The sequence below is a fragment of the Arctopsyche grandis genome, chromosome 13 (assembly GCF_051622035.1).
Source record: "Arctopsyche grandis isolate Sample6627 chromosome 13, ASM5162203v2, whole genome shotgun sequence".
NCBI lineage: Eukaryota > Metazoa > Arthropoda > Insecta > Trichoptera > Hydropsychidae > Arctopsyche > Arctopsyche grandis.
Window position 1 is genome coordinate 13,409,135 of NC_135367.1, and position 144,179 is coordinate 13,553,313.

At 34.7% G+C, this 144,179-nt stretch overlaps 7 protein-coding genes across 9 annotated transcripts; 4 read left to right on the forward strand and 3 right to left on the reverse strand.

Annotated features, from left to right (window-relative positions):
* Positions 1-29,202: 29,202 nt before the first annotated feature.
* LOC143921220 (uncharacterized) lies at positions 29,203-31,043 on the reverse strand. The gene is made up of 3 exons (XM_077444427.1): positions 30,905-31,043; positions 30,616-30,798; positions 29,203-30,532 (listed from the first exon to the last, which is right to left on the reverse strand). The coding sequence occupies exons 1-3, from the start codon at positions 30,969-30,971 to the stop codon at positions 30,297-30,299; spliced, it is 486 nt and encodes a 161-aa protein (XP_077300553.1). The 5' UTR covers positions 30,972-31,043; the 3' UTR covers positions 29,203-30,296.
* A 1,082-nt stretch (positions 31,044-32,125) lies between these two features.
* Positions 32,126-35,047, reverse strand: crok (crooked). The gene is made up of 3 exons (XM_077443655.1): positions 34,804-35,047; positions 33,805-33,966; positions 32,126-33,728 (listed from the first exon to the last, which is right to left on the reverse strand). The coding sequence occupies exons 1-3, from the start codon at positions 34,859-34,861 to the stop codon at positions 33,490-33,492; spliced, it is 459 nt and encodes a 152-aa protein (XP_077299781.1). The 5' UTR covers positions 34,862-35,047; the 3' UTR covers positions 32,126-33,489.
* Positions 35,048-39,181: 4,134 nt separating this feature from the next.
* On the forward strand, positions 39,182-41,042 carry LOC143921063 (uncharacterized). The gene is made up of 4 exons (XM_077444181.1): positions 39,182-39,588; positions 39,657-39,995; positions 40,091-40,319; positions 40,614-41,042. Exons 1-4 carry the CDS (start codon positions 39,484-39,486, stop codon positions 41,015-41,017), a joined length of 1,077 nt encoding a protein of 358 aa, XP_077300307.1. The 5' UTR covers positions 39,182-39,483; the 3' UTR covers positions 41,018-41,042.
* Positions 41,043-49,838: 8,796 nt separating this feature from the next.
* LOC143920745 (uncharacterized) lies at positions 49,839-56,944 on the forward strand. Of its 2 annotated transcripts, XM_077443686.1 has the most exons (5): positions 49,857-50,059; positions 50,318-50,520; positions 50,657-51,007; positions 51,171-53,147; positions 53,292-56,944. In XM_077443686.1, exons 2-4 carry the CDS (start codon positions 50,413-50,415, stop codon positions 51,537-51,539), a joined length of 828 nt encoding a protein of 275 aa, XP_077299812.1. In that variant the 5' UTR covers positions 49,857-50,059; positions 50,318-50,412; the 3' UTR covers positions 51,540-53,147; positions 53,292-56,944. The 2 variants fall into 2 exon arrangements, with proteins under 2 accessions (XP_077299811.1, XP_077299812.1); XM_077443685.1 differs by lacking the exon at positions 50,318-50,520 and having other exon boundaries at positions 49,839-50,059.
* Positions 56,945-64,233: 7,289 nt separating this feature from the next.
* On the forward strand, positions 64,234-65,604 carry LOC143921283 (uncharacterized). Its single transcript, XM_077444520.1, has 2 exons — positions 64,234-64,334; positions 64,721-65,604. Exon 2 carries the CDS (start codon positions 64,769-64,771, stop codon positions 65,534-65,536), a length of 768 nt encoding a protein of 255 aa, XP_077300646.1. The 5' UTR covers positions 64,234-64,334; positions 64,721-64,768; the 3' UTR covers positions 65,537-65,604.
* A 1,820-nt stretch (positions 65,605-67,424) lies between these two features.
* LOC143921191 (uncharacterized) lies at positions 67,425-69,345 on the forward strand. Of its 2 annotated transcripts, none has more exons than XM_077444380.1 (3): positions 67,425-67,745; positions 67,834-68,274; positions 68,428-69,112. In XM_077444380.1, the coding sequence occupies exons 2-3, from the start codon at positions 67,870-67,872 to the stop codon at positions 68,917-68,919; spliced, it is 897 nt and encodes a 298-aa protein (XP_077300506.1). In that variant the 5' UTR covers positions 67,425-67,745; positions 67,834-67,869; the 3' UTR covers positions 68,920-69,112. The 2 variants fall into 2 exon arrangements, with proteins under 2 accessions (XP_077300506.1, XP_077300505.1); XM_077444379.1 differs by having other exon boundaries at positions 67,442-67,745; positions 67,854-68,274; positions 68,428-69,345.
* A 4,141-nt stretch (positions 69,346-73,486) lies between these two features.
* On the reverse strand, positions 73,487-105,152 carry LOC143921197 (UPAR/Ly6 domain-containing protein crok-like). The gene is made up of 3 exons (XM_077444388.1): positions 104,957-105,152; positions 79,671-79,856; positions 73,487-75,831 (listed from the first exon to the last, which is right to left on the reverse strand). The coding sequence occupies exons 1-3, from the start codon at positions 105,015-105,017 to the stop codon at positions 75,611-75,613; spliced, it is 468 nt and encodes a 155-aa protein (XP_077300514.1). The 5' UTR covers positions 105,018-105,152; the 3' UTR covers positions 73,487-75,610.
* Positions 105,153-144,179: the final 39,027 nt, after the last annotated feature.

Consider the following 144,179-nt stretch of genomic DNA (forward strand, 5'->3'; position numbering starts at 1 on the left):
AAAGTACGTTCTGGTAAAAGTTAAATTACTTGACAATAGAAGAAATTAAAATTTTCAGTTGCAAATATTTTTTGCAATTAAAAGAAACCGAGAATATCATTTTGGAAAATTTGTAGTTATTTTATTTGTTAATTTTACATGTTTCAGAAAAAAATCTGTATGAGCGTTAAATATTATGCGTTAAATATGGTCACTACCAATAGTTGATCTCCTCAAACTTAATTTGGTTTTCATTGTCATTCAAAATCTCATACATAGCTACAGCTACATAGCTCAGTGGCTAGCGTTCAATGCTAACTGACTGGTCACGGGTTCGACACCTGATCCGCTGCTGCTGGTCAGACCTTGCATATATTACTCTAGGTTCAGAGCCGATTTATCTGATTTCATTGTTGAAACGGTTCCTATTATATTGGCCACCTACATATCCTCATTTGTCTTTATTATTTGAATTTAATTTCAAATTTATGATAATATTATAAATTTATATGTAGTACATACATACATATGTACAAATTTGGCCTAAAAAAAAAAAAAATTAAATATACGATTGGATAGGCTTTCAAGTAGTCAATTCCTTGTCTCGGAAGATAAGAAAGCAACCACTAAGGTACCAATGTCTGAAAGACTAGTTATTATAATAATAAATAGAAAATTATATCATTGCAGTAGTTTTTTTCGAATATCATGACGATGATTCAATTATTATGTATACTATATATCAATTAAATGGTTTCTTATGACACTTTATAAAAGTTGAATAACGTTGTCATAGCAACTAGTAGTGTAATTATCTAGCGCCTAATTACTTTTCCCAATTAGAATAAAATTGAATTGTGTCATTCGTTCAACCCCAATCGTTATCCCAGGCGTGGAAAATAGTGAGGAAATGGCTCGACATTTGCATGTGTCTTCGATTAGCATTCCATACACGTTTCGTAGTGGTTGCCTTCGATGAATGATAATCTTCACACGCTCTAATGTACATAGCTAGTTTCAAAGTATCTGTGAATGTACTAGTAAGCACATACCAGAAACTGCTTAAATCAATTATAAGTTCGAACTAATATACTCATAATTATACTATTATAAGTGCTTGGTAGCCTCTTGGATCGATTTGATTTATCCAATATTTTAATGGTCAGTTGTGTAGCTGTAATATCGTACAATCCAGAAACTCGGTCAAGTGTTACTCGAACAACACCTACAAGTACACTGGAATATGTCAACGGGCTACAAATGCTCATTTACGCGTTAATTAATGAGTCTACTCGAAGCCGTCACACTGGAGTGGCAGTTCATGTATCATATGAGGCCTAGTCCTAGATGAAAACATATGGTTGATGGGACTCAAACCACACGCTAATTGATAGCACACTGGCACAGTGACTTAATAACATACCTTGATGTATTGTTTGATTTTGCGTGTGATTTGCAACCGGCGTAGAGACAATTAGAGTGTGTCAAACATTAGGTCAGTACTAGCTCCAGGTTTCGAGGTAAACCTCGAGCTGATAGATTATGCACGGATTAAAACACAAACTGAGCTATGTACATATGTACGTGTAAAGTGTGGTGTATTTTGAATAATTAGTCTCACCTTGGCGAACTGCAGGGCCGATATTTGTGACCATCCTGGCTGTAAGATCAACCTGTTTGCTCTGGACGAGGTACCTGGTGGCGTTGATACGTATGGGCAGGGGTAGCCAAGCTCTTGTCACGCAAACAGTACCCCTGGCTCCAGTGCTGACCGCATGAATAGCACGTAGAGCGGCTTCTCTGTCCTCGAACTGGCCACTCCACACCCCATCTCCATCGTCGCCCTGGAATACCCACAACTTCAATTGATTACTCTGAGATTAATTAGTGGCAAGGCTAATTTGACTTGGTATGCCAGACAAGCGCCATCTTGTTTGCCGAGGTTTGGAATTTCGAATAGATTAAATTATCTTTGGGTGCTCAAATATAACATACCTAACAAGCTCAAAAGACATACATATGTATGTACATATATGTATATGCAAACAAAAGTATCTAATTCAATATACAATTATAGTATTTCAATGATGTAAGTTTACACTTTTTTCAAGAAGATTTATACACAATTATTATTTATGTATATTTATACACAATAAATGTCGTGACCAGCTTTTAATTGGCCTAATTGCAAAGTACCAATTGTATTATATATTTTTTTACCAATTGTATTATATATTTTTTTATTGGAAAAACAATATATAATATACTAATGGTTTAACCCAGCTTCGCACCCCCGGCACCCACCGGGTCTTCGCCCCCAGCGTGAAGGTGCCTTCACCCTCGGTGCTTTCGCCCCCGGGAACTTCACGAAGGACTTCGGGCGAAGGCCCAGGGGGCGAAGTCCCGAGGGTCGCCGGGGAGGGCCGCCGGATTCTAATTTCGAAAGAGACTTAGTATATATGTTTGTGTGTTCGTGACAGTCAATTTAATAAAAAAAATAAATGAATATTCAAATAAATTTATATAAAATAAAACTATTCAAATAAATTTAATAAAATATTTACTATAAGATTAGTAATGCTTAAGCGGTTTATATTACAAATACCGAGCGAAGCCGGGTAAAACCACTAGTACCTATATAAAATAAAATGCATTGATATGTGCATATCATTCAGAGCCGTAGCTAGGTCAGTTTGCGCTCGGGGAAAAACATACTACTAACGCCCCACCCTTATTATTTAATTATCTATTTATTTATTCGAATACGTTCATTAATAATTAAATTAAAATAAATAAATTCAACCAAAATGAGAAGAATATTGTCATTTTCGTAAATGGGTAGGGGGAATGTGTCCCTCCACTTGGCACTCATCTGAATTTATTTCAAAATTTCAGATCAACATTAGAAAAATCATTTAAAAACTTCCCCGAAATATCAACCGCATTTTCGTTCCCCCTCAATTTTGCGCTCGGATTCTTCCCACCCCCCCTCCTCCCACGCTACGACCCTGTTGTCACTTATTATTCATAGCCATAACACTAAATGTACATGTGTATAATTTCTTCAGCTACAAAATTGACTAAATAATTAATTTGAATGTGTCAAATACTAATACATTCGCCGTAATAATGTTGAAAATATGAAGGGTACCTTGCAAATTCATTCTCCTGTAATTGCAAATCACTCATAAAATAGATTAAATTCTTCATTTTGCGTGTTAAATTATAAATTATGTTCGGATCTCGACTTTTTCGTCAATGACCAATCAAAAGTTACGACCGTTTTGATGGCCGTTATCGAAGTTGTTTGGAGCGCTTTCTTGGTCATAACGCGGCGATTGGCGCCGTAGACGAATATCTACGTTCGACGATAAATATAAGAGTTTATTACTTATGTACGCATAATAATAAAAATAAAGTTTATGCGATTTCGAAAAGTCAACACAACGTCCCTTAATTTCGAAAGTACATAGTGTATGTACACACATAGCTATAAGAGTGACCATTTTCAAAAAAATAAAATAAACCGAATAGAAGTAATTATAGACAAAAAAGTCATGACAGACATCATTAAATAACTAATGCCACTCATTATGAAAACTACCGAATTAAAAAAGCTATTTTATTGCGTCTACTGCTGCAATGCAATAAAGGATGCAATGAGCTGATGTGCACAATCATTATTACAATAGTTTGCACAATAATTTAATGTGGAATTGAAAGATAAAATCGGAAAATAATTTTCATTTCTAAATCATCTCAATAGTTTACTGATAAAATAAAATAAATCCTCATTTTATACCAGGATTCAAATCTTCTGAATCAAATTTACTACGATGCAAATAAAGAGGTAAATTTGGTCGAAGCATTTCTACTTTTATAGACTTTTCCACAGTGATTGAATAAACACAATTAAAATCCTATTGGTTGCACCTTGGAATCTATTGATGTACCAATTAGATGAGAAAACATTTGTTAAAATTTTGTATTTAAATCATACTATTTTATATGTAATTTTAGTAGTACTGACCTCAGAGTAGGAAAATAGAAGAAGCAATAGCACCGGAAGTAACACTGATTGGTGAGGCATCCCAACCATGGTGATCCATCTACGACGATTTTACTGCAAAAGGGAAAAAATGAAGGAAAACATGAATTCATAGATAGGTGTATAAACAGATATATTTTTCAACGAGATACAACGTTCGTAGAGGGTAGTGAGATCGATAAACCTACCCCGGATGCAGAGGAAGGACCCCCGTTTTTCAGCGGTCGTAAAAGGACCCAATTGCAAAATGTTATCAGCGGCCTTCAGCGACGTACGCTGAATTTTTAGATGAAACTCCTCGCCTTGATATTACGTCTCACTGTTTTATTTCGACCGTATATAAAGTAATGTCTACTTACAGACATACATTTACTCGAAAGCTGGGCGTATATGTATATATGTATGACTTGGTTATATCGAATTTTTTGCTAGGAGCGAAATTTAGTACAATTCCGGATTTTATGCTTGGAAATAGAATGCCATTGGATTTTTATTATTCAAATGGTTCATCTATTTATGTATGTAGTATGTGTTACATTTCCAAATAGGAAAGGTTAAAACACTACATCATACTTAACGAGGTGGTTAGTCGACCTTTGGATCCTTTGCCGAGATGAGGTTTAAGTAATGACAATATTACTAATGTTTTAGAACAACCCAGGAGCGGCTCGTGACCTTAAAATCAGGTGGGGCACGAGGAAGCTAAAGATGCCCCTCCACACTACATTTTTTCTCTAAAAAATTGAAATTTATATATTTTAGTAACATTTTATGCAAGGAAAATGTCTTATTTAGCAAATTATTGACTTCGTTCTTTATATGTATGTACCTATGTATGTATATGTTCAAAAAAAGCAAAAATGTATTATATTAATAAATAAACATGTAATGATTAAAAAAATTGACATGTTTATTGTGAATGACAAATAAGGTACACTGCAAAATATAGAAATTTTTTTCGAATCATATAGAAAATATAGACAACCGAGGCTGACGTATTCTGCCCCAAAGACCTTTACACGGCCATCTAAAAGCTACCCTTTGAATACGGAAATACGAATCATTTTTATCTGCCTCGACTGACTATCCACACTACACACAGTACTCGCAAGTGCTAGAGTAGTCGGCAAACCGAAGCTGGCAACCACGGTACGACGGTAGATAAACGACTGGTTCAACTCATCGCGTAGTAAGCGAGACAAAAAAACTTTTCTTTACTCTTGACGAGTAACTACTACCGATATTCAAAATTTCTTTTATTTTTGTAGTTAGGATAAATAAGTGTGGCGCAGTGCCCCAGTTGTCCTTAAAGAAGAGCCACTCCTGGAACAATCTACATATGTATGTATGGTGAAACAGTTAAGTTTTATGTTATTATTTTTATTTAAAATTATATAATTTAATATACATTTATTTTTATTTTTATATTATGATTCTAATAATGTACAAATAAAAATAATATTTACATTTACTTAACATATGTATTTATGTGTACTAAAAACCATTTTAGGTCGTGATCGTGTTACGCGATGCTCGCTCGTGTACTATTGCCATTTATAACAGTTGATCCGTTCAAACAAGCAAATATCCTGTTCAATCAGGAGCCATCCCGTCCCATCTCATCCCCCAGAAAAGTGTAAGGGTGGCTTTAGCGTAAATCCTGAGGCCTTGTCGTCGTCAACCCTCATCCTCGTTTCGTGCCAAAATTTCCCAGTTTTCGCGTGCAGATTTTCCCGACTCAATTTATCGCCCATCAATCTTGCACCTACTCTCACTCTCTTTGTGTCGATTTGCATTAACAATTTTCCCGCCATTTATGTGTAAAGATTCGTCAATGTCAAGACCCGATTCGACACACTTCTAATGAAGTTGGTGTTCTTCGTACTAAAATTTTAACGATGCTAAACTTCTACTATGTAAAATATTATGTATGTATGTACATATATACAGTGTACTCTCAATAATCCGGGCTAGTGCTGGGGTGTATGGGACCGGATAATTGAAAAACACTTCGTTTGATTCTATCAATCAAAGTATCGTTATAGGCGATAGAAACAAAATTCGCATCACTCATGAATTGAAAACCCAAATTGTAAAAATTGTCTTTGTTTACAACCACTTAATCACCAGACGTTTGTAGAAGACGATTCTATTATTTTATTGTACATATGTATGTGTTTAGTGCCCACCCTTGCCACTACCTCTTGAATATATCACAAACTAACGAAAAAGTAGCAGCCCTTTGATTTTTATAAAACCTCTCACTTCAGGAACCCATTTTGTTTTGAACCAATCTTCGAAGATCTCTCTATCCATCCATGTTCTTTTTTGGTTATAATAATCAAGAAGAAGGTTTTTATTTCAGTCCCCTTAAATTATCTGGTATTCCAATTAACAAACGTTTCATTTTATGAGTTACTAATGAATTTTCACAACCCATGGCTGTGGACATTTACGCTCTTCAAATGATTAGTGTCCAGATGTGGACTTTTCTTTAGAAACAAACTTTTCGTTAGAAAACACCTCCAATCCTGTCTCACCTGAATTTGATCGGGTTGCAAATTTTCTAATTGAAAGTATTCTTTAAATTCGATGCAAAATTTATCAGCGGCTTAAGCAGTCATTGAGACCTTCTTCTTTTACTGTAAGTTCCCGAATATTGTAGCTTAAATCTGGTCAGCCATTCAGATGATGCGTTGAAGTTGCCTTCTAACACCAATTTTTCAAGGAAAAACTTACCTCATTAATTAAATAAATAGCTGGGCAAAAGTATATAAAGAAAAAATCCTACTGATCAACCAATACTCCAAATCTACGCACTTGCTATTTACGTTTGATTCATAAGTCCCAACAGATGTGCTTTCTTATTCAAAATAATTAAATTAAAATATATATTTTAAATATTTTAAGCACGGATAATCCGCACCCGGATAAACGAGAGTACACTGTATGTATGTACATAGATATATTCGACACGAATGTATGCAGAAAATCAAAAAAAATATTTGAATTTTTTTTTATATTAAATAAATTATTTTATAATAAAATATGTTGATTAGAATCCAGCTCCAATGAGATGGAATAAGTTCGATCCAATTAATTAATATTACCTTAAACAGTTCCTTCTGAAGAAGTTCTCGAGGAGAGAATTTAACTTCGTTATATTTTCATCGCTTTCCCACAAATGCAATTAAAACTTCAAAGTATGCATTTAAATCGAATTTTATTTTTTATCGTCTGGGCCTTTATATAACTCAATTATAAACCTATAAATAAAATATATTACATAATGACGACGAGAGGAAAAAAAAGATTTTACAACCATAATTTGCCGATATATGTATCTGTACAATATTATAGACTGCGACATGTCCCATTATTTCTGTACGATAAAGCGAAAATAAATTTAAGATATGAATCGATTCCCAGTTTTGCTTCGAGCATTTACATATTTTCGATGCGAAATAAATTATTCATATTTTGAATATATAGGAAATTGTGCGGGAGAAAAGTTCCATGACTCACAGGTGAGCTTAATTACGGTAATTTTTACAAATTAAAACTATCATTAATTTCTCAATATGGGGATGACATAATTTTATTTCAATTTATATAGAGTAACCAGCAGAATATATTGACTGAACAGAATATATATGTAGACTAACCAACAGAATATATAGTAACTTAAATAGACTTAACCACCAGAATAGACTAGTGGTTAGCACGGTTTCAAATCCCACTGGTTTATGCTCTCCAGACCATGGATTTGTGACTCCATATTGATCGTTTCCTATCAGAGTTTGCCAATTTATCTGATTTTCATTGAAACGGTTCCAAAAAATTGGCATTATTTCCCATTTTATTGCAAATCTCGAGTTTTCAACAATCTCGAATTTCGCTGAAATGTATAAAATGCTGCAAATTTACAAATTTGACCATAAATGTCTCTGTGGATATTAATAATATTTGTATCAAATGTTTCTGGCCAGGAAGGCGGATTGGGGTTACCTGTTAGGCCTTCCGAATTGAAATAAAATAAAATATTACAACTAATGTACATGTATATTTATAGCGTGTGCGAGACAGGATAAAACAATTATATTTTGTATTATCATTTTAATATATTATAGACAGGTCTACCTCACGGGCCCGAATGTGAAAAGCCCGAAAACGCAAATATTGGAAGGCAAAGATCGAAAATCGAAAGATCTTAAGTCGAAAGATAAAAAGAGGGTACATACTCACTTAATTTGCGCGAGCAGGAGACAACAGGAACAAGAGGAACAGGCTTTTCCTCCCGTATTCTGCGCGCGGAGGAAAAGCCTGTTCCTCTTGTTCCTGTTGTATCCTGCTCGCGCAAATTAAGTGAGTATGTACGTGAGTATGTACCGTTTACCATGCACCCTTTTTTTTGATCTTTCGACTTAAGATCTTTCGATTTTCGATCTTTGCCTTCCGATATTTGCTTTTTTGGGCGTTTCACATTCGGGCCCGTCACGGAGACCGATTATAGACATACATATTTGATGGTTTTAGAAAATAATGATTTAAAATTGGACATTGTGGAACATTTAAAAAAAAGAATCCAAGAATCGTAACTATTCTCCATCTAGTTAACGTAAATTAGTTTTCGTTGATGTAATTTTTGAATAACAAAAATAATAAACGAAAATATATTTTTTCTTTTGTTTTTTATTTTTATTTTTTTCATATTATTATATTTTTTTGACAGGTTTAATGCGAGAATACTTCAGATGCCGAAAATGCAATTTCAAAATTAAGACCAGGTAAATTCTGTCGCAATTAAATGATTTTTTTGCCAATGAAAATAAGGAAAATGTTTCTCATAGAACATTTAGCCCCAATATCGAAAGGGGTCGGGTCGCGTATTTATAATGGCGGCAAAGCTTTCCGGGTCGTTTGACTTCAATTACATTATGGCAAGCAATTGGCAAGGTAATGCCAGAGTCGAAGCAATTAGCGACGACGCCGATGGCCAATCAGCCAGGTATTCTGTTTACCATCGAGGTTGACTTCCATCGGAAAACTCTCGGAAACGAAATTTTTGCGTTCATGCCTCAGTACATATTCGTAGCTATGTGCTGTACGTTTCTACTAAACTCTTTCGTACGTAATGTGAAAATGGGGCTTTTCTCGGATTTTCTCCGAGCGGCGAGCTTTTCTTTTTTAACCCCCCCTTTCCTTCCCCACTCTTCTAACGCCTTCCTCTAACTCCTCTCGACCCTCCTACAATCCAACCTAGATTTTCTTTTGACGTTCGCGCCGCACACATAAACGTCAATTTCCACCCGTGAAAACCCCTCCACATAATCATAAAAACGGAGAAGTCTTCACTCATTTTCATTTTGTTTTCAACACCAACCACTCTCAACGACATCCGTTGGAAATTTTTTTTTGACCATGATATCAAAAGAAAAAAATGCTGTAAATGCTGATGGTGTTGGTATTGTTTCTATAACCAAAATCGTGTGTTTCGTGATAGAAGTCGTAGTTGGTGATTCTCAAATTATCTCTGAAAAGTTGACACCAGAAAAAAACCTGACATTTTTTAAATTAAAAATTTTATAATCCCAACATTCTTAATCCATCTCTTTAACTCAAGCATTACAACATTTTATATTTAATTATGTACACAGGGCCGTTAAATATTCTAGAAGTGAACCATGTTTTTTTAATTCTCCGATTTCGATTAATAAAATTATTTATATTTATTTATTTATTATTAAATAGCAAATTGCTAAAGAATTATTTAACAATTAACAATTTTAAACTAAAACTAACTATAATATAACATAGGTAGCAAAATTAACAAAACTATAATTAGTTACCCTAAAATAATATAATATAATTCCAAACATAGCATTTTTTAAACTTACATATATGTATAATTACGTCATCTTCCACAGAGGTATCTATTTACACCCCCCAAGAAAGCACCAATGTTACTAGCACCTTTAATGTTCTCAGGAAGGGCATTATATATTTGAACACCTCTGTGGAAAACACCTCCTGCAGTTTTTGCTTTCTTAACTCTACCTATAATTAATTTATTTCTATTTCTAGTTTTATAATTATGTATAGCTCTATTCCTAACTATGTGATTATTAAAATATTTGGGTAATAAATTCTTATCTAGCTTATATACAAATTTTAAAGTGCTTAATTTAAGACTATTTCTACCTATAATATCCAACCATTTCGATCCATCAAATATTCCTACATTTCATCACATTCAATTTTGTACGCATTGCTCTATTCTGCACTTTCTGCACTTTATCAATACACATTCCATTAAATAGATTGAGCACTGTAACGCAATTATAAATTAATATTTTACTTTTTATACTTTCTACTAAATTTCTTAACCTACAAAGTACACCAACTTTTTTTGCCATTTTTTTTAATAATATAATCTGCGTGTACCTTAAAACTTAATTTCCAATTTAAATAAATACCTAAATACTTATATTATCTACTACTTCTACCATTCTCTCATCCATCACTCACTCACAACGCTTTTATTATTAATCCACATCATCTTAGTCTTACTTAAGTTCACTTTCAGTTTATTCTCACATAACCAATCACTTACATCCTGTAATTCCCTACATAAAATATCACTAACTTGCACATCATTACCTACAATATAAACTAACGTATCATCCGCATATATATGAAATGTACATACATTAAATACTTTCACCAAATCATTAATATATGTATATAAAACAAACAACAGAGGTCCTAATTTAGAACCCTGTGGTTGTTCTTTCATTTTCTCACAGCTGTCCAAAAAGTCCATCAACTACATATATAATAATAATTCCCGTCATAAAACTCTCGAGCTTATTTAAAGCTCGTTTATCTGCTATTATCTCAAATTATCAAATTGTTATTATATAAAGAAAGTTTGAAAAAGTCAAATGCTTCACAATACGGAATCATATGAAAATGGTTGAGAGCCGCTATTCTAGACGATATCGATGCCCTTTAGCGAATTGTAAATATTTATCGTAAGAGGCAGAATCATAATTAACGACAAAGATATTAGGTTCAGTTTTAATTAATGCCGAAAGTCGATTACGTAGAAACGTATCGAATTTCCCAAAATTTTCTCGCGTGAAAATTAATTTCGGCGGAGATTGAACGTTTGTGTATCAAATCGAATCAAAACAAACACCTAAATATAAATGTAGGTATATAAAACTGAAAATATATTTATTCAGAGTTTTATCAATCATACCTCATATGATTGATATGTATCGTCAAAAAAATGCACAACAAAATATTTTATGCTAGGTATTGCAAAATATTTATGACGAAACCACTGTCGTTATATTATATTATAACGATAGTGTTTTCGTCATAAGAAACCTAGTATCACTAATTTCGTTTAATTATTTTAGCGTAATTCAAATTAAATCACTAATTTCTAAAAACGACAGTAATTCCTAATTGTTTGTTTAACTTAGTATTATTTGAAGTCTACTATACGCTATACCTATGTACATATATGTATGTATTTGCTTACCTTTAAAGAGATATAATATAAAAAGATGATTTTAGATATATATTTATAATAAGGTTTTCATTTCTTTATATCGACTTTTCTTACCGTAATCTTACTAAGATACGACCGACCTTTCACGATTTTTTGTAATATTCCAAGTATTCTAAAAGTAAATTCGAACAATTAAGTTTATTGAAGACATACTTCATATTAGAAAGAAATATTTTAATAAATTATTTATTTTATTTATATTAAAATAATATGCACATATATTTAGAACACGTTTCTAAGCGATGGCGATGGTTTAAAATGATAATATGTAGATTTGGATTAGGCTATACTTCATATGCGTATTGCAAACCTCTATAATTCGAATTATGTCATTACGAAAAAAAATATATCAACCGAAATAATTATTTTCACGGGAAGCCCCTTGTACACGTGCCTCACAAATGCGAAAGAAACGGGGAATTCAGTTGGCTGCGCTCAACAACGCTTATTATACATATATTATTTGACATTTAATACACAATAAAATGTTTTTTATAGCTAATTACAATAATTAACCTCGCAGATTTTGAATTATTTTAACTTAAAATACACAATTTTTACCTGGACGCTTGACGTCCAGCACAGGGAATGGCGGATTTTTAACACAGTAGGCTAATAATAATACGAAATTGTCGATATTATCATATTTTTTTTGAATATTTAATATTTAAAACATTTTAAACGAATGCATATTATGAAACGTGGCTAATCTAATAGGAAAAATTCATTTGTTTTTTTTATTAAATTTAAAAGAATATACTTACATACACAGCGGTCTTTATTTTATACTAGTGGCCTGTATGCACACAATTGTGATTGGATTTAGTGGTAGGTAACGGCATTCAGTCGCTTCCCGCTGGAGTTCTCAGAACTGACAGCGCAAGATCGTGGGACTGCATATCTGGTACGTGACTATAACAAGAGGTAAACAAACGCGTCGAAGAAGATGCAGTGAGCGACCTGCCCTTTATAAGCAAATACTTAGGCCACATGAAGGCATTATGGACGGAGCACTGGCAGTGCGTGAATCTCCTTAATCACCCAATAAATGCTGTGAAGCGACTTTGGCCTTTTATTTGGATCCTCCAACCACCTCTACGCAACAATACTATAGAAATGCTTTATGAAAAAATATTTATATTTAATATTTTGATATTTATATACGAAATTGTATATTAAATGAAATGAAAGTGAAACAGTCAGATGCAGAATAAGCCACAGGAAACTTGAGAAAAACGGTCAAATTTGAATAAACTTATACCGTATACCGATTTCGACAGTGACTAAAGGTTAACACTATCGAGTGTGGAAGTTCCGGGAGAGTTCGATTCCATTAGAATTCTCTGCGTTTTCGTCATAAGCGAAAGTTTTCGACGATTCAAAAAGTTCGGGGCTGAGGTTTAACCCGCTGCCGACCTTATCCTCTGGGGCTTTACGTGCACTAAGTCCAGAATATGCTCCAAAGTTTGCCAATAAACCTATGACCCGGACCGTCGTAATTTTGACCAGCGCGTTTTTGGTCCCTTTTATAGCTTTCTCACATGGAATCATATTCAGACTGAGCTCTCGGGAAAACAACTGCTGTTGTTGCAGCACCACGATTTTCTCATGTAATAGTATTTTTCTCATTCGCAGACAAATATTGATTTACAATGAAACAGGTTTACGAGATTCATATATGTATATATTTATGTACACTGAATAGCAGGCCTCACTCTATGTAGAATTGTACATATGACAATCTGAGCCGAACACATTTATATATGTACGCACATTCATGTGAAAAACAACCAAGAAAAATATGCTGCAAAAAGAGCTGTATTACGACACTTACCCCTAGCACCAATTTTTTAGAACTTAAATTTCAATATGTAGTATCATATTGAAAGTGTCACACTTAGTGAATGACATTGCCAAAACTAACCATCAAACTTGACTATGATAGAGGACATACACATTTTCCAATTCAAGATACTTAAGCAAATTCGTAGTAAATTGCCTATGAGTAACATCATTTCATCGTATCTCGTTAACGAATTTAATGATGGAAGCTATGACGTGTTCACGTGCAGTATATTGATGTTGTTTTTTTTTCGGTTTTTATAAACTTGTGGTTCTCAATTCGTTTAGTTCCCAGATACATATGTACTTTGCAACAGTGGCGAGTTCTTGTGCATATTCTTTATTTGTCATACTACAATAATACGCACTGGTATAATTTTTAAAATAATCCAATAAATATTCATTTTAATATGGAATACTACTGATATAGGATAAATTCAATATGATAAAATGGATAAATAAATCAAACGCCTTTAAGTTTTTAAATAACATATTTTAATAAATATTAAAATTAAAATTTATAAAGTCAATAGCCACGAGTTGACAATTTTCTGACTACAGTATGCATCATCATCATCAATGATATTATAATATACTCGTGCTGTGCCCGATGAAATATCATTGTATGGGTTATGGCACATTAAGCTATTAATTTAAAAAATAAATGTGTCGGTTCTGTGTTTGATCCGCACGCGGTCATATTTTTTTCAAATACCTTCTAAATTAATTTAATTCAATATTTATATTTAATTGTTTGGTAAAAAATGGTAAAAATTACCTACCTACCTACATATAAACAATATACATACAACACCAATAGACAAATTAATTAAATAAATTTACAATAGATGGCGCTAAATTCTCAGAGACTTTTTGACTTAGAGAAAACATTGGTAGCAAACAGTATACATACATATATAGAAGTTGTTTTTTTGATCTGTTATTATGTTCGTATTATATTCGTATGTTTTGTTGGCATTGTTTTAATTGTGACGTACATATGTCTAATCGAAACGACTATTATAGTACGGCAAGTGTTATCGCATACAGATACACATACACACAGAAGAGCGCTATTATATACGTATAATATGATGATGAGCATCATCAGGGCGCTAGAAATTATATTGATTAGCTTGCACTAATGACTTTGGAGCCGAAACGAACGACATTCTCCTCCTGCCTCCTTCTTGTCCACCCCCCAGGTCACCTCATGAATTGATTCAAGATCATCTATTTCGAGCCCTTTGAGTGCTTCTGACAAAGCGTTCATTAGGGATGCGTGCGGGTGATCGATGCAATCAATGTTCAATACTGAATTGGTCGGCTTAAAAAACGTTTAATATAAATTTATTTAGTTTTATATAGTTAATGCGAGGTAAAAATATAAAATTCCGACGAATAATAATCGTCATACTTATGATTATTTTTCGAATGGTTCCTATTTCAAGAGCTATTCGACTTTTCAATGAAATCTTTGCTGCCGTCCCTGAATGCGATATTTTCCACCTAGGTGAGCGTATATTATTTTTAAATATTTATCTGGTAAGCTGCGCTCATCATCATTTTCTTAATTTGAATGTGATGTATAAGTGGAATAATAATCTACTCTCTTCCATTTGGCCCTCCCAGGGATGTTTTGTATTTGTAGCTTGTTCTTATTTATCGGAACAGGCTGCAGTTGCAAGAGATTCCCTTCTTTATATTTTTACTACTTATTAAATTATCTTTGTATTTTATTACTCATTTAAATTTTCATTTCTCCGCTATTTTATTACTTTATTGTTTTTTATGATTGTGTTTAAATGTTGTTTTTTTATCTTATTTTTTTGCTTTTGCTTTTTGTTCTATATATTTATTTTTTGTTTTTCTCCCCCTCTTGTTTTATTATCTAACCCATTGTGGCGCATTAGGTTCTTCCTGTAATACCCCAATGGTACAAAACTTTTAAATAAATAAATAAATGATCAGATTTTCCCTTCCATTTTCACAAATGGCGTCCGTCCTGGCGAATTATACGACCATTTTTCATTATACGGGTGATTTGATATGACCCACCGATCCTGTTGAGGGCCTACTCTCTTCTTGCTTTTCGTCCTGGAAAATAATATAACTCGATAGCGTTGGTGGGGGAGGTAGGTGGATAAGATAATGCCGCGTCGGAGAGGAGAACTTCCGTCGGTGACCGGCCGTCATTCATTTCCTCTAAAACATTAATTTCCTTTTACGATCTGCGTGCCACTAAGACAAAACAAAATCTGAATTGCGATTAATAGGATCACACTCGTCTGAAAAATATATACATTTCCAACGAGTCCAAGTTTTCACTCCAATTCGTTCATGAACATACTAGCTTGTTTATACGCCTATTGGTTAGAGCTTAAGTGCCAACAGTCAAAAGCATGAAAATTTTGGGTTTCAAAACATTTGACACCCAAAAAAGTCGAGTATTTAGAAAGGAAATCCAATGGAAACTACATTAAGATGTTGCTATTATTCTCGTTTCCGCTAATATTAAACATATTGCAACCCAAGGAAAACATATATGTATGTATGTAAATATGTATATATACAAAAATATTCGGGTGTGACCAACCCATGACTTTATCTATGTATTTGAGAAATATAAGAAAGTCACAAAACAAAATTCTATATTGAACCGTAAAAACACATTAACACATACCGGCAGCATTATGAAATACTAATAGTTTTTCATAATGCTGCATTTTCGATACAAATTGAGCGCAAATGTAGCTTGAACCATATTGAACCATACAGACAGATTTAAAATATTAATAACTATGATAGCGATACAAATTGAGCGCAAATGTATGCACAAGACAAAAGCTCTACTTCCGGTTGTCGGATTTTGTTCAATTTTGTTTTTTTAATACTTGAAATCACTATCAGTATTATACACGTTAAATATTAAGAAAATAAAAATAATTTAAAAGGTCAAAATAAAATAATGAAATATTGTTTTAAAAAAAAATACTACTTCCGGTTTACTGATTCTGACCAAAACCGTATCAGCTTTAAGTTAGTACATAAAGAATACAAATATAAATTTTCAGCTTAATACGTTCAGTGTTGTGGACAGGATCCAGGCGACAACATTTTTGAGTTTTCTAATAAATCCCACTTCCGGTTCATTAAATTTGGTAATTTTTTTATTATTTCTACTTAAAATCACTATTTTTATTATACACAAATTAGACCAAAACCTTAGCAGCTCTAAGTTAGTACATAAAAAATAAAAATATGAATTTTCAGCTTAATACGTTCAGGGGTGTGAACACAGTAGTGGGCACAACATTTTTGACCTTTCTAAGAGGAAAAAATCCCACTTCCGGTTTATAAAACTTAATATATTTTTTTTATTTTCATCACATTAATACAAGAATTATACTTGATTTTTTTCGTGACGACCACACATGTTTAAGTGGTCAAAAAAATAGTGGAAGAAAAATCGAACAAGAGTAAACTGCCACTTCCGGTTAACGGATGCTTACCAAATTTTATAAATAACTTGATATTAAGCTTAAACTTCTAGATATGAAATCTCAGTTGAATTAACCAAACGGTTTTTGAGAAAAACATAAAAAACCTCGATTCTCTAGAGTAAAAGTACTACTTCCGGTTCAGATAAAAATATTTAAAAAATATAAGTTTATAAAAATTATTATTTTCATTACAAGCAAAAAAATTTCATTCTGATTGAGTTAGTGGTCTGGGAGATAATTTAATTCTAAAACTTACTGATCCGTGATCAGTAATCCATTTTCACATGATCACAAAACTTCATCTATTGTTACTACGTTCATAGATAAAGTAAAAAGGATGGGACACATGATTAAGAATACTTAAAATTATGCCTAATAGTTTGTGCATGAAAAAACTAGTTTGTTTTCTTGTGTATACTAAAACTGGGATATTGGTATGTGTATGAACAAACTAGTACGTTCACAAACGAACGAAATTTAAATTTGTATATACAAATATATTATGTCAAGGTTAATAACAATTCACATATTTTTGATACGTACTATCTACATACATATGTTATTCATCACCGCAATACAAACCGCAAAATATTTTTATTTCAATTTTGGCTCATTGAAATATTGTATACTAGCTGTATTACCCGGCTTCGCTCAGTGTTTATAATATAAACCGCTTAAACATGACTAAGCTAATAGTAAACATTTAATTAAAAAAAAAAAAAATTTAAAATTTTTTTTTTATTTATTTAAAAAAAAAAAAAAAAATAAAAAAAAAATAAAAAAAAAATTAAAAAAAAATTAAAAAAAAAATTAAAAAAAAAATTAAAAAAAAAAAAAAAAATCAAATTTTTTTTTTTGCCTTCTAGGGCTTCGCCCTCGGCGCCCCCCTGAGCCTTTGCCTTCTAGAGCTTCGCCCCTCCACGCCCCCATGAGCAATTGCCGTTTAGGGCTTCGCCCCCATGATCAGGTGCCTTTTAGGGCTTCGCCCCTCCGCGCCCCCATGATTAAATGCCGTCTAGGGCTTCGCCCCCCTTAGTTAATGCCTTTTAGGGCTTCGCCCCTCCACGTCCCCATGGTTAATTGCCGTCTAGGGCTTCGCCCCCATTATCAGTTGCCTTTTAGGGCTTCGCCCCTCCGCGCCCCCATTATTAAATGCCGTTTAGGGCTTCGCCCCCCTTAGCTTATGCCTTTTGGGGCTTCGCCCCTCCGCGCCCCCATGATTAACTGCCGTTTAGGGCTTCGCCCCCCTTAGCTAATGCCTTTTGGGGCTTCGCCCCTCCGCGCCCTCATGATTAAATGCCGTCTAGGGCTTCGTCCCCATGATCAGTTGCCGATAAGGGCTTCGCCCCTCCACGTCCCCATGGTTAATTGCCGTCTAGGGCTTCGCCCCCATGATCAGTTGCCTTTTAGGGCTTCGCCCCTCCGCGTCCCCATGATTAAATGCCGTTTAGGGCTTCGCCCCCCTTAGTAAATGCCTTTTGGGGCTTCGCCCCTCCGCGCCCCCATCATTAAATGCCGTCTAAGGCTTCGCCCCCATGATCAGTTGCCTTTTAGGGCTTCGCCCCTCCACGCCCCCATGGTTAAATGCCGTCTAGGGCTTCGCCCCCATGATCAGTTGCCTTTTAGGGCTTCGCCCCACCACGCCCCCATGATTAAATGCCGTCTAGGGCTTCGCCCCCCTTAGTTAATGCCTATTAGGGCTTCGCCCCTCCGCGCCCCCATGATTAATTGCCGTCTAGGGCTTCGCCCCCCTTAGTTAATGCCTTTTAGGGCTTCGCCCCTCCGCGCCCCCATGATTAAATGCCGTCTAGGGCTTCGCCCCCATGATCAGTCGCCGTTTAGGGCTTCGCCTCATAAGGCAGCGCCCCATGAGGCTGCCCCCCCCTGCGCCCCCTTCGGGGCCCCATGGGGGTGCGCCCCCTTGCGCCCCCTTCGGGGCCCCATGCGGCTAAGCTCCATAAGGCGGCGCCCCATAAGGCGGCGCCCCATAAGGCAGCGCCCCATAAGGCTGCGCCTCATAAGACTGCACCCCATAAGGCTACGCCCCATGAGGCTGCGCCCCCCTGCGCCCCCTTTGGGGCCCAAAGAGGCTGCGCCCCCCTGCGCCCCCTTCGGGGCCCCATGAGGCTGCGCTCCCCTGCACCCCATGAGGCTGCGCCCCCTTTGGGGCCCCATGGGGCTGCGCCCCATGAGGCTGCACCCCCTTCAGGGCCCCATGCGGCTAAGCTCCATAAGGCGGCGCCCCATAAGGCGGCGCCCCATAAGGCTGCGCCCCATAAGACTGCGCCCCATAAGGTTGCGCCCCATAAGGCTGCGGCCGATAAGGCTGAGCCCCATAAAGCTGCGCCCCTTATGGGGCCCCGCCAGGGGCGCCATAAGGGGCGCCATAACACTACTCGCCTTGCGCCCCCGCGGGGGTGAATCCATTGAATCGAAAAAAACAAATCGGCGCCCATGGATCGAAAAAAAAAAAAATCGAATCACGTGTTCGATGACGTCACCGATCTACGGACGACGACGACGACCAAGGATACATACATACATATATACAAAGTCTCTTTCCAAATTATAGATTAGATGTATGTACTGTGAATTTGAATATTTTTTGTGTAGAATTCAATTGTTTGGATTACATATTAATATATTGTTAACACGAGAGCTTACATATATTTCAGTGAAACTATTTTGGTTGTAAAAAAAAAAAATAAACCATGAAAGCATGATCAGTGATCGATGCTGAGTTCAAAGCTGTCACAATCTCCAATCTCCAAGTCGAATTTTCGCATCATAACTAAACTTAATATACTAATATATTAAATAAAAATATATATTTAATAAAAATATTATAGTCCATCCGCTGTAGGAAGACACTGCTAAAACGGACATGCTGTCCCTTTCACCCCATATCGACCAATAACATTTGCATGTACAATGTTCCACTGTCTATGTAATTAAATGCTGTTGGTCGAGAGGCGGTGTAAGGGACAGCATGTACGTATTTCCTAAGTATCCTACGATAGCTGAGTATTAAGTTCCAGGACCTGGACTACTTGAGTGGCCCCTTGACGGGACTTTTGACTGATCGATATTGTTATTTAATATTATTCTACATAAAAATACATATATTTCTTTAATGCTAAATGTTTATTATATTTCGATCCGCGCATTCTTCGTGTCCATATGCAATCGTACTTTTTATATCATACTTTATTATTAGATTATTTCAAAAAATGGCATTATATATACATATATAGGTATTTTTCTAATAGTTCTGATAGATTTTTCGCATCTTAAAATACATCTATAAGATTTTTTTTTGGTTTGTCCTAGGGTAAGGAATTATTTATTCCAGGGCCTGGGATTCCTCTTGGCGGCCCTGCCTGCGACGTACGTTTTATCTTTCATAATTATTAAATAAATTGAATAACGAGAATATTTTGGCTTTGAAAATCTTAATGCAGCCACTGGACATTTCCATAGGAGCGCTGATGATAATTTGCGACCAAAGCAAAATTTCACATGAGAACCACTGCTCCATAAATTAAATTGTACGTAGTGTGCCAGTCTCTTCCTTTCCTAATCTTATCCTACCACTTTAGAATCGCTCTAAAACCTTTATGAATGTACATAAATACATACATACATATAATACTTCTCCAACATTTCGCAGCATAAATAATATCAGTGACAAAGAGATATGTACCTTATTTTATCTAGATGATACATGTAATCGAATCTCGTACTGTATTTCCATTCCTCCGCATTCTTAAACGTCATTAACTTTTGTATTTTATCTGATTTAGGAGAAATGTATCCGAACTGCAGAAAACACTATTAATATTTGTGATTCTTAAATGATGGGATTTATACGGGAAAATATTTGTCTTTCTTAAAAAAGCTACATAAATGTTTAAAATACAACCAATAGATAAAACTTACAAATACCGTTTTCACCGCATGTCCGTTTTGAATACACTTTTTTGATTTTCGATTCTTAAATATATGTAGATATACACAAAGGACTTAGAATATTTTTTAATTAAAAGCATTCCCAATATTCCCAAAGTCAAATGTCAGGGTCTCGTTTTCACTATACCTACATACATATGTACATATAAAAAAATACCTACACAATATAATGGCTTTAGAAATTCTTCAGTGCCCTCGAACGTGGGACCGTTCCAGTTGTCATCTGCATATTTTCACTCTCAGGAAAATTGTGTCTGGCTAGAGGCACTGGCATGCGTTTATTTCCACTCCAACCTTGCACCATGAAAGCCTCCGTGACCTATTAAATGTTCTACAGCATCGGAAGAGTCACCCCTCTCACTAACGGAGAGCAACAAGCCGTTGTTGCTCGTGTACATAAATATGTATACACTTTGTAAATACGTATACAACTGGGCCTTTGTCTGACGAAATGTTTGAAGTTGAATAGTCTATAAATGTATGTATGTATATAACGTATGTAGATAGGCACTGTTTTGTATGCTGGGTTTCGCTTATATAAAGCAAGAGCAAAGTTTTTCAGTGGCAATGGTTCGATACGTACTCGTATATAGTAAATACATATATGGAGTCAAGTTAATGATCAATAATACATGTATGTATATATATATATGTATATATATATATATATATATATATATATATATATATATATATATATATATATATCATCATCATCATTTACAGCCATTCGCCATCCACTGCTGGATGAAGGCCTCTCCAACACGCTTCCACTCGTCTCTGTTTTGCGCAACACTCATCCATCTCATTCCGCACATTTTCCTAATTTCGTTCACCCATCTTCCTTGCGGTCTTCCTTTTACTCTTTTGCCTTCTCTCGGGTACCATTCAAGCACTTCTTTTGTCCACCTTTCGTCCATCCTCCTAGCTACGTGACCCGCCCATTGCCATTTCAATCTCTTCACTCTATCCACTATGTCCACTACCCTTGTCATATTTCTCACCCACGTGTTCCGCTTCCTGTCTTTCCTCGTTATGCCAAGCATACAGCGTTCCATACTTCTTTGAGTGCATTGGATTTTATTTTGCATCTTGGCGTTCAGTGTCCAAGTTTCACATCCATACGTCATCACTGGCAAAACGCATTGATCAAAGATCCTTTTCTTCAGGCAGAGTGGCATTTTTGATTTAAAAACAGCATTCATCCGTCCAAATGCACTCCACCCCAATTTCATACGTCTCTTTATCTCTTCATTTTTACTACCAGACATGTCAATTATTTGACCTAAATATAAATAATTATTTACTACTTCTACTGGTTTATCATCTAAGGGGATGCTATCAGGCATGCAATAACTATTGAACATTAGTTTAGTCTTATCTACGTTAATTTTTAATCCTACTTTTCTACTTTCCCTGTCCAGCTGTGTTAGTCTGATAAGTAGGTCAGCTGAATCACGAGCTACTAAAACTATATCGTCTGCGAACCGAAGGTGACTCAAAAAGCGACCATTGATGCTTACTCCGGCTGTATCCCAATCCAATTTCCTGAAAACTCCCTCAAGCACCGCATTGAATAACTTGGGCGAGATTGTATCTCCTTGTCTTACTCCTTTTCCTATGCTAAATCTATCTGTACCTGAAAAAATTTTAACTGAAGCTGTGGCATTCTTATATATTGTAGCTAACAGTCCCACATAGGGTTCCGGCACTCCCTGTGTTTTTAGAGCGTTAAGTACTGCATTATGACTAACTGTATCGAAGGCTTTCTCATAATCGACGAAACCTAGGCACAGTGGCCGTTGATATTCGTTGGCGCGCTCGATTAGTTCGCCAACTACTTGGAGGTGGTCCATTGTGCTGAAATTTGCCCTAAACCCTGCCTGCTCTATAGGTTGGTTCTCGTCGAGGATATTCTTCAGCCTTTCTGTAATAACCTTCGTGAAGAGCTTGTAGACCGCTGAAAGTAGACTAATGGGTCGGTAGTTCTTGATATCGCTTTTGTCGCCTTTTTTGTGTATTAAAATGATAGTTGCGTTATTCCATCCTTCTGGTATAGCTTGGTTCTGGATGCATTTGCTGAAAAGCCTAGCTAAGATATTAATTAGGGGGGGGCCGCCACATTTTAGTAAGTCGATGGGAATATTATCTTCCCCTGGGGTTTTACCATTCTTTGCAGTTTTTAGCGCGGCCTCTACTTCGCTAGGCAATACTGCAGGAACCCTTTGGCCGTGTGTCGATTCCAGAGTGGGGAATTGGCCGTTGTCGTTCTCGTATAGTTTTGCATAGAACGTGTAAACTCTGTCTATGATTTCTTCTCTATTCCTAATTATTACTCCGCTCTCTGATCTGATTGCGATCATTTGGTTTTTGCCTAAGAAAAGATCCTGTTTGCACTTTTTCAGGCTACGGTTATTCTTAATGGTATTTTCTATTAGCTTGCTGTTAAAATCCCTGACATCCCTGACTATTCTCTTCTTAATTTCCTTATTTACTAGATTGTATTCGGGATATATATATATATATGTATGTAATTGATCAAACTATTAGGTTTCAAAGAGCAGGCGTTGTCTGGGTATACTTAAAATAAGAATCACCTAATTAAGTGGTTCGCTTATAAAATAAAGCTCATCAATCAATGGAAATAGATATCTACGGTTTGCCTACTGTCAAGCTAATTGAAATAAGATACAGTCTGTTCCTGCCAATAATTAATTAATTAATTAAGTATTTTAATATTATGTATAACTTATTGTTTCGATATAAAAACATACATTTTTTTTCGTTTTCGTTTTTCTTTCATTGAGTTCTTCCATATCTCGCAAAATTAATTTGATACAAGCAGTTTGTTGTACGGAAAAATTCAAGTTTTCCACGACATTTTCTTATCTGGTACATGGCCACAATATATATATATGCATACATATATATATATATATATATATATATATATATATATATATATATATATATATATATATATATATACATATATTGGATGTATTTGCAAAATTTACAAGAAAATGCTAGAATAAAATTTAATCAACTTAAAACATCTCTCAGATTCCATCAACTTTTTCATTGAAAGTTTGGTGAAAATTGGCGTAACAGATTCAAAGATCTTTCATTACTAACTAATTTTTGTAAATTATGTTTATGTACATATTTATATTATTAAGCCTTTTACGTAATACAAAATAATAATAGAATATTGGTATAAAGGGCTATGATTACGAAATTAATTAATATAAATTTTAATATTGTTTTATGGCTTCGATAATAATACAAGTGATTATTTTTTATTACAATATTTTAAATGTAAAATATTCTCCTCAGTTCGTTTCTACATATTTGACAATATACATGTAAAATGCAAAGCAAATGATAAATATAGCTTGGAAAATGACGGACTAGAATCAACCGAAAACGGTCATTTCCGGTTAGTTGATTTTACCAAAGTTTAATGAAATTAGCTAATTCGTAAGTACACCTCATCAAATTTACAATTCGTATTTATTCAAAGAATAGTTCGCCGAAGGATGAAGGATCTTTTTTTTAAAACACTTTTAGTTCGAAATTGTACCAATTTTATATTATATATCTATAAAAAATATATGTATGATTCATTATCTTTTACAAATATAAAATAAGGATACAAATATTTTATATTTATGGATTCCTGATATAAATAATTATTTGAATTAAATGGTCAATGTGTTAATATTAAATATTATAGTAATATCAATTTGAATTTCATCAATATATGTATGTATGTATGTATGTACATATGTGATACATAGGACTAAGCACACCAACCATTTATAAATTGTGCGTCGCATTTTCATTAGTTTTATTTTAAACTAGCTGAACCAGGCTGCGTTGCAATGCCACAATAACGCATGCAATTCCCGTTCCCGTTCCCGTTCTCGTTCCCGTTCCCGTTCCCATTTGTCGGAAAAACTCAGGCAGCGAACACATTGGTCGCGACGCTAAAACATTTGAAATTATAGCGTTGCAATGACATTCATTCCCGTTTTTCCCGTTTCCGTTCCCATTTTTCCCCCGATTTTTTTTTCACAGTAATCTTCTCGGACATGCGGCGAAAACATTTGAAATTATAGCGTTGCAATGAGACTCATTCCCGTTTTTCCCGTTTCCGTTCCTGTTTATTCCCATTTTTTTTTCACAGTAATCTTCCCGGACTTGCATACAACAGATCCTGAAAGTTCCATCGTAATCGGTTCAGTGGTTTAGGAGCCTATTCGAGACACACACACACACGGACATTCATTTTTATATATACATATATAGATAGATAAATCTTGCAAATTAGTAAAATAATTAAAACATTAATTTCAATTTCTTCATCGATATATTTATATGCATGAAAATACACAATCAATAAATTAACTGAATTAATTTGATTTCATTATTTTTGTATTAAATATAACATCTTGATTTTATTATATACTAGTGGTTTTACCCGGCTTCGCTTGGTATTTGTAATATAAACCGCTTAAACATGGCTAATCTAATATTAAACATTTTATTTAATTTATTTGAATAGTTTTATTTTATTTCAATTTATTTGAATGTTCATTTTTTTTATTAAATTTAACGTCACGGATTCTCCCACCCAAACCTTACATATAAAGTTTATTTCGAAATTATATATTTGATTTTGTATAAAATAAAACCAATACAGCAAAGAGGTAGAAAATTATTAAGATTCCATATATTGCATATGTGTATGAAAAATAATAATAAATATAAATTATACGTTATTTTTTTGTATATTTTATTGAAAACCAATGCTGAAACATAAAAGCATAAAAAAATATTTATTTTCAGGATGAAAAAGCAATTATTTTTATGCATATTTTTTTTGATTAGTTATTTTTTATAGGAGCTAGGAGCCGCCAAACATCAATAAAATCGCCTCTTTTTTACACCCACGAAAAGAGTCCAGCGTGCTTATTTAACGGTCGATTTTAAAAAAAATACGCGCATAGTTGCACAGAAAATATCTTTCTCATACCGATGATGAAACTTTTTAAAAAATTGGTCCAGTTTCGGAGGAGAAAATAGGAGAATACGAAACCTCGATTTTGTCAATTTAAAATACGTTTTATCTGGTCGAAGCGCAACTGTCGCATTCACTCAATATATATATATTGATATATATTGTCGCATTCACTCAATATATACATTCACTCAATATATATATCGAAGAAAGGAACGGCAACAAAATTAAGGTTTCGGTTGTACAGCCCTCTTAAGAAAAACTTTCATAAGGGTAAGTGGAATATTTGTCAAAATTATTTAACGTTACTGTAAGTTGTACAAATAAATAAGTTAACCGGATCATTTAGTTTCCCCAAAACGCCTAAAAGTATTTAAGAATGATTTGAATTGTACAAATCTTTTCACTTTTTAAAAACAACACGCCGTACTAATACGAGTACAATTACACAAGACGAGCCTTAAATTCAAAAGCGTCGTTGTTACAATACTCGAAATAAAATTGTTCCTGAGAACATATTGCAAAAGACAAACAAACACACACGCACCCAAACAAAAGTGACGAGATAGAAAAACTCACCGTTGGAGGCTTCGGACACGCGGGAGGACGGGGGACGGCTACGCAACAGCATCCGAGCTTCCATCTTCGTCAGCAGCACGTGCTGTTCTCAGCATGGAATCAATAGGGCAGAGAGAGAGAGAGAGAGAGCGCTCTTCGTCAGGAGGACACGAAGAGGTGGTGTTGTGTGCAGCGCGAACTCGGCCGCAGACGCAAATGTGCGGACGCGCGAGCGAGAAGAGTGCGAGCGAACGTGTGCGAGAGAGGGACGGCGATAGGATTAGTATAGGATGTGCGCTCGATTCGACGGCCAGGGGCGCACTGCCCCGGCCGGGTCTCCCCCAGGCTGCTTTCCGACAACCCTGTGCGCATGCTTTCCGCGCTTTTCCGACGACACCTGCTGCCAATCACATACATACACACCTACGTCATTCCGATGCCAAATGTTAGGTGTGGGTGAATGTGACTTGGTGTTAAAACTCTGTAGCATCTCGATGGCATTGCTTTTCTTATAAGCACTACATACATACATACATATATAGTCTCTGGGAAAAAATTGAAAAGCTCTACAAAAATGGTTCGAAGCACGCGAGCTACATACATATATTCTAAGAACCCTAACTTTTGTTTATACAATTACAAAGCAAACTTTGAAAAATGAAAATTAGAGATTTTTTTCCTATTAACACCATACTACTGTTCCCGATATTTTAAAACCAACCAACCTCAGTAAATATTTTAACAATTTTTCTATCAGGCAACGAGTCACTGATGCTACATTCCGTTTTAAGCTCCTATATGATTTCCTCGATTGTCCCGATTTACTGAGTGAGGTTGGTTTCAGGATCCTAGTTAGGTATTGGTTTTGATTGATTGATCCATTTATATTTCTGTTTTATAATTATCGATATATTACATATATTATTTACAATTATAGATATTAATGATAATTATTCTTTTTTTTTTAAATATTCATAGCACTATATTGTATACTTGATATTTTTTTATATTTACGTATATCCTTCTATATGTATATTACACTAGTTGTTTTACCCGGCTTCGCTCAGTGTTTGTAATATAAACAGATTAAACATGGCGAATCTAATAGTAAATATTCATTTGTTTTTTTATTAAATTTATTTGAATCGAGAAAAAAAATATCGAATCGTTATCATAGAAACTTTCATTTGTTTTCGATGTTACCAACCAATATTACATACATACTTACATACTTTACAAGTCTCTTTAGAAATTATATATTAGATATATTGTTATTTGTAAAAATCTCTAATTGGGGTTAGATGTTATTTTGTTTCTCTTTATTTTTATACATTTCTACATCTGTTATGTTGATTTTTCAATAAATAAAATAAAAAATGTTTAAAAATAACTATATATACACATATATATGTATATCTGTATGGTAATTTTATATTATAACCACTTTTGAATATATTTTTTCCTTCAGTATACATATGTATATATCATCATCACAGCCATTCACCATTTGCTGCTGGATGAAAGCCTCTCTAACGCGCTTCTATTCGTCTCTGTTTGAGCAACCCTCATCCATCTCACAATACAAATTTTTCTAATTTCACCCACTCATCTTCCTTGCACGCTTATAAATTCTCTCGGGTACATTCGAGCACTTCTTTTGTCCACTTTTCATCCGGTTTTCTAGCTACATGACCCGCCCATTTTTATTTCAATCTCTCAATATATATGTAGTTACATGTAAAATAAAGGTAATCTTAATTGAGGTAAGTTCATATTAATAAAGAAACGCATGAAAATAATTCATTGACTCTTAAATTTAATTGCATTGTTTTAGACGTACAAATAATGGACTTGCAAATTTTTTTTCCGAAGCACCAAAGACATGTTATAAGTAGTGAGCGGACCAGAAGCGTGCCGTTCATTGTTAATTGTTCGCGTTGTTTAAGGTTCGCCGAACCTCTTTTTTTGCACTCTAGCTTTGTAAATAGACCCAAAACACCCTGATTCCTGGAAAAAGCACGCTTCTTATCCGCCCTTTAGTTATAAGCAGACTTAGGCGACCAGGCTGCTTTAACCCAAAAAAAAAATCGTTCAACATTGTCAACCTTTTTTTTTGCTCTCTTACTTTGTAAGACAATAGTAATTGATAATAGTGAACCATTTTTTGTGGGCAAAAGAAAATTGGCCGCATAAGTTTGGTTATAAGTAGATATATGAAATTAATGCCTTTTTACTTATTATTATTCAACAGGTTTTCCCTTGGAAAACGAACATTTTGTTTTGTTTTGGCTTACAGAATTATTTCATGGTATTTCATTAATTGTGAACTGACGAGGGGTCGAGAAACAAAATCTTGAATTAGAAGTACACATATTATATAAATAATTAGAAAAAATAATAAAAATGTACAATTCTAACGATCAATTAATTAGCGTTATATATTGAAAAATAAATTTGTAATAATCACTATTGTTACTTTAATTGTGAGTTGGCTTCACTAGGCAAATATACGGAAATATGTGGAAAAGTTTATTGGTAGTGCCTTTAATTCTATAATATTTGTATATAATGTGCATTAAATATCTAAATTTAATTTGCAACACCACCTCCAATTTATGTTAAAACACTACAGCTGAAAAATAATACATGGAAATGATTAAGAAAAATGACTGCAATTAAAAAATTCCGATTTTTTTCTTAAGTGTATATATTCTTTTTTTTATAAAAACAAATTACAAATTTACACATCGTAAAATTGGAGTAGATAACAGTTCATATCTTACATTTAGTAAAATATACATTCATTTAAAATAATATATAAATTATTCTATTTAAAAAAAGGCACACACATAATTGGACGGAGAATATTTTAGGTGTTTGTTTAAATTAAATAATGCACATTTGAAGACTTTTGTTTATAAACTATAATATAAATATATATAAAATGTTCAAATGTTGAGGCACATTATTTTAAATTCGTTTATTTAATTCACTCCTCCTTTCTAGCACTTACTAAAAGTGATTACTTTTATTATAAAAAGAAAGAATACAGTTGGGAGTATATCAAAACTTTCATAACAATCCAACATTTATTTCTACTTTATTTTTTGACATTTGCTTTATACTGTTTTTATATAAATAATATCGTTTGGCGTTAAATTGATAATATGCGACGCATAATACATTTATGTATTTATAAATGGAGCAAAAGTTTTAGAGCATCACATTTCCAAAATGATGTCAAATGTCGGCAAGTTGTTTTAAAATATGTATTAAAATCGATTTTAATATGCCACTGCTTATTTTGAGACATATTATCATATAAAATAATTGTATACACTTGAAACTCGCTACAACACGAGAATGAGCCGTAAAACACACTGTAAACTTTATCCAAAACTAATATAATAATGTTATAAGTTTTCTTATGGAAAAAACTATAAACAATAAGGATTATAATAAAATACTTTTTCTATTAAACTAAAATTAATCGTGCCAGTTTGATGAATACAACATCTTCATATAGTAAATGTATTGCATTATATTGGGTAACAATTCTCAATCTTATAATATTATAGTACAAAGTTTACAATGTATTCCAGAGCATAATCATAATACTTATATATTTTTGTACATTACAAACAGTCAAAAGCGCATATGTATACCAAAAAATTAATTGCGACTTAAATTTAGCATAAAAATAAAAAATATAAAAATGGACGGTAATGTCAGAGATTCATCCAAGATAAATGAAAATATCAAATTTGGAGATATATTGGGCTCACGCTCAATTTACACAGTGAAGAAATTTCTGAAAATCAATCTCAGTGCATTGAAGATAGGCAGCGTTAGTAATAAAGGCAATGGCAAAGCGGAGAGATGAGGTGACGAGTTACATTCATCGGATGAGCAATAGCACTCTTCCCAATATACACCATTGTCGTATACACCCCAATTACACACTCCCGTCACACCAGTGTCGGCGACGGATGCACATCTTCGAATAACCTGACGCCAACGACCGTCCCCTGGAATTCAAGATAATAACAGTTAAAAGTGCATCTTATTTCACATTTGATAAAATATTAATCAAATACAAATGACTACGTACAAACGAAACCGATAGGACTCTGTTGAGTAATTTTCATACAAAAAGAACCAGGCATAGGCGATTCCTCACTATTGCATTCGACTGCTATATGTTCTGTTTTATCAAACCTTCTGTACGCTCCACAGTGGTCCTCTCCTTTGGGATCGCCTGATGATGCACACATATAGCATTTCACGGCGATACCTAATTGATAAAGTGGAATATGAATCATTGAATAGGCACGAAGTGACAAATTTGTATGTGAAATAGTAAATTAAGGGAATATTTATTATGTATGAATGACGATTACTTCGGTGTAGAAGGGTGAAAAAGAGAGCCAGTAGGAGGACGAGGGTGGAGCCCCCAGGGGCCCACATGATGGCGAAAGAGAGAAGCGGTTTTGACAGTTGAAAGCGGCACGCCCAACTGTTTGTCACATCGAAGCTGCCGAGTGCAATTACTTTACAGCCAGTACATTTTGATTCAAAAAGTAAAATAACATAATGAAGTTAATAAAATGCTTGTGAATACTATAAATTCAAATGAGCTACTTAAATTTTTTCGTTGTTTGCTCGGGTTTTTTTTTATTAAAAGTTAGTTATTTTATTTAATGAATCATTTTTTTTATTTATTGCTCGTCTAATTCGAACATGAGAAATCTGGTGATTTTAGCCGGTAATTGGATTATTAGTCACATTGCGGTGGTCACAAAGAAATTTTTTGCCATGAAAATCGTGAATGCGGAATATTTGGCACTCGAGTTTTCGTTAGTATTATAGTTTTCGTTAGTATGATTAGTATGATTTTTCGGCTGCTAGATGTTCCGTTATAGAGATTTTGATGACTTTTGGGGGAGCGCTTTGTGACCAATAATCACCGAACCTTTTAGCCATTTATCATGCTGTAGACTTCAATAAACAATAAAAATACTAGCCTCTTCTACTTTTTGGAAGGTACAATGAATAAAGATCAATATTGAAAAGTCTTAAACGATACTTTCTTTCTCATTTATTTCAATTTTTATGTCTACAATTTTTTAGTATGTAAAATTTAATATTCATATGTATATTTGCTTCACTATGTAAACATTTCCAACTGCAATTTTAGTTATTTTCATTTATTCCATAATTAAATTGACAGTAAAGTATATTTATGTTGAACTAAAAAGCATTGTGAAAAAAATCCCAGTCAATAACTATCTATGTTATCTATTCCTATTTAATGTGAGTAGGCAATTTTTTTTTCATAAAAATAAGTCTGGTTCAATTCCCAAATTTCGATGTTCATACAAATGCTTTTTTAAAGATGAATATGTATGGAAAATAATAATTCGTCTCTCATTACCATCATCCAAACATCCAATCTTTAAATATTTCGATTCCCATTTTAGTTTCATAGTGTAAACTTCAACAATATATGTACATATATACATACATATGTTGTGATGTATACATTTTCAAATTTCATACTTAAATTTCGTAGCGTGTGTGCATATAGAATACTAATCCTTATAATTAATAACACAAAGAGTAACAAATAATTTTAAAATACTTTTATTATCAGATCTATTAGCGTCAGTACAAAATTAGATACATACATATACACAAATTCAGCGTCCCACCTTTGGACATATTGGATGGTTCAGTCTTAATATAATTACAATGGAAAAACAATTATAATCATAATATACATACATCATTTTCCCTACACTGAAATAATATAGTTAACAGCTGAAAAAATAATCAACAACTTAGGGTAACAATAATTATAGAACATTCACAAACAGAAACCGTAAATCTAACATTATTTCAATGTTTCAAATTTATGATATATTATAAATATGTATCTGAGATTATTATACTAATCCTATGCACTTCTGGACGGATTTAACAATTGATAGAAAGCTTAGCTTAAAAATATCATTTAAACAAATATTTAAGCAAACTGAAAATTCAAGTCTGAATAAAATAAATAAATACGTGCTTCAATAAATTATAATTTTAAAGGCAAAGATTTATTCTTATTAAGGCCACGAATTTTTCTTATATATTCAAAAATTTGTAAAAACATAATTGATTATTTAAAATGGGCGGAATGAATTAAGACAACATATTCCACTGATATTATGCATTACTGGACATCTTTAACAGTTGATAGCAAGCTTAGCTTAAAATATATCATTCAAACAAATATTTAAACAAACTGAAAATTCATGTCTGAAAAAATAAATAATACATGAGTTTCAATAATTTATAATATTAGACAAAGATTTATTCTCAAAAAGGCCACGAATTTTCCTTATACATATATTCAAAGAATTGTAAAAAAACATATACAAACAATTATTTAAAATGGACGGAATGAATTATGTTCATCTGTTGCATTAATTTAACAAAAAATATAACATACGAAACAATCACAATTGCAAAATGTCAAATACTGAGTATATGTATTTATCATAATATACTAAAAAATACAATCAAATAAAAGTTTTACGCATACATAGAAAACTTTTATATAAAAGTATTCACACATGGATTTTTTTTTTGGTAAAAAAATAACAAAAATCAACATTACATGATAATTTATATTCTTAAGAATTTGTACTTCTTTAATATAACATATATATTTTCCATTTAAAATATATACAGTATTAAATTATGTGGAATGAAATGTCTGGAATTGAATATTATTTCTGTATAATAAGAGTAAATATTTCGAATGGTTTATTTTAAAAGTCATCAATGGAAAAGTTGAGAATCGATTACAGATATATTGACTGTTAACTGTGATTTTTGTATTCACAGTCAATATTTATATCTACACTGTAAATTCACATCGATGGAATTATTTGTGCTATATTTTGAACATAATGTAATTGTCGTAACACTAAATTTAAACTTTAAACATAAAAATTGCAGACATAAATGTAGCAAGAGCGATCAATAAAATCGTTATTGCACTGTGCGACTTGTGTGATATGGCAGAATTACAACCGTCCTTACTATTGCAGGTGCAATACTCTAAAAATATATTGTAAGTTCCTGTTCTCATTATACAGAATCGTTCATCACCGCCGAGACCAGGTTCGCCCATATACGCACAACTTCTAATATATCTCCATTCTCCGTTAACTGAAAAAAAGTAAACAGATTATTATTACAACACACGAGAAGTAAAAATAAGACGATGTGAGAATTGATTACGTACCTTTTTGCCTAATTTTTCGGCACATTGTTGGTCTCACACCGGGCAAGTGTGGTAGATACGGTTCTTTGGTGCAGTCTGTGATAGGTACTGTACTGTTGTCGAATGGATCGGCACATTTTGGATCGCTATCTGATCTGCAAACCCAGCATTTAATACTCCAGGCTAAAAAGAAAAACAATAATTTGATTGAGTAATTTATTCGACACACTAAATTGTGGATTGGAATTATTTAAAATATAGTTTAGTAAAGTCATGGGTACTAATTGGTTATATGGGCGCAACCGAGCATCAAGTATTCACTATGTATAGTGTATATACTTGTTAACGTATATAACCGATATGTACCCATACTTGTATGTAGTAGATATTCAGAAACATATTTTTTGACACTATATGTAGTAGATATTCAGAAATATATAATCCAGTCGGTGAGTCATACATTTTAAAGGTTATCGATATATATATATATATATATATATATATATATATATATATATATATATATATATATATATATATATATATATATATATATATATATATATATATATATATATATATATATATATATATATATATATATATATATATATATATATATATATATATATATATATATATATATATATATATATATATATATATATATATATATATATATATATATATATATATATATATATATATATATATATATATATATATATATATATATATATATATATATATATATATAAACTAATACTAAAACACCATTAATGAACTAAGAAGAGGTTAGTAAAAATGGGATTTGTTGAGTGAAGTAAGTGCGGAAGGGGAGGTGGGATGGGGGGTGGGGAGGGATTGAAATTTGTGCAGTGTTTGTGATGTGAAGCAGTAAGTGTTGAGAGTGACGATTGCAACGCAAATAAAGTAGCGTAAAGTGACAGTTGGCGGGTGAATGTGTGAGTGTGTGAGTGGGTGGGTGGGCGTGGCGTTGGGTGGGGCCGGCTCACTCACTGGCGGGCACGACGACGACGACCATCAGCAGAGAGACGAGGCGCCAGTGGACCCTCATCTTCACTCACTTCTACCTCCACACGTCTCGCTCGAGTGAAACTTCAAGTCAACCGCTACGTGAAGTCAACTGACTCACCGGCCCTGCACTCGCCTGTCGCCCGTCGCTCGTCGCTCGTCGGATCTCGGATGTAAACAATTTATAAACGAACACGACCAGTGCTCGCACCTGCTGCAATAACCCAGCACGCTAGCCAACACTACATACAAACCTTTACACGGTGTACACGGTGCTTATTATCGCTATTTCTGTATCATTCTCGCCTCTGCTGTGCTCCAAGTGTCGAACTTACACATATTTGTAAAGCAGTAGTATAGTTGCGATATAAAAATGCATCTACCAATACCAATACACAGAGGGGAAATAATAATCTTTCATATAACGTTTACAAATAGAGAACGTTTATCCACGGTAAAAGTGAGAACGCTCGACAGAAAAAGCGGGGCTAGATGTTGGTTGCCATTATGCCGGCGCCAGACATGTGTTCAAAGATGTGATCAAATAAGTGTTCACATGTGTGGCACGGGTATTTGGGTTCGGTGATTACTGGTCACAAAGTCACTAAAATCTCTATAACGGAACATCTGGCAGCCGAAAAGTCCATCATACTAACAATAACTATCATACTAACGAGAACTTGAGTGCCAAAGATTGTGTATTCGCAATTTTCATGGCAAAAATTGTCTTTGTGACCACGGCAAAGTGACGAATAGTCCTGTAGGAATCTCGTCATCGTCATCGTCATCGAAACATTCGAGAATATTCCACAACAACTAACCACATTCCTCGCAGAACTCGCACACGTAAACAACACGTGCACTTCTTGGAATCAATCGCCAAAACCTTCGAGACAGTTCCACCCCTCACACTCGAGCGGAACAAAACCAGTCGAAGCACACCTGCAGCCAGTGGCGGACTGGGACTGAAATCAGTGCATGCCAGGAGTCAAAGGGGGCCCACCCAGGGTTAAAAAAAATTGTCCCCCCCCCATATAACAAAATTTTCTTCTTTCCACCACGCTAAAATTCAAGGGAAAAAATAAATGAAATTTTCAAAAATGGGAATAAACAAATTTAGGTACAAGAAAAATGGCAAAAGCAAAATAGATCCATAAATTTCATTGTATATTTCGTTTTAACCCTTGTCCTGGGTAAATAGAATGCGGCATAAAAGCGGCTTTTTCAGCTTTTTCTTGGGGGGGGGGGGGGGGGGGCAGGCAAAGATTGGTCAAATAGAATTTTTTTTCAAAAAATCTTTTTTATATCGGAATAAAAATGGAAAATATCCTTTACTTTATTGCATTATAAAATATGAAAAAATAAGCTTATTTTTGAAAAAGTAATTATAAAAAAATATGTAAAAAAAGAAAAAAGCGCCGCCGGCGAAAATTTTTTTCCACAAATCTTCACATGGTCAACATTAATCGACCATCAAACTGAGTCATCAAAAACTATCAATAAACTTAATTTCTACCAACTGTCTTTTCACTTTATCTATGTACATACATATGTACATACGTAATAACAATAGATAAAGTTTTTTTTTGTTTTTCTTCAAAGCACATAGCAGCGACTATTTTATTAGTTACCCAAAAGTAACATACATAAGAAATAAACGTAGCACTCATAGATCCTTAGTATCTCATTAATCATTAAATTCAAAAAAATGCATAATACTTTCAATTAATGTCAATCGAAAATCGGGATTTTTGGGAGGGGGCCCCTATCCTATATTTCTATTTACATGGATGTGTCTAGATTAGGAATAGATTTTATATTCGGAAACTGTTTAAATTTGTGTATTTGAATCTTACTATATCATCGAAGTATAATCAAATGTTATTTTGAAAATATGAAGTAAATTTAAATCGCTGGTTTATGATGAATCGTCGTATCAAAATTGTTTTAAGCAATTCTGTTTATATTATTCACGTAAATTTGTTTATTCCCATTTTTATTTCAGTAGTTAGTTGTTACATAGGTATTTGTATATACATAATATTGACGTTGGAAATGGGCCCGGCAAAAGGGCCCACGCAAATGTTGAAACTTACATTTCGAGCCTAATAAAAAAAGTTAACCGATCCTTGGGCTGTTAAAGCAGGTATTAGTTGTTTGTGTATATCGTAAGAAATTTATTTTGTTGAAATACCCAAACTTTAGGTCCCAAAGTTGCAATATCCTATAAATAGTTAAAAAGCTATTTAATTTTACTGAGGGCCCATATTTTCTAACAGATAATGGGGCCCACATGCCATCGGGCATGTTCGCTTGTATGGCCAGTCCGCCACTGCCTGCAGCCATTAAACTAAACTCAAGCGGAACGCCCCTACCAGTCGAGCGGAACCAAAACGGTCGAGGCACACCGCAGCCATTAAACTACATCGAGCGGAACGGCGCCAATCATTCCAGAAAATTCTACCCCTCGACAAAAGCACATTCCTCGCTTACGCATCAACAACCACCACCATGGGTCAGGCGATACCAGAAATACTATAAAAGGAGGTACAACCCCAACAACGCCAGTCGACCCACAGCAGCAAGCGTCGACACACAGCAGCAGACCAGTCGACATCCAGCTCCTGACCTGCCACCACTACACTACGTGGACTTGGAAGATCAACCAGCCGAACGAGCCAGCAACACACTGCCGTATCCAGAGACCTTCCGAACATAGCCGAACGCCGAGCCAGCAACACACTGCCGCATCCAGAGACCTTCTGAACATAGCTGAATGCCGAGCCAGCGACACTCTACCATATCCAGAGACCGCTGAACGACATACTTTTGCCCAATTATAATACCTTTGTACAACCATAGGCAAACAATAAAACTTTATTAAAACAAGCACAACAGTGTTTCGTTAGGCTGGGATACGGTCAACACACAGTACCCCGCCTACAGTCCAATTACCAGTATTTGATACTATTGTCACATATTTGATCACTTAAGTGCGCTTTGACGTTCCGTGTCGGTTTTTTAGCGCACATCAAAGGGATAAAAGTCCAAATGTTTGTGTGCCTGCCACACTGCGCGAAGCCCAGTTGCGCGAGCCTAGTTGATCAAATCTTTGAACATATATCTGGTAGATATAACAATATGTGACCAAATGTGTGAGCAAAGTCTTCAAAGAAGTGATCACTTGATCAGTTGAGTTTTTAAGAGGGTCGTTTATTTATATTCAGTATACAAGTTTATTACAAGCATAGTATATTCGCGGGGAAGTGGGCTAGTTGTACACTTCAGCGAAATGGCTGGCTGTACTGCTGGCTGAACTGCTCTGGATTATATACTGGTTCAGTGATGTCATAATGATTTCAGGAGTTCCTATTAGCTGAAGGTTGTCCTTTGTCTCCGAATGATGAAATCATGCTTCTGGAAGTTTCTACGGGCATGTAATTCAGGTCAGGTCATTGTGTAGCTGTACCTCGAGGTCGCTCGGTGTGCGATGGAGTAATATAGACTCATATTTAAAAGAAATTTATGAATATTTTTTACTTTTAAAAACTATTAAAAAAAAACAAAACTTCTCTATATTAGCTCTATATTACGTATATGCTTACTGCAAAATTCGCCGGAATAGCGTGTGATATGCTTTCTCAAAGAAATTGCAATCAATGTTGACTATTCTTCAGTAGGTCAGTATTTATATTAAACGGTCAGTATTTATATTAAATGGTCAGTACTTAAACATAAATGATCAGTATTAATGTTAAATGGTAAGTTTTATTTTGAAGAATGCTCATTATTACTTTTTGGTTGGCATATATTTTTTTTTATTTTATTTTTTATTTTATTTATTGAAAAATCAACAGACAACATATATACAAGATTGATACAATCTTGATGGTTCGGTGATTATTGCCCACAAAGCGCTCGCCCAACAATCACTAAAATCTCTATAAAAGAACATCTGGCAGCCAAAAAGTCCATCATACTAACAATAACTATCATACAAACGAAAACTCGAATGCCAAATATTCCGTATTCGCGATTTTCATGGAAAAAATTAGCTTTTAGGTGATCGCAATGTGCGTAATAATCCAATTAACGATATTGATAGACAATTCCATTCAACAGGCATTGCTATTTGCTCTGGCGAATAGCAAAGCCTGTACGACAGATTTCAGATTTTTGTCCGTTTGTTATTTATACTAATATTTGATAATATAATACTGACCATTTTGTTAATAAAATACTGGCCGAAAACTGCTTTATATATGTACTTACCGACGGTTCGGTGATTACTGGTAGTTGACCGATTTTAGGGTATGACCAGTTTTCTCGTGACTGATTTTAGGGTGTGACCAGTTTTCTCGTGACCAGTTTTAGTGTGACAGGTGATCATGTGTGAGCGATCTAGAGCGACCGGTTGTCCTGTGACTGGTTTACATATGACTAGTAGTCGTTTACCCTTACCGACATCGAATAAAATACTGGCCATTTAATTTGTTGCCCATACCTATAGCATTCCTGTAATGCTAATATTGGCAGCTTGGTTACATGTCAAGTATGTGTTCAAACGTCAGCATCGTATGTGGGACGCCGTGTAATTTGACAGATAACTGTTGTTGATTGAATATAAAAACTATATATATAGAGAAGTAAGAGACGGGAGGGAGAATGGAGTGTCGTCTTTGTCTTCATACTGAACCAGCTCCGTCTTCAATTTCCATCCATACTAACAAATCATTAGTTGAAAGCATTCATAACTGCAGTCAGCTATGGGTCAGTTGTTTAATTATGAGTGATAAATGTATAAATAAACGGTGAAAATAATAATGTTTCTATTTCAGATAAAAAAATTCAAAGGAATGCCAAACACGATATGTCAGTCTTGTAACTCGAATATTAAAATGTTTAATAGTTTTAAAAATGCCTGCATCCGAAATGATAAAATTTCGAGAGCCAAGGCTGAGGGTAAAAATGTTAAATCAGAAGAAGTAATACTCGATGATTTAGTTTGGGAGAATGAATCTGCATGCATTGGTCTCTTATCACGTAATAATGTAATGGTTGACATAAAGTGCTTTGAACAACAGAATTCCAGTCTAGAAGGAGAAAGGCTAAACATCAATAAATTGTTGGTAACTAATGAATCAACGCATAATATTACCGAAGGGAGTTTAACAAAGGTAATCGCTGTTTATAATTAATAGTTCCTTATACTAAAATTGAAATTTCTTTGTGATTTCAACTTCTACAATTATTTTCTTTTGTCACATTTCAGAGTTTAACAAGTAATTTTTCCGATAATACAGTCTGCGTTGCACCTGGTTATCAACATAATATTGATACAAAAAAACTTATCATCGAAGTATCAAAGAAGAAATGTTTGTGGGACTCCACAGCTAACGACTTCAAAAATCGTGAAACTAGACTAACTTCCTGGTTGGAAATAGCTGCAAAACTAGTCCGAAACTATGACAGCTTAAACGAAGAAGACAAAAAGAGAATAAGTAGGGAAAATTCGTTTTATTTTCAAAAACAGTCTTTTTGGCTATAATAAAATCAAATTGAATGTCGAATTTTATTCCGAAATCCGTAGAAAGTTGTTATATTAATTATCGATCACTCAATTACAGAAATACAAAATTTCGAAAAATATAAATTCATATTTGCAAAAATTTGCTAGTTTAATCGCCATAAAGTTTTCGACAGAGGATCTAAAATCTTATAACTGTGTATATACATATCTACATCCATAGATTTTATTTTGAAATTCTAATTAGGTGTACTTTTTAATTTTTCAGTTAGTAAAGTTCAATACCAGTGGAAACATGCTCGAGACTGTTATAATAAAACTCGATTAGCGAAGAGACATTTAAAATCTGATTCAGAAACAGAATTAGCAAAAACATACATATTTTATGAGCACCTTCGATTCTTAGATAAATTAAAGGAATCAGAAGTTCTTCCATTAACGAAAGCTTCCATTGAAAGCTCAAAAAAACTGAAGGCAAGAGAAATAAAAAGGCGAAAGTTTGAAAACGACGCAGATTTTAAAAATAAATTGTACAATAGTGATATTGAATTTTTCCAATCGACACTCCCCATAGTACGTGAACTCAATGAACAAGAGAAATTCCTGTTCAGATCGAATGTCATTGATGAGCTACTAAAAATTAAACACAAGAAAGCTCGTTTACTAAAATAAAAATTCCAATATTTTAGATAACATCACCTGATTATTTCAAAATTAATTTTAAAATCGGAACATTACAAATTTTGATCTTATTGAAATAATTCGTACAATCGTACAATGGGTGATTGTTGTCTCATGTGGCGTCAACTTTGTTTCTATGCGATTAATCGCATCGAAAAAAGATTCGCTAGCTTAGAGCAGTTGCTGCGAAGCTCATCATATCCAGTACTTGCTAGAGGTGATGTGCCGCCTCCTCCTGTCTCTTCTGTTGCTGATGTAGCTGGGGTGATCGGTCACTCCAGGCATAAGAAGAGGAAGGGACGTAAGACTGGTTACCATCTTGGTGTTGGTGGGTCTGGACAACAGATTGCCCGATCTTCTTTGGCTGAGCAACCTCCACTTCGGCGGAATTTCGAAGTGGGAACAGCGGCTGCTGGTGTTATTACTTCAGTAAAAAGACTTGTACATCTATGGAACATCTCTTTGGGCACATCGTGTGATGATGTCTTGGCACACGTTACTGCCATTTGTGGAAGTAAGGACAACATCGTTGTTCTATCCCTTAATGCTCGTGGAACTTATGCTTCCTTTAAGGTCTCAGTTCCTGCTTCTGTGGCTGATCTCTTATTTAAATCTTGTTCTTAGCCTGCTGGTGCCCACTTTGGGAAATATAGGGATTGGGGAAGAAGTAATAGGAATGATGGAAGTAAATCTACTACCGCCTCCACTTCTCTGTCTCCAATTGAAGATGTGTCATCGAATGTCCTGCGCCCTAACGTCACGTTCGCGGAGGCATGTTCTGGAGCTAGTTGCTTGACGCTCTCCATGGACACTTCTGCTACTGTTGGTGATTCGACTGTGGCAGCGGTCTCTGTGGCGTCGATCCATGCCGCTTCTCTTGCATCTTCTTCATTTACCCGTTCAAGTGCATCTATTACAACAGACACCATAATTTCTGGTCCTCATAGTCGTGATACTGTATTGTGATACTGCATTGACTGTTGGGGTTTCTTCTCCCTCTTCTGCTTTGTCTCCGTTGGCTGATCCTGTGACTGCTAAACAGTCATTTCTTGCAACAAAGAGACTCACGCGCCAGACGGATAAATTGAAAATTGGTGCTATATTACCAAAACGTAGTGTTTGTGACGATATGGTGGCGCTGACCGAAACATGGTTAACGCCTTCGTTTTTAGATTCGGAATTATTTGACTCATCATGGACAGTACATCGTCGGGACAAAAAAGGACGAGGGGGTTGGGGAGTTATATTTGCTTATCGTATCTGGTTGCCATCTGTCAGTATGAAGAACTGTGGAACTCCTTCTGGTGAGGACTTATGGGTGAGAGTCGATTTTGTATCTTTGTTTTTTTGTGTTTTTTACATTCCGGCCGCTGCGAATGAGGATGTATATGACTTATTGTTTACGAATATGATGAATGTACGCGATTTTATGAATGAGCGTGACATTTTGTTAATAATGGGTGATTTTAATTTGCCTAGTACTGATTATTTCTTATTGCGACTTAGTACAGGTTGGTTCATTAGTCCAAGTATACTCGATATTATGTAAGTGAATAAATCTAATGTGTCGGCAACGATGATCCAATGCCCAAAAGAAACTGCGATCATCCCTGAGGACCTATGTATATCATGATACATTACAAATTGAGCTTCTGTTTTTATCTTCTGTGAGAGCGGCTTCAGCTTGTTCATCTGTGGGGATTTCATCATTGCGATAGAATTTTGCTCGTATTGATTCTGAATTAATTTTTAATGAGGTTCGTGCTATTGACTGACGCCAAATGTACCTCATGAATACTGATGATGTTGTTGAATTTATGTATGAATCACTTTATAATATATTTGATAGTTATGTTCCTCGGTTCATCAGTTATCCTAATTCAGAACTACCTCGTCGGGTTTTCCCACCGCGGTTTGGGTACAAACTTATAAGAGATATATACGTGCAAAATGGTTATCTCATAGAAGATGGAAACGTAGCCAATCATTTCGTGACTATGAGAAATTCCGGATTCTTAGGAAGATCGTGAAACGTGGTGTGCGTGAGCGATATACTGTCTGTCTCAAAGAGATGGAGAGTACTATCGCGAGTAATCCTCGCCACATTTTCAGATTGATTAGGAGTCTTATATTTCACATGGCCTTGAGCATTCAGTCTCATATAGTAATACAAATTATGAAGGTCTTGAAATCGCTAATGCTTTTGCTACATTTTTTAGCTCTGTCTTTGATCAGAGAATACCATCCCTTGATGCTAATTTGACTTCCCAAATTGGTGCTGAGGGTGTCGATATAGACATTCCACGGGTCTCGCTTGGAGATGTTAGGATGGCAATTTTGAAGCTGAAGGGGTCTGTTGGGCCTGATGGTGTGCCCCCTGAAGTATTAAAGGCGTGTTATAATTCGCTCTTAGAACCTCTCTTTAACCTTATTCTTGGTTCTGGTAATTATCCTGAAAAATGGAAATTATCTAGAGTCATTCCTATTCATAAAAGTGGCTCTAAAAATGACGACGTTAAATTATTCTATGCTGTTAAGGATGAGAAGCAGTATAATTTTATAATATATAGCAGTATAATTATATATAGCAGTATAATTTGAATTTTCACAATGGGCGATTGTTGTAACATGTGGCGTGAACTATGTGTCAATGCAATTGATCGTATTGAGAAAAGATTTTCATCCTTAGAGCAGTTAATACGAGGCTTGAATTCTCCTGTACTTATTAGAAGTGTTGTGCCTTCTCCTTCTGTTTCTCTCGTTGCTGATGCAGCCGTGAAGATGGGCAAAAAGAAAAGAAATAGGCGTAAATCTGGTCTGCGAATTAATCATGAAAAACCTGGACAACCCGCATTACCTGACCGACCTTCGGCTGAACAACCTCCACTTAGACGTAAATTTGAGGTGGGAACAGCAGCTTCTGGAATTATTGTTTCCGTCAAAAGGAATGTCAATATACATATATGGAAGCTCTCATTGGACACTTCGTGTGACGAGGTTTTGACTCACGTTAGTGCCATCTGTGGATTAAAGGATGGCATTGTGGTTTCCCCTCTTAATGCACGAGGATCTTATACATCCTTTAAGGTATCTGTTCCTGCTTCTGTCGCTGGCCTGTTATTTTCTGCTGGTTCTTGGCCTGCTGGTGTTCATTTTGGTAGATTTAAAGATTGGGGAATGAGCATTAAGAATATAAAATCTAATACTAATACTACTTCTATGTCTGCCACTGACGTTGTTTCATCATTAGAGCTGCGCCCAAGTGTTTCATTTGCTGATGTTTGTACGGGAGCTGCTAGATGTTTGAAGCCTGATATTAAAACTACGTCTGCAAGTATTAGTGAATCTTCTATGGAAACGGTCGCAGTGACGTCGATGTTTGCCTCTTCTCCTACATCTGCCTGCTCAAATGGTCCTGATAGTCGTGATTCTGTTGTGACTGTGTTGGCTTCTTCTTCTGCTTCCTCTTCCGTTTCGTCTCCATTGGCTCAACCTCCGTTGGCTCAATCAAAACTGCCATTTCTTGTCTCAAAGAAAGTCACGCGCCAAACTGGGAGACCGAAAATTGGTAATTTATTACCAAAATGTACGAGGTCTCAGGACAAAGCTGGCTGCGTTGAATTCAGCCGTTTCTACTATTTGTGATGATATGGTAGCACTAACGGAAACATGGTTGACTTCATCATTTTTTGATGTTGAACTTTTTGATTCTTCCTGGAGGGTGCATCGTCGCGATAGAGTAGATCGACGTGGTGGTGGTGTATTATTTGCTTGTCTTGATTGGTTTCGGTCAGTCCGGATGACAAATTTTGAAACTCTATCTGGTGAGGACTTATGGAATTCATAACTTGAAAATCATAATCGAGAAAGAATATTACGAAATACAAAAACCTTGTAAACATAGAATGAATTCAAGACGATAAACGATATATAATAATAATAATAATTATTTTTAGTTGTTTGTGTATATATATGTTTTGTTTTTGTTATGTCTAATTTATTATTTTGTTTCTTGTCTTTTCTGTTATATTTTTGACCATTGTGGCGCATTAGGAATTCCTGTAATGCTACAACGGTCCAAACTTTAAATAAATAATGCGATTGTGTGGAATCCGTATGAAGAAAATTACTCTCTTATGATCGAAAAAGTGCAAAAAGCATTTCTTCGCTTTCTCTATAGGAAAGAGTTTGGGTATTACTCATATTTCTACCCTACTCCTTTCCTTTTGGGCATGCTTGGGTATAATTCCTTGAACTTCGGAGAAACTTGTCATTAATTCGTTTCGTTCTCCAGGTACGACGTGGTAATACGTCATGCCCGTTCTTGCTGGAACAGGTGGGACTTTATGTCCCTAATAACTATGTATGTGCGTGTTAGATATCATCATTTGATTGAGGTTGTACCTCTTGCTCGCACAGTTCTTTTTCGAATGGCTCTTATTCCAAGAACTATTCGACTTCTCAATGAAATCGTTCCTGCTGTGCCTGAATGCGATATTTTCCACCTTGGTTAGCGTAGATTATCGGATTTTATTTTAACATTTATCTGATAAGCTGCGCTCATCATTATTTTCTTAATTTGAATGTGATGTATAAATGAAATCTTAATCTACTCTCTTCCATTTGGGCCTCGTGATTTTCTTTTATTTTTTATTTTTATTTTATTTATTTATTTTTTCTTTTGCCTTATGTACATTTTTACGTACTATTTTTCTTTTGTTCAATGTGAAACTAAGAATAGGATTTGAGGATTTTATTTATTTGATTTTTACACTTTGTTCATTTTTTTATGTATTATTTTTCTTTTGTTATTTATTTTTGTTTTTATTTTTATTTATCATGTTTTTCTGCTTTTGCTTTTTTCTTTTTTATTTTATGTATTTTACTTATTTTTTTTTTGTTTTTCTTCTCTTTTCAAATGTAAGCCATTGTGGCGTATTAAGTTTTTCTGTAAAGCCACAATGGTCCAAAACTATAAATAAATAAATAATTAATAAAAGAAAAGATGGGTATGTTTCTTGCTAGAAACAAAACCTACTGATTCCTGTTATCATTTAATGTAAAATAAATTGATATTTTTTTAATATATAAGTTAAGCCATTCAGAAAATGGTCATCTACATATGTTGTATTTATTTATTTATTTAAGAATACTTGGAAAAAGCGGCAAAGCTGATGGACCCAAGGGGTTTGTTGATACATACAGTCGTACAGAAATACAAATATCAAATAAGATAATAATAAATAAAAAATAAAGAAAACTGAAACGAAAATATAAACACATTTTGTGAGGGGACCTTTTTTTTCTCACATCTGTTGCATTTTCAAACTTTCATCTTTACCTCGACTCCCCCCCCCTTCCTCTCGTCGGCCCTGTCTATATTGATCAACGCCGCACTTTCAATAACTTCGTTTTTTTTTCATTCTAATTATTACGAGTATCGTTATTAATTACAAAATTATTTTAATTCTAACTAATCGAATTTTTGATTTCAGCTGCCATTTCCAAAATATTGGGTTCGGGTGTGCTGGTCACTTTCTTCGCTACTTTGTAAATCTCTTGGTTGTGATACACCTCCATCAATTGATCTGCGGTAGCGGCCAATTGTTGGAGCGTTGGGTCAGGCATGGACTTTAGTATTGCGTGCTTAGGGAGGCTTTGCATCCACAGTGTTTTGACTATTTGGGAGTCAGGGTGCTGTGGACCAGCCAATTCTCGCATCTGGTGCATTAAATGCGATTTCTTGTCACTGAGTTGGAGACCAGTGAGAAGGCGGGTGGTGCGGCGTTCCACCAATTCGCCTAGTCTTTCAAGTAATGCAGTTTTCAATTTTTTCATATCGTTCTCCAGTTGTGCGTGGTCACGAAGGACACGGTTTCGTAGTCCAGGACTGCGACGAGGCATCCGTATTTCGTACGGTCAGCTGTTATGCTGGCGCCATCAAAGTGAGCCTCTGCAATTCCGATCCACAGAGTGATAATTTCCTTGAAAATCGGTGGTAGGCGTAGCGCTACGCGTGCTGTCTCCATTGGTGCTGGGGCTTCTTGTACAGGTACCGGTTCCGGATCTCCGTTCACTAACATGTTGTTCTAGGTTTGCTCCGGTTGTTCTTTGTAGGGTCAGCACTGTAGGGGTTTGTTGATACATACAGTCGTACAGAAATACAAATATCAAATAAGATAATAATAAATAAAAAATAAAGAAAACTGAAACGAAAATATAAACACATTTTGTGAGGGGACCTTTTTTTTCTCACATCTGTTGCATTTTCAAACTTTCATCTTTACCTCGACTCCCCCCCCCTTCCTCTCGTCGGCCCTGTCTATATTGATCAACGCCGCACTTTCAATAACTTCGTTTTTTTTTCATTCTAATTATTACGAGTATCGTTATTAATTACAAAATTATTTTAATTCTAACTAATCGAATCTTTACAAATACCGCGTTTTTCTTCATTTTGTTTTACGGATTCGATTAGTGATCCGGCATATTTTTTTATCTTCATTTAACCTAATATAGGACGCGGGAAGAAGTGTTGACCAGTGTCCCTGCCTATGGAAAGATACTAGTATAGTACCTATATATTCTCGGGGAAGTGGGCTAGTTCCCTACTTCAGCGGAAGGGCTGGCTGAACTGGCCCCTGAGTCTACCGCTCTGGATTATACATATACTGGTTGAGTGATGTCATCCTGATTTCGGAAGCTCGAGTTTATCTTTTGTCTCCGAGTGACGAATTCATACTTCTGGAAGTTTCCACAGGCATGGAGGTCAGGTCAATGTGCAGCTGTGCCTCAAGGTTACTCGGTGTAAAATCAAGTGATGAAATCGTCTTTCTGGAAGCTTCTACAGGCTCGCGATCGTAATTAAAAAGCGTCGAACTGGGTCCTTGCCCTTGAGTAGCGGATATAATTCCAGACAAGGTTAACTCTGCATATTTGTACAGGAGCGCGATGATGCCATCGTACGACTTGTGTATTGTTGTGAAATCGATAGAATACAATAATACTGTTGCGTAGGGGTGGGTGGAGGATCCAAGTAAAAGGCCAAAGTTGTGTGACAGCATTTATCGGTGATTAAGGAGATCCACGCACCACCAGTGCTCCGTCCAGAATGCCTTGATATGGTCTAAGTACCTCCTTATAAAGGACAGGTCGCTCAGGGCATCTTCGACGTCCGGTTACTTCCCTATAGTTTAGGCATGTACCCGGATATGCATTGCCACGATATTCGGGGGTCTCTCATTGTTAGCTGACTTGCACTTAAGAATGGAGATAATCCTCGAAACCAATTATAACAGCGGCTCCTTTTAGCAAACGCTACAATACTATCCACTGAACAATAAAGATCCTCTTAAAAACTCAACCGAGTTTCCATAAGTTGGGAATTGGTCGAAACATAATCATCCGTCCCATAACTGCTGAGCCTGTCAAAGAACATCGCACCTACGCTGCTAAAATTTCATCTATTTCTCCATAAAACTCAAGCCGCAGAATGAGATCATCGAGTTCCTGTACGAACATGTGAAAGCAAGCTTGCCCGAAATATCTTCAGTCACACAAGGGCAACGACACAATTCAACTCGTTCTACATAAACAACCTCCATGTCCATACCAGTGGCGTAGCCAGGATTTTTTCAAGGGGGGGGTTTTGAAAAAAGGCAAGATAATTTATATAATTTATATTTAATTAATATAAAATCACAACATATAAAAATAAAGTAAATACGTAATAAACATACGGTATGAACAAAATTCAAATAAAATAAAAATAATGAATACGAAATTGACAGATCCAATCTACGCGTATTTATCTAATATTTTTTCCGCACTAACATTTATATCCCTATGGATATCTAATAGAGCAAGTCCATTTAATCGATTTTCCAACATCGTATTTCTTAAATATGTTTTTAGTCATCGTAGTGTGGAAAAGCTCCGTTCACTTGTGGCTGTTGTCACCGGAAGTGTTGCTAGAATTTTTAGAAGTATGTAAATATTGGGGAATATTGAAGGATTGCAAATTTCAATTGCAGCTAGTGCGTTTTTTGGTCGATTTTCACTAGTACTTATATATTGCGACCACATTTCCAACTCTCCAGTTAGAATGCAAGGCCCACAAAATATTACTTGGTTGTAAATTTCCCCCGAAGTTTTTATCTTATTTTTTAATATACTGATGGTTGAGAGCTTTTTCCATCAGGAAGCAAACATTGGAAATTTTCAAGTATATGTTTACGTTCTAAAATCTGTCATGGATTTGGGATTATGGGGGATGAACGAATGAGACGACTGGCATGTTAATGCACGTGTTTTATTTATGACAGCTGAAGGCAGAGTGAGGTGGCTAGCTCCGAACATAATCCCAGGGGGTCCAGATCCCCTGGACCCCCCCCCCCCCCCCTTCGCTACGCCACTGATAGAAACTTCCAGAAGCATAATATCATCACCCAGACACAAAGCTTAACCTCGAGCCCATAGGAACTCCCGAAACATGAAGACATTAGCCGACCAGGATACAAACCGGCGCACCAGCCTCAGACGCCAGTGAGTTCTGCCCACTCCTCTAAAGTCAAGCAACTACCTCCTTCGTCGTACATACAAACACACTTGTATTAACTGAACAATAAAGATCTTCTTTCAAACACACGTGTTTCTATAGGCCGGGACACTAGTCAACACACCTTCCTTGCCTACAGAGCTAATATTATTATATTTTGTGTTGGTTGGGGGCCATTATCTTCATGCCTACCCCCTGGATCTGAAAGTTAAATAATGACGAGTGCAATAATTTATATTCAGATTACTAGTTGGCACTACTGTCAGTAGAGGCACTTATCATTTATCAGCAGCTTACAGTCTGTGGCTTGTTTGTAGCTTGTTGCTGTCACTGTCATTAGTAACTGAAAGTAACGCAGATTTTGCACAAATGCTGAAATGGAATGTCGACTATGCTTAAATTCAGAGTCGTCCGTTCCAATATGGGACACTCCGCAATCCCTAGTCCAGTGTATTTGGAGATGCTGTCAACTACAGGTTCAAACTCACAACAAAAACTTTCATCTATATGTGATCTTGTTCCCATGTAATTTTTTTTTCAATTATCTAGTATACTTATATACATAATATAAATTCGTAAGTACAATCTTGCATCAATCGTAGGTAATACAAATGATAGGTTATAACTACTGCAGAATATAAGATCGTTTGATATTTAAGTTACTATACATTAAATTGTAGAATCATTGTCAACGTATGCATTCCTGTAACTTCTCCAATTTTAATTTTAATAAGGTTGGATTTCTAAAGAATGCAAAAAACTTTCTATTTGTGGCACGCACTTACGGAACTACGTACAATACGTCACGCGTCTATGATGTCTCCAAACCATGAAATCTGTGAATTGTGCAACTCCGGCAGTAATGTGGTGTCGTAAGCAAAGATCTCTGATTTACTTGAAAAAAGTTGCCGCAACACCGTTTGAAAAAGCCCTGCATGTACATAATCAAATAAATCTAAAAGTTTTTTTTGAAATTAAGAGTATTTTAAATTAGCTCACCTTTCCCAGTGTCTTAGTTTGAAAAATAAGATACAAATCATATTATAATAGTTTCATATGTATTTTATTTTCAGATGGAAAAGTGTAATGGCCTACCAGATACAATATGCATAATATGCAAATCCAATCTAGAACTATTCATTCAATTTAAAAATATTTGCAAACAATCTGATGAAATTATAAGGAATAGATTATCCAGAAGCTCGAACTTCAAAGTAGAGGTGACTCACAAAAATGAAATATGGACGAATGAAAAAGATAGAGTAGACATTAAAGTAGAACAAGTGATTCTGTCCGATGATGATCGTACAACTGACGACCGCGATGATGCGAATAAGTCTTTTAACGTACATGATAATCCCTTCCTTTTTAAATTGCTGAGTCAAAACACTAAAACAAGCAATGACGAAGTTACTATTATCGAGGTAAAATATACATTTGTTTAAAATGCTTTACGCGGGGACTAAAAGTAGAATATATTTCGTTCATTTTTGTTTCGTACGAAAATTTACTTTTAGTCGCTGGTTTTGGGACATGTTTTGAATTATGTTTTTGTATCATGTATACATATTGTTTCATATTTTTTAGGACGATACGACCTACTGCAAAAAGAAAAGGTTCAAATGTAAGATTTGTTCTAAAGCGTTCATGTATCGCTCTCATCTGAAAAGACACATGATAATTCACGCAGGAAACAAGCCCTTCAAATGCGATATATGCACTAAACAGTTCGCCCTCAAATACAACATTAGTCAACATATGAAAATTCATATTGGCGATAGACCATTCAAGTGCGAGCTCTGTCCCGCTGCCTTCATTCAAAAGTGCGATTTAAGGCATCACATGAAAATTCACACGGGCGAAAGACTCAACAAATGCAATATATGCTCCAAGTCATTTGTGCACAAGTGCTCTCTCGTCAGACATTTATTGATCCACAATCGAGAAAAATTATAGATATTTTTGTTATGTTAGGTAAGAAAATATTTTATTACGTAAAAAAGAATTTATATTTGTAAGAATTATATATTGAAACTTTAAAATTTGTGTACACAGACGGTTATAATTGTTGATATTTATAGTTTTTGTATTGTTAAAGGATTAGTGGAAAGGTACAAAACGTTGAGTTTAGGTGTCGGCTAAAGAATTGATTTTTCTTGGTTACCCACATGTTATAATTTTGAAGATACATACAATGTATGTATATATGTATACTGCTAAATTTACATTTACTGCTAAATGAAATGCTCGGCAGGCAGTCTTTGTCAAACTGACTTTAGTTTCGGAAGTCTGAATGCATTTATATTTAGAGGCACGTTACACGTTATAGACATTACAAGAACAAATTCTTTGGTTTTTTTAAAAAGCTTTTTATTACTTTATTTGCATCCTTTTATTTTATTTTGCCACAATCATATTTTTCATATAATTTTGAAAGATACGTTTTCTCAATAGACTGCAGATTTTATTTTATTTTACATATGTATGTACATACATATGTATATACCTGGAACGCATAACGTATTTTGCGTTGATTTTCTGATGCTAATATGAGAGCATTCTCACAATCATTAATGAATTCATATAATGGTAATGAACTTCCATCATATGTTTTAATAAATTTAGTGAGTTTATTAAAGTCTATTACTTCTTCAACCACCTCTTCAGCCTCGGAATCCTTTTTTGGGGGCATTTTATTTCAAAATTAATATATCAGCAGCTTTAAAATGCAATTTATATGTTTTTGTGTGTTTATGTAAAGTGTGAAGTATCAGAAGACTTACACTATTATAATCTCCATATCGATGTTGGTTGTTCTATGTGGTCTCGAAAAATCTGAGAAGGTCCTTGCGAGTGTTGTTGGATATAGAATCCGCCGTAACTTAGAATCTGCTACGTTGTTTCGCAGTTGGTTTAAAAATTTAATTATTAAAAACTGAACTGTACGTCCAAACGTCACTAATTCACACAAGAACAATAATTGCTGATTCCCTCGGGAATGATAGATACTAAGATCTAATCAATAATCAATGATCACTAATAAGTCATTGATAAGCGAGGTACATAACAGTACATACATATATACCTGGAAGGCATAAAAGGTAAACCCTAATGCGCCATTCTGGCTAACTAAAAACATTGATGTATGTATAAATTTGCATTTTTCGAAATACTGAAAAACTCGAAATTTGCGAGAAATAGGTCAAAGTTGAAGAAATTTTAGTAGGCTCTTGAGTAATTTTTCAATTACTCAAGAGCCTAAAATCGTACAACAAAATATTCTCATTTCTAGAATTATATATACTGTAAGGGCGGTTGGAGTGAAACAACGGAATTGTTATTTATTTATTTTATTTGTTGAAAAATCAACAGACAACAGGATGTAGATATGTATAAAAAACAAATAGTAAATATATAATATATGTAACATCCGAGTCCAATAACAGATTTTTACAAAGATAAATATAAGGAAAACAAATGAAAAAGAAAAGAATAAAGGATAAAAAAACATGAAAAATATGTAGAACATTGCATAATTAAACTATAGTATTAAAATGGAAAAAGGTTATAAAATAGAATATAAGAAGAAATTGAAATTTACAAATATAAAACAAATGAAAAAGGAAAAGAATGAAAGCTATAACATGATTAAATAGCAAATTACATAACTAAACTAAAGTATAAAAATATTGGAAATATTGGAAAAAGGTTATAAAATAGAATAGGAGAAGAAATTAATCAATCGGTCAAGATTCTCTTGATGTTAGACCTGAATTGATGTAGGGAAATACCAATTAGATCAACCTCATTCAGCTCTCCGTTAAACATACGATAAACGCGCTGCAGATAAGAATATTTTTGGGAATTAGTATTGAAAGGATCAAGTGAAAAGAGTGCAACGTGTCTAGAGTACCGAACTGGGATTCTGAAATTAACCTTATTCAGTTAATCAGAACAATCAAGGAAACCATTTATGAGCTTAAAGAAGAATATAGCATCAGTATGTCGTCGCCTGACATAAAGATTGTTAATAGATAGGATTTTAAAAATATCGGAAACAGTAGAATGGGTATAGGTAGGAAAAAGGTAGCGTAGGGATTTAATAAATTTAAGTTGAACTTTCTCAATACAATTAATATGGGATAAATAAAAAGGTGACCAGATAATTGAGGCAAATTCAAGGTGAGACCTTACAAAGGAAAAATAAAGTAATTTAAGTACATAAGGATCATTAAAGGGTTTTGTTGAGCGGAGTAGGAATCCAAGAGATTTAAATGCTTTGTTGGTAATAAAAGAAATATGTTTAGAGAAATCTAGTTTATTATTGAGTATTACACCAAGATCCTTAATAGAAGATGACGTGTTAAGGATTGAATGATTTAATTGATAGTGATTGGTGATAATTGACTTATTTCTAGTGAAATTTAAAATAGAGCATTTTTCTAGATTAATAAAAAGATCATTATTTAAACAATATATAGAGAATCTATCTAGATCTTCTTGTAGCTTATGACAATCGTCTATGGTGTATATTGGTTTGTAAATTTTTAAATCATCAGCGTAAAGAAGTATAAAGGAATGAATGAAGAAACACGACTATTTAATCTGACGGAAAGGAAGTAATGTAGCTCCGTCAACATCATTGAATTTGTCTTGACTCACAAGATGGCCCCAAACTGTCGTAGGGCTGCCACAATATAATGATTATGAACTGAGGAGGATTGTTTGAAAAAATTTATGGCCGTTTTTTTTTTACACCATTTGTTTTTGACGTGTTTTTCGTCTACTTGGATAGTACGCCAACATTTCGATGATAAAAGTCATTGCCAGAAATAAATTTATTGTATTGAATTACCATATATTCTGTTTGTTTTCTCTAAATAATACAATTTATTATTGTATTCTTTCAACAATTAGTCTGTTATCTGTCCATCAAAATCCGATGATATTGTTAATACTTGGCGATTGTCGATTTTTCTTCCATTTATTGATGCATATACGTTTTGCAGTATATTGAGACACATGTTATTGTTATCATATTCTATTTCCCTTGTTTTGCTGACGTATGTATATTTTCTAGTTATGTTTCAACTAAAGTCTCGGTGTCCTCCTTTTTTTGTTTCGTCACGTTCCGAGCAAACCCCCGAACGTTTATCAACTGCCCTCATCTGTAGAGATGTTTCGTGCCAAGTTGCATTCAGTGCGGCTCTTTTGGTCTCCTATGCGAGGCATACAAATAGTTTGTCGTCTCTGCTCGCCCCGAAATGGTGGCATCCCGGCGTCGTTCCTCTAATTCAATTCCTTAATTTCATGCATGTGTCGTTAAGTTTTATGGCTTTTCTTGAAAACGATTGTTGTTGGGGTAGTGCCGAGATGTCTGAGCCGGTGTCGATGAGGTAATTGCGTGACGACAATCGGTCCCAGATGATCAGGCGACATTGTTTGTTTTGCACCCCGGTTGTCGCTACTGTGGGGGGCTTTTCTCGTTTTCTGAGTTTGGATTGAAAGTGCACGGTTTTTGGCATTTAAATGCCTTAGCACCATGTTTTTTGTGAAAGTACATAACATAGTATTTTCTGTGAAGCATCTCGTTCTCTTGCTTGTTTGTAAGTTGAACGGCTTTGGCTGCGGCTGCGCATTTTTAATTGTTACACTTCACGTTCGAGATCTGCCAGTTTTCTCTGATATTTTTTTTTGATTTCAGCTGCCATTTCCAAAATATTGGGTTCGGGTGTGCTGGTCACTTTCTTCGCTACTTTGTAAATCTCTTGGTTGTGATACACCTCCATCAATTGATCTGCGGTAGCGGCCAATTGTTGGAGCGTTGGGTCAGGCATGGACTTTAGTATTGCGTGCTTAGGGAGGCTTTGCATCCACAGTGTTTTGACTATTTGGGAGTCAGGGTGCTGTGGACCAGCCAATTCTCGCATCTGGTGCATTAAATGCGATTTCTTGTCACTGAGTTGGAGACCAGTGAGAAGGCGGGTGGTGCGGCGTTCCACCAATTCGCCTAGTCTTTCAAGTAATGCAGTTTTCAATTTTTTCATATCGTTCTCCAGTTGTGCGTGGTCACGAAGGACACGGTTTCGTAGTCCAGGACTGCGACGAGGCATCCGTATTTCGTACGGTCAGCTGTTATGCTGGCGCCATCAAAGTGAGCCTCTGCAATTCCGATCCACAGAGTGATAATTTCCTTGAAAATCGGTGGTAGGCGTAGCGCTACGCGTGCTGTCTCCATTGGTGCTGGGGCTTCTTGTACAGGTACCGGTTCCGGATCTCCGTTCACTAACATGTTGTTCTAGGTTTGCTCCGGTTGTTCTTTGTAGGGTCAGCACTGTAGGCAGGTAGTGACGTTTGCAGTGACGTTGCGATGGTCGTAGTCAGTGGTCACCAGTTGTAGCCGTGAAGGTGCGATTTTCGTTGAAGGGGTCACCAGTTATAGGACGGGTGATAGGTTTCGACTGTTTCCCGGCCTATGGAAACTCTGTTGAGTTTTGAAGTATACTTTGTTATATGTTTAGTTATTATAAGTAATACAATCGCTAGTTGCTTGTCTTCGATGGAAGGTCTGACTGAACTGCCGTCTGTGGCTGCTGCACTGGTTTATATATGGGTAAGGTGATGTCATTTTGCTCTCGGGGATTCCTTCGGGTTCAAGGGCTTCCTTTGTGTGGCTGTGTCTCAAGGTTGCTTGATGGGTGCTTACAGTGGTGTCACCCCAATTTAGGAACAACGGGTTTCCGATTATTATTCAATAAAATTATTTTGAAAATATATGTGTACAGCAGCAGTCACATAAAACGGAACGCTAAAGCGAAACATGTTTTTGCGTGAAATTTCGGTAATCTTATATAAAACCAAAACCGAAAGTCATTTAAATGATAGGTTATACCATAGTGCATTCTTGTAACACCAAACGTGAAAAAAAAGGTCATAAAAATGAGTTGGGGACAAATTTAATGGGGGGCAGATTTTACGACCGTGCGTTGACTTCACGGTTAAATGAAATTTGAAATGAAAATAACACTATACATATACATTTTTAATTTTATTTCAGTCACATATTATTATCTACAAATTATAAAAAATAAATTAATATTTTGTAGCGGTTCCTTTCGATTTCATAACTTCTTTTATTCGGTTTGGCATAGAATCTACTAAAGTTTTTAAATTTACGTTTGGGAAGTCTTCGTACCATATCTTTTATATTATTTCTTTCAACGATTTAAGAGTAGTAACATTGTTCTTCCTTATCCTGTACTTGATACACATCCATAAATTTTCGATTGGATTTAAATCGGGACTATTGCCAGGCCATGGTAGTGTCTTTACACCCTTTTCTTGTAAATAGTCCCAAACCTAAAAAAAGTAAAAAAAAAATATTTCAGTTTTTTTATTGAAATTTTGTAATTTATATTCAATGCTATCAAATAAAATGAATACTCACCAATTTAGCTCGATGACAAAGGGCAGAGTCTTCTTGAAAGATTATATCATCGGAATATGAAAGGTGGTTTTCCATCGATGGGACGAAGCTTTTTTCTAAAATTTTTTTATATCTTTTTCCATCGATGGCACCTTGTAGAAACTCCAATTGTCCAATACTATGGTACGAAAAGCATCCCCAGACCATTTGACTTGGATGATGCTTAACAGTTTTAAGGGTACAATTTTCATCATACCTTTCGCCAACTTTTCTTCGGACATACGGAAAACCATCAGGACTATAGAGGTTAAATTTTGATTCGTCGGAAAATATCACTCGTTGCCAATCTGATGGACTCCAATTTTCATGTGTTTTCGCCCATTCCAATCGATTGTTTTTCATTCTCTTGGTTAGTAGTGGTTTTTTTTGCAGCTTTCCGACCGTAGAGTCCAGCTTCTCTGTAATAAGTATTTTGCTATTTCGGTTGTTCCTTTGAACTCAAGGTTTGTTTATCTGGAGTGAACCGAATTGTATATTTTCTTTTGTTATGAGCGAATTGCCTGCTCATACAGGACGCGATGATGGTTTGCATTTATGGAGCAATAGATGATATCATCGGCCTTGCTGAAAGCTCGTACAAGCTGTATTGCATTCCTACAGTGCAGTCATTGTCTCTGGCGCTATCATCCAACAGAAGATAATCTTCTGTTTCTGAGCTTATTTTGTTTTGGAAGTCATTGCCTTTGATAAGGCGGTAGTTGTCTTATCGTCCTCGATCCCGCGACTTGTCTCGGGTGGTACGAAAGGTAGCTTGGGTAGCCACTGGTATTTGGTGCTTTGTAGTGTCCATTATTAGGATGTTGCTACTGAGATTCCCGGGAATACAAGGGAAGATGGTCTCCTATGCGGGGCAAACGAATAGTGTGTCGTCTCTGCTCGCCCCGCAATGTTGGCATCCCAGCGTTGCTTCTCTGATTCAATTCGTTAATTTCCAATCCATATAGTTCCAACAAGCTTAGCTACAGATATAACAAATATACCCTTGGATTTGGAAAGTTTTTCCTGCCTGCACCAGGTTGAAAGACTCCCCGTGAGGTTCATCGACCATAATCCAGTAGGGTAAACTTTGCTTGATCTTTTTGTACATTTCGTTGTGGCATATGATTTCATCTGTGTTGTTGTCATATGCCAAGTCTTTAATGTTGGACTCATTTGAAGCCATTTTGCATGCATTGAAAATGTGTCCTCTTAGTTGGTACACCATTAACAGCAGACCAACTCACGTCGTTAATGCATGTGGCAATTAATGACCGTTCGGTGTGTGGTGATGGTGCATGACTTCGTCCCTGGCCGTCAAAGTCGCCATCTCACTCATTTTTTGCTCCATTTAGCGGTACTTGTTGTGGATAGGCTGCCATAATAGATTCCTGGTTTCCTGCATACATGTTGGTATGAGTCGTTCTGAGTAAGTTGGATAAGGTGATATTCATTGAATCTAAGTTTGTTTGCATTGTTGCGATAGTGGAGGTGGAAGACTCTTTGGCAGTTAGAGTGTATATACTCTTCAACTTATTAATGGCCTCCGTATTACGCTCCACTACTTGGCCGAACTTCCGGATTGTCGATACATCAATTGGTACCGACCTCTCGCCAGGTACCTTTCTATTGAAGGAGTTACCCAATTTGACTAACATATCAATGAGGAATGCTGGTATGTTTTGATATCTAGGATCAATTCATAATTGGGGTAGGGAGATAAGATATCGTGATCAGGGAGTTTCTTATATAATTCAGATTGCCAATAATTAGGGAGTCCTGATATTATACTATATTCCCATTAGCAGTATAAACTACAGTATTGTAATTCTTCTCCCCGACTAATATTGTTGTTGCTCTGTTAATCTGATAATCTGTTGTCCAGAATCATTGCATCCGAGATCTACAAAAATTGTAGATCTTGGTCGCAAAAATTGACATTGGATTTATTTTTTTTGCCCATTTCTACTTTTCGATTGGATACTTCTATGAGTATCCAAGCAAAGTGGTCTTTAGATTGTGGAGAAATGTTTGCTTCCACAAGTATTGTTCGTGATGTCCCGATTTAGCTGTGTAAGAATCCCCTTGAATTTAGTAAGTTCGTTCTCCTCGAGGGCTTTCCTGGCAACTAGCTCGTACACGGTGCTCCTCCTCATTGACGTTTTAGTCCACTCACTTGAAGAGAATTTTCTAAAAATAATTTGAATATTAAGATACAAAAACTAATACTATTTATGTACTTGAGGAATATTAAAATTTAAAAAAGTAGATGTAAGGGCACTGAAATATCAGACGCAATCAAAACAATGTTGTCAATATTCAATGTGCTAAGTAACTTTTCCATATAGCTTTATAGGCTAGAAGGCGAGCGTGGATATTTAGAACCCGACAGATATTACAATTTATTAACCAAACTATTGAAAATGTTTATGTCTACGTGTTTCCATGTAAACTTTTCATTTGTCTACGTCTAATTCGTGAAATTGTTCAGTTTATGAGCGGTGCAACCACATCGCTATTTTCTTGAAAGTGGCACAATGCTTATTTACAGATTGTGCTGCTTCCTGTGATTTTGTATTTATTGTTATTTTTCTGTCATTCTAAAATCAACCATTAATCCCCGTTTGTGTCCAAGTCTTTATGTTTATATATAGGATATTTTTAATTGTTTCACAAAAAAATTAGATATTTATGTATGACATTATATTATATTAAAGTTATATAATAATTATATACATATATATATATATATATATATATATATATATATATATATATATATATATATATATATATATATATATATATATATATATATATATATATATATATATATATATAGAAGTTAGTGATTGTTAATTTTCATGTAATAATGTTGCCATTGTAATGTTCCTTATAGAATTTATTAATAATATATTTTATTTATATTTTTAATATTTTAATTATTTATATTTTTAATTGTTTTGTTTTATTTCAATTCCTTTATTTTGAACAGGTAGAACTAACAAATGAACTCCAATGTGCCTTTGGTCAATTAATAATATTTATTTATATATATATATATATATATATATATATATATATATATATATATATATATGTATCAGTGGCGGCTCGTCCTAATGGGCTGCCGGGCTGCAGCCCCTCCTATAAAATTCTAAGATATATATTTAATAATACATTTAATATTTTATTTATTAATGATATTTTTTTTATTAGTTGGATGGACTTAACTATTGGGGCCTTCGACAGAGTAAATATTACTTACAATATCACCCATATCCAAAAGGGTGATATTGTAAGTAATGTTGACCGTTTTGAAGACCCCACTAACTTGTATGGTGACAGATGAATTAAAATGTTGCTGTACTGGCTGTAAAGTGTTACAGCGCCGAGCTGAACGCTGCGCAGCCCGGAGTTTCGGAACGAGAAAGAGAAAGAGCTATTTGCAACTGCAGATAGCTCTTTCTCTTTCACTCACTCTGCCATTTTGGGCTGGACAGTCGGCAGCCTTCGCCTGTCTGCCGTCTACAGTCGGCAGTCTTCGCCTTCGACATTCATCTGTCAGTTTGTTTAAGATTTCGCGCGCTTGATCTTACATTTGATTAGTTGAATCGCACGATCACAGCTTTATTCGTTTTCGTTACTCTTAATTGGTTGTGTACGAGCCCTCATCAAATCTTCGGTGAGTCGTTTTCATTTTGATAACAGCAAACTTTTTTCAAATCTGTTTAACTTTTTCTCGTAATTTTTTATTTAAATATATTAAGATTTTTTTTCTTTTAAAAATGGAAGAACAAAAGAATTCAGTAAAATATTTACAAAATTTGCACTTTTCGCGACTAGAACTTACCGAAAAAGTCGCTATAAAAGCATTAGGCTGCCTCACGCCCAATTTAATTATTTCACAGCCTGCAACTAGTAGATCTTTTAGTTACTCGCGAAAATTTAATCCAGACATTTATAAAAAATACAATTGGTTAACGAGATGTACAGAAAAAAACGCGTTATTTTGTTATCCGTGTCTTTTGTTTGGAGGCGAGTCGCCAGGCGAAGCATCTTGGACGAAAACAGGAGTTATTGACTTAAAACATTTAAACGATAAATTTAAAAACACGAGGGAAGTGTCGAACACTTAAAAAATGTGTGTAATCTCACGATTTTGGGAAGCTTGTCGGCGGGAAATAGATAAGCATAACGAAAACGTCAAAAAAAAATCGGGATGTTTTATTTAAAATTATTGATTGCGTTAAATTTTGCGGTAAATTTGAAATGCCAATGAGGGGACACGATGAAACAGATAATTCAAAAAATCCAGGAGTTTTTCGGGGGCTTCTAGAATATTCACAAAATTTCGACGATTCTTTAAAAAAACATTTTCAAACTTCTTCGGTTTTTAAAGGGACATCAAAAACTATTTAAAATTAACTTTTAGATTGTATTTTGAACGTGTGTAGGGAACAAATAAGTGCTGAAATAAAAAAAAAACAACTTATCTAGCTGTTATGGCAGATGAAACAACCGATGTATCGATGCATTGTCAACAGGTTAATGTTTTTCGTTACGAATTAGGGGGTTAAGTTTTTGAAAGGTTTTGGGGTTTTTTTTAATCCGCGTCGCGAAACCAGCAAGAACGAATTTTTTTAACAATCTTACTGGAGTACCAGCGTATTTTTCGAAATCTTCATTGCGTTTGGACGCACCCCTTTAATGGGTGGTGAATTTTGCTAGTTTTTTTTTCAATAATACTTAAATCCACATGTAAGTGGTCGTACGCCAAAAATTGTGCTTATTTTGTCCTGTTATGACATGATAGAATAATTATGGTGACATTTTTTAGACATATTTTCAGTGCAGCCCCGCCACTAAAAATTATCACGAGCCGCCACTAATATATATATATATATATATATATATATATATATATATATATATATATATATATATATATATATATATATATATATATATATTTGTACATATACTACATATAGTGTTTTTACCCGGCTTCCTTCGGTATTTGAAATATAAACTGCTTAAACATGGCCAATCTAATAGTAAACATTTTATTAAATTTATTTGAATATTCATTTGTTTTTTTCTACGAACCAAACAAACATACAAAGTCTCTTTCGAAATTATATATTAGATATCTGTACATATATTAGATTTCAGAACATGAGATAGTCAGTTAATTTTTAAGCACTACATATGTATTTTATATATACATATATCGTATATAATAATTGTCTAATGCGTGCGTGTGTACGAAATACCTTGGAATTTTATATCGTGGAAAGAGACTCGGCATAGTGTGGGCCTATTTATAATATTTGGGTTCACATTTGTAATCTTTAAATTTTTTGAAAAAAAATCGTTTTATTAATTCATTCTTTTGTTTATGTCGGCCGATCAAATAGTGGCTTCTGTTGATTCGAATTGCGATATTTTACCGAGTGCACACAGGCCAATAGTCACATATATAATATCGCTACTTTGTGTGTCTGTCTGAGATAACGCTTGCCGTACTATAATAGTCGTTTCGATTCGACATATGTACATATGTACGTCATAGCTAAACCACTGCCAAAACGTATATAAGAATACAATAAAAAAAGAAAAAACTTCTATATATTTATTTATTTAATAGTTTTGGACCATTGTGGCATTACAGGAAGAACCTAATGCGCCACAATGGCCTACATTTGAAAAATATATAAAAACATGATATAAAAACAAGTAAACTGTAAATAAAGGAAAAAAGCAAAAGCAGAAAACATGGTAAAATAAAATTACAAAAAAAGTAACAAAAGGAAAATAATACATCATTCAGAGAGAAAAAAAAAAAAATAACAAAAGTGTAAAAATTAAAAATAAAATCCATAAATCCCATTCTTTGTTTACACTGATCAAAATTAAAATAGTATATAAAAATGTACAAAAGAGAAAGAAAAAATAAAATAAAATAAAACAAAATATGAATAAAAAATAAAATCACAGCGAGGCCCAAATGGAAGAGAGTAGATTAAGATTCCACTCATTCATCACATTCAAATTAAGAAAGTAATGATGAGCGCAGGTTACCAGATAAATATGTTAAGATAATATCCGACAATCTACGCTCCCATACTATTTGCTACCAATGTTTCCTCTTGGCAGAGAATTTACCACCATCTATTGAAATTTATTTAATTAATTAAGGTAGGTAGATAGGTTTTATCTTTTTTCTCATATTAAATAATTAAATATAAAATTTAAATTAAATATATTTAAAAGTTATTTCAAAGCTGATCGAACCGACACATTTATTTTTTTATTTTTTTTATTTAATTACTTAAAATGCCAATACCCATGCGATAATATTTCATCGGGTACAACAATAGTCTAATATATATTTTTGAAAGAAACTTTGTATGTATATATACATATATATCTTTGGTTGGGAATATCGTAAACAAGTAAAAATTTCTATGACAACAAGTCGATTTTTTTTTCGATAGTGAATTTTGTGTATTATATTTTTTTTATTGAATAATTTAATATGCCACAACCAATGCGATGGTATTTCATCGGGCTTATTACTAATTATAATATAAACGGCATATGTTCTACATTTTTATTTCTACAGTAAATTAAAAGTTGCAATTCTAACTCACGGCAACCCCATATAGAAATTTATTTGGTTTGCAATATTGAACGTCAATTTTAAAGTTTCGCGGTCGTTCCAAGATGGAGTGTCGTCTTTGCCTAAGTCTTGAATCGCAAATTCTAATTTGGGGACCTTGTGAATCGCTAGTACAACGTATCCGGAGCTGTTGTCAACTAGAGGTATGTACATATATAGCCAATATACTACTGAAAACTAACTATAAACCAAGACTCGTAATACTGAAAATTTTACCTTACAATTACCGATTGGATTCAACCTGAAATCATAATTTTCTAACATCAATGCTTATGCTCGACACTGGTGAATCTAAATAACACAGATACGTTTTTAACAGGTGGAAAAAGATGATGGCCTCCCGGACAAGATATGCATATTGTGCGCATTCAAACTGGAAATATTCACCCAATTTAAAAGTGTTTGCGAGCAATCTGATATATTTTTAAGGAATAGATTAGACTCTGACATTACAGTAAAGAAAGAAGACAAGCTAAAATATATAGTTGAAGAAATTTTTCTATCTGATGAAATCTTCGATTCTCCCTCTGAAAATGAAAATAATAATTTATGTGTCGATAGTATTGATACAAATATTGTCAAGCATACTGAAGTTATTATTAAGGTATTATGGGGTGATCCGTTACTAGAACTATTACCATTTAGCTAGATAACACTGTTTATTTTATTAAGCACAACCGCTCGATATATTTTGTAATATAAACAGCTTAAACATGGCTTATCTACATACATATGTCAGTTTAAGCATTTGTTACCATATCAAGGCAATACACATTATATTACATATTGAAATTATTGGTGGTACATATGTATGTACATATTTATTAGTCTGGTCCTTAATTTTTAATTGTTAATCGGAATAAATATTCCGATTCTTATCAAGATTATACATATGTATGTTACATTATATTTTAAATACATATTTATAATTTTATATAGAAATGCTATCGTAATGTAGTTACATACTTCATATTATAGTTTTGTTTATAGAATGATGTGACTTTCAAGAACAAGTTATTAGAGTGTGACATTTGTTCGATGACTTTTGGTCGTAAATCAAAACTAATTAGACACTTGAAGGATCACAGCAGAGAAAAGTCAGTGAAACATGTTCAAGCCAACAAACCGTACAGATGCGATATTTGCACAAGAACGTTCACTCGAAAACACCATCTGAAAGAACATCTAAAAATCCACTTACACAGTACAGTGAGGCCATACAAATGTGATATTTGTCCGCAGACCTTTAACCACAAACGTAATTTAATATATCACACAAAGAATCATATCAGTAAAACGTTACAAACGTGTGATATATGCTCGAAGCGGTTCAGTCACAAGAGTTCTCTAAACAAACACTTACTACTCCACAGTCGGGAAAAGCTGTATAAGTGTGAGATCTGTCTACGGTCGTTTGCTTTTAAGAGTGATTTAAGATATCACAAGCAAAACCACACTAGCGATGGTCTGCACAAATGTTTGAGATCCTCAAAGAAGGTTGATGGTCACGAAGTTGCTCTGAACGAACATATTTCACAATTTCATAGTGTAGAAAACTCGTACAAGTGTCGTTTTTGTTCACAGACTTTCGTTTACAAACGCGATTTAATATGTCATGCGAAACATCACACAGGTGAAAAACTATACATATGTGATATATGTTCAGCAAGGTTCGTTCATAGAACGTCTCTAAACAAACATATAGTAAAGCATCGTGGGGAAAAGCAATACAAGTGCGAAATATGTCCGAAAGAGTTTTATTATAATTATTCATTAGTCAGACATCTAAAAGTCCACATTAAATAGTTCTACAATTGTCTTCAAACTGCTATTTTTAATTATACATTTACTATTTAAGTATATTATATACTTGAAACACGTTTATGTAGTATCGAAACATGAAGATTCAGGGTTTTTAGATAAATGACTGATAAATAACATCTCAATAATTTATATAGGGCGTTTAAACTGACCTGTGAAATAATTAATATTACATATTTTTATATTTATAAAGAATTTTTATCGAATTCAATTACATATATATATAATATGTATAATAAAGACAACAGCTGTACAGACTGTAAAATAAATTAAAATTGTATTTATTTTTATTTATTGTTTCAAACATTCAATTTTATATTATAAGAGGCATAAATCTAGCTAAGAAATAATTTAGGGTGTATCACAGATAAAACCTATTCAAATATGTAATTAACATTAAAGCAAACCCTTTGTGTGATATACGATGATGGTCAGAATCATTGCGAACGAATCTGGACCCCGGGAAAATAATTCCGGGCCCTTTTTAAGGAAGGGGGTGAAACTTATTTTAAATTCTAAGAGGACAGCACGAAATGAATTTTGTAAGAACCACAAAGTTCAACTACATATAATGTGAAAATATAATCTACTATAATTTTTACTTTATTATTATAGTTGATTTTTTTTATGAAAATATAAAAAAAAAACTAATGTTGTACCCGATGAAATATCGCATGAGTGTTGGCATATTAAGTCATTAAATAAAAAAAATTCGGGTGTGACCAACCCATGACTTTATCTTTGTATTTGAGGAATATAAGAAGGTTACAAAACAAAATTCGATATTGAACCGTACAGATATGATAGCGAGACAAATTGAGTGCAAATGTATGGAAACTTGCACAAGACAAAAGTTCTACTTCCGGTTATCGGATTTTGTTCAATTTTTTTTTAATACTTAAAATCACTATCAGTATTATACACATTAAATATCAAGAAAATAAAAATAATTTAAAAGGTTAAAATAAAATAATGAAATATTGTTTAAAAAAAAATACTACTTCCGGTTTACGAATTCTGACCAAAACGTTAGCAGCTCTAAGTTAGTACATAAAGAATACAAATATAAATTTTCAGCTTAATACCTTCAGGGGTGTGGACAGAATACAGATGAAAACATTTTTGACCTTTCTAAGTGTAAAGAATCCCACTTCCGGTTCATTAAATTTAGTGGCTTTTATAGTTGATACATTGTTTCATTGAAAATATTTGCACATTGATGATAGTTCACCCGAATCATAATTCAAAATCGTTATCGTGACGTGAATTTGAGTATCTTTCAGCATTTTATCTTTCAGTAAGTACTCGACAATACGACGTAAGCAATATTGCGCCGTATCGTCATGGCCTGTAATGTATAAGTAAGCCGATTTTGCCTTGCACTCGGCCAAAGTGTGTAAACGTGACGTGACCGCGACGTGTAGGTAGATATGAATAGAAATGTAATAAAATGACATATTTGAAACGGAGTCGTGCAGTGCTGAAGCCGTGCAGTGATGTTAAATATGAACAGACCTTAAATGGATCGGGGAAGCTGTGCTATGGAACTTGTCCTTTATAAGGAGGTACACACAGTAACAGTAGATCAGATAATTCTGGGGTAAGCGGTGGTTTCGTGTGAACCTCCCGAATCTTCGAATAAATGTTATGAATCGACTTAGGCCTTTCATTTGGATCCTGAACCCACCCCTACGCAATAATTTGATAATTCGCGGCGATGGTATTTTCGGGTGCCAGATGTTCCGTGATCGAGATTTTAGTGATGTGTGCGAGATCGCTTTGTGCGGAATAATCACCGAACCGAACCACCCAAAACATTGTTTTTTTTTCCCGCTGACACATCTCTAGTCATGGACAGCTCAACAGTATTAGTGGTTGGCCAGCCTGGTCATCCAATTTATCAGCTGTCAAATTTAGTTGGCAGCTGATGTGGTTGTCATGTGGTAGTTTTGTTATTATTTGTTGTTTGAATTTATTGCAACGATTTTCCGAATAAAGCTGCTGCTAGTTGACCATCATAGCTAGATGTCTATGAATTTTGATATTACGAATCGCCGAATGTTGCGCGTTTCCACTTTTAAAAGGAAAGCGGCAACGAAAATTGGCAAGCGAGAACCGGTACAGCGTGATTTTCCGCAATGGACAGTTGTTATTAATCGCGTCCTGTTGACTATCGGCAGTTGACTAATTTTTGGTGAGTAGAAAATACTCGAATCATATAATAGATTTAAATTGAAAAAAAAGATGCGATATTCAAATTTTAATTCTTTTATTATTTACAGTTCATTATTGTATTTTCTAGTCTAAAATCTCATTTGATGATGAATTCGAATATGTCGATGAATTCCAACATGTCAATGAATTCTGGTATATTGGTGAATGGTGGTACGATGATTAATTGGGCCCGTGATAAAACCATTGTACTGATAAATGCGTATAGACAGGCAGAGTGTATATGGGACACTAATCACGTCAAGCACAAATGTAGGTTTTCCCTTAAATCCGCTTGGGATGAAATCTCAAACGCTGTGGGGTGTGATGTGTCGGAAATAAAACGTAAAGTAAAAAATTTATGCACCCAATTTTATAGAGAAAACAAAAAGTATCAAGAGCATAGAAAAGTTGGAGCTGAATATATATCTAGGTGGTTCGCATATGACTATATGATGTTTCTAGCAAGGGACAAAAGTGAATCATATGAAGAAGACGGACTGCAAGACGAGGTGAGATATTGTTTAATTTATTTATATGGAACGGCACTTAAATTGGACCATTTTTAATTCATTTTAATTTTAAGTATTTGAAAATGTATTCAAATTATATAAAACTTTGTTTGAAGTCAATCAAAATGCCTTGGTTTTTTTATTTTATTTTAGGACGCTTTTGATATTTCTGATGATGAAATCGATGTGCAGGATGTCAAACCCCAAAATCTTCAAAATGGCAATATTGTTATTGAATTGCCTCAGTTTCCGCCTGTAGAACAGCCTTGCGAAGATCCTCTTGTAATATCAACTTCTACTCCTATTGTAAAGCCTCCCGTAGCCTCCCCAATGAAAAAAGTCTCATCCTTTCGTAATCATCACAAACCATTAAAGAAGATAAATATTGATGAAAAGCGACGTGAAACGTACGCAATCATGAAGGGTATATATAATAAAAGAAACAGAAGGAACGACTGTGACATATTTGGAGAGCTCATTGCTGCCAAAATGAAAAATTTGAAAACGGACTATGCTAGAATGACAGTCGAGCAAAAAATATCAAAGATATTGTGGAATGCAAGTATGGGAAAGTATAACTATTCGGGACCGCCCATTTCTTCACAGTCCTCGGATAGCGACGGCGAATCGAACAATTTCCTTTAGTGAAATGATGTAGATTAAAATTTAACAGATTTGTTTTAAAATGTGTAAGTTTTGTACAAAATTATCCTAAGTTGCATGATTTTATAATATTTATATATAAAATGTAAAAATAGTCATTGAAACAATTTTTTTAAATATACACCATATACACATACAAGTATGTATGTACATATGTACATACATATGTATGTTTATACAAGTATTTTATTTGATGCAAAGTAGATAAAAAAAATCTTAATGAAACATATGTATATACAGGGAAAAGCTCTTTCAAAATAACTTTTGCTAAACATTCTACACTATACTTGCATTTCATTACTTAATAACTGTATTTTCAGTCTTTCCTACTATAGAGTGCCTTAGTAATTATTTTTAGAATAATAATAGTATTACAAATTATACTTTCAGTCTTGTTTTCCAGTTTCTAAATTCAAAAAAATGCATGCATTGCATTACATGCAATGTAATATTTTATTTCATTACCTAGCTTAAGGGATAGGTCACAGAAATTAGTCGATCGAATTTATAGTAATTGGCCAATTACACTGAGCAACAAACTATCGAACTATAAAAATCGATTGAAATTTCCATCGTTGACCAAACCGCGCAAAATGGCAAAGCTTTAAAACGATCGGAAGACTACATGAATTTTAGCTCAATCGTTTGTGAAATGAAATATAGAAAAGCCTAGTAAAAATCACGCTTTTTTTTCTTACTAATCAATCATTACTAATTTTGACCCACTAAATTCGAATATGACAATAATTTTTGTTGGCTTTTTCTCGTTTATGAGATACAGGCATATAAGCGTTTAAAAACATGCAATTTTTACAGATTTTTGGCTTTTACAGTCTTTAAATCAAAATATGGTATTGCTGTACCAAAAGTAAGTATTGGAATCAATAATCAGCGCATTCAATGAGAAAAAGCGAACAAAAATCATTGTCATATTCGAATTTAGTGGGTCAAACTTAGTATTTATTGATTAGTCAATATATACAAGCGCAACACAGACTTCTACATATTATGTACATCAGTGGCGTATATTGGGTGTGTGCTAGGTGTGCGGCGCACACCCGTGAAAACCAAAGACCACATAAAGTAGTATTTTAATACAAAATAATGTGTTGTTGTATAAGCAGGCATTGATGTGTATGGTGTATTTACCGCGTGCGCTAAATGTATGGTGTATGGTGTGGTGTGCAGTCTGCAGCGTGTTGTGTGATGTGTGTATGTAGTTTGTGCGCCGCGACGAGAGAATACCTATGCCGTGCAGCAAATTGGTGGGTTTGGTTGGAGTGTGCAGGCGGATATTCGCTTGTATAGGTTTGTTCGCGATATTAAGACGTACGGTGTGCTACGACTTCAGAGCACCGCGCAACAGTCGGCAATTGACCAATGCGATGCGGCACGTGGTCTCGTACTTTTTCGCACATTCGTATTTTTATGGTCATATTATTACCTCTAATAACTAATAATGGCTAACAGTGTTCAAGACATTTTAACTATTCCGTTTTCAAATAGAAGTTTTGAGATAAAATTAAAAATAATTAAAGATGGGAAACCGTGTCCGTCTCTTCCAAATTTATCCAGTTTGCATAAAGAAAAAACAAAAGTTTACACTAGACATTTTTGCGTTTCAAATTATAAAAAATTCGAATGGATTACAGGCTGTGAAATTCGATCCAAACTTTTCTGCTGGCCATGTTTATTGTTCTCCAAAGATATTAATGTGTGGAACAAAGAAGGATTTGCTGATCTCAACCATTTGACAGCAGCACTGAAGAAACACGAAGGATCGCAGGCACACGTTCAATCATTTCTTTCCATACAAATGTTTGGCAAACAACGAATCGACGTATTAATTGACAGTCAACGTAAAGCCGAAATAAGTCGACATAATGAACAAGTAAATAAAAATAGAGATGTTTTAAAACGAATTATTAACGCAATAATCTATCTAGGAAAACAAGAACTGTCCCTGCGAGGTCACGACGAGTCATGTAATTCCGTAAACAAAGGCAATTACATTGAATATCTAAATGCTCTTCGAGAATATGATTCTGTTTTAGATACTCATTTAAATACTGCTACTACCTTTCGTGGTACTTCTCCAAGTATACAAAATGACATAATCGAAGCAATCTCTCATGTTATTAAAGTTCATATAAAAAATGAAGTAGAGTCAGCAAGTTTTGTTGCTATTATTCTCGATGAAACTTCAGATATAATGACAAAATCACAGCTCTCAACAGTTTTACGTTTTGTATGTAAAGGCAATGTACATGAACGGTTTATTAGTTTTACAGACGTTAGTGCTGATAAAACATCTAATGGTCTATTCTAATGGTGAACATAGTTGAAGAATTTAAAATTCAAGACAAATTGGTTGGACAGACTTATGGTGGAGCAAGTGTAATGAGTGGACACGTAAATGGTTTGCAATCCAAAGTCCTCAATGCTTATCCTTTTGCTCTTTTTACACACTGTTATGCTCATGTATTGAATTTAGTATTGCAGCAAGGTCTTTCTGATATTAAAGAAAGTAAATCATTTTTTCAAACTTTAAATGGATTGTCTACATACTTTTCAAAATCTTCCAAAAGAGTATTCGCTTTACAGGAATTTGTGACAAAAAGACTTCCCTCTGTAGCACCCACAAGGTGGAATTTTACATCTCGTTTAAGTAGCACAGTACAACAATACAGAAGTCAATTTACATATTTTTTTTCGACATGTTATAGAAAATTGTGAATTATGGGACACAGATACTGTTATAAAAGCACGAGGGTTTTTAGGCTTTTTAGAGGATTTTCAAACAATTAAACTTCTTCAATTTTTTTCAAAACTGTTTGGAATAACTGATGTTTTGTATAACATTCTTCAATCTAAATCTTCGGACGTTTTATATTGTTGTAAAAAAATTAATGATGTTTTGCAGCAACTGAAATACGAAAGGTATAATAATTTTGAAATGTTATGGAATAATTATTTAAATGAAAAAAATGATGATCATGATCGTAGGCCACAAAGATTAAAAAATTATTCAGAAGTAGAAGATAAAACTTCATTTCGTCAATTATATTTCAAAATAGTTGATAGCATAATCGCACAAGTCGAATGTAGATATTCTTCACTTTCCAAATTAGAATATTTCCACCTTCTTTGTAATGATAAATATGACGAATATAAAGAAAATTTTCCAAATGTTTTAATTAATAAATTAAAAGATTTTTATGGATCACTGTTTGATTATATTCGATTGAAAAACGAACTCATTGTGCTATATTCCAGCTCTGAATTTTCAGAGAAACCTGTTCATGAATTAATACAATTCATGACAAAAAATAACCTCGAATCTGGTTTTAAAGAGGTGTTTAAGCTGGGAGAATTAATATTAACGATACCAAGCAGTACAGCTTCAGCAGAACGGTCTTTTTCGGCGCTGAAAAGAATAAAAACTTGCTATAGAGGTACGCAAGGTCAAGATAGATTATGTGGCCTTAGCTTAATTTCAATAGAAAAAAAGTTATTGGTGGAATTAAAACAGAAAGACACATTCTATGCAGACGTGATTGAAAAGTTTATGTCTCAGAAACGTCGCATTGAACTTATGTATAAATAACTAATAAATTAAACATTTTTGTAATGCAAAACGAGTATTTTTTTTTAATTGCTAATTTTATACCCTACGCCCTACGGCATACACAGCACACCCGGTATTAACACCCACCGTCCGCCACTGATGTACATACTTAAAGTAGCATTTTGTAGGGTAGCTGCTGACGAGTACATAAATATAGCAAATCTGAAAATAATATAATCTTAAGACGTTTTTAAACAAACAAAGCCAAATTTATTCGACACAGATGAAAGAATATTCAGTGTATTACGTTTTATTATTAACAAAACAAATTTAAATACATCATATTTTCATCTTAAATTCGTCACATGTGGCGATTAGGTTTGTACCAATAATCCAAACACACATCAACGATATCTAAATTTTAATTTTGATCACAATATCAAACGTTTTAACCCGCTATTATGAGTGATATATTGATAGCAACAACAATTCACGTTTTTTGCTTTTAAAACATTTTACGTGACATAAAGAATCGTTGTTTATTTTTTTGGATTTGAATTTATTAATGAAATTCTTTTATACCAATATATAAAAAAAACTCATCCTGATAAATATTCAAGTATTTATTATTGTGAAATAACTTTTTTTTTCATAAATCGTATTCCGTTAACAATTTTAACATACATATGTAGTTATGTAGAATGTCCTCGTCTACTGCCTTGTCATATTATTCACTATTGAGACAAATCTTTAGAATGAAATGAAGAAATTATCCTCGATACATATTATTAAAAAATAACTGGCAGATGTTGCAGACTTCACAGAGCGTCTACGTTTAATTCAGATAGTTAAGTTACTGAAATTAATTGAGAAGTGTATTGTCATTGACCGCTCGGGCTAATTTTTGTTTTGTCCGTCGATTAACGTTGTCTGTCCATGAAGCAGTGTTTCTCATACATATAATATAATAGAAATGCCGTCAACTGTTAATAAGATTTATTGTTGCACAAGTTTCTAATACAATAATATACATGGTGCTCTATACGATCTGAATGCTCATAGAAATGTAAAGGTTTGATGCTTTGTTGGAGATAATATATGTAGTATCTGTGAACATTCCGACCGCATTTACATATTTTATATCATAAATATATGTATAATATATTTACAAGTGTGACCTGATAATGCTAACAGAACAAACATAACTACGCTAAACAATGCTTAGTCAAAATTATAATAAAAAAAATTAACATACACTTGGAATTGAACAATTGAAATCTAAGAAACGACTAAGTTTCGACCTATTAACACGATTTTGTTAAAAAAATTACAAAGGTTGCTCGTTTACACGTGATAAAAGTTCTCCTTGAAATTCAATTATAACGTAAGTACAATATGTTTATTTAGAACATTTAACTTTAATGGTTAGTTGATATTTACAGTACTTTATTTACTATGTATGTATTCTATGTCCCCCTTGATTTAAGTTTACATAAGTTATTTGATGTGCGTATAATACAGCTCTATTTTACTAAACAAATCAATTCGTTTGATAATACATATTATGTGTGGGAAACATCGATTTACAGATAGGGTAAGTTTTTATTGTACAACTAAATTTAAGACAGTGGCTTCGACAATGTTTATCTAAATCGAAATATTAGAATATTTGGACAAGGAAGCCGCTGACATGTGATAAAGATATCTTATAAATGTAATGGACGGACTACTGACAAGTGATTTGTTTGGATTGGGTTAGCTGAAAACGAAAATGATTAATTATAGACGACAGATTTATTATTATTTAGAATATTTTATTCTTTAGATGTGTGTAAGTAGTTTTTAGAGAAATAAAGGAAACAGAATTTAATATTCAATAGTTAGCTTGCCTTTGGCAAAACTTTTTAATTTTGAATATACATACATATGATATAGAATTTGAATATAAAGGAAAATAAATTTTAAAATATTATAAATTCACCATTAAAAATACAATTCTGTATTTGATACTTTATATAAATCAAGCGAAAACGTCTTTGAGTAAACATTTCCCTTTTCTGAGCGCTTTTCACATGACTTAATCATAATGGAAGATCTATACAATTTAAAACAAACTGCACCGCAAAAATGCAAGCTCAAGATTGGTTTTGTATTATTAAAGAAGCCACACTTGTCAACTTCACACCGATGATTCAATTTTTAACAGTTAATTTTTTATAATTAAAAAGATACAATTAGAAAATTTTTGATCTCATTTTATACTTAAGTGTATAGATATTTATTTTCTTAAGAGTTGAATTGAAAAAAAATACAAGGAGAGAACAGTGTGATTTGTGCAAAACTTATATTAACACTTAAAAAAACTATTCGTGCCGATACAGAACTATTTTGCTTTTGACCAAAAGTGGATCTTTTGACCAAAAGGTTTACAAGTTAGAGTAACTATATTCAATATTACTCACAGTTAATTTCAAATATAAAATACCGAATTTATTATCTGCTTGGACAATAATTCGCATAGTGAATTATGCCGTCTATAATCTGACAAACCACTAAACCAATGTGCATATTTTACATCAAATCCAGCTAATGTAAGTACGACTTGTTCGTATATTGTTAGTAAATATTTAATTTCACGTGAAAATGTGCATATTCATAAATAATAAAAAAAAATATCTATTCAATAAGCTATCACATGAATTCTAACAATCGGCATTTTATTTTTTGTATGTCGGTATAGATATTATATAATTTTTATAATCATTAAATAAAAGAAATATTCTAAGCGGTATTTGTACATTAAAGTTTTAAATTTCAATTTCACACATCTATCATAATTAATCAAAGATTTTGTTTGATTTGGTAACATAAACTTATTTCAATACGTGTCTATACCGTAGTTTGGGAAAATCGTAAGATTGTATAAACAAAACTTATTCTCAGGTGAGATTTGGAAAATGTAAGGTTTAATATATATGTAAGTGGGTTTTGTATTATATTTCATCCACAATCTTCCCCATCTCGGTATAGTCAAACCTTTACATGTCAAATGCAATTATAGATTTTGATTTCATTGTAAATAACAAGTGATATATGACATAGTATTTATAGATATTTAACAGCCGAGTAGATAACCGAGGCTGTCGACAAGGCTGCCAACAAGGGGATGGCTGTAAGTCCATGTCCGGAGTTGCATCCTTCGGTCTCGCAGGTCTCACAAAAGACGACGCGAATCTGCTGGCTGGATGGAGTGGTGGTGCAAGTGCCCACTGGCTGATCGGGCATCTGCCACGCGCAAGATCTGATGATGGTCATGTCACCGTTGACTGAAAAATAACATATACAACAGTTAGAACTTAAGTCAAATGCTACAAAGATAAATATAATACTGAAGGGAAAATTATTATATAAATATGTAGATATAGTAGATAGAGATTACAGTTTATGTAGGACAAGGTGGTTGGTTAATTGGGTAAATTTTTGTATTGAACTTTTGTACTAGAAGAAAGACCACCGTAATTGACGTGACCTGTAGTAGTTAAATAGCGAATTGAAGTATGTATAGAAGAGGTTTGTAAATAAAAATAGCAATAATGGTAATGTTAAAAGAAAGTTATGTATATATATAATAATAATATTAACAATTGTCATCGAAACCGAAGTCGGTACACCTATCAGGGCCGTCGCACACTGGTTGAAATTGATAATCTATGTGTGCAAAAGTCCAAAACGAAGTTGATGTGTAAATCCCAATAGTTGTTATATTTCTCGGTATAGAATAAACATGTGGTTCCTGAGAAAGCATAATTTTTATGTCTGCTCAATAAATAAAATACATATCGCTCACAAAAAAAAGTTTTTGTTATGGCAATATTTGTCACCTGAATTAGTCTCGTTATATACGTTAAAGTGAACGCACTGCTTTCAAAGTTCTTAAGTGTATTTTTTGTTTTAAAACTATGGAATTTTCATCTACAGGTATGTATTATTTTTTGCATTACTTTAGTTTAATATAAATAACTATTTAGTAGTAGTATTTTTAATACAAAGTTAGAGAGTTATGTTTGTCAATAATTTTAGATATTTTGTATTGTATTGGGCCAAAACTTTTTATATAGGCATATGTTTGGGCTGGCATATTTTTTATATATTAAAGTATGTAACACATATAAAATTAAAAAAAAAAAATTGCAACTATATAAAGTATTGTAATATATGTAAAAAAGGAATTTTATTTAATTCTCATATAAAGACAATTTAATATATTATCCCTATTAATTTAATTCAGATTAGTGTAAATACGAATAAATACTATTACGAGCTTTTAGCTCGAAATTTTACCGATTTAAAATTCAGCACACTTCCAATTAACACTTTTAAACAACAACAAAAAATAGTGTGGCCAGAACACTATCCCAATAAACATGTTTCAATAGAAAATACTCAATATAAAATAGTATTAACAGTGGGAAAAAATCCCAAGTGAAAATAAGTACTTTTGACTTTTGATTTGAACTGGACGACTACTTAGAGAGATTTGAAAGCTAAAAAGTACTAAAAACGAAAGATAAAATACCTGACTGTAGATTCCAATATTCATTTTGAACAGGAAATTGACAGATTTTGAGACATCGACCGAACAACACGAAGATATAGAAAAATCTCGCGATTTAAAAAACACATACATACATATGTATATCTCCGAATCTCGAGCCAACCAACATTTTTTATTACCAGATTCGTGTTTACTCGGCATAGATCTATAAGAAAAGTCATATCTCATCTCTGGACCATTTTTCTTGTCGACAGTGCTATTAAATGTAAATTAAAAATCAAGTGGTTTAATACTGTTGATTTTTCCCAATTTTAGCTTGCAGGAAATCTGACAACCCTATAAATAATATATACATATGTACATAACGATTATTTTGCATACTAGAATAGCAATTTATGATTACGAAACTGAGTACGATTGTTTAAGTAATTTAAATTCATTCTAATCAAAGCTAATGTAACAGTTAACAAACACTGCACTATTCCGAGGCCTCATCGACATTGAATACTAATTTCATGCTAGTGAGAATTTCTCAAACGTATTTTATTGAATTCATTTATTTAGAATCATTTAATTTCTATGCATTTTTTGGTAAACTAAATACAATATAATCTAATATGGCGATATAAATAGTATAATTGAATGTGTAAGATGGGTAGTAGGCAGGCTAAATATAGTTAATTTTATTTAACTATCTAGCTATATATTATATAACAGGTCTATATATTATATTTACATACATATGTATATGACAATAGTATATAAAACGTGTACTACTATATATTATATATCCACTTTTCTGTCTTGAAAGAAAAATCACAAGACTCGATTAAGACCTTGTCCCAGTAGCAAAAGAAGACTTTGCTGTGGGAAACAACCATTCAACATACAACATTGTAAATAAATACTCACTGTTGATTTCGTTTGCGCATTTTTTTCCTCGTTTACATATTAAGTCAATGTATGTAACTATGTACATATATTGTAAATAAATCAAAAATGTATAGCAGTATTTACATACACGGTAGCACGTTTACAGTTGAGCAAACGCTATTTTTAAAAATATACGGGATGTCATAGTAAAACTATTTTCGAATTCCCTCTAACGTGTTCTTCTTTCCTCCCCCCCCCATGATCCTCATTTTGGCTCTTCCGGCGCCTTAATCATCCAGTAATAGAATTATATATATAAACCGTAGAAAAGCGACGAAAAAATAAAATAAACGAGACATACGAGTACCGTTTTGACAAACTGGACGAAACTCGCGTTCGTTTAAACAAACGATATTGTAATTGAACAAGCTTTGCCTCTCTCTTAATTGTTCGAAAAGAACGACTTTAATAAATATGTACAATTGGTTCGTTGAGAATGCTTAAATTCATTATACAAACATCCTGTCTTTTCAATGTCTTCATCTTTTGTGGCCATCGTCGATGGTTCGCAACTCGAAAACTTTTCATGCCTGAAATGAACGTCCTTCGAGTCAAAAATAAACGTACTCATAATTTATTCAAGGTGCTTTTTTTTTTTTACTTTGTTCAATCGAGGATGTCCAATTTTTACTTTTTGTCATCACTTTGAAAGAGAAGTGGGTCGTTCGATACGAAGATTGCTCGCGATAATTATTACATTGGAAGTGTTGGTGAAGTTGGCGGTCAGTTCATAAAAAAATCAATGATATGCTTTAAAGATAAGTCACAATTGAATCCGAGGAGAAAATACAGTAATTTTTCTGGACTATTACATGAAGTTGGATAATTGAATTTTAAAGTAAAAAAAATTGTTATTAGGGCGAAATCACACAGGGAAAAACGGCACGTCGTGTGTTTGGCTCCCCGCTGTAGGGGTTCTCCTACATTTCTTCAAATATGGGATACACCGTTATCGATATCACTGTCAAGCAAGAATAAATACAAAGATAAAATTTTACAGAAAACACTCCAGGGGGTGATTTTGGGACTGTGTGTGCTGGGTTTTAAAGTATCTAAAAGAAACCATGTGCCGCGTTCCTTCCTGTGTGATTTCGCCATTCAAATCTTGCATCCTCATAATGATGCTCGTGGACACCACTAATAGATAGTAATCGTAGAATATGGCGAGGATCATTATCGTGAAATGTGTAACAAAAGTTGACTAATCCCAATTTGTTTTCGCATCATCGCTTACCTCATAATTATTTATATGTTGGACTTACGTTTACTGTAAAATATTTGGGCGTGCATGGAATCAACATTTCAATAAACACCTTGGGTCAATGACAGACTAGAAATGACGCAATGAAAACAACAAACAAAACAAATAACAAAAAACAGTCTCTGGCTGGGTACTACATAGGTAACATCTGAACGAATATCGTTCAACTATTATATTATAAATATATACAATAAAAAGGTTAAGAGACATAACAACAACATCTCCAAGGACATATGTACATTTACTATGAACCATGCAACAGTGGGAGGACAGTTGTACTATTAGAACAGGTTTGAGGTCTTGACCTCGTGATTACACCTAACTACTATACTCTTAATTTGCATATGACCAACGATCAAAGGTATTAATCATCGATAAAAGTATTATATAGCGTGCTTAAAGAGGTCATGACTTACCCAACTGCTTGGATTTCTTGCAAACTGATCTGGCTGAAGTTATGTAGGGGTAGCTTCCACCTGAAGATTGAGCATTGCAATCGGTCAAGGAGTATCCGTGGGAACCGTATGGTACGGTGGTGTTGAACGTGTCACCACATCTTGGATCCAGATCAGACGAGCATGTCCAGCATCTGATAGCCATTCCTGAGAAAAAAATGAACAATTAACATCAAAGACAACAATTAGAATATAATATATGTATTTTCATTACATTTATATTAATTATAGACTGAGCTAGAAATTTATTATTATCCACGCGATATGTTTTTCATACTTGAGTTCGAATCTGACCTTTTTTGACCTATTAAAGAATGCAAATAGAGTTTAATCTAATGGCGAAGTATGCGATATTATACACTGTGAGACAATTAGCCGACTGATTAATTCACTTTATCAATCTTGATATAAACATCAGAACATTCAACGTCGAGTTGCTAGGAGATTAAAACTACGAGCAACGATATAATAACTATACATATTCTATAAAATCGAAATACGTAGTAGTTATTCTAGTTATGGTATTAGCTTGATATTTAACTACCATACATATATTTAGAACGCGGTAAAAATGAATAATTATAATGTAATTGTACGTATCTTTATCAGTGACCCAATCCTCGTCACTTTTTCTTTCAACTTTTATATACATTTTAAAATCTTTATCTTTTAAACTATGTATTATTCTAGGCTTTTTAACTAACCAACATTGCAATATGTAGGGGATAATGGGAGTAATATGCATTTTAAGGGCCAAAAAATGGTGATACGTCAAAGTTATTACTCATGTACATTTGTACATATGTATGTATGTACTCAAATAGGAGTTATTCAAACATGTATGAATGAACAATGTATGAATGAAAATCAAACTATGATTAAAAATATGGTAAATTGTAACCAGATTATCGCAAACGATAATCTGGTACTCGAGTTCTCGTTAGTATGATATTTCGCGTGGGTAAATCTCGACGGATGGAATTTTCAGGTTTCAGATGTTCCGTGTTCGAGATTTTACTGACATGTGCGAGATCGCTTTGTGCGGAATAATCACTGAACCAAAAATATATACCACATTTTTCGCGCATTTGGAAATAAGATATATAAATTTCTAGAACCGACAATGGCGGGACGTGACGCTTTTACGACAAAATCCGTGTTTCTATCGTTGCGTAGATTCGAATTTTTTAACGACCACGTGCGTTCGCGCTCGGCCGATTTCGACGTGATTTTATTCGCTCTGACGATCAGTGAAAATGTTGAGAATGTCCCGTTTAATCGCGCTTATGTCGCGTAACGTTGCACAATTTTTTGACTCGTGTATATTTTGTTTTCAATGTTGTTCTATACAAAATACTAGGTGAAAGCCGAGACTCATACAGCGTGTATTGTTTTATATCATAATGAGTTGTATCATAATAAACTCATTTTTATTTTATTATACTAGGTATGTGCATACTATTTATTTGTTTACGAGTAAAGCAATAAATACAAATGTGTAAATAATTTTTTGTTTATTTAGAAAACGTTTACGCATTTTTTTATGTTTACAATCACGAGCCTCCAGTGTAAGCAGTCATTGTAAAATTCACGTTTTTTTTTAATATATTAGTATTATATGAAATATTTATATTACTAAAATATAAAAGCGAAGGTTTTTATGTATTATTTTGCAGTAATAATGAATAGGAATAGGGACATCAAGGAGATCGCACGAAAAGAAGAGCTCAAAAATTAGATGATGATATCCTGAATGATGGAATCAGATCGAGGAATTATCGTTGAAGATTGACTGTCCATGGTCTATAGTTCAGGATAATCTTCGTCGCATAGGAAAATTGCACAGACAGGGAATTTGGAAATATTTTTTTGATTACTTTTCGGTCCCCCTAATATATTATATGGCCAGTATTTATATTAAACGGCCAGTATCAATCGTTTACAAGTGGTCAGCGTAAATAATAAAAAAATCAGTATTTATATTAAATGGTCAGTATTAATGTTAAATAGTAAGTTTTATTTTGACGAATGGCCCGTATTACTTTTTGATTGGTATCAAGACGAGATTGGAACGATCTTGATAGACAATTCCATCCAACAGGAATTGCTTTTTGTTCTGGTGAATTTACATATGTACGTCAGATTGTAATACTCTCCATTTGTTATTTATACTGACATTGATAATATAATACTGAGCATTTTATAATAAAATACTTGTCGAAAACTGATTTATATACATAACGAAATTGATTAAAATACTGGGCATTTAGTTTGTTGCCTAAAATTTCGTAGGGTGGGGAAAACGTTTAGTTCTTAGCCAGTGTACACATATAGTCGTTGGGCATTCGAATTGAAATAATACACTAACGTCAATTGACAACAATAATACAAGTTAGTAGTGAACAGGAATACCAACGGTGAACCAAAATATTCATATTTTTCAATTTTGAAACGTATTTTTATTTTATATTTCATTTTTACCATACATATGTGTTGCTACAAATACAATAAATGTTGCTCCAAAGCGACACATGTGGCCAAACTTTTACATAATACTAAACACATTCTACAATATAGGGATGTACATATATTTAACAATCAACAAATTTGAGTTTGCGAGAAATGGAGAGGGGCAGGGGGTGCCGATTGGATTCGTGTCAACGATAATTAAGTTAAATAAAATTGCAAACTTTGACAGCAGACGGTTGATCGGTAAACATGATAACCATCCAGATCTTGCTTAGCAGCGTATATAAATCGAATAATTACTCGATTCCGGCTGGGGTTGATAAAGGTGCTAGCCATTGTACAATGGCCAACAACTATATCATTATCCTAAGTTTATCATAACTTTTAAATAGTCCAATTTTACTAGTGTTAATTTTTGTTTACTTATACTAATGTATACGCATTGCCTACACGCTTGTATAGGTAAATTCATATTTTTGCATTAACAATGTGAATTGGCTAAATCAAAAAAATATTTATTAAATATGTAATCGTCACTACGTGCTTATTCAATAAAGAAACGCAAGATATGCATAATGTGAAAATTGTATACATATTACCACTAGTAGGAGAACAATGAATCGTTGCGATTTGTCATTGTAATAATTCTAATTGCGTTAATCACGTAAAAAATAAAATGACAATCGATACAATGCCATTGTGTGACACGTAACGTACATAAATATGTATGTATGTATGCATTTAATTATGTACATACATACATATGTACATACTTACGTATGAAAATTCGTCGAGAAGCTATCAAACGAATTTTTTTATAAAATAGATTTGATTTGATTTTTTTTTATAAAATTGATTTTAGAAAAAAATTTAGTAAATAAAATCAATTTTTTTTCATGAGAATCCGTTCAGCTATCTCTGGTTTTTATATTTACAGTAAAAAAATAACATATGTAAATTCACCAAAATGCGTTTGACGAAAGAAAACACTGTTGTCACAAGATAATCGAGGGCTCAAACTCTCAATGGCGTTTAAATATGTATGTAGTGCATTTATTGCATATTTAAAATGCTTTTAAATACATTACACAGCTCATTGTGTATGAACTAATTGGTCAATTGAATAGTTTATATGTTTGTGCGTTAGCTATAACCTAATTAGACTATTAAAAATAAGAGTTGTTATTAAAAAAAAATGCTATACCTAATATAGCATATCTAAGCAACATGTCGCAAATTTAATAGCTTCTGTTTCCTTTCAATGTTTTCATTCGAAGGTCATTCAATTATCTTGTAGTTGTCCAGCATATTGTCCTGGAAAATTCATGGAAAATGGTGAATTTTCCATGAAAGACTATCGTCACAAATGAAACGGACGTATGTATGTATATTCAGAGATATGTACATATATTTTGTCAATATCAATGAAATAACAATATAGTTGTGAATGAGTCTGCTTATTGTTCACAATGCATTTATGGCTCTTACGAGTATGTGTCATAAAAAATAATAACATAATATTTAAACGAATGGCATGTTGCGACACGTAGAAATCTATAAGCGTGAGTCAGCTCCGTTTTGTAATATCCCTAATATTATATTTCAGGCGAAATTGGGAAATTTGCCAACGTGGGGCAACGCGAATTGGGAAAAATCGTGCTCAGCGCTATCTTTCCATGAGCGGATGTATAGTAGGCGACATATGCGGTGGCGTGAGTTCAAAATTTTACAATAGTTGACTACATGTATGGCCACAATGAGGTGACAGTTCATATCTCATACTAGATGAGAATGTATATATAGGTATTTACATATAAATAAAATTCAAATCATTACTTTCGCAACGTCGAAAGTTTTATTTTTATTTGAAATAACTTGGTAACTTATATATGTTGAAATATTTACAAATACAGTATACACTCGATTATCCGGGCTAATGCTGGGGAGGAAGGTTACGGATAATTGAAAAACACGGATTATCAAATTTTGACTTGGTTTCGAATATAATATCATATTTACAACACAAATTTTTATTTCATAATTTTAATACTCATTATTTATTAGTAAAAACGCTCAGATAAGTGGCCGTTAGTAATTAGTACTAGTGTTGTACTGTTTTATGACTAAAGTATCCTTCACTTGTAGTGTCAATCTCATTTTCTTCCTCTTGAGAAACAAAAGAAACGATATTTGCATCATCCATGCGTTTAAAACCTGGATCACTTAAATCATGATTGAGTTTTCAAAGCATTTTAAATGTTTTGAAAACTAGCTGTGAATACTCTGAATCAATCGGTGCGTCTCATAATCATATTAGAAAAAAAATTAAATTAATTTAAAAAAAATAATTAATATTTTTCAAGCACGGATAATCCGCAAACTGGATAAACCGCGCCCGGATAAAACTCCTATGACAAATAAATACAAATTAAAATGTATATTTTTACTATTGTTAACCCTTTTAACATAAACATTTCTCTGGGATGCAACAGTATAAAATATTCAACTTCATACGAGCAAACAGACCACAAAAACTACTATGGATACATATTTTGAACAATGCAAAAATTGATTATACACTTCCTTCAGGATTGCATCGAATTTTTTTAAATATTACAAATTTGGCCTTAATATGTAAATCAAACATGAAGTGTTCCATTGTTGCATATATGATATTTTAATATTCATGTTTCAAGTAAAACAAATGAAAAAGTAATTTTTAAATTAACAATTTGAATAAAAATTCTTCATTTTTTATGCTTTTACCACTTAAAAGTATGTATGTACTTAAACCCTAAACGAAATTTTATAACTATGGGGCTTTAATTGCTAATTTAGACTGGCTTGTTTCTGTCATTTGAGAAGCCTTATCGTTAGGAAATCACAAAATAAAAATATTTCAAGGCACGCCCACCTCCACACTTATATTATACGATTTAATTAATGTTAGTACCCACTTTCGATGTTACTATACGTTATATACAGAAGTATCATCGAAAGCGACGAAGCGTGGCCGCATGCGGGGCGTAAAATTAAAAAAAAGAGATGTAGGGGGGGCAGTTCTGCCTAAATTACAATGGTTCCATCACAACGCTATTTCAAGGTTAAATGTATACATATAATAGTAGGAAAAAAATAATATCGTCAATATCAGTATTGCCAAACAGTCGTGGCTTTTTTTTCGAGCCGGAGCACGTCCCTCTACTTTTAAATGGAAAATGTATATTTCACGTTTCCAATATTAAGAGAGCATAAAAATATATATAGCTTTTATTTGTTGTTAATTTAATTTTTTCAAATATAATACGACTCTCTCGGTACTCTCCACTCTTCCAACTTGCAATATCTCGAGATTTTCTCAACTTTTCATCTGCTTTAAATAGGAGCATGTACAGATATTGTATACAAAAATGTTTTTTGTATACATGTACATATTATATATAATATCTTTAATATACGAGACATATTATGATCATTTGTAGATTTTTAAGCTACTAACACACCTTTTAAATATTAAATAAAAATTGAAAATGACTTTATGTATGTATCTGAGGACTATAAGAAGGGTAAAAAAAAAATTCGATAATGAAACATACATACGAATTCACACATACCGGCTATGAGAGCATTTTCCATACAAATTGAGCGCAAATGTAAGGAAACTTGCACAAGACAAAAGTTCTGCTTCTGGTAGTCGGATTTTGTTCAAATTTTTTTTATAACTTGAAATGTATTAAATATCAAAAAGATAAAAATAAAGTAAAATGTCAAAATAAAATAATGAAATATTGTTTTAAAAAAATTATTACTTCCAGTTTACGAATTCTGGCCATAACCTTATCAACAAAGAATATAATAAGGAGGGGGGGGGGGGGTGGAAACATAAATAAAAAAGAAAAATAGGAAAATCGTTCGATCTTGTTTCATTATTTCATCTGCTGTATAATAGTGAGCTTCATTCATAGTACAGTGTGTTGTTCATCATCAACAATTAGTTGATGATGAACAACACATAATTAAACGATCTACATACACATGTAGATCGTTTCATTATGTGATTCAAGCAATCAAAAAAATCACAATGAATTGAATGATAGATTATTTGGACGGTTTTGTATTAAAAATGGTGAAGAATTTGATCGCATGTTGTTTTATACAGAAGTTTGTTGATTAATCAAGAGGTGTCTGTTTGGATCGGTTTTATAAACTGTTTGAGTCAGTGCTGGAGTTTATACAAAACAAAGATGATGCATTACGAGCCAACTTTATTGATCCCAAATATGGCATTGCTATTCGATAGACTTATGCACATATGTATGTATTTGAATATGTTACAGTCCAAGTGTTCACTACGGTTCGTTTATGATCATAGTAGTTTGTTCATACACGAATTATTGGTTTTAGTTTAATTGCTTTAACAATCAAAACTACAATTAGACCCACCACTTTTAGCTGTAAAAACTTTTTAGCTGTCAAACCTGTGAAATGTCAAAACGCCAAGTATTTAAAATGGAAATCCCAAGGAAACCACATTACAACGTTGCTGAAATTTCCGTTTCCGCTCATTTTTAAAATATTGCGACCTTAAGTTTAAGCATACATACATATATACATATAGGATGGGATAAACGATTTAGAATACTTAAGCTTATGCCTAATAGCTTGTGCATGAACAAACTAGTACGTTTGTCAATTTTTTCTTTTGTGTACACTTTAACTGGCCAGATTTGTTCGTGTATGAATAAACTACTATGTTCATAGCTCCGACTTACCTATTGGTAAGTGGTTGTGAAAGTAGATACTTATGTACATGTAAATTTTTCCTCAAATCCTCATGTGCAGTCTAAAAGTTCACTCGGATGTAACATCAGAATTTTGAAATTAGTTTTATTATTATGTATTGCATACCGATGTGGCGATGTCTAAAAACAAGATTTTACAATCATTATTCTGTTTTATTTTCAATGTTTGAGAGCCAGTGTGTCGTGTAACCGGTTCCATGTAACCGTCCCACGTAGTGATTGTTACGTCAGCACTATAGTTCGGCACAGTTTACCTTTGCGCAAAACGCACAACCGGTTTAAAGATCTGAGCTAGTAAGTTGTAAGTTATTCGTATCATTGTCAGTATACAGAATGGCGCCAAAACAACCGACACATACATACGCATATTCGAGGTGGAGGTTAACGGTCACTCCATTCTTAGTCTGTAACCGAACCTTGAGGTCAAATTCAACTTTCAGCGACAAGCGATATAATGTCGCACCACAAATCTTCTCGCGCTCCCCGACCATTGTGTCTATTCAGGCAAGCAGGTCAATACGCTATTATGATTGACCTGAAGTGCCATGTTATGTATGTTATATTAATATGTTGTTGCATATATGATTTAATTGGTTCGGTGATTATTCCACAAAAAGCGATCTCGCGCACGTCACTAAAATGTCGATCACGGAACATCTGGAACCCAAAAACTCCATCGTTATGCCCCCCCTACAGTGACATCCCGAAGACACAGGCAGGTAAGGCAATTCCTACAGGCGGCAAATTATGGCAGAATAAAATTTATATAACACAATTTAGATGAAGATATGAAAAACTGTATGATTTTTGAAAATACTCTCATATTTTATAACAGCTCATATTTTACATCAGACTTTTTCAAAAATCCGAAAAAACAATTAATTGTGCATTTATTTATTTATTTATTTATTTAATAGTTTTGGACCATTGTGGCATTACAGGAAGAACCTAATGCGCCACAATGGCCTACATTTGAAAAATATATAAAAACATGATATAAAAACAAGTAAACTGTAAATAAAGGAAAAAAGCAAAAGCAGAAAATATGGTAAAATAAAATAATAAAAAAAAAGTAACAAAAGGAAAATAATAAATCATTCAGAGAGAAAAAAAAATAACAAAAGTGTAAAAATTATTATTTTTTAAAATATTTTTACTCATATTTATGAGTAAAATATATATAGTTTTTTTTAAATAAAAGTCATCTATCATCCCTCTTACCCTTATTAAACCATCTATGATATTATAATTTTTTGACCATTGTGGCGCTTTAGGAATTCCTGTTATGTCACAATGGTCTGTTTAGAATAAAATAAATAAATAATTATGAAAATAAGATTCGTTTCAACCGTATCTCTGAAGAGGACGGCACTTTGAACTACATATGTATGTATGTCGAAGGAGGGCTCATACGTAGTCGCGGGACGTCACTGAACCCCTGAATGTCTATAGTGAAATAAAACATAGAAAAGCCTTGTAAAAATGGTCACAGCTTAAAAATGGCACGAGGATGTGGGAAGATTTATCCAATCACCGTCTCCGCAATGGAACTGCACTTTAATAATTCAGTTTGGCTTCAGATTGTCATAAAGTCAGCATCATAACTCGGTGGTTGTATTAATGCTAACCACCAAGAGGTTCCCGAGTTCAAGCCCTAGGTTGGCCTCTATTGAAAATAATTTATTCAGAAGTATTTCTGTAGTAGTGATGTCAGAATTGAATATTTGTGATTTCATGTCAACCGTTTGCTATCGGAGTTTGCCAAGTTATTTGATTTCTTTGTTGAAACAGTTCCTCAAAAAATTGGCAAAACCATCCTACCCACTATTTCAGCACTATTTGAATATGATTTCAAATTTATAATCTTTAAATTTATATATGAAAAAGTTTAATACCATAGGTGTCGCTGAGGGGCAGCCCATAATATCAACATGGGAAAATATAAATTTAAAAAATATAAATATACACAAGATACCCATTAAGGCAATCCCGAGTAACAAATAACAAGCAAAAAAACTTTATCTACGTAAAAAACCAGGTGAAACGTATAAGAGGTTAGTAAAAAAAGGGTTTATCTACGAAGCTTATAATAAGCCATATAGCCAGCAGCATAGCTCGGACGTTAAGCTTCTGCTTACTGTCAAGAAGGTGCCGGGTTCTATCCCTGAATGAAAATGAATTTTTCAGAGTATGCTGTTGGTCAGACCTGGATTTGTGACTCCAGGTTGATCGTTTCCTATCAGAGTTTGCCAATTTTCTCTGATTTCATTGTTGAAACGGTTCCCGGAAAAAAAAATTGGCTAAAAATCCTTCCTACCTACTATGTCACCACTATTTGAAATTTGATGGATGTACAATAAAATTTATGTACAATTCATAGATGTCTCGTTAATTTGCGAGTTTTTTCAGTGTCTCGCAATTCAACGACTTATAATAAAAAATGCTGCATTTGTATTTGTAATTGGCCAGGAAGGCGCATTGGGATTTTCCTGTAAGGCCTTCCTGGTATATATGTAAAATAAAAATAAATAAATAAATAAATAAATAAAATAACAAAACAATTTTTCCCTGATGAGTATCCGTAGTCTACTCATAAGTCAATGAATAAAAATATTAATGATGTTATTATTAAATAGTAAATTAAGATGTGTATTGAGATTGTGTCACTGGCAACACTGAAAAATTATTCATAAATAGTTAATGAATAATAAATATTAAGCAAACATAATGTATCATAGTAAATAGTTAAGGCCAGTCTTTAAACTTTGAATTAGATTTTTATGAATTGAAGCTGTTTGATTCGTTGTATTGCAGTCCTATTCGAGGGATGCCTTCGAGCATCAGGCCTTGACTTTATTCTCATTGAAGTTCGCAATTACTCAAGCGCAACTGGGTACACACAGAATGCAATTGTTAACGATTTGTCACGCTATACAACTTAAAATATACACTGAGTGTACAATGTGTGTATAGCGCAATGTGTATTAAAATATTTATAACTTGAGATCGTGCGCGAGATTCAAAATGCTTGCTTAGATCTTAAACAATAGGGAGCAGAGGTCGCAGGACAGGAAGTACATACATATGATGGCAAAGGTTAATATGTATGGTGTTGAATCATCAAGACAGATGGTTCACGATTCCGTGAACCCAGAAGAAAAATTGTCCAGTCGATAATTGTACAGTCAATGTTGGAACTGTACTCTGGAACATTCCACGACATCATAATCCTATTTTTCAGCTGTTGCTTGCCATATTTTTATGTATCAGGTGATTGGCCACAGACATGCAAGCAGATTTTTGACCATTGTATACATATTATATATTGTAATAAAATAATAACGGAGATCATATTTTTTGTACATATTTATTTTGTACAAATATTTAGGGTATTTTCAGTTTCCCAAGAAACGAAAGTTTTTGTTTGGCAAGGCTATTATTATTGTTTATATAGCATTTATCAAGCCGACACAAAACAGTTAAACGACAAAAAAGTTTTAGCAAGTATGTATGTGAAATATCGTATCATCTTTTTTATTGTCTGTTTCATGCAGTGCTAAAAACTCTTCTATCGTGCTGAAAATAATCTTTTTCATATAATCATTCCATAATTTACGTTAACTTACAATCATCAGACAAGAACCGAGGTCACCGCAATAGTTTTTCTCCAATGCTTATGCGAGAATCATATCATTCGACTAGTCTTACAATATTTTTCGAAATTTAGCGAATTCGTTCAGCCAATTAGATGGCCGCATTATCTCAGAAGAAAATATATACATACATATGTACATATTAAAATATATACAAAAAGTACATACATATTACATCGGATTAAAAACAATTGTTACTTTATTAGGCCATTTTCAGGATGAGAGCGGCCTCCCTACGTCGTCGTGTATTTGTGCGTAAAATTGTGTCTTCTCATTTCCACTGTATGTCCATAAATCGACTTTAAATTGATTAATTAATTATTATTTATTATTTAGAATTATTATTATATGTAAATATGTTATTATTACTAGGTCATTATATTATATTTATTTATTTTATCATTCATTTTTATTATCTAAATATATATTACTAGTGGTTTTACCCGGCTTCGCTCAGTATTTGTAATATAAACAGCTTAAATATGGCAAAACAATCTACATAATAGTAAACATTTATTTGTTTTTTTATTAAATTCATTTGAATCGAAAAAAAATAATATTCAACGATATCGATATCGTCGTCATAGAAACTATGATTTGTTTTCTATGCTCCCTAAAAACCTTATATACATAGTTACAAAGTATCTCGAAATTATATATTAGATTTATATGGACGATGGGGATTGCACTAATCTCCTTATCGTCTGGAATAAAAAGTTTCTTATTATTATTGTTGTGCGTGTAACATTAAACTGCCACAGTGGTGCTGTGGTCACTCTACGTCACTTAAAAATCATAAAATGGATACTAGCGTCATATAAAATATCATTTTATTGGCAGCCAGCGGGAGGCTTGAGTTCGATTTATCAATATTATTTCAATAACATCGAAGCTGACAGTTCATGGAGCAGTCCTAATATATGTATTGACATCGCCATATCGTGACGGCTGCACACGAACCCGATCAAAAAAAAATGGATATTTAATCATTATTTGCCTAAGATCCGGTCCGAAAACTTTTTGACCGACGTAAAAATAGCAATTTAACCTCTAAATACTTATTGTTTTTTTTAAATTTCGGTCATTACACTATAATGCTGTGCAATTTTTTGCAATAATATACATATACAAATATTTATCGCAAATTTGAACATCTGAATAAATATTATTCAAAAGAAAATGGTCCTCATATTTACATATATTTTGTGATTCACAATGTCACGCTCTTTATTATTTTTATAATTTTTTTTAAATAATTTCTCACAGGTATTTTAGTTTGAGATTTTCTGCAGTTTGCCTCCGATGATTAATCGTCAATGTTATCGCATGAACACGTCAATGAACACATTTAACGTCAATAAATACAAATTCGTTTAACTGTAAGAGCAGTCAATTGATGACAATTGTCGGTGCTATTAAAAGGAAGAAGAGAAAAAAACTGTTTAAAACTAATCGGTGACTTGTTTTAAACTTATCCACGTTCAGAACTCGTCAACTGTGAACTCGTTAATGTTTTTTTAAAGGCTTTACGCAATTTTAATATTTGGAACGATTTAAAAAAAATTTCGAAATCAATATGAAAAGTAGACCTCGACATGAGCTTTAACGAACTGAATAGAATCGCTTGATTTGCGTTCCCTTTTATTGAATTTCATTCGACAATTGATGGTGTGAGCATATTTTTTTTGAATTAGACATCGAAATATATATTCTTGTTCGAATTCCAAAAGGTCCGAAGTCAAAGAAAGGTTTTAAAATCAAAAGATATCTAATAATTCTATATATATCATCTCAAACATGATTTCAGATCAATTTTTGGACAGCTGATACTAAACCTAGAATTGAGTATGTAGCAAATGTAACAGTTTGTTCACATTTAAGAATCCACGTTGAGTGAAATGGTCATAGTTCGAGATACCCGCAGGGGCAAGTGTCAAATGGACAAATTATCTCCCCACAATGGGGGGGGGGGGGGAGATAATCTGAGTATATTGGGAACTTAATTAACTTGACTTAAGACACCTCAAACGACTGCTCTGACTACATAATTCCAAGTATTTTTCTAAAACTACGTTCATATATAAGCACATGTGTGATACATTATACGCGACTGCCGAAATTTATTCGACGCTTCGTAAATTAAAATACCGCATTACAAAGCGAACGAATTTGCCAAATCATGTCGACGAAATTAATAGTATTAGTTAGATGGTAAAAAATTACCATTATCAGTGTGAGCTTTTAGTGACAATGGATAATAGGGGCTGATTCATGAAATATGATGAAATTTTTTTCGGTGTGTGTGTTTTTTGAGCCATGCTATAGGTGACATGGTACGTAGTCTCGACTACTTATTGGGAAATGTATCGCTGAAAATCCGGAAAATCCAGCCGATTGCCTGCAACTAATCTTTCAACTGATAAGGCTTTTGTTCACAATGACTAGGTACAATCGGTCAGGTGATCAGAGCAAAAACCGAGTCCGCAGCTAGACCGTAGCTTGGTTTAGGGTGAAAACACACTGAGTGGTATGGGACGTCACGTGTCCTAGGTTTCCCGCTGTGCACGTGCAGAATGCATATGTTTGGGAAGTTGCACGTGTATGCATATCCATATGCAACCGACAAATTTCTTCAAATATGGAATTCACCGTTATCGATCAGTCAAGCAAGGATACATAAAAGGATGAAATATCTCTGAAAACACTCCAGGGGGTGATTTTTAGGACTTTGTACGATGAATATGGGCTGCGTTTTTTTCGCATGTTTAAAAGTATCTAAAAAAACGCGGACCACGTCCCACACAGTGTGTTTTCGCCCTTAATGAAAAAACGACAAAGCATTTTTTTGTCAATGTGACACCACAATTACTTTTGACATAATAATCTTTGTCCGATAAAAGATTCTCAAAAACGAAGAACAGTTGCTGGGTAAATCGCTTGTACATATGTACTTTAAAGATCTATTCATTATCGTATAGAATGTACCAAAGAATACTTTCCGTACTTGTTGGTCACGTGCAGTTGACGGTACGTGCTGTGCTAGTATGAATAGACCTTAACTCGTAGGATTGCCTGCTACGATAATCACCGTAGCATGCAATTTACAGAGCAACTTATCAGTGATAAGTTATCACTCGATAAATGGCCGTCTCGCCTTGTCTGTGGTCTCCTAAAAATATTCACGGAGATCTGCAATTTAGATTCATGATCATTTCACCGTAAACCCTTTTCACCGTTTTTCATTTCAACGTGAACATTGTGACTTTTCACAATACATAAATAAATTTAATGAACGGGCCCAGTTGCTGCTGACATCATTAATGATATGCTTGCATGGTGATATTATCAAGCTAAGTTCAGATATTCAAATAGTACATTCAAATGTATCAAAAAATTTTTTGATATCCTATCTGACTTGCAGTATTACATGCATCGACTGCTTTTGCGATTTTTATTAAATTTCGTTTTCAAGATTTAAAATTATTTCATAAAAGAAGGAAAGTAAATATGTATGAGTATTAAAAAAATGGATTCTACGTATTTGTATAAATATGCATGCTTCGCGGAATATTAAAATTATACGAAAATCTTCACCGCCATCTTACTGAATACGAACATTTTGTAATTTTATTGGTTTGGAATGTTTTAATTAGTATGTATATTTATACTATGTGTTTATTGAAGAATTTGATAAATGCATGATCATTATATGGTTTTTTGATTTTATATGAAAATACAGAGTTGCATATTACAGCGAAGTTCTCAACCTCTTATGAATGTGCATAATACATCATATATGCTGAACAATTCTGATAACATTATCAGAAAACGACTGTTAACTTCATAAAACAAAATTAAAATTGCATCCAATCATTTGACGATTGGATTTTATAGCATGTATTGTTATGTATGTAATTATAATATGATAATAAATATAAGTTTACGTATGTACGTACATATATTAAGATTTTTAATACTATGAAATCACATTTAGAGGAAAAACCGAGCAGAAAAATAAAATCATTTACAGATTAACATTCATATTGCTTTTCTAGTGAACCAACTTGTCCCAATTCACACACATCCAAAATTATTATTAAATTCCAACCAAAGTTAGGCGATTTGTCACTGTAAAATCGCTAGCTACCATACACATATTGTATGAGGCGATCTCTACGACCGGTGAATCGCTTCATCTGTGTGCGTCTTTACTTTCAAAAACATGTTATATTTATTTTAAAATGCAGAGGATATTATATCATAAGATTTACGCAACATTTGATTTTTTTATATTTATAGTATAGTAGATACCGATTCAACCGGCAATTATCGATAACTGGTTCAACGAGAACGATTACTATTATTGTACAAGTGCAATAGTAAATTATGACCAGGCAATTATGTATGTAAAACGAATATAGGTTACTAGAAATGGTTAAGGACTAATTAAAAAAAAAACAATTGATCAATAATTGAATATGTGACATCCCGTTCCTTATAGGCTAAAAATTGTAAAAGTATAGAAATTTATGGGGCCTCATATGAGGTGCATTTTGCTGTAGGTATGTATATGTTACATTTGAAGTGTATCTTCCAGTTGTAATATATTTTGTCTAGTTAGAATACATTCCATACGACCTAGGTACCAAACTAACGTTATAGTTGAAGTGTATTTTCAGTTGTAATATATTTTGTTTAGTTGGAATGTATTCCGTCTAATACACGTTATTGCAACTGGTCAACAGATCAACTATAAGTTGATACCCGGTTAGATGGAGAGGTTAAGTAAGGTTAGGTTAGGCTTTAACGCCATAAATTCGAAACAGTTAAGAGCTGGGCCACACTCGGCGACTAGTGACATGAGTTCGTGTGACTAGTCGCCGAGTGTGGCACCCCTCAATGCAACACTATACATCTTGAGGGATCATACTGGTCACTCAAGCAATAAAATCACCACGAGGAAACCGAACGTCGGAAACTGATCTCGCTAATCAGATGATTTTATGGCTTGGGAAACCAGTAAGTTGCCCGGTGTTGCATGCTCCATACAACTGCATACATGGTCGCGCAACAAAATCACTCGATGAGGACTACCGTTTCTCATAAAAAGTGAGATTTCAACTATTGATTATTGGGATAAGATACCACCGTGAAGCGATCGCTGTGACATTGGCCTATTTGGAATGTAAAAATTTGCAATTATAAACGATTTTTTAAACATAAATTCGTCATAGTCGCCGAGTTCGTGTAATTGTCTCGATACAAATGACGCCATAATTGAGGATACATCACGCTCTTTGTAATTTTCAGCATCATATCGTTTCTGATTTTATTACTCAATAGCAAATCATCGTCGTCGTAATTTACCCAGTACAAATCTGTTACTCATCAACATAACATAGTACAGATTTACATACATATGTATACGGAGCAACTTCCTGTTGTGCTATTTAACATTTACAATAATTAAAACATGTTCATACAATGGTAATTTTTAGCTTTCAACTTTGATCCCATTTATCTCTACCTCTCTTCCAGATTAATCGCCAGATTTTGCGATGAACCAATTTGTTTCTCATCACTTTCAAACGATAGAAACTCGTCAAACAATAAATACTGTAACGTTTAAAGAGAAAGTTAATCGAAAGTTGTTCACTTTCGGATGTAATTTCAAATGCCTAGCCTCAAAATTTTGCGAGCGTAATTATCTACGTGTGCACATTTCCTATTGCCTCATAATAAATATGATCTAATTTTCAGTTTGAAAATCTTAATGAAAAGAATACCACTTTTATTATATGTATGTATATGCTTTCTATCATTTTTTAATTTTAATACGAGCTTTTGTATGTATGAAGTTGTAATTTCATGCCTGAAATTTCCGATTTAGTTGTCCGATCCTTTAGATTTTCCTGCATACAAATCGGCGGATGTAGTCCCAAAATTTTATTTGACAAACGATATTTTTGTTAGTAACAGTACAAATTGTGTTTGCGGTTGATCGCTAGTATACTTGAACTAATTCCGTATATTGGACCCCTCCTAAGACAGGACAACAATGAAAGTTTTGGGTGCTATCGACCAAACTATCAGTACTGCTTAGGGAAATACGCGAAGGGCTAACGACACTCGCGTGACCCAAATAGAAAAACACGCAGATACACACCTAGGTACATACATACATAGGTAGTATCAAAGTTTGTGACTTGCGCATGAATGAATCATTATAGTGAAGTGTGTTTTTGGACGACGCTAACGACTCTTTTGCACCTCGTTCCAATTATTATCACTTGACAGGTAGTCATCAAGTGTATGTACATATGTTCCGACTTTGTGATTGTCATTTTAAACTTTATTTACAGTCATCGCATATTGCCTACTTGTAGTTTACAATTTCAGAACTGCGTAGGACTTTTTAAATCGTGCAGGTACTCACTCAATTAAACCCTTCTACAATGTAGGTACATGCTTGGGCGTGGTCGAGAATTCATCAGAATGTTGTCATATTATGCAAATCATATTACGTAGTATCATGAAAGGCTTTAAGACAAATCAAACTTCAATATCATCTACTATATAAAACACTAAAGTTTGTTCGTGTATATATGTATATATCTTCGGTCTCCGTGACGAGCCAGAATGTTAAATTACAGAAAACGCAATTATCGGAAGGCAAAGATCGAAAATCGAAAGATCTTAAGTCGAAAGATCAAAAAAAAAGGGTGCATGGTAAACGGTACATACTCACTTAATTTGCGCGAGCCGGATACAACAGGAACAAGAGGAACAGGCTTTTCCTCCCGTATTAATGTGCGCGCGCAGAATACGGGAGGAAAAGCCTGTTCCTCTTGTTCCTGTTGTACCCTGCTCGCGCAAATTAAGTGAGTATGTACGTGAGTATGTACCGTTTACCATGCACCCTTCTTTTTTGATCTTTCGACTTAAGATCTTTCGATTTTTGATCTTTGCCTTCCGATATTTGTGTTTACTGTAATTTAACATTCTGGCTCGTCACGTAGACCCATATATCTTGTACCTATGTATTTTACGTCAACAGTCTATTGTTCTGACGTCATCGATGTATTTATGTACACACGTATTTTTCGTCAACAGTCTATTGTTCTGACGTCATCGAACAAATAATCCGCAGGGGGCGTAGCACCCATGGGGCTCTGTCGGGGGCACCGCAGGGGGCGCTGCCCCTAATATTTTTATTTGCAAAGCATCCGCGACTCGCCGCCATTTACTTATAAAACGAAAAGGTGTTGAGTTAACCATATTAAATAATAAGTGCATATATTTTTGCACTTCTGTATGTAGTTTTTCTTATTTGTATGAGTTTTTTATACTGTTTAAGTAAAGTATATTTACATACATAGATACATATATGTACGTACTACTACACCAATCTCAAATAGCTAAGCTACATAGCTAGCTGTTGAAAAAACTTTAAACCACTAAAAGTATACAATGATAATGTGAGGCGAAGAAACTATTATTGAAATTTAGCACGCGATCCTGAGATGTACACTTACATACATACATAGTTTATACATAGATTTATTCTGAAACGAAATTGAGACTCGGGTCGAAAGGGTAAACAATACAGAGAAGAACATGAAAAGATGGACGGTTAAAAATCCCACCCCCGTATTTATTAAAATCCACCCTTTCATTAGATCAATCGAATTATATCATCATAAAATTCTTCGTCTTTTGACCTTTAAATGTGTGAATATAATCGATGACGTATCGATCTTTCAATATGCAGCGTCGCTTATGATCATACCAGTATAATTGACGAAAATTTAATAAATGTCGTTAGCCCCTATCGGTAGTTAAACAATTTATCAATCGTTTATTATTTGGATTTACCTATGTATGTATATACATATGTACATATGTATGTATGCATTTACATAGTTGTAAATATAATTGGGTAAATATATACATATTTACATATTTTTATATATGAAAAAAATAAATTAATGAATAATTTCAGCATTATTTATAAATGCGATATTTTCAATGCATATATGTATGTATGTATGTATGACTATGTACATAAATATAGTAATCATTGAACTTACACGTCATTGATTCACTTTACATATTTATTTGATTGACTCAAAGTTCTCTTTCAATTACGTTTATAAACACGAAATATTAAATTTATTCTCTATATGTTTAAATTTAAATTGTATTTTAATAAGCACGTGTTATGTTGAGTGCATATAGGGGCGATATAATCTGCGCTATGTTGGCTATAAATCCTTTTATTTTTTAATCAATTTCAATGATTCAACTTGCTCAACGGATCCAATGTCAAAATACAGAATTTCAATTATTTGTACTTGAAACATCAGAGCGCGAGTATTCGACAGGCAGGTAAAGGTAAATCTAGGTATACGGGAATGAAATACCTACATATTTACATATGTAGATATGTTCATACAATGAGTACATGGGCATTACAATAGAATGAACGAGATGCATGAGAAGGTATATGCTTGGAAAAAATGAGAAAAGATTGAAATAGGAATATGAACCTATACAATAGGTGAGAAGCACGATAAAAGTTGGCAAATATAGTGAATTGATTGAAATGATTGAAGCAATAGTGGGACACAAATAATGGAAGACGGAAGAATTTAATATATCTATTAATAGTATCCAAGAGATTAAACCACCAACATACATAGCTCAGTGGTTAGTATTTAATGCTAACAATTGTTTGAGCCCTGATCCAGTGTTTCTGGCCAAACCTTGGGTAATATGTACATATGTATGTATGTATGTATGTGAGTCCAGGTCGATCGTTTATATCGGTCGTGCGATGAAATGTCTATACATACTATCAATCCTAAGTTTTTCAACTCAACCTGTATAGAAGAACATGATTCAACTCAATAAACAACCAAGCCTTCTCAAAACGTAATCACATTTTAAAACACATTATTTCAATACTATTATTAAATACTACAACTCCAAAGTTTGATGCCTAAACTCCAATCCACATACAAATGAAATATACATATTTTTCAACAGTGTAATTGCCAAAACGCTACACACATACATAACTAGGGCACTCGACCTAATTACCTGAAAGTTAGGCCTATAATAAAAAAAAAGTACACGAATTTCTCAGCTACCTTCTTGTTAGGGGTGGGTGGGTGGGTGGGTCGCACTTCTTTGTATTATATGTACCTACATACATATGTATGTATATACTATACTCACACACATGATACCGCATCGCCACTAGTGCCTGGCACCGTATTTTAACAATTCAGGATATTTTCAGGCGCAACACCTGTCAATCTGCACTTCAATCGATTCCGGACATGTGCGTTATACACATGTACATAAAACGCGTATAACAGAATTCTAGAATATCAGTACGATGTGTAGAAAATGCGTACCCGCAGTAAAAAAAGTACTTGACAATGAAAAAAAGCACATGCCTACATACATACAATGTCATTGAAAATATGTATTTTGTTTATTAACAATACTCTTATATACATATGTACATATATTCCCTGCGCTGCAAACGATTGCAAACCAAGCGCCCGCATGCTCATTTAATTCTTTTGTCTCGGCTTTTGCCATTTTAAACTTGCCAGAAAGATCCAACTCAATTTTAAGAATTGCCAATCATCAATGTACATCGAAATATCATCTGCGCAACCCCATGAATATCTCGTCTTTCGTACATGCTGAAATTCAAACAGTTAAAATGCAATCGAAATGAGCATGCAGGCTGGTGGTGTGCAATTATTTGCAGCAAACCCACATATATTCTAATGGGGTCTACGTGACGAGACAGAATGTTAAACGACAGAAAACGCAAATATCGGAAGGCAAAGATCGAAAATCGAAAAATCTTAAGTCGAAAGATCAAAAAGAAAAAGGGTGCATGGTAACGGTACATACTCACTTAATTTGCGCGAGCAGGATACAACAGGAACAAGAGGAACATGCTTTTCCTCCCGTATTCTGCGCGCGCACATTAATACGGGAGGAAAAGCCGGTTCCTCTTGTTCCTGTTGTATCTTGCTCGCGCAAATTAAGTGAGTGTGTACGTGAGTATGTACCGTTTACCATACACCTTTTTTTTTTTGATCTTTCGACTTATGTAAGATCTTTCGATTTTCGATCTTTGCCTTCCGATATTTGCGTTTTCTGTCGTTTAACATTCTGTCTCGTCACGGAGACCGATTCTAATGATGTGATTACCAAAGGACATATTTTTAGCACGGCTGTAAAATAAATTACACGACATATGTATGTCAAAACGACATTTAATGTCAAATTAACATCTCTAAAATAGCTCGCACGACCCAATCGGCGTCTCCCTGGCAAATCAAACGTCAAATGGGTTGCCAGTAACAAAAATAAAATTTGACGTTTCAGTGAAATCATAACCAATTACATTTTCACTGGCTACTATCAGCGAAATTATAATTTTTGAGAGTTGGGTGATAGGGCTTCGCCCCGCTCCTGTCCATTCCCACTCTTCTCATGGTCCACACATCGTAATATCCATCGAAACACATAGTAATGTCTTAGCAGCCAACACTTATTTATTTAAGGATTAGGTTAGGTTAGGTTAAGTTAGGGTTGGTTTTATTCATTACTGGCAACCCATTTGACGTTTGATTTGCTGGGCGGACACCGATTGGGTCGAGTGAGCTATTTAAAAGAGGGGCATTTTTTTTTTTGCAGGGCGAAATGTTTTAGAGATGGTCACTTACATATATGTAATATAATGTCGTGATAAATACCTGATTTGTCTGGAAATAGGGCTATTTTTCCGGGCCGATAAATGGCAAAATATGCGAATTAATGTCAAAAGCTCACACATAGCGACAGCAACTCACATGCTTTGGTGAGTAATAGTACATACGTTTGCATGGATTGATATACAAAGTAATTATTAAGATGAAAACTAGCATAAATATGGGAAAAATTGGACGTTTTAAGTCATCAAAACAAATCTGACATCGACAGATCTAAATGAGTTTTATATGCTTATGACATTTCTTAAAAGATATGTTGACCGTTGTTGTTTACATATGTGCGCACAAATATGCATTACCAATAACATATTTTAGTGCAAATGTGCTGCAATGATAACCTTAACATACGCGATATAATAACCAATAACGCGATACGATTATTTTCCAAATAACATAGTTGTTTTGGTATGAGGACAGTTTTTAATGTCACGACCGATTACCTGATACAATTGTAGATGTTATAACAGATATACCTATTTATGTATAATATATGTATTGCGCAACGCACTCAACCTTCATTTCAACAGTATATGGTCGTATGCAACAGTTGCACGTTGCAGTGATGCAACAGTTGAAAGTTATACAGATCTCGACTTGTCTTCGACTACCCTTTGAACGATAATAGTAGGTAAATTTAAAAAAATCACAGACCAATGCAGTCATATTCTGAGAAGATTAATAAATTCTTTGAGATAAAATCAATTAGAAACGTGCATTTATAGTCCTAGTCCAATGGAGCATAAAACTTATTGAATATCAGGTAACGATATTTCAATGAAATATACGAATCAAATCTTGTGCACATCTTTACATACAATTATGTACGCATGTATGTATGTAAGATATATTTAAATTATTCATTATTTACTTGTTCTGCGAGTTTCAGTAAGTTGTGTAGAATAATTTGATAATTTTAATGTTAATTAAGGTCAAAAATAATGACAAAAGTTTCATTAAAAAGATAACCTACCAAAATGAAGATTTATCTTATTCAAAAAGAGTCAATGATTCCTTTATTCATTTGACTTTAATGATATGAAAAGTTGAATAAATTATAAATGGAATTATTAATCATCTTTATCTTTATTACTAATTCTTGAATCAAAGATGAAACTGACCTTACGCTATTTACAAAGAAATTTAAAGTTATTACTCCCACCTACAATAAGTTTAGGAAAAATATGGAAAATAGCTTTTAATGTCGGCTTATACTAAGGAACGGATACTCACTACCAGAGATCGGTGGACAAGTTGCTTTTGCCCACAAAAAATTTCAATTACTGTTGTCCTTCAAAGCAAGAAAGCAAAAAAATGGTTGACAATAGTAATTAATAATAGTGAACCATTTTTTGTGGGCAAAAGCAACTTGTGAGCCGATCTCTGCTCATTACTTATTAGCAAAGGTTGGCGTTCGGACGATGCTTTTCACAAAAAATGATTCACTATTGTCCAACCATACTTTTTTGCTCTGTTGCTTTGTTAACCACTGAAGAGCTCTATTGTTATTTAAAGAGCACCTAGCCAACGCCGAAGTGTACTCATTAGGACAATGACAAATGACAATACACATTCCAACAATGCTGAATACAAGAGAGCAAAAAACACCACAAAGTTCACAATAGCTATAACGTCAAAAACCATATTGCCCTAATCAGTAATCACCCTCCGCTGTCTACGTTATAACCAGAGATAGGCGCGAAAATGCGCTGAAACCGGTTCCTATTGTTAATTTCTAGTGTTAACTTTTTTTTTGCTCTCTAGAGAGCAAAGAAAAAACAATAGAAATTGACAAAAGTAACCATTTATTTCGAGCTGGTGCATCCTAGCGCCGCTCACTGGTATTAACCGGGGACTAAAAACGAAACGAAAATGAAATTAACCGTTGTTTCTTGAGGTAACGAAAACGAAAACGAAATACTTTTTAAGTTTGAAAACGAAATAAATAATTGTGGTTAGTAGAAAAACACACCATAAAAACGAACTTTTTCACTCACTTATTCTGAACGCACTAAAGTCTATTAAACAAACCACAACTGACATTAATTTGATAGGTCAATAAAATACATAGATATATTTTTTATTATAATGTCAAAATATGACGTCTATTTATAGTAATTTAGTTACCGGTAAACCGTATTTCACCGTCCAAGAAAGAATTTTATCAAAAAAAAATTTCTGTTTTTGGTCATAGGTATATTAATTGATATAGTTAATTCTTTCTTCAGCTTAATTTGTGGTCAAAATGAGTATTTTATAATATTTACTGACGAACATGTTTACAAGAGCATTGTTATTGCTTAGTTTTTGAATACCAGTGGCATTTTTTTACAAGGCTCTTCTATACTTCACTTCGCTAACGATTCATTAAGGCACAGGTTTCATTCAATACATGGATGTGTGAGTACAACAAAAAAACTCAACATGGAAATAAATAAATATAACCAGAATGGAAGTGAAGAAGTACAAAGTTGTTTGACTACTTAAACGGTTCGAAGTTTGAAAAAATATTTTCCTATAGTTTTGAGAACATAAACTAGTTTAAATTAAGTTTCATACCACAAAATTACTTTTATATTATTGTGTTAAACTTCTTTGAGCAACACACGACTCATTTTAGGATTGGTTTCGAATTTTTAACGTAATTATTTTGTACGCAATTGTCATTATAGTAAAAGTCAATTGTTGTATCTATCTTCCTACATCATAAAGTTTTGAATTTCATTTTTTTGCTATCTATTTATACATACATAAGTCATCGTACAAGTTGTACAAAATAGTTTAGCATTATTATTTGAATTTAATTTCATATAAATGAAGCGTTAAATAAAGAAAATGCGTAATTATCAGCCTTCAATTTTTTTGTTTGAATTTCGATGACATAAGCAAATTATAATGAAATAAAGAACATTTTTTTAAAAAACGCAAATAGAATTAAAATAAAACATTTGCAAAACGAAAATTGACCACTTTTTAGGCAATGTCGCGTTTGAGGATTTGTGTATTATTTGCGTAAAATGTCGTTCAAGTTTCTTACATTAAAGAAAGTGAAATACTTTCTGGGTTATATGTAATAAAAAAATTGTCAATATATAATATACTAGTGGTTTTACCCGAGTTCCTCGGTATTTGTATTTATAAGCCGCTTAAATATGGCTAATTTATTAGTAAAAATTTGAATATTATTTTTTATTAAATTGAATTTCACAGATTCTACGAACCAAAAAAACATACATATATACAAAGTCTCTTTCGAAATTATGTACATATATATTAGATGCATTTACAATAAAAAAAATGTTTCGGAAGTGTTTAACAAAAGTTTATAAATAAGATAAGCAAGTCTTTCCACCTATCATAAGTGATCAGAAGCAATTCAAATTGATAAATCATGAGAACTTAAATTGGAATTTAAAATCGAACGTTAGCCACTTTCATTTTTGGCTGGGCTTGTGTCCTAGTTCAAAATAAAAATATCGACACCAAACAACGTGTATGAGATGAAAAACCGAGAAAGAACTTACCCGATGGTATCAAAATGGTGACCAGAGCGAATGCCAGGATAGCAATGGTGGTAGAAGACATGATCTTCAACAGTGAATGAAAGTTCAACGGAGGTAGGAAGTGCAACCGAAGACGGACCAACGCAGAATGATGCTAGTCTGGTTTACCGCGCCTCGGTGCTTGGCGCCCCACTACCCAAACAGAAAAACCAGCACTGGGTAAATCTCAAGGCTTCCCACTGATGTTAGTGGGTTACACGCTAGAGAACTTTGGATGCAATAGAACTACGTCTGTACTGTTTAATTTAATTTGTGTCGAGTCTTAGTATAATATATACCTCTAAGTTTTAGTGCCCCATTAACATCATTAGTAGGTTCATGCCTTTTGGTGTTGTTGTTGCTTTTAGTAGTGAGAATTTCAACCCATTGTGTTGAGTTTTTGGTTGTTTTTAAGATATACTAAATTATTCACTAGCACTCTTGAATTATCAAGGGCTTGCTGGAATGCGCATTCAATTGTGATTTTATGTAATTTAAAAGTTCGCGATTTATCTATTTATTTACATACTAGTTCGCCAACAATGCGAAGTATTCGAAAATGCAGTTAAGCCATAGTAAGATTCAAGCTGAATTCGGAATAGTCAGATTTGATTTATGATCAGATAATTACGAATAGTCTAATGAAACAGAATGGTAAGAATTGGAATCGGAATTAAAGCAGTGTTAATATAATGTAACTTGAGTAGTTTTACTAACTCTACACGCTCTCTTGATAACTATTTAAAAGTTAATACATACTTCAAAAAAAAGGTTTTTTGAAAAGGTTCAGCTTGCCCAGGGACGGCCCGTGGGAATAGGCAAGTAAAGCAATGTCTAAGGACGCCACAACTTTGAGGGGTGACATTTGGCAAATTATATTAGATTTTTATGATCAAGTATAATTAAGCCCATATAGGAGCCATTAACATTGAAATGCGCATAAATAATTATTTACCATTCAAAAATGAAACGACAATTAATATGAACCGATCTAGGTGAATACATCCTAATTACTTTAATTAAAACATGACCATGTATACATGTACTTCCTTATTTTTGAACTTAAACATAAGATTTGGGTGGTAAAATCCGTGACGTATTGAAAAAATCTAATTTTCTATAGGACAATTTCGATTCCTTTTTCAGTTCAGTTTTCGATGCTGATTCATATTTTAATTCCAGATCCCGATTCATTTTTCAGTTCCGGATCATGATTCCTTTTTCAATTCTGGATCCGAATTCCTTTTTTTAGTTCCAGATCAGGATTCTTTTTTCAGTTACGGTTGTGTGTGTGTAATTCATTTCAGATTGCCTGCCGTTAATTTTTTTTCAATTCAAATAAATTTATTAAAAAAACAAATTAATGTTTACTATTAGAATAGCCATGTTTAAGCGGTTTATGTTACAAATGCCGAGCGAAGCCGGGTAAAACCACTAGCACAATTATAATTATGAAAAAAAAAATTCGATTGTATCATATTTCTAGAGGAAGCGGATTTGAACTTACCATAAGGGCTTCAAATAGTCTTGGAACATCATTGCCTGTGCTATATAAGAATCTTCCGATCCGATTCAAATTTTATGACCAGTATTAAAATAATATGTTTATGTTTCCCTTAGTTACAGTGGCGTTACTAGGAAAATTCTGCCTGCATTCAAATGTTAGAAAAAGACCCCCAATATTTTTTTATTAAAATTTAATTAGTAATTAACTCACATAATTTAAATATTCTTTTTCCTCGCCTTCAAAGTCGCAAATTATGCAATTACATATTTCAAAAACATTTTATTTAAACATCGTTTTTATAGATAATTGCAGACAATAATTATTACTGTACCATTACAGAAAACTATTGAATGTCGTGAGAAGGAGTACAGATGGGTGACAATTCGACACGCAATGTGTTGCGTATCAAATTTGGAGCATAAAATTTTAATAGTATTTCTTATTAGTATTATGAATAATTTTAAGAAGACTTTTAAGATTTTTATTTGAAAACCTTTTGGGCCCTTAAATGTAAAAGGCCCGCATGCATATCAAAGTTTCCCATCCGATTTCGACTAGTTTCCGCTAGTCGCCACCAGGGGTCGGGTCGTTACACTCACACATACCAACAGAAATTTATTTACGTTTTCACGTTTGACGTTTGACGTTTGTGTACTGTATACTGCGACATATTATATGTCACATATATAATTCACTAATGAGTCAGTATACACTATTCTTCGAAGCCGTTGATATAGCTGAACAACATCTAACATCTACTACCCCTCCTCCTCTATCATGTCCAACTTTTCTGAAGAATACAAATATAACCCCGTGGATTCAATATCAGATGAAGGTTTATCCATAAACCTTTTTTCCGGGATGGATTTCATTGTATGCTGGTCTAACAAATTCAAGGTGGATTATTTCCAAGTCGATAAACATTCCCAAGATTGGATTCCACTGATTTCAATGCTATTTTCATAGAATAGTGGATGTGGTGGAGGCAGTTATCATATAAAATGCAATTGCCCGACCACATCTTATGTGTTGTGGATCTTTTCTGTAGGTAGGTTACTCTAACAAAAATTACAGAATAGAGTCACGAATAGTATCTTAGATGTACATAAATAGGTATAATAGTATAAGATCCATGTTAAAGTATTAAATAAATTTGATGATTAATTAGGTTAGGTTGGGTTACGTTTGGTGAGGTAAGCGAGTTTTGTGTATATTATTGCACTATCGAATTCTTTAAATCCGGTGATGGTTAGGTTAGGTTGGGTTAGATTAGCGAGTTTTGTGTATATTATTGCAATGTCGAATTATTTAAATCCGGCGATGGTAAGGTTAGGTTGGGTTACGTTTGGTAAGGTATGCGAGTTTTGTGTATATTATTGCAATGTCGAATTCTTTAAATCCGGTGATGGTTAGGTTAGGTTGGGTTACGTTTGGTGAGGTTAGCGTGTTTTGTGTATATTATTGCAATGTCGAATTCTTTAAATCCGGTGATGGTTAGGTTAGGTTGGCTTACGTTTGGTGAGGTTTGCGAGTTTTGTGGATATTATTGCTTTGTTGCATTCTTTAAATCCGGTGATGGTAAGGTTAGGTTGGTTTAGGTTTGGTGAGGTTTGCGAGTTTTGTGGATATTATTGCACTGTCGAATTCTTTAAATCCGGTGATGGTAAGGTAAGGTTGGGTTACGTTTGGTGAGGTTTGCGTGTTTTGTGTATATTTTTGCAATCTCAAATTCTTTAAATCCGGTAATGGTTAGGTTAGGTTGGGTTACGTTTGGTAAGGTAAGCGAGTTTTGTGTATATTATTGCACTGTCGAATTCTTTAAATCCGGTGATGGTAAGGTTAGGTTGGGTTACGTTTGGTGAGGTATGCGAGTTTTGTGTATATTATTGCTTTGTTGAATTCATTAAATCCAGTGATGGTAAGGTTAGGTTGGGTTACGTTTGGTGAGGTAAGCGAGTTTTGTGTATATTATTGCTTTGTTGAATTCTTTAAATCCGGTGATGGTTAGGTTAGGTTGGGTTACGTTTGGTAAGGTAAGCGAGTTTTGTGTATATTATTGCACTGTTGAATTCTTTAAATCCGGTGATGGTTAGGTTAGGTTGGGTTACGTTTGGTGAGGTATGCGAGTTTTGTGTATATTATTGCAATGTCGAATTCTTTAAATGCGGTGATGGTTAGGTAAGGTTAAGTTAGGATAGCGAGTTTTGTGTATATTATTGCAATGTCGAATTCTTTAAATTCGGTGATGGTTAGGTTAGGTTGGGTTAGGTTTGGTTTGCGAGTTTTGTGGATATTATTGCACTGTCGAATTCTTTAAATCCGGTGATGGTTAGGTTATGTTGGGTTAGGTTAGCGAGTTTTGTTAATATTATTGCAATGTCGAATTCTTTAAATCCGGTGATGGTTAAGTTAGGTTGGGTTACATTTGGTGAGGTATGCGAGTTTTGTGTATATTATTGCAATAACGAATTCCTTAAATCTGGTGATGGTTAGGTAAGGTATAGGTTTGGTGAGGTATGCGAGTTTTGTGTATATTATTGCAATGTCGAATTCTTTAAATCCAGTGATGGTTAGGTTAGGTTGGGTTACGTTTGGTGAGGTATGCGAGTTTTGTGTATATTATTGCTTTGTTGAATTCTTTAAATCCGGTGATGGTAAGGTTAGGTTGGGTAACGTTTGGTGAGGTATGCGAGTTTTGTGTATATTATTGCAATTTCGAATTCTTTAAATCCGGTGATGGTTAGGTTAGGTTAAGTTAGGATAGCGAGTTTTGTGTACATTATTGCAATGTCGAATTCTTTAGTTAAGTTAATTCGAAGTTAGGTTTGGTTTACATTTGGTGAGGTTTGCGTGTTTTGTGTATATTTTTGTAAAGCCAAATTATTTAAATCCGGTGATGGTTAGGTTAGGTTGGGTTACGTTTGGTGAAGTAAGCGAGTTTCGTATATATTATTGCACTGTTGAATTCTTTAAATCCGGTGATTGTTAGGTTAGGTTGGGTTACGTTTGGTGAGGTAAACGTGTTTTGTGGATATTATTGCAATGTCGAATTCATTAAATCCGGTGATGGTTACGTTAGGTTGGGTTAGGTAAGCGAGTTTTGTGTATATTATTGCAATGTCGAATTCTTTAAATCCGGTGATGGTTAGGTTAGGTTGGGTTACGTTTGGTGAGGTAAGCGAGTTTTGTGTATATTATTGCACTATCGAATTCTTTAAATCCGGTGATGGTTAGGTTAGGTTGGGTTAGATTAGCGAGTTTTGTGTATAATATTGCAATGTCGAATTATTTAAATCCGGCGATGGAAAGGTTAGGTTGGGTTACGTTTGGTGGGGTATGGGAGTTTTGTGTATATTATTGAAATGTCGAATTCTTAAAATCCGGTGATGGTTAGGTTAAGTTGGGCTAGGATTGGTGAGGTTTGCGAGTTTTGTGGATACTATGGCAATGTCGATTTCTTTAAATCCGGTGATGGTTAGGTTAGGTTTGTTTTTTTGGTGAGGTTTGCGAGTTTTGTGGATATTATTGCATTGTCGAATTCTTTAAATTCGGTGATGGTAAGGTTAGGTTGGGTTAGGATAGCGAGTTTTGTTTATATTATTGCAATGTCGAATTCTTTAAATCCGGTGATGGTTAGGTTAGGTTGGTTTGTTTGGTGAGGTTTGCGAGTTTTGTGGATATTATAGTAATTTCGAATTCTTTAAATCAGGTGATGGTTAGGTTAGGTTGGGTTAGGTTAGCGAGTTTTGTGTATTTTATTGCAATGTCGAATTCTTTAAATCCGGTGATGGTTAGGTTAGGTTGGGTTAGGTTTGGTGAGGTTAGCGATTTTTATGTATATAATTGCAATGTCGAATTCTTTGAATCCGGAGATGGTTGGGTTAGGTTGGGTTAAGTAAGCGAGTTTTGTGTATATTATTGCAATGTCGAATTCTTAAAATCCGGTGATGGTTAGGTTAAGTTGGGTTAGGATTGGTGAGGTTTGCGAGTTTTGTGGATACTATTGCAATGTCGATTTCTTTAAATCCGGTGATGGTTAGGTTAGGTTTGTTTTTTTGGTCAGGTTTGCGAGTTTTGTGGATATTTTTGCATTGTCGAATTCTTTAAATTCGGTGATGGTAAGGTTAGGTTGGGTTAGGATAGCGAGTTTTGTTTATATTATTGCAATGTCGAATTCTTTAAATCCGGTGATGGTTAGGTTAGGTTGGGTTACGTTTGGTGAGGTTTGCGAGTTTTGTGGATATTATTGCACTGTCGAATTCTTTTAATCCGGTGATGGTAAGGTTAGGTTGGGTAAGGTGAGCGAGTTTTGTGTATATTATTGAAATGTCGAATTCTTTAAATCCGGTGATGGTAAGGTTAGGTTGGGTTAGGTTAGCGAGTTTTGTGTATATTTTTGCAATGTTGAATTCTTAAAATCTGGTGGTGGTTAGGTAAGATTGGGATGGGTTTGGTGAGGTTAGCGAGATTTGTGTATATTATTGCACTGTTGAATTCTTTAAATCCGGTGATGGTTAGGTTAGGTTGGGTTAGGTTTGGTGAGGTTAGCGATTTTTATGTATATTATTGCAATGTCGAATTCTTTGAATCCGGAGATGGTTAGGTTAGGTTGGGTTAGGTTAGCGAGTTTTGTGTATATTATTGCAATGTCAAATTCGTTCAATCCGGTGATGGTTAAGTTAGGTTGATTTAGGTTAGCGAGTTTTGTGTATATTATTGCAATGTCAAATTCGTTCAATCCGGTGATGGTTAGGTTAGGTTGGGTTAGGTTAGCGAGTTTTGTGTATATTTTTGCAATGTCGAATTCTTAAAATCCGGTGGTGGTTAGGTTTAGATTGGGATAGGTTTGGTGAGGTTAGCGAGTTTTGTGTATATAATTGCACTGTAAATTCTTTAAATCCGGTGATGGTTAGGTAAGGTTGGGTTAGGTTTGGTGAGGTTAGCGATTTTAATGTAAATTATTGCAATGTCGAATTCTTTAAATCCGGTGATGGTTAGGTTAGGTTAGGTTACTTTTGGTGAGGTTTGCGAGTTCTGTGGATATTATAGCAATTTGGAATTCTTTAAATCAGGTGATGGTCAGGTTAGGTTGGGTTAGGTTAGCGAGTTTTGTGTATATTATTGAAATGTCGAATTCTTTAAATCCGGTGATGGTTAGGTTAGGTTGGGTTATGTTAGCGAGTTTTGTGTATATTTTTGCAATGTTGAATTCTTAAAATCTGGTGGTGGTTAGGTTAGATTGGGATAGGTTTGGTGAGGTTAGCGAGTTTTGTGTATATTATTGCACTGTTGAATTCTTTCAATCCGGTGATGGTTAGGTTAGGTTGGGTTAGGTTTGGTGAGGTTAGCGATTTTTTTGTATATTATTGCAATGTCGAATTCTTTGAATCCGGAGATGGTTAGGTTAGGTTGGGTTAGGTTAGCGAGTTTTGTGTATATTATTGCAATGTCAAATTCGTTCAATCCGGTGATGGTTAGGTTAGGTTGGGTTACGTTTGGAGAGGTAAGCGAGTTTTGTGTATATTAATGCACTGTTGAATTCTTTAAATCCGGTGATGGTTAGGTTTGGTTGGGTTACGTTTGGTGAGGTATGCGAGTTTTGTGTATATTATTGCACTGTCGAATTCTTTAAATCCAGTGATGGTTAGGTTAGGTTGGGTTACGGTTGGTGAGGTAAGCGAGTTTTGTGTATATTATTGCAATAACAAATTCCTTAAATCCGGTGATGGTTAGGTTAGGTTGAGTTACGTTTGGTGAGGTTTGCGAGTTTTGTGGATATTTTTGCAATGTCGAATTCCTTAAATCCGGTGATGGATAGGTAAGGTTGGGTTACGTTTGGTGAGGTAAGCGAGTTTTGTGTATATTATTGCACTGTTGAATTCTTTAAATCTTGTGATGGTTAGGTTAGGTTGGGTTACGTTTGGTGAGGTATGCGAGTTTTGTGTATATTATTGAAATGTCGAATTCTTAAAATCCGGTGATGGTTAGGTTAGGTTGGGTTAGGATTGGTGAGGTTTGCGAGTTTTGTGGATACTATTGCAATGTCGAATTCTTTAAATCCGGTGATGGTCAGGTTAGGTTTGTTTGTTTGGTGAGGTTTGCGAGTTTTATGGATATTATTGCATTGTCGAATTCTTTAAATTCGGTGATGGTAAGGTTAGGTTGGGTTAGGATACCGAGTTTTGTTTATATTATTCAATGTCGAATTCTTTAAATCCGGTGATGGTTAGGTTAGGTTGGGTTACATTTGGTGAGGTTTGCGAGTTTTGTGGATATTATAGCAATTTGGAATTCTTTAAATCAGGGGATGGTTAGGTTAGGTTGGGTTAGGTTAGCGAGTTTTGTGGATACTATTGCAATGTCGAATTCTTTAAATCCGGTGATGGTTAGGTAAGGTTGGTTTGTTTGGTGAGGTTTGCGAGTTTTGTGGATATTATAGCAATTTCGAATTCTTTAAATCATGTGATGGTTAGGTTAGGTTGGGTTAGGTTAGCGAGTTTTGTGTATTTTATTGCAATGTCGAATTCTTTAAATCCGGTGATGGTTAGGTTAGCGAGTTTTGTGTATATTATTGCACTTTCAAATTCGTTAAATCCGGTGATGGTTAGGTTAGGTTGGGTTAGGTTAGCGAGTTTTGTGTATATTTTTGCAATGTCGAATTCTTAAAATCCGGTGGTGGTTAGGTTTAGATTGGGATAGGTTTGGTGAGGTTAGTGAGTTTTGTGTATATAATTGCACTGTGAATTCTTTAAATCCGGTGATGGTAAGGTAAGGTTGGGTTAGGTTTGGTGAGGTTAGCGATTTTAATGTATATTATTGCAATGTCGAATTCTTTGAATCCGGAGATGGTTAGGTTAGATTGGGTTAGGTTAGCGAGTTTTGTGTATATTATTGCAATGTCAAATTCGTTAAATCCGGTGATGGTTAGGTTAGGTTGGGTTAGGTTAGCGAGTTTTGTGTATATTATTGCAATGTCGAATTCTTTAAATCCGGTGATGGTTAGGTTAGGTTGGGTTACGTTTGGTGAGGTAAGCGAGTTTTGTGTATATTATTGCACTATCGAATTCTTTAAATCCGGTGATGGTTAGGTTAGGTTGGGTTAGATTAGCGAGTTTTGTGTATAATATTGCAATGTCGAATTATTTAAATCCGGCGATGGAAAGGTTAGGTTGGGTTACGTTTGGTGGGGTATGGGAGTTTTGTGTATATTATTGAAATGTCGAATTCTTAAAATCCGGTGATGGTTAGGTTAAGTTGGGCTAGGATAGGTGAGGTTTGCGAGTTTTGTGGATACTATGGCAATGTCGATTTCTTTAAATCCGGTGATGGTTAGGTTAGGTTTGTTTTTTTGGTGAGGTTTGCGAGTTTTGTGGATATTATTGCATTGTCGAATTCTTTAAATTCGGTGATGGTAAGGTTAGGTTGGGTTAGGATAGCGAGTTTTGTTTATATTATTGCAATGTCGAATTCTTTAAATCCGGTGATGGTTAGGTTAGGTTGGTTTGTTTGGTGAGGTTTGCGAGTTTTGTGGATATTATAGTAATTTCGAATTCTTTAAATCAGGTGATGGTTAGGTTAGGTTGGGTTAGGTTAGCGAGTTTTGTGTATTTTATTGCAATGTCGAATTCTTTAAATCCGGTGATGGTTAGGTTAGGTTGGGTTAGGTTTGGTGAGGTTAGCGATTTTTATGTATATAATTGCAATGTCGAATTCTTTGAATCCGGAGATGGTTGGGTTAGGTTGGGTTAAGTAAGCGAGTTTTGTGTATATTATTGCAATGTCGAATTCTTAAAATCCGGTGATGGTTAGGTTAAGTTGGGTTAGGATTGGTGAGGTTTGCGAGTTTTGTGGATACTATTGCAATGTCGATTTCTTTAAATCCGGTGATGGTTAGGTTAGGTTTGTTTTTTTGGTCAGGTTTGCGAGTTTTGTGGATATTTTTGCATTGTCGAATTCTTTAAATTCGGTGATGGTAAGGTTAGGTTGGGTTAGGATAGCGAGTTTTGTTTATATTATTGCAATGTCGAATTCTTTAAATCCGGTGATGGTTAGGTTAGGTTGGGTTACGTTTGGTGAGGTTTGCGAGTTTTGTGGATATTATTGCACTGTCGAATTCTTTTAATCCGGTGATGGTAAGGTTAGGTTGGGTAAGGTGAGCGAGTTTTGTGTATATTATTGAAATGTCGAATTCTTTAAATCCGGTGATGGTAAGGTTAGGTTGGGTTAGGTTAGCGAGTTTTGTGTATATTTTTGCAATGTTGAATTCTTAAAATCTGGTGGTGGTTAGGTAAGATTGGGATGGGTTTGGTGAGGTTAGCGAGATTTGTGTATATTATTGCACTGTTGAATTCTTTAAATCCGGTGATGGTTAGGTTAGGTTGGGTTAGGTTTGGTGAGGTTAGCGATTTTTATGTATATTATTGCAATGTCGAATTCTTTGAATCCGGAGATGGTTAGGTTAGGTTGGGTTAGGTTAGCGAGTTTTGTGTATATTATTGCAATGTCAAATTCGTTCAATCCGGTGATGGTTAAGTTAGGTTGATTTAGGTTAGCGAGTTTTGTGTATATTATTGCAATGTCAAATTCGTTCAATCCGGTGATGGTTAGGTTAGGTTGGGTTAGGTTAGCGAGTTTTGTGTATATTTTTGCAATGTCGAATTCTTAAAATCCGGTGGTGGTTAGGTTTAGATTGGGATAGGTTTGGTGAGGTTAGCGAGTTTTGTGTATATAATTGCACTGTAAATTCTTTAAATCCGGTGATGGTTAGGTAAGGTTGGGTTAGGTTTGGTGAGGTTAGCGATTTTAATGTAAATTATTGCAATGTCGAATTCTTTAAATCCGGTGATGGTTAGGTTAGGTTAGGTTACTTTTGGTGAGGTTTGCGAGTTCTGTGGATATTATAGCAATTTGGAATTCTTTAAATCAGGTGATGGTCAGGTTAGGTTGGGTTAGGTTAGCGAGTTTTGTGTATATTATTGAAATGTCGAATTCTTTAAATCCGGTGATGGTTAGGTTAGGTTGGGTTATGTTAGCGAGTTTTGTGTATATTTTTGCAATGTTGAATTCTTAAAATCTGGTGGTGGTTAGGTTAGATTGGGATAGGTTTGGTGAGGTTAGCGAGTTTTGTGTATATTATTGCACTGTTGAATTCTTTCAATCCGGTGATGGTTAGGTTAGGTTGGGTTAGGTTTGGTGAGGTTAGCGATTTTTTTGTATATTATTGCAATGTCGAATTCTTTGAATCCGGAGATGGTTAGGTTAGGTTGGGTTAGGTTAGCGAGTTTTGTGTATATTATTGCAATGTCAAATTCGTTCAATCCGGTGATGGTTAGGTTAGGTTGGGTTACGTTTGGAGAGGTAAGCGAGTTTTGTGTATATTAATGCACTGTTGAATTCTTTAAATCCGGTGATGGTTAGGTTTGGTTGGGTTACGTTTGGTGAGGTATGCGAGTTTTGTGTATATTATTGCACTGTCGAATTCTTTAAATCCAGTGATGGTTAGGTTAGGTTGGGTTACGGTTGGTGAGGTAAGCGAGTTTTGTGTATATTATTGCAATAACAAATTCCTTAAATCCGGTGATGGTTAGGTTAGGTTGAGTTACGTTTGGTGAGGTTTGCGAGTTTTGTGGATATTTTTGCAATGTCGAATTCCTTAAATCCGGTGATGGATAGGTAAGGTTGGGTTACGTTTGGTGAGGTAAGCGAGTTTTGTGTATATTATTGCACTGTTGAATTCTTTAAATCTTGTGATGGTTAGGTTAGGTTGGGTTACGTTTGGTGAGGTATGCGAGTTTTGTGTATATTATTGAAATGTCGAATTCTTAAAATCCGGTGATGGTTAGGTTAGGTTGGGTTAGGATTGGTGAGGTTTGCGAGTTTTGTGGATACTATTGCAATGTCGAATTCTTTAAATCCGGTGATGGTCAGGTTAGGTTTGTTTGTTTGGTGAGGTTTGCGAGTTTTATGGATATTATTGCATTGCCGAATTCTTTAAATTCGGTGATGGTAAGGTTAGGTTGGGTTAGGATACCGAGTTTTGTTTATATTATTCAATGTCGAATTCTTTAAATCCGGTGATGGTTAGGTTAGGTTGGGTTACATTTGGTGAGGTTTGCGAGTTTTGTGGATATTATAGCAATTTGGAATTCTTTAAATCAGGGGATGGTTAGGTTAGGTTGGGTTAGGTTAGCGAGTTTTGTGGATACTATTGCAATGTCGAATTCTTTAAATCCGGTGATGGTTAGGTAAGGTTGGTTTGTTTGGTGAGGTTTGCGAGTTTTGTGGATATTATAGCAATTTCGAATTCTTTAAATCATGTGATGGTTAGGTTAGGTTGGGTTAGGTTAGCGAGTTTTGTGTATTTTATTGCAATGTCGAATTCTTTAAATCCGGTGATGGTTAGGTTAGCGAGTTTTGTGTATATTATTGCACTTTCAAATTCGTTAAATCCGGTGATGGTTAGGTTAGGTTGGGTTAGGTTAGCGAGTTTTGTGTATATTTTTGCAATGTCGAATTCTTAAAATCCGGTGGTGGTTAGGTTTAGATTGGGATAGGTTTGGTGAGGTTAGCGAGTTTTGTGTATATAATTGCACTGTGAATTCTTTAAATCCGGTGATGGTAAGGTAAGGTTGGGTTAGGTTTGGTGAGGTTAGCGATTTTAATGTATATTATTGCAATGTCGAATTCTTTGAATCCGGAGATGGTTAGGTTAGATTGGGTTAGGTTAGCGAGTTTTGTGTATATTATTGCAATGTCAAATTCGTTAAATCCGGTGATGGTTAGGTTAGGTTGGGTTAGGTTAGCGAGTTTTGTGTATATTATTGCAATGTCGAATTCTTAAAATCCGGTGATGGTTAGGTTAGGTTGGTTTGTTTGGTGAGGTTTGCGAGTTTTGTGGATATTATTGCACTGTCGAATTCTTTTTATCCGGTGATGGTTAGGTTAGGTTGGGTAAGGTTAGCGAGTTTTGTGTATATTATTGAAATGTCGAATTCTTTAAATCCGGTGATGGTTAGGTTAGGTTGGGTTAGGTTAAGGAGTTTTGTGTATATTATTGAAATGTCGAATTCTTAAAATCCGGTGATGGTTAGGTTAAGTTGGGCTAGGATTGGTGAGGTTTGCGAGTTTTGTGGATACTATGGCAATGTCGATTTCTTTAAATCCGGTGATGGTTAGGTTAGGTTTGTTTTTTTGGTGAGGTTTGCGAGTTTTGTGGATATTATTGCATTGTCGAATTCTTTAAATTCGGTGATGGTAAGGTTAGGTTGGGTTAGGATAGCGAGTTTTGTTTATATTATTGCAATGTCGAATTCATTAAATCCGGTGATGGTAAGGTTAGGTTGGGTTACGTTTGGTGAGGTTTGCGAGTTTTGTGGATATTATTGCACTGTCGAATTCTTTTTATCCGGTGATGGTTAGGTTAGGTTGGGTAAGGTTAGCGAGTTTTGTGTATATTATTGAAATGTCGAATTCTTTAAATCCGGTGATGGTTAGGTTAGGTTGGGTTAGGTTAGCGAGTTTTGTGTATATTTTTGCAATGTTGAATTCTTAAAATCTGGTGGTGGTTAGGTTAGATTGGGATAGGTTTGGTGAGGTTAGCGAGTTTTGTGTATATTATTGCACTGTTGAATTCTTTCAATCCGGTGATGGTTAGGTAAGGTTGGGTTAGGTTTGGTGAGGTATGCGAGTTTTGTGTATATTATTGCAATAACAAATTCCTTAAATCCGGTGATGGTTAGGTTAGGTTGAGTTACGTTTGGTGAGGTTTGCGAGTTTTGTGGATATTTTTGCACTGTTGAATTCTTTAAATCTTGTGATGGTTAGGTTAGGTTGGGTTACGTTTGGTGAGGTATGCGAGTTTTGTGTATATTATTGAAATGTCGAATTCTTAAAATCCGGTGATGGTTAGGTTAGGTTGGGTTAGGATTGGTGAGGTTTGCGAGATTTGTGGATACTATTGCAATGTCGAATTCTTTAAATCCGGTGATGGTTAGGTAAGGTTGGTTTGTTTGGTGAGGTTTGCGAGTTTTGTGGATATTAAAGCAATTTCGAATTCTTTAAATCAGGTGATGGTTAGGTTAGGTTGGGTTAGGTTAGCGAGTTTTGTGTATTTTATTGCAATGTCGAATTCTTTAAATCCGGTGATGGTTAGGTTAGCGAGTTTTGTGTATATTATTGCAATTTCAAATTCGTTAAATCCGGTGATGGTTAGGTTAGGTTGGGTTAGGTTAGCGAGTTTTGTGTATATTATTGCACTGTTGAATTCTTTAAATCCGGTGATGGTTAGGTTTGGTTGGGTTACGTTTGGTGAGGTATGCGAGTTTTGTGTATATTATTGCACTGTCGAATTCTTTAAATCCAGTGATGGTTAGGTTAGGTTGGGTTACGTTTGGTGAGGTAAGCGAGTTTTGTGTATATTATTGCAATAACAAATTCCTTAAATCCGGTGATGGTTAGGTTAGGTTGAGTTACGTTTGGTGAGGTTTGCGAGTTTTGTGGATATTTTTGCACTGTTGAATTCTTTAAATCTTGTGATGGTTAGGTTAGGTTGGGTTACGTTTGGTGAGGTATGCGAGTTTTGTGTATATTATTGAAATGTCGAATTCTTTAAATCCGGTGATGGTAAGGTTAGGTTGGGTTAGGTTAGCGAGTTTTGTGTATATTTTTGCAATGTTGAATTCTTAAAATCTGGTGGTGGTTAGGTAAGATTGGGATGGGTTTGGTGAGGTTAGCGAGATTTGTGTATATTATTGCACTGTTGAATTCTTTAAATCCGGTGATGGTTAGGTTAGGTTGGGTTAGGTTTGGTGAGGTTAGCGATTTTTATGTATATTATTGCAATGTCGAATTCTTTGAATCCGGAGATGGTTAGGTTAGGTTGGGTTAGGTTAGCGAGTTTTGTGTATATTATTGCAATGTCAAATTCGTTCAATCCGGTGATGGTTAAGTTAGGTTGATTTAGGTTAGCGAGTTTTGTGTATATTATTGCAATGTCAAATTCGTTCAATCCGGTGATGGTTAGGTTAGGTTGGGTTAGGTTAGCGAGTTTTGTGTATATTTTTGCAATGTCGAATTCTTAAAATCCGGTGGTGGTTAGGTTTAGATTGGGATAGGTTTGGTGAGGTTAGCGAGTTTTGTGTATATAATTGCACTGTAAATTCTTTAAATCCGGTGATGGTTAGGTAAGGTTGGGTTAGGTTTGGTGAGGTTAGCGATTTTAATGTAAATTATTGCAATGTCGAATTCTTTAAATCCGGTGATGGTTAGGTTAGGTTAGGTTACTTTTGGTGAGGTTTGCGAGTTCTGTGGATATTATAGCAATTTGGAATTCTTTAAATCAGGTGATGGTCAGGTTAGGTTGGGTTAGGTTAGCGAGTTTTGTGTATATTATTGAAATGTCGAATTCTTTAAATCCGGTGATGGTTAGGTTAGGTTGGGTTATGTTAGCGAGTTTTGTGTATATTTTTGCAATGTTGAATTCTTAAAATCTGGTGGTGGTTAGGTTAGATTGGGATAGGTTTGGTGAGGTTAGCGAGTTTTGTGTATATTATTGCACTGTTGAATTCTTTCAATCCGGTGATGGTTAGGTTAGGTTGGGTTAGGTTTGGTGAGGTTAGCGATTTTTTTGTATATTATTGCAATGTCGAATTCTTTGAATCCGGAGATGGTTAGGTTAGGTTGGGTTAGGTTAGCGAGTTTTGTGTATATTATTGCAATGTCAAATTCGTTCAATCCGGTGATGGTTAGGTTAGGTTGGGTTACGTTTGGAGAGGTAAGCGAGTTTTGTGTATATTAATGCACTGTTGAATTCTTTAAATCCGGTGATGGTTAGGTTTGGTTGGGTTACGTTTGGTGAGGTATGCGAGTTTTGTGTATATTATTGCACTGTCGAATTCTTTAAATCCAGTGATGGTTAGGTTAGGTTGGGTTACGGTTGGTGAGGTAAGCGAGTTTTGTGTATATTATTGCAATAACAAATTCCTTAAATCCGGTGATGGTTAGGTTAGGTTGAGTTACGTTTGGTGAGGTTTGCGAGTTTTGTGGATATTTTTGCAATGTCGAATTCCTTAAATCCGGTGATGGATAGGTAAGGTTGGGTTACGTTTGGTGAGGTAAGCGAGTTTTGTGTATATTATTGCACTGTTGAATTCTTTAAATCTTGTGATGGTTAGGTTAGGTTGGGTTACGTTTGGTGAGGTATGCGAGTTTTGTGTATATTATTGAAATGTCGAATTCTTAAAATCCGGTGATGGTTAGGTTAGGTTGGGTTAGGATTGGTGAGGTTTGCGAGTTTTGTGGATACTATTGCAATGTCGAATTCTTTAAATCCGGTGATGGTCAGGTTAGGTTTGTTTGTTTGGTGAGGTTTGCGAGTTTTATGGATATTATTGCATTGTCGAATTCTTTAAATTCGGTGATGGTAAGGTTAGGTTGGGTTAGGATACCGAGTTTTGTTTATATTATTCAATGTCGAATTCTTTAAATCCGGTGATGGTTAGGTTAGGTTGGGTTACATTTGGTGAGGTTTGCGAGTTTTGTGGATATTATAGCAATTTGGAATTCTTTAAATCAGGGGATGGTTAGGTTAGGTTGGGTTAGGTTAGCGAGTTTTGTGGATACTATTGCAATGTCGAATTCTTTAAATCCGGTGATGGTTAGGTAAGGTTGGTTTGTTTGGTGAGGTTTGCGAGTTTTGTGGATATTATAGCAATTTCGAATTCTTTAAATCATGTGATGGTTAGGTTAGGTTGGGTTAGGTTAGCGAGTTTTGTGTATTTTATTGCAATGTCGAATTCTTTAAATCCGGTGATGGTTAGGTTAGCGAGTTTTGTGTATATTATTGCACTTTCAAATTCGTTAAATCCGGTGATGGTTAGGTTAGGTTGGGTTAGGTTAGCGAGTTTTGTGTATATTTTTGCAATGTCGAATTCTTAAAATCCGGTGGTGGTTAGGTTTAGATTGGGATAGGTTTGGTGAGGTTAGCGAGTTTTGTGTATATAATTGCACTGTGAATTCTTTAAATCCGGTGATGGTAAGGTAAGGTTGGGTTAGGTTTGGTGAGGTTAGCGATTTTAATGTATATTATTGCAATGTCGAATTCTTTGAATCCGGAGATGGTTAGGTTAGATTGGGTTAGGTTAGCGAGTTTTGTGTATATTATTGCAATGTCAAATTCGTTAAATCCGGTGATGGTTAGGTTAGGTTGGGTTAGGTTAGCGAGTTTTGTGTATATTATTGCAATGTCGAATTCTTAAAATCCGGTGATGGTTAGGTTAGGTTGGTTTGTTTGGTGAGGTTTGCGAGTTTTGTGGATATTATTGCACTGTCGAATTCTTTTTATCCGGTGATGGTTAGGTTAGGTTGGGTAAGGTTAGCGAGTTTTGTGTATATTATTGAAATGTCGAATTCTTTAAATCCGGTGATGGTTAGGTTAGGTTGGGTTAGGTTAAGGAGTTTTGTGTATATTATTGAAATGTCGAATTCTTAAAATCCGGTGATGGTTAGGTTAAGTTGGGCTAGGATTGGTGAGGTTTGCGAGTTTTGTGGATACTATGGCAATGTCGATTTCTTTAAATCCGGTGATGGTTAGGTTAGGTTTGTTTTTTTGGTGAGGTTTGCGAGTTTTGTGGATATTATTGCATTGTCGAATTCTTTAAATTCGGTGATGGTAAGGTTAGGTTGGGTTAGGATAGCGAGTTTTGTTTATATTATTGCAATGTCGAATTCATTAAATCCGGTGATGGTAAGGTTAGGTTGGGTTACGTTTGGTGAGGTTTGCGAGTTTTGTGGATATTATTGCACTGTCGAATTCTTTTTATCCGGTGATGGTTAGGTTAGGTTGGGTAAGGTTAGCGAGTTTTGTGTATATTATTGAAATGTCGAATTCTTTAAATCCGGTGATGGTTAGGTTAGGTTGGGTTAGGTTAGCGAGTTTTGTGTATATTTTTGCAATGTTGAATTCTTAAAATCTGGTGGTGGTTAGGTTAGATTGGGATAGGTTTGGTGAGGTTAGCGAGTTTTGTGTATATTATTGCACTGTTGAATTCTTTCAATCCGGTGATGGTTAGGTAAGGTTGGGTTAGGTTTGGTGAGGTATGCGAGTTTTGTGTATATTATTGCAATAACAAATTCCTTAAATCCGGTGATGGTTAGGTTAGGTTAGGTTAGGTTAGGTTAGGTTGAGTTACGTTTGGTGAGGTTTGCGAGTTTTGTGGATATTTTTGCACTGTTGAATTCTTTAAATCTTGTGATGGTTAGGTTAGGTTGGGTTACGTTTGGTGAGGTATGCGAGTTTTGTGTATATTATTGAAATGTCGAATTCTTAAAATCCGGTGATGGTTAGGTTAGGTTGGGTTAGGATTGGTGAGGTTTGCGAGATTTGTGGATACTATTGCAATGTCGAATTCTTTAAATCCGGTGATGGTTAGGTAAGGTTGGTTTGTTTGGTGAGGTTTGCGAGTTTTGTGGATATTATAGCAATTTCGAATTCTTTAAATCATGTGATGGTTAGGTTAGGTTGGGTTAGGTTAGCGAGTTTTGTGTATTTTATTGCAATGTCGAATTCTTTAAATCCGGTGATGGTTAGGTTAGCGAGTTTTGTGTATATTATTGCACTTTCAAATTCGTTAAATCCGGTGATGGTTAGGTTAGGTTGGGTTAGGTTAGCGAGTTTTGTGTATATTTTTGCAATGTCGAATTCTTAAAATCCGGTGGTGGTTAGGTTTAGATTGGGATAGGTTTGGTGAGGTTAGCGAGTTTTGTGTATATAATTGCACTGTGAATTCTTTAAATCCGGTGATGGTAAGGTAAGGTTGGGTTAGGTTTGGTGAGGTTAGCGATTTTAATGTATATTATTGCAATGTCGAATTCTTTGAATCCGGAGATGGTTAGGTTAGATTGGGTTAGGTTAGCGAGTTTTGTGTATATTATTGCAATGTCAAATTCGTTAAATCCGGTGATGGTTAGGTTAGGTTGGGTTAGGTTAGCGAGTTTTGTGTATATTATTGCAATGTCGAATTCTTAAAATCCGGTGATGGTTAGGTTAGGTTGGTTTGTTTGGTGAGGTTTGCGAGTTTTGTGGATATTATTGCACTGTCGAATTCTTTTTATCCGGTGATGGTTAGGTTAGGTTGGGTAAGGTTAGCGAGTTTTGTGTATATTATTGAAATGTCGAATTCTTTAAATCCGGTGATGGTTAGGTTAGGTTGGGTTAGGTTAAGGAGTTTTGTGTATATTATTGAAATGTCGAATTCTTAAAATCCGGTGATGGTTAGGTTAAGTTGGGCTAGGATTGGTGAGGTTTGCGAGTTTTGTGGATACTATGGCAATGTCGATTTCTTTAAATCCGGTGATGGTTAGGTTAGGTTTGTTTTTTTGGTGAGGTTTGCGAGTTTTGTGGATATTATTGCATTGTCGAATTCTTTAAATTCGGTGATGGTAAGGTTAGGTTGGGTTAGGATAGCGAGTTTTGTTTATATTATTGCAATGTCGAATTCATTAAATCCGGTGATGGTAAGGTTAGGTTGGGTTACGTTTGGTGAGGTTTGCGAGTTTTGTGGATATTATTGCACTGTCGAATTCTTTTTATCCGGTGATGGTTAGGTTAGGTTGGGTAAGGTTAGCGAGTTTTGTGTATATTATTGAAATGTCGAATTCTTTAAATCCGGTGATGGTTAGGTTAGGTTGGGTTAGGTTAGCGAGTTTTGTGTATATTTTTGCAATGTTGAATTCTTAAAATCTGGTGGTGGTTAGGTTAGATTGGGATAGGTTTGGTGAGGTTAGCGAGTTTTGTGTATATTATTGCACTGTTGAATTCTTTCAATCCGGTGATGGTTAGGTAAGGTTGGGTTAGGTTTGGTGAGGTATGCGAGTTTTGTGTATATTATTGCAATAACAAATTCCTTAAATCCGGTGATGGTTAGGTTAGGTTGAGTTACGTTTGGTGAGGTTTGCGAGTTTTGTGGATATTTTTGCACTGTTGAATTCTTTAAATCTTGTGATGGTTAGGTTAGGTTGGGTTACGTTTGGTGAGGTATGCGAGTTTTGTGTATATTATTGAAATGTCGAATTCTTAAAATCCGGTGATGGTTAGGTTAGGTTGGGTTAGGATTGGTGAGGTTTGCGAGATTTGTGGATACTATTGCAATGTCGAATTCTTTAAATCCGGTGATGGTTAGGTAAGGTTGGTTTGTTTGGTGAGGTTTGCGAGTTTTGTGGATATTAAAGCAATTTCGAATTCTTTAAATCAGGTGATGGTTAGGTTAGGTTGGGTTAGGTTAGCGAGTTTTGTGTATTTTATTGCAATGTCGAATTCTTTAAATCCGGTGATGGTTAGGTTAGCGAGTTTTGTGTATATTATTGCAATTTCAAATTCGTTAAATCCGGTGATGGTTAGGTTAGGTTGGGTTAGGTTAGCGAGTTTTGTGTATATTATTGCACTGTTGAATTCTTTAAATCCGGTGATGGTTAGGTTTGGTTGGGTTACGTTTGGTGAGGTATGCGAGTTTTGTGTATATTATTGCACTGTCGAATTCTTTAAATCCAGTGATGGTTAGGTTAGGTTGGGTTACGTTTGGTGAGGTAAGCGAGTTTTGTGTATATTATTGCAATAACAAATTCCTTAAATCCGGTGATGGTTAGGTTAGGTTGAGTTACGTTTGGTGAGGTTTGCGAGTTTTGTGGATATTTTTGCACTGTTGAATTCTTTAAATCTTGTGATGGTTAGGTTAGGTTGGGTTACGTTTGGTGAGGTATGCGAGTTTTGTGTATATTATTGAAATGTCGAATTCTTAAAATCCGGTGATGGTTAGGTTAGGTTGGGTTAGGATTGGTGAGGTTTGCGAGATTTGTGGATACTATTGCAATGTCGAATTCTTTAAATCCGGTGATGGTTAGGTAAGGTTGGTTTGTTTGGTGAGGTTTGCGAGTTTTGTGGATATTAAAGCAATTTCGAATTCTTTAAATCAGGTGATGGTTAGGTTAGGTTGGGTTAGGTTAGCGAGTTTTGTGTATTTTATTGCAATGTCGAATTCTTTAAATCCGGTGATGGTTAGGTTAGCGAGTTTTGTGTATATTATTGCAATTTCAAATTCGTTAAATCCGGTGATGGTTAGGTTAGGTTGGGTTAGGTTAGCGAGTTTTGTGTATATTATTGCAATGTCAAATTCGTTCAATCCGGTGATGGTTAGGTTAGGTTGGGTTAGGTTAGCGAGTTTTGTGTATATTTTTGCAATGTCGAATTCTTAAAATCCGGTGGTGGTTAGGTTTAGATTGGGATAGGTTTGGTGAGGTTAGCGAGTTTTGTGGATATTATTGCATTGTCGACTTCCTTAAATTCGGTGATGGTAAGGTTAGGTTGGGGTAGGATTTGATAGGTTTGCGAGTTTTGTGGATATTATTGCAATGTCGAATTCTTTAAATCCGGTGATGGTTAGGTTAGGTTAGGTTACGTTTGGTGAGGTTTGCGAGTTCTGTGGATATTATAGCAATTTGGAATTCTTTAAATCAGGTGATGGTTAGGTTAGGTTGGGTTAGGTTAGCGAGTTTTGTGTATATTATTGAAATGTCGAATTCTTAAAATCCGGTGATGGTTAGGTTAAGTTTGGCTAGGATTGGTGAGGTTTGCGAGTTTTGTGGATACTATGGCAATGTCGATTTCTTTAAATCCGGTGATGGTTAGGTTAGGTTTGTTTTTTTGGTGAGGTTTGCGAGTTTTGTGGATATTATTGCATTGTCGAATTCTTTAAATTCGGTGATGGTAAGGTTAGGTTGGGTTAGGATAGCGAGTTTTGTTTATATTATTGCAATGTCGAATTCTTTAAATCCGGTGATGGTTAGGTTAGATTGGGTTACGTTTGGTGAGGTTTGCGAGTTTTGTGGATATTATTGCACTGTCGAATTCTTTATATCCGGTGATGGTTAGGTTAGGTTGGGTAAGGTTAGCGAGTTTTGTGTATATTTTTGCAATGTTGAATTCTTAAAATCTGGTGGTGGTTAGGTTAGATTGGGATAGGTTTGGTGAGGTTAGCGAGTTTTGTGTATATTATTGCACTGTTGAATTCTTTAAATCCGGTGATGGTTAGGTAAGGTTGGGTTAGGTTTGGTGAGGTTAGCGATTTTTATGTATATTATTGCAATGTCGAATTCTTTGAATCCGGAGATGGTTAGGTTAGGTTGGGTTAGGTTAGTGAGTTTTGTGTATATTATTGCAATGTCAAATTCGTTCAATCCGGTGGTGGTTGGGTTAGGTTGGGTTAGGTTAGCGAGTTTTGTGTATATTTTTGCAATGTCGAATTCTTAAAATCCGGTGGTGGTTAGGTTAAGATGGTAAGGTTAGGTTGGGTAACGTTTGGTGAGGTAAGCGAATTTTGTGTATATTATTGCAATAATAAGTTCCTTAAATCCGGTGATGGTTAGGTTAGGTTGGGTTACGTTTGGTGAGGTTTGCGAGATTTGTGCATATTTTTGCAATGTCGAATTCCTTAAACCGGTGATGGATAGGTTAGGTTGGGTTACGTTTGGTGAGGTAAGCGAGTTTTGTGTATATTAATGCACTGTCGAATTCTTTAAATCCGGTGATGGTTAGGTAAGGTTGGTTTGTTTGGTGAGGTTTGCGAGTTTTGTGGATATTAAAGCAATTTCGAATTCTTTAAATCAGGTGATGGTTAGGTTAGGTTGGGTTAGGTTAGCGAGTTTTGTGTATTTTATTGCAATGTCGAATTCTTAAAATCCGGTGATGGTTAGGTTAGCGAGTTTTGTGTATATTATTGCAATTTCAAATTCGTTAAATCCGGTGATGGTTAAGTTAGGTTGGGTTAGGTTAGCGAGTTTTGTGTATATTATTGCAATGTCAAATTCGTTCAATCCGGTGATGGTTAGGTTAGGTTGGGTTAGGTTAGGTTAGGTTAGGTTAGGTTAATTCTTAAAATCCGGTGATGGTTAGGTTAGCGAGTTTTGTGTATATTATTGCAATTTCAAATTCGTTAAATCCGGTGATGGTTAAGTTAGGTTGGGTTAGGTTAGCGAGTTTTGTGTATTTTATTGCAATGTCGAATTTCTTAAAATCCGGTGATGGTTAGGTTAGCGAGTTTTGTGTATATTATTGCAATTTCAAATTCGTTAAATCCGGTGATGGTTAAGTTAGGTTGGGTTAGGTTAGCGAGTTTTGTGTATATTATTGCAATGTCAAATTCGTTCAATCCGGTGATGGTTAGGTTAGGTTGGGTTAGGTTAGCGAGTTTTGTGTATATTTTTGCAATGTCGAATTCTTTAAATCCGGTGATGGTTAGGTTAGGTTTGGTGAGGTTAGCGAGTTTTGTGGATATTATTGCATTGTCGACTTCCTTAAATTCGGTGATGGTAAGGTTAGGTTGGGGTAGGATTTTATAGGTTTGCGAGTTTTGTGGATATTATTGCAATGTCGAATTCTTTAAATCCGGTGATGGTTAGGTTAGGTTAGGTTACGTTTGGTGAGGTTTGCGAGTTCTGTGGATATTATAGCAATTTGGAATTCTTTAAATCAGGTGATGGTTAGGTTAGGTTGGGTTAGGTTAGCGAGTTTTGTGTATATTATTGAAATGTCGAATTCTTAAAATCCGGTGATGGTTAGGTTAAGTTTGGCTAGGATTGGTGAGGTTTGCGAGTTTTGTGGATACTATGGCAATGTCGATTTCTTTAAATCCGGTGATGGTTAGGTTAGGTTTGTTTTTTTGGTGAGGTTTGCGAGTTTTGTGGATATTATTGCATTGTCGAATTCTTTAAATTCGGTGATGGTAAGGTTAGGTTGGGTTAGGATAGCGAGTTTTGTTTATATTATTGCAATGTCGAATTCTTTAAATCCGGTGATGGTTAGGTTAGGTTGGGTTACGTTTGGTGAGGTTTGCGAGTTTTGTGGATATTATTGCACTGTCGAATTCTTTATATCCGGTGATGGTTAGGTTAGGTTGGGTAAGGTTAGCGAGTTTTGTGTATATTATTGAAATGTCGAATTCTTTAAATCCGGTGATGGTTAGGTTAGGTTGGGTTAGGTTAGCGAGTTTTGTGTATATTTTTGCAATGTTGAATTCTTAAAATCTGGTGGTGGTTAGGTTAGATTGGGATAGGTTTGGTGAGGTTAGCGAGTTTTGTGTATATTATTGCACTGTTGAATTCTTTAAATCCGGTGATGGTTAGGTTAGGTTGGGTTAGGTTTGGTGAGGTTAGCGATTTTTATGTATATTATTGCAATGTCGAATTCTTTGAATCCGGAGATGGTTAGGTTAGGTTGGGTTAGGTTAGTGAGTTTTGTGTATATTATTGCAATGTCAAATTCGTTCAATCCGGTGATGGTTGGGTTAGGTTGGGTTAGGTTAGCGAGTTTTGTGTATATTTTTGCAATGTCGAATTCTTAAAATCCGGTGGTGGTTAGGTTAAGATGGTAAGGTTAGGTTGGGTAACGTTTGGTGAGGTAAGCGAATTTTGTGTATATTATTGCAATAATAAGTTCCTTAAATCCGGTGATGGTTAGGTTAGGTTGGGTTACGTTTGGTGAGGTTTGCGAGATTTGTGCATATTTTTGCAATGTCGAATTCCTTAAACCGGTGATGGATAGGTTAGGTTGGGTTACGTTTGGTGAGGTAAGCGAGTTTTGTGTATATTAATGCACTGTCGAATTCTTTAAATCCGGTGATGGTTAGGTAAGGTTGGTTTGTTTGGTGAGGTTTGCGAGTTTTGTGGATATTAAAGCAATTTCGAATTCTTTAAATCAGGTGATGGTTAGGTTAGGTTTGGTTAGGTTAGCGAGTTTTGTGTATTTTATTGCAATGTCGAATTCTTAAAATCCGGTGATGGTTAGGTTAGCGAGTTTTGTGTATATTATTGCAATTTCAAATTCGTTAAATCCGGTGATGGTTAAGTTAGGTTGGGTTAGGTTAGCGAGTTTTGTGTATATTATTGCAATGTCAAATTCGTTCAATCCGGTGATGGTTAGGTTAGGTTGGGTTAGGTAAGCGAGTTTTGTGTATATTTTTGCAATGTTGAATTCTTAAAATCCGGTGGTGGTTAGGTTTAGATTGGGATAGGTTTAGTGAGGTTAGCGAGTTTTGTGGATATTATTGCATTGTCGACTTCCTTAAATTCGGTGATGGTAAGGTTAGGTTGGGGTAGGATTTGATAGGTTTGCGAGTTTTGTGGATATTATTGCAATGTCGAATTCTTTAAATCCGGTGATGGTTAGGTTAGGTTAGGTTACGTTTGGTGAGGTTTGCGAGTTCTGTGGATATTATAGCAATTTGGAATTATTTAAATCAGGTGATGGTTAGGTTAAGTTGGGTTAGGTTAGCGAGTTTTGTGTATATTATTGAAATGTCGAATTCTTAAAATCCGGTGATGGTTAGGTTAAGTTGGGCTAGGATTGGTGAGGTTTGCGAGTTTTGTGGATACTATGGCAATGTCGATTTCTTTAAATCCGGTGATGGTTAGGTTAGGTTTGTTTTTTTGGTGAGGTTTGCGAGTTTTGTGGATATTATTGCATTGTCGAATTCTTTAAATTCGGTGATGGTAAGGTTAGGTTGGGTTACGTTTGGTGAGGTTTGCGAGTTTTGTGGATATTATTGCACTGTCGAATTCTTTATATCCGGTGATGGTTTGGTTAGGTTGGGTAAGGTTAGCGAGTTTTGTGTATATTATTGAAATGTCGAATTCTTTAAATCCGGTGATGGTTAGGTTAGGTTGGGTTAGGTTAGCGAGTTTTGTGTATATTTTTGCAATGTTGAATTCTTAAAATCTGGTGGTGGTTAGGTTAGATTGGGATAGGTTTGGTGAGGTTAGCGAGTTTTGTGTATATTATTGCACTGTTGAATTCTTTAAATCCGGTGATGGTTAGGTTAGGTTGGGTTAGGTTTGGTGAGGTTAGCGATTTTTATGTATATTATTGCAATGTCGAATTCTTTGAATCCGGAGATGGTTAGGTTAGGTTGGGTTAGGTTAGCGAGTTTTGTGTATTTTATTGCAATGTCGAATTCTTTAAATCCGGTGATGGTTAGGTTAGCGAGTTTTGTGTATATTACTGCAATTTCAAATTCGTTCAATCCGGTGATGGTTAGGTTAGGTTGGGTTAGGTTAGCGAGTTTTGTGTATATTTTTGCAACGTCGAATTCTTAAAATCCGGTGGTGGTTAGGTTTAGATTGGGATAGGTTTGGTGAGGTTAGCGAGTTTTGTGGATATTATTGCATTGTCGACTTCCTTAAATTCGGTGATGGTAAGGTTAGGTTGGGGTAGGATTTGATAGGTTTGCGAGTTTTGTGGATATTATTGCAATGTCGAATTCTTTAAATCCGGTGATGGTTAGGTTAGGTTGGGTTACGTTTGGTGAGGTTTGCGAGTTTTGTGGATATTATTGCACTGTCGAATTCTTTATATCCGGTGATGGTTAGGTTAGGTTGGGTAAGGTTAGCGAGTTTTGTGTATATTATTGAAATGTCGAATTCTTTAAATCCGGTGATGGTTTGGTTAGGTTGGGTTAGGTTAGCGAGTTTTGTGTATATTTTTGCAATGTTGAATTCTTAAAATCTGGTGGTGGTTAGGTTAGATTGGGATAGGTTTGGTGAGGTTAGCGAGTTTTGTATATATTATTGCACTGTTGAATTCTTTAAATCCGGTGATGGTTAGGTTAGGTTGGGTTAGGTTTGGTGAGGTTAGCGATTTTTATGTATATTATTGCAATGTCGAATTCTTTGAATCCGGAGATGGTTAGGTTGAGTTGGGTTAGGTTAGCGAGTTTTGTGTATATTATTGCAATGTCAAATTCGTTCAATCCGGTGATGGTTAGGTTAGGTTGGGTTAGGTTAGCGAGTTTTGTGTATATTTTTGCAATGTCGAATTCTTAAAATCCGGTGGTGGTTAGATTAAGATGGTAAGGTTAGGTTGGGTAACGTTTGGTGAGGTAAGCGAATTTTGTGTATATTATTGCAATAATAAGTTCCTTAAATCCGGTGATGGTTAGGTTAGGTTGGGTTACGTTTGGTGAGGTTTGCGAGATTTGTGCATATTTTTGCAATGTCGAATTCCTTAAATCCGGTGATGGATAGGTTAGGTTGGGTTACGTTTGGTGAGGTAAGCGAGTTTTGTGTATATTAATGCACTGTTGAATTCTTTAAATCCGGTGATGGTTAGGTTTGGTTGGGTTACGTTTGGTGAGGTATGCGAGTTTTGTGTATATTATTGCACTGTCGAATTCCTTAAATCCAGTGATGGTTAGGTTAGGTTGGGTTACGTTTATTGACGTAAGCGATTTTTGTGTATATTATTGCAATAATAAATTCCTTAAATCCGGTGATGGTTAGGTTAGGTTGGGTTACGTTTGGTGAGGTTTGCGAGATTTGTGCATATTTTTGCAATGTCGAATTCCTTAAATCCGGTGATGGATAGGTTAGGTTGGGTTACGTTTGGTGAGGTAAGCGAGTTTTGTGAATATTATTGCACTGTTGAATTCTTTAAATCTTGTGATGGTTAGGTTAGGTTGGGTTACGTTTGGTGAGGTATGCGAGTTTTGTGTATATTATTGCAATTTCGAATTCTTTAAATCAGGTGATGGTTAGGTTAGGTTGGGTTAGGTTAGCGAGTTTTGTGTATATTATTGAAATGTCGAATTTTTAAAATTCGGTGATGGTTAGGTTAGGTTGGGTTAGGATTGGTGAGGTTTGCGAGTTTTGTGGATACTATTGCAATGTCGAATTCTTTAAATCCGGTGGTGGTAAGGTTAGATTGGGATAGGTTTGGTGAGGTTTGCTAGTTTTTGGATATTATTGCAATGTCGAATTCTTTAAATCCGGTGATGGTTAGGTTAGGTTGGGTTAGGTTTGGTGAGGTTAGCGATTTTTATGTATATAATTGCAATGTCGAATTCTTTGAATCCGGAGATGGTTAGGTTAGGTTGGGTTAAGTAAGCGAGTTTTTAGAAAATTATTGCAATGTCGAATTCTTAAAATCCGGTGATGGTAAGGTTAGATTGGGATAGGTTTGGTGAGGTTTGCTAGTTTTGTGGATATTATTGCAATGTCGAATTTTTTAAATCCGGTGATGGTTAGGTTAGGTTGGGTTACGTTTGGTGAGGTTTGCGAGTTTTGTGGATATTATAGCAATTTGGAATTCTTTAAATCAGGGGATGGTTAGGTTAGGTTGGGTTAGGTTAGCGAGTTTTGTGGATACTATTGCAATGTCGAATTCTTTAAATCCGGTGATGGTTAGGTTAGGTTGGTTTGTTTGGTGAGGTTTGCGAGTTTTGTGGATATTATAGCAATTTCGAATTCTTTAAATCAGGTGATGGTTAGGTTAGGTTGGGTTAGGTTAGCGAGTTTTGTGTATTTTATTGCAATGTCGAATTCTTTAAATCCGGTGATGGTTAGGTAAGGTTGGGTTAGGTTTGGTGAGGTTAGCGATTTTTATGTATATAATTGCAATGTCGAATTCTTTGAATCCGGAGATGGTTAGGTTAGGTTGGGTTAAGTAAGCGAGTTTTGTGTATATTATTGCAATGTCGAATTCTTAAAATCCGGTGATGGTTAGGTTAAGTTGGGTTAGGATTGGTGAGGTTTGCGAGTTTTGTGGATACTATTGCAATGTCGATTTCTTTAAATCCGGTGATGGTTAGGTTAGGTTTGTTTTTTTGGTCAGGTTTGCGAGTTTTGTGGATATTATTGCATTGTCGAATTCTTTAAATTCGGTGATGGTAAGGTTAGGTTGGGTTAGGATAGCAAGTTTTGTTTATATTATTGCAATGTCGAATTCTTTAAATCCGGTGATGGTTAGGTTAGGTTGGGTTAGGTTTGGTGAGGTTAGCGATTTTTATGTATATAATTGCAATGTCGAATTCTTTGAATCCGGAGATGGTTAGGTTAGGTTGGGTTAAGTAAGCGAGTTTTTAGAAAATTATTGCAATGTCGAATTCTTAAAATCCGGTGATGGTAAGGTTAGATTGGGATAGGTTTGGTGAGGTTTGCTAGTTTTGTGTATATTATTGAAATGTCGAATTCTTTAAATCCGGTGATGGTTAGGTTAGGTTGGGTTAGGTTAGCGAGTTTTGTGTATATTTTTGCAATGTTGAATTCTTAAAATCTGGTGGTGGTTAGGTTAGATTGGGATAGGTTTGGTGAGGTTAGCGAGTTTTGTGTATATTATTGCACTGTTGAATTCTTTAAATCCGGTGATGGTTAGGTTAGGTTGGGTTAGGTTTGGTGAGGTTAGCGATTTTTATGTATATTATTGCAATGTCGAATTCTTTGAATCCGGAGATGGTTAGGTTAGGTTGGGTTAGGTTAGCGAGTTTTGTGTATTTTATTGCAATGTCGAATTCTTTAAATCCGGTGATGGTTAGGTTAGCGAGTTTTGTGTATATTACTGCAATTTCAAATTCGTTCAATCCGGTGATGGTTAGGTTAGGTTGGGTTAGGTTAGCGAGTTTTGTGTATATTTTTGCAACGTCGAATTCTTAAAATCCGGTGGTGGTTAGGTTTAGATTGGGATAGGTTTGGTGAGGTTAGCGAGTTTTGTGGATATTATTGCATTGTCGACTTCCTTAAATTCGGTGATGGTAAGGTTAGGTTGGGGTAGGATTTGATAGGTTTGCGAGTTTTGTGGATATTATTGCAATGTCGAATTCTTTAAATCCGGTGATGGTTAGGTTAGGTTGGGTTACGTTTGGTGAGGTTTGCGAGTTTTGTGGATATTATTGCACTGTCGAATTCTTTATATCCGGTGATGGTTAGGTTAGGTTGGGTAAGGTTAGCGAGTTTTGTGTATATTATTGAAATGTCGAATTCTTTAAATCCGGTGATGGTTTGGTTAGGTTGGGTTAGGTTAGCGAGTTTTGTGTATATTTTTGCAATGTTGAATTCTTAAAATCTGGTGGTGGTTAGGTTAGATTGGGATAGGTTTGGTGAGGTTAGCGAGTTTTGTATATATTATTGCACTGTTGAATTCTTTAAATCCGGTGATGGTTAGGTTAGGTTGGGTTAGGTTTGGTGAGGTTAGCGATTTTTATGTATATTATTGCAATGTCGAATTCTTTGAATCCGGAGATGGTTAGGTTGAGTTGGGTTAGGTTAGCGAGTTTTGTGTATATTATTGCAATGTCAAATTCGTTCAATCCGGTGATGGTTAGGTTAGGTTGGGTTAGGTTAGCGAGTTTTGTGTATATTTTTGCAATGTCGAATTCTTAAAATCCGGTGGTGGTTAGATTAAGATGGTAAGGTTAGGTTGGGTAACGTTTGGTGAGGTAAGCGAATTTTGTGTATATTATTGCAATAATAAGTTCCTTAAATCCGGTGATGGTTAGGTTAGGTTGGGTTACGTTTGGTGAGGTTTGCGAGATTTGTGCATATTTTTGCAATGTCGAATTCCTTAAATCCGGTGATGGATAGGTTAGGTTGGGTTACGTTTGGTGAGGTAAGCGAGTTTTGTGTATATTAATGCACTGTTGAATTCTTTAAATCCGGTGATGGTTAGGTTTGGTTGGGTTACGTTTGGTGAGGTATGCGAGTTTTGTGTATATTATTGCACTGTCGAATTCCTTAAATCCAGTGATGGTTAGGTTAGGTTGGGTTACGTTTATTGACGTAAGCGATTTTTGTGTATATTATTGCAATAATAAATTCCTTAAATCCGGTGATGGTTAGGTTAGGTTGGGTTACGTTTGGTGAGGTTTGCGAGATTTGTGCATATTTTTGCAATGTCGAATTCCTTAAATCCGGTGATGGATAGGTTAGGTTGGGTTACGTTTGGTGAGGTAAGCGAGTTTTGTGAATATTATTGCACTGTTGAATTCTTTAAATCTTGTGATGGTTAGGTTAGGTTGGGTTACGTTTGGTGAGGTATGCGAGTTTTGTGTATATTATTGCAATTTCGAATTCTTTAAATCAGGTGATGGTTAGGTTAGGTTGGGTTAGGTTAGCGAGTTTTGTGTATATTATTGAAATGTCGAATTTTTAAAATTCGGTGATGGTTAGGTTAGGTTGGGTTAGGATTGGTGAGGTTTGCGAGTTTTGTGGATACTATTGCAATGTCGAATTCTTTAAATCCGGTGGTGGTAAGGTTAGATTGGGATAGGTTTGGTGAGGTTTGCTAGTTTTTGGATATTATTGCAATGTCGAATTCTTTAAATCCGGTGATGGTTAGGTTAGGTTGGGTTAGGTTTGGTGAGGTTAGCGATTTTTATGTATATAATTGCAATGTCGAATTCTTTGAATCCGGAGATGGTTAGGTTAGGTTGGGTTAAGTAAGCGAGTTTTTAGAAAATTATTGCAATGTCGAATTCTTAAAATCCGGTGATGGTAAGGTTAGATTGGGATAGGTTTGGTGAGGTTTGCTAGTTTTGTGGATATTATTGCAATGTCGAATTTTTTAAATCCGGTGATGGTTAGGTTAGGTTGGGTTACGTTTGGTGAGGTTTGCGAGTTTTGTGGATATTATAGCAATTTGGAATTCTTTAAATCAGGGGATGGTTAGGTTAGGTTGGGTTAGGTTAGCGAGTTTTGTGGATACTATTGCAATGTCGAATTCTTTAAATCCGGTGATGGTTAGGTTAGGTTGGTTTGTTTGGTGAGGTTTGCGAGTTTTGTGGATATTATAGCAATTTCGAATTCTTTAAATCAGGTGATGGTTAGGTTAGGTTGGGTTAGGTTAGCGAGTTTTGTGTATTTTATTGCAATGTCGAATTCTTTAAATCCGGTGATGGTTAGGTAAGGTTGGGTTAGGTTTGGTGAGGTTAGCGATTTTTATGTATATAATTGCAATGTCGAATTCTTTGAATCCGGAGATGGTTAGGTTAGGTTGGGTTAAGTAAGCGAGTTTTGTGTATATTATTGCAATGTCGAATTCTTAAAATCCGGTGATGGTTAGGTTAAGTTGGGTTAGGATTGGTGAGGTTTGCGAGTTTTGTGGATACTATTGCAATGTCGATTTCTTTAAATCCGGTGATGGTTAGGTTAGGTTTGTTTTTTTGGTCAGGTTTGCGAGTTTTGTGGATATTATTGCATTGTCGAATTCTTTAAATTCGGTGATGGTAAGGTTAGGTTGGGTTAGGATAGCAAGTTTTGTTTATATTATTGCAATGTCGAATTCTTTAAATCCGGTGATGGTTAGGTTAGGTTGGGTTAGGTTTGGTGAGGTTAGCGATTTTTATGTATATAATTGCAATGTCGAATTCTTTGAATCCGGAGATGGTTAGGTTAGGTTGGGTTAAGTAAGCGAGTTTTTAGAAAATTATTGCAATGTCGAATTCTTAAAATCCGGTGATGGTAAGGTTAGATTGGGATAGGTTTGGTGAGGTTTGCTAGTTTTGTGGATATTATTGCAATGTCGAATTTTTTAAATCCGGTGATGGTTAGGTTAGGTTGGGTTACGTTTGGTGAGGTTTGCGAGTTTTGTGGATATTATAGCAATTTGGAATTCTTTAAATCAGGGGATGGTTAGGTTAGGTTGGGTTAGGTTAGCGAGTTTTGTGGATACTATTGCAATGTCGAATTCTTTAAATCCGGTGATGGTTAGGTTAGGTTGGTTTGTTTGGTGAGGTTTGCGAGTTTTGTGGATATTATAGCAATTTCGAATTCTTTAAATCAGGTGATGGTTAGGTTAGGTTGGGTTAGGTTAGCGAGTTTTGTGTATTTTATTGCAATGTCGAATTCTTTAAATCCGGTGATGGTTAGGTAAGGTTGGGTTAGGTTTGGTGAGGTTAGCGATTTTTATGTATATAATTGCAATGTCGAATTCTTTGAATCCGGAGATGGTTAGGTTAGGTTGGGTTAAGTAAGCGAGTTTTGTGTATATTATTGCAATGTCGAATTCTTAAAATCCGGTGATGGTTAGGTTAAGTTGGGTTAGGATTGGTGAGGTTTGCGAGTTTTGTGGATACTATTGCAATGTCGATTTCTTTAAATCCGGTGATGGTTAGGTTAGGTTTGTTTTTTTGGTCAGGTTTGCGAGTTTTGTGGATATTATTGCATTGTCGAATTCTTTAAATTCGGTGATGGTAAGGTTAGGTTGGGTTAGGATAGCAAGTTTTGTTTATATTATTGCAATGTCGAATTCTTTAAATCCGGTGATGGTTAGGTTAGGTTGGGTTACGTTTGGTGAGGTTTGCGAGTTTTGTGGATATTATTGCACTGTCGAATTCTTTTAATCCGGTGATGGTTAGGTTAGGTTGGGTAAGGTGAGCGAGTTTTGTGTATATTATTGAAATGTCGAATTTTTTAAATCCGGTGATGGTTAGGTTAGGTTGGGTTAGGTTAGCGAGTTTTGTGTATATTTTTGCAATGTTGAATTCTTAAAATCTGGTGGTGGTTAGGTAAGATTGGGATGGGTTTGGTGAGGTTAGCGAGATTTGTGTATATTATTGCACTGTTGAATTCTTTAAATCCGGTGATGGTTTTGTTAGGTTGGGTTAGGTTAGCGAGTTTTGTGTATATTATTGCAATGTCAAATTCGTTCAATCCGGTGATGGTTAAGTTAGGTTGGGTTAGGTTAGCGAGTTTTGTGTATATTATTGCAATGTCAAATTCGTTCAATCCGGTGATGGTTAGGTTAGGTTGGGTTAGGTTAGCGAGTTTTGTGTATATTTTTGCAATGTTGAATTCTTAAAATCTGGTGGTGGTTAGGTTAGATTGGGATAGGTTTGGTGAGGTTAGCGAGTTTTGTGTATATTATTGCACTGTTGAATTCTTTCAATCCGGTGATGGTTAGGTTAGGTTGGGTTAGGTTTGGTGAGGTTAGCGATTTTTTTGTATATTATTGCAATGTCGAATTCTTTGAATCCGGAGATGGTTAGGTTAGGTTGGGTTAGGTTAGCGAGTTTTGTGTATATTATTGCAATGTCAAATTCGTTCAATCCGGTGATGGTTAGGTTAGGTTGGGTTACGTTTGGAGAGGTAAGCGTGTTTTGTGGATATTATTGCAAAGTCGAATTCTTTAAATCCGGTGATGGTTAGGTTAGGTTGGGTTAGGTTTGGTGAGGTAAGCGAGTTTTGTGTATATTAATGCACTGTTGAATTCTTTAAATCCGGTGATGGTTAGGTTTGGTTGGGTTACGTTTGGTGAGGTATGCGAGTTTTGTGTATATTATTGCACTGTCGAATTCTTTAAATCCAGTGATGGTTAGGTTAGGTTGGGTTACGTTTGGTGAGGTAAGCGAGTTTTGTGTATATTATTGCAATAACAAATTCCTTAAATCCGGTGATGGTTAGGTTAGGTTGAGTTACGTTTGGTGAGGTTTGCGAGTTTTGTGGATATTTTTGCACTGTTGAATTCTTTAAATCTTGTGATGGTTAGGTTAGGTTGGGTTACGTTTGGTGAGGTATGCGAGTTTTGTGTATATTATTGAAATGTCGAATTCTTAAAATCCGGTGATGGTTAGGTTAGGTTGGGTTAGGATTGGTGAGGTTTGCGAGATTTGTGGATACTATTGCAATGTCGAATTCTTTAAATCCGGTGATGGTTAGGTAAGGTTGGTTTGTTTGGTGAGGTTTGCGAGTTTTGTGGATATTAAAGCAATTTCGAATTCTTTAAATCAGGTGATGGTTAGGTTAGGTTGGGTTAGGTTAGCGAGTTTTGTGTATTTTATTGCAATGTCGAATTCTTTAAATCCGGTGATGGTTAGGTTAGCGAGTTTTGTGTTTATTATTGCAATTTCAAATTCGTTAAATCAAGTGATGGTTAGGTTAGGTTGGGTTAGGTAAGCGAGTTTTGTGTATATTATTGCAATGTCAAATTCGTTCAATCCGGTGATGGTTAAGTTAGGTTGGGTTAGGTTAGCGAGTTTTGTGTATATTTTTGCAATGTCGAATTCTTAAAATCCGGTGGTGGTTAGGTTTAGATTGGGATAGGTTTGGTGAGGTTAGCGAGTTTTGTGGATATTATTGCATTGTCGACTTCCTTAAATTCGGTGATGGTAAGGTTAGGTTGGGGTAGGATTTGATAGGTTTGCGAGTTTTGTGGATATTATTGCAATGTCGAATTCTTTAAATCCGGTGATGGTTAGGTTAGGTTAGGTTACGTTTGGTGAGGTTTGCGAGTTTTGTGGATATTATTGCACTGTCGAATTCTTTATATCCGGTGATGGTTAGGTTAGGTTGGGTAAGGTTAGCGAGTTTTGTGTATATTATTGAAATGTCGAATTCTTTAAATCCGGTGATGGTTAGGTTAGGTTGGGTTAGGTTAGCGAGTTTTGTGTATATTTTTGCAATGTTGAATTCTTAAAATCTGGTGGTGGTTAGGTTAGATTGGGATAGGTTTGGTGAGGTTAGCGAGTTTTGTGTATATTATTGCACTGTTGAATTCTTTAAATCCGGTGATGGTTAGGTTAGGTTGGGTTAGGTTTGGTGAGGTTAGCGATTTTTATGTATATTATTGCAATGTCGAATTCTTTGAATCCGGAGATGGTTAGGTTAGGTTGGGTTAGGTTAGTGAGTTTTGTGTATATTATTGCAATGTCAAATTCGTTCAATCCGGTGATGGTTAGGTTAGGTTGGGTTAGGTTAGCGAGTTTTGTGTATATTTTTGCAATGTCGAATTCTTAAAATCCGGTGGTGGTTAGGTTAAGATGGTAAGGTTAGGTTGGGTAACGTTTGGTGAGGTAAGCGAATTTTGTGTATATTATTGCAATAATAAGTTCCTTAAATCCGGTGATGGTTAGGTTAGGTTGGGTTACGTTTGGTGAGGTTTGCGAGATTTGTGCATATTTTTGCAATGTCGAATTCCTTAAATCCGGTGATGGATAGGTTAGGTTGGGTTACGTTTGGTGAGGTAAGCGAGTTTTGTGTATATTAATGCACTGTCGAATTCTTTAAATCCGGTGATGGTTAGGTAAGGTTGGTTTGTTTGGTGAGGTTTGCGAGTTTTGTGGATATTAAAGCAATTTCGAATTCTTTAAATCAGGTGATGGTTAGGTTAGGTTGGGTTAGGTTAGCGAGTTTTGTTTATATTATTGCAATGTCGAATTCTTTAAATCCGGTGATGGTTAGGTTAGGTTGGGTTACGTTTGGTGAGGTTTGCGAGTTTTGTGGATATTATTGCACTGTCGAATTCTTTATATCCGGTGATGGTTAGGTTAGGTTGGGTAAGGTTAGCAAGTTTTGTGTATATTATTGAAATGACGAATTCTTTAAATCCGGTGATGGTTAGGTTAGGTTGGGTTAGGTTAGCGAGTTTTGTGTATATTATTGAAATGTCGAATTCTTTAAATCCGGTGATGGTTAGGTTAGGTTGGGTTAGGTTAGCGAGTTTTGTGTATATTTTTGCAATGTTGAATTCTTAAAATCTGGTGGTGGTTAGGTTAGATTGGGATAGGTTTGGTGAGGTTAGCGAGTTTTGTGTATATTATTGCACTGTTGAATTCTTTAAATCCGGTGATGGTTAGGTTAGGTTGGGTTAGGTTTGGTGAGGTTAGCGATTTTTATGTATATTATTGCAATGTCGAATTCTTTGAATCCGGAGATGGTTAGGTTAGGTTGGGTTAGGTTAGCGAGTTTTGTGTATATTATTGCAATGTCAAATTCGTTCAATCCGGTGATGATTAGGTTAGGTTGGGTTAGGTTAGCGAGTTTTGTGTATATTATTGAAATGTCGAATTCTTAAAATCCGGTGATGGTTAGGTTAAGTTGGGTTAGGATTGGTAAGGTTTGCGAGTTTTGTGGATACTATGGCAATGTCGATTTCTTTAAATCCGGTGATGGTTAGGTTAGGTTTGTTTTTTTGGTGAGGTTTGCGAGTTTTGTGGATATTATTGCATTGTCGAATTCTTTAAATTCGGTGATGGTAAGGTTAGGTTGGGTTACGTTTGGTGAGGTTTGCGAGTTTTGTGGATATTATTGCACTGTCGAATTCTTTATATCCGGTGATGGTTAGGTTAGGTTGGGTAAGGTTAGCGAGTTTTGTGTATATTTTTGCAATGTTGAATTCTTAAAATCTGGTGGTGGTTAGGTTAGATTGGGATAGGTTTGGTGAGGTTAGCGAGTTTTGTGTATATTATTGCACTGTTGAATTCTTTAAATCCGGTGATGGTTAGGTTAGGTTGGGTTAGGTTTGGTGAGGTTAGCGATTTTTATGTATATTATTGCAATGTCGAATTCTTTGAATCCGGAGATGGTTAGGTTAGGTTGGGTTAGGTTAGCGAGTTTTGTGTATTTTATTGCAATGTCGAATTCTTTAAATACGGTGATGGTTAGGTTAGCGAGTTTTGTGTATATTATTGCAATTTCAAATTCGTTAAATCCGGTGATGGTTAGGTTAAGTTGGGTTAGGTTAGCGAGTTTTGTGTATATTATTGCAATGTCAAATTCGTTCAATCCGGTGATGGTTAGGTTAGGTTGGGTTAGGTTAGCGAGTTTTGTGTATATTTTTGCAATGTCGAATTCTTAAAATCCGGTGGTGGTTAGGTTTAGATTGGGATAGGTTTGGTGAGGTTAGCGAGTTTTGTGGATATTATTGCATTGTCGACTTCCTTAAATTCGGTGATGGTAAGGTTAGGTTGGGGTAGGATTTGATAGGTTTGCGAGTTTTGTGGATATTATTGCAATGTCGAATTCTTTAAATCCGGTGATGGTTAGGTTAGGTTAGGTTACGTTTGGTGAGGTTTGCGAGTTCTGTGGATATTATAGCAATTTGGAATTCTTTAAATCAGGTGATGGTTAGGTTAGGTTGGGTTAGGTTAGCGAGTTTTGTGTATATTATTGAAATGTCGAATTCTTAAAATCCGGTGATGGTTAGGTTAAGTTGGGCTAGGATTGGTGAGGTTTGCGAGTTTTGTGGATACTATGGCAATGTCGATTTCTTTAAATCCGGTGATGGTTAGGTTAGGTTTGTTTTTTTGGTGAGGTTTGCGAGTTTTGTGGATATTATTGCATTGTCGAATTCTTTAAATTCGGTGATGGTAAGGTTAGGTTGGGTTAGGATAGCGAGTTTTGTTTATATTATTGCAATGTCGAATTCTTTAAATCCGGTGATGGTTAGGTTAGGTTGGGTTACGTTTGGTGAGGTTTGCGAGTTTTGTGGATATTATTGCACTGTCAAATTCTTTATATCCGGTGATGGTTAGGTTAGGTTGGGTAAGGTTAGCGAGTTTTGTGTATATTATTGAAATGTCGAATTCTTTAAATCCGGTGATGGTTAGGTTAGCGAGTTTTGTGTATATTTTTGCAATGTTGAATTCTTAAAATCTGGTGGTGGTTAGGTTAGATTGGGATAGGTTTGGTGAGGTTAGCGAGTTTTGTATATCTTTTTGCACTGTTGAATTCTTTAAATCCGGTGATGGTTAGGTTAGGTTGGGTTTGGTTTGGTGAGGTTAGCGATTTTTATGTATATTATTGCAATGTCGAATTCTTTGAATCCGGAGATGGTTAGGTTAGGTTGGGTTAGGTTAGCGAGTTTTGTGTATATTATTGCAATGTCAAATTCGTTCAATCCGGTGATGGTTAGGTTAGGTTGGGTTAGGTTAGCGAGTTTTGTGTATATTTTTGCAATGTTGAATTCTTAAAATCTGGTGGTGGTTAGGTTAGATTGGGATAGGTTTGGTGAGGTTAGCGAGTTTTGTGTATATTATTGCACTGTTGAATTCTTTCAATCCGGTGATGGTTAGGTTAGGTTGGGTTAGGTTTGGTGAGGTTAGCGATTTTTTTGTATATTATTGCAATGTCGAATTCTTTGAATCCGGAGATGGTTAGGTTAGGTTGGGTTAGGTTAGCGAGTTTTGTGTATATTATTGCAATGTCAAATTCGTTCAATCCGGTGATGGTTAGGTTAGGTTGGGTTACGTTTGGAGAGGTAAGCGTGTTTTGTGGATATTATTGCAAAGTCGAATTCTTTAAATCCGGTGATGGTTAGGTTAGGTTGGGTTAGGTTTGGTGAGGTAAGCGAGTTTTGTGTATATTAATGCACTGTTGAATTCTTTAAATCCGGTGATGGTTAGGTTTGGTTGGGTTACGTTTGGTGAGGTATGCGAGTTTTGTGTATATTATTGCACTGTCGAATTCTTTAAATCCAGTGATGGTTAGGTTAGGTTGGGTTACGTTTGGTGAGGTAAGCGAGTTTTGTGTATATTATTGCAATAACAAATTCCTTAAATCCGGTGATGGTTAGGTTAGGTTGAGTTACGTTTGGTGAGGTTTGCGAGTTTTGTGGATATTTTTGCACTGTTGAATTCTTTAAATCTTGTGATGGTTAGGTTAGGTTGGGTTACGTTTGGTGAGGTATGCGAGTTTTGTGTATATTATTGAAATGTCGAATTCTTAAAATCCGGTGATGGTTAGGTTAGGTTGGGTTAGGATTGGTGAGGTTTGCGAGATTTGTGGATACTATTGCAATGTCGAATTCTTTAAATCCGGTGATGGTTAGGTAAGGTTGGTTTGTTTGGTGAGGTTTGCGAGTTTTGTGGATATTAAAGCAATTTCGAATTCTTTAAATCAGGTGATGGTTAGGTTAGGTTGGGTTAGGTTAGCGAGTTTTGTGTATTTTATTGCAATGTCGAATTCTTTAAATCCGGTGATGGTTAGGTTAGCGAGTTTTGTGTTTATTATTGCAATTTCAAATTCGTTAAATCAAGTGATGGTTAGGTTAGGTTGGGTTAGGTAAGCGAGTTTTGTGTATATTATTGCAATGTCAAATTCGTTCAATCCGGTGATGGTTAAGTTAGGTTGGGTTAGGTTAGCGAGTTTTGTGTATATTTTTGCAATGTCGAA

Coding starts and splice junctions, on each gene's coding strand:
- LOC143921220 (XM_077444427.1), bottom strand. CDS start 30,971: ATGTGGGCCCCTGGGGGCTCCACCCTCGTCCTCCTACTGGCTCTCTTT. Junction 30,799..30,904: donor TTTCACCCTTCTACACCGAA/GTAATCGTCATT, acceptor TTTATCAATTAG/GTATCGCCGTGAAATGCTAT. Junction 30,533..30,615: donor GAGTCCTATCGGTTTCGTTT/GTACGTAGTCAT, acceptor CTTGAATTCCAG/GGGACGGTCGTTGGCGTCAG.
- crok (XM_077443655.1), bottom strand. CDS start 34,861: ATGAGGGTCCACTGGCGCCTCGTCTCTCTGCTGATGGTCGTCGTCGTC. Junction 33,967..34,803: donor CGTCGTCGTCGTGCCCGCCA/GTGAGTGAGCCG, acceptor TTTTCTTTTTAG/CCTGGAGTATTAAATGCTGG. Junction 33,729..33,804: donor CCGAAAAATTAGGCAAAAAG/GTACGTAATCAA, acceptor ACTTTTTTTCAG/TTAACGGAGAATGGAGATAT.
- LOC143921063 (XM_077444181.1), top strand. CDS start 39,484: ATGGAGTGTCGTCTTTGTCTTCATACTGAACCAGCTCCGTCTTCAATT. Junction 39,996..40,090: donor CCGAAGGGAGTTTAACAAAG/GTAATCGCTGTT, acceptor GTCACATTTCAG/AGTTTAACAAGTAATTTTTC. Junction 40,320..40,613: donor AGAAGACAAAAAGAGAATAA/GTAGGGAAAATT, acceptor TTAATTTTTCAG/TTAGTAAAGTTCAATACCAG.
- LOC143920745 (XM_077443686.1), top strand. CDS start 50,413: ATGAAATCTGTGAATTGTGCAACTCCGGCAGTAATGTGGTGTCGTAAG. Junction 50,521..50,656: donor CGTTTGAAAAAGCCCTGCAT/GTACATAATCAA, acceptor TTTTATTTTCAG/ATGGAAAAGTGTAATGGCCT. Junction 51,008..51,170: donor ACGAAGTTACTATTATCGAG/GTAAAATATACA, acceptor CATATTTTTTAG/GACGATACGACCTACTGCAA.
- LOC143921283 (XM_077444520.1), top strand. CDS start 64,769: ATGACTTTTGGTCGTAAATCAAAACTAATTAGACACTTGAAGGATCAC.
- LOC143921191 (XM_077444380.1), top strand. CDS start 67,870: ATGATGAATTCGAATATGTCGATGAATTCCAACATGTCAATGAATTCT. Junction 68,275..68,427: donor AAGACGGACTGCAAGACGAG/GTGAGATATTGT, acceptor ATTTTATTTTAG/GACGCTTTTGATATTTCTGA.
- LOC143921197 (XM_077444388.1), bottom strand. CDS start 105,017: ATGTCTTCTACCACCATTGCTATCCTGGCATTCGCTCTGGTCACCATT. Junction 79,857..104,956: donor CACCATTTTGATACCATCGG/GTAAGTTCTTTC, acceptor TTTTTTTCTCAG/GAATGGCTATCAGATGCTGG. Junction 75,832..79,670: donor CAAGAAATCCAAGCAGTTGG/GTAAGTCATGAC, acceptor GTTATTTTTCAG/TCAACGGTGACATGACCATC.